This window comes from Amblyomma maculatum, chromosome 1 (genome assembly GCF_055883805.1).
Source record: "Amblyomma maculatum isolate TAMU_Amacu chromosome 1, ASM5588380v1, whole genome shotgun sequence".
Taxonomy (NCBI): domain Eukaryota; kingdom Metazoa; phylum Arthropoda; class Arachnida; order Ixodida; family Ixodidae; genus Amblyomma; species Amblyomma maculatum.
This window is the reverse complement of record NC_139344.1, coordinates 381,936,779-382,080,957: the sequence shown is the minus strand read 5'-3', so window position 1 is coordinate 382,080,957 and position 144,179 is coordinate 381,936,779. Positions and strand designations below refer to the sequence as shown.

General features: G+C 45.5%; 2 protein-coding genes across 9 annotated transcripts in view; both read right to left on the bottom strand.

Moving 5' to 3' along the window:
* Positions 1–72,376: 72,376 nt before the first annotated feature.
* LOC146208378 (beta-1,4-mannosyl-glycoprotein 4-beta-N-acetylglucosaminyltransferase-like) lies at positions 72,377–122,426 on the bottom strand. Of its 6 annotated transcripts, XM_084592998.1 has the most exons (5): positions 122,280–122,404; positions 107,042–107,122; positions 106,023–106,122; positions 86,435–87,707; positions 72,377–73,159 (listed from the first exon to the last, which is right to left on the bottom strand). In XM_084592998.1, the coding sequence occupies exons 4-5, from the start codon at positions 87,551–87,553 to the stop codon at positions 72,953–72,955; spliced, it is 1,326 nt and encodes a 441-aa protein (XP_084449124.1). In that variant the 5' UTR covers positions 87,554–87,707; positions 106,023–106,122; positions 107,042–107,122; positions 122,280–122,404; the 3' UTR covers positions 72,377–72,952. The 6 variants fall into 6 exon arrangements, with proteins under 6 accessions (XP_084449124.1, XP_084449109.1, XP_084449119.1 ...); XM_084592983.1 differs by lacking the exons at positions 106,023–106,122; positions 107,042–107,122; positions 122,280–122,404 and adding exons at positions 94,427–94,551; positions 95,606–95,882; XM_084592993.1 differs by lacking the exons at positions 106,023–106,122; positions 107,042–107,122 and having other exon boundaries at positions 122,280–122,426.
* A 15,433-nt stretch (positions 122,427–137,859) lies between these two features.
* Positions 137,860–144,179, bottom strand: part of LOC146208377 (beta-1,4-mannosyl-glycoprotein 4-beta-N-acetylglucosaminyltransferase-like) — a 12,361-nt gene continuing 6,041 nt past the window's right edge. For all 3 annotated transcript variants that reach the window (XM_084592973.1, XM_084592968.1, XM_084592977.1), the window contains exons 2-3: positions 141,757–143,196; positions 137,860–138,323 (exon numbers count right to left, since the gene is read on the bottom strand). In XM_084592973.1, coding sequence (XP_084449099.1) covers positions 138,117–138,323; positions 141,757–142,839 — 1,290 coding nt within the window. In that variant the 5' untranslated portion in view covers positions 142,840–143,196 and the 3' untranslated portion in view covers positions 137,860–138,116. The remainder of the gene's footprint in view (positions 138,324–141,756; positions 143,197–144,179) is intronic.

Sequence of the window (144,179 nt, the reverse complement as noted above, 5' to 3'; positions counted from 1 at the left end):
TGGGGCTGTGTTATTCTTGGGTGAAATGCGGTTCAGGCTGCATTGGTTTCTATTTGCATGAGGGCAGAGAGAAGTTGCGGTCGCAGCTATCGCAGTTTCTATGAAACTATAGGGAAGAAAGGCGTTCGTTGTAAATGGATAAAATGGTAGATACGTGAACTAGCATACCACGCACAAACTTCTCAGTTTTATAAGCATTAGCCCTAAACTTGCAGAGCAAACTTGCAAACTTTGAAAACAAGTTAATATAGATATATCTCAGAAGCTACCCAAGAGTTGCTGTATTAGTTACAATGTACTTAGGAAGCACCTGGGAGAATGCGAACACTGATGATATTGCTCAGAAATTGCGAACCCAAAGCGATAAACCTGAATTGAGCTTGCAATAAGTAAATACCATCAGTTCACACCTCATCTCTCATTCCATGGCACCATGCAGTTTCGTAATGTTTTTGAAAACTTTATTCGGAACTTTTTGTACCATTTCTTACATCTCTCTCCTACCACCCTTCACTCAGCCCCCCACCCCCCTTTTTTTTTTCTTTCGCAGAAGTCAGTGCATTTGAAACACCGGCCAAATGCTCTGCCTTTTCATCTAAAAGCTTTTCTTTGTCTATCTCGGCACCCCTATATACACTTGCGATGGGTTTGCTCTCTGGGCGGTGTGCCTCCCCCCTGTCTGTTATTTTTTCTTCGCAGTGTAGCAAGTCAGCGCATTTGCAACTCCGGCTAAATTCTCTGCCTCTTCATTTAAAAGCTTCTCTTTGTCTATATCAGTTCCCGTATATATATATATATATATATATATATATATATATATATATATATATATATATATATATATATATATATATATATATATATATATATATATATATATATATATACACTAGCACTAGTTTTGCTTTCTAGGCGGTACGCACTGTTTTGTTGAACGTATTTTTCTGTCCTTCCCATAGCGCATTGAAAAGGCAATAAGTGTGAGTTCTTTTTAAAAACCTTTTAGTGTAGCCCAACACGGCAAATATAAAAAGGAGCGTAGTGAGCTGGCATATCTCTGTTTTCCATGTTATTATAGGCGCACTTTGCAGCTGATTCAGTAGACCAGTGAAGGCCAACTTCTACACTCTAGTGATTATGCCGCATGAGCTGGCCATGCGCGTGGTCAAAAGAAAGCAAAAACAATACATTTTCCGGCTTTTCGTTTAACCAGAAAATTTTATTCTATTGAGGACTATGTGTTTTGTAGAAAACATAAGTTAAATTCTCGAGATTCCTTAACAGTTAAATTAGCTTGCTCACAGACAAAAAGCTATCCATCCTTCTGAGTTTAAAAAATGGTTATTCTGCCTAACATTTTAGCTCTTACAGCTGCATTGTTTAAAATTCTTGAGCGAAGTTCATACGGGTGCTTGAGGTTGTTACGGCCCGCACTTCAATGCTGCTCCTGAATTATAAAAAAAAATAACAATTATGCCGGAATAACAATAGTATGACTACCTGGCTACTTTAAACTGCAACGCGGCACATTTTGTTGAACACTTCATAGAGCCAATGGGAAGGCATAGAGTTCATATTGTATTTTAAAATTTGTGAGGTAACCGGGGCACATTATGCAATACTGCATTGAATGTGCGATGGCTAATTCCCTATGCCGAAACTTGGGATCCGAGTTGCGCGGAGATCAGGGAGCCACCGACCTCTCCGCAATTTTTCCGGCTCGTGTCGACTTTTGTACGAAAACCGGATGCGAAGAAGGGTCGCTGAACAACGCGCTCGAATGCGGGGACGACGTGCTAATGACGGCTACACGGGCACTGTTGAGAGGAGGGCGAGGGTTTTTAGAACGAGGAGAAAGGACCCGAGATGAGAAGGAAAGCCGGAGATGGATGGTGGGGCAGAGAGGAACGAGAGATACGCTAGAGCAGGTCGACCCAGCCTCGTCTCCCGAGGGACCTGAAAATACGAAGACTGCTCGCTAGTCCTGCCGGCGCGTATGTTGAGCTCGCCGTGTAAACCGTCATCATCAGCGCTGCCTGCAGCTATGGTGATCACCTCACACCTCAAGCATCAGATGGCCTCGGCGGCGTCCAGTCGCAGTCTCAAGACCGTCCCATTGGGCGAGTAGGGCATCCAGCTCCGGTTAAATCTGTTACTGGCCCTATTTCGTATTGGATTCCTGCTATCTCAAAAAGAGCCCTATTACCGGGAGATCACAAATGCGACTTCGTCTCAAGCGCATGATACTGCAGCAAAGAATGCAATGCTAAGCTTACCTTTCTTTTGTCGTCAAAAACAGCGCTAGACGCACTTGTTACTTTTTATACAGAGCTCTGACCTTTAAACGAGAAAGTCTCTTGCATTAGCTTCAGGGACCGACTTCAGCCTGACACATTCTCCACGTGCCTCTGTATTTGCATTTTCTTTGCTGAGAAGATCTTATCATCGTTGTGAATTGATATAGTTATTAGGGGTAACTTAGCTGTTCTTGATCACCTGTCCTGATTTGTTTTGAAAGGTATCCTTTCGATATATGACTTATAGCATTTATTGCGTCATTTGCATTCGTAGGGCTCGGCGCGGTACACCGGTTTGGACTTCTCCCTTCAAGAGTGAATAAATTTCATCATGCTTTCGCTGTTGAGTTACCACATGAAATAAACAGTCAAGACACAAAGAGCGTGCCTGCCGCCCACAGTCGTGTTACCGCGTAATTTCTTTTCGGCGCTGCAATTTTCAACATTTTTTGTCCACTCCCGGCCAATTTCTCTACACATCGGAGCGTTAGCGCAGCCTCGTCTATATATATAGTTGTTAGCTCAGATGCGTGTGCGGTACACCGTCCACGCTGCTTTTCTTCGCATTACCTTCTCTGGCTTCCTTATGCACTCCTTCTGGCTTAAGATTGAGCGCTTGACGTTGACAAGCGGGGCTACAAGGCATGGAAACTTTGGCCTTGAGAGCTAGCTTTCTAAAACTGTCAAAAAAAAAAAAAAGAAAAACCTGCATAAACGAAGACGGAGTGACAGCAATTGACTGTACTGAATATAACATTGTTCCTTATCTTTGTTTTTCTTCGGCAGAGCGCGCGTAACCTAATCATACTGTCGCTAGGGACGTCAATAATTCCAGACCACTCTGCGTGGAATGTCGTAGTAACGTGACGCGTGACGTAACTGCTTGCTTACCAATCAGCAAGGCATGTTGCAATTACGTCATGTGGGACGGCACCGTATGCTGACCACCAAGCTTCGCGATGGGTTACACCGCCGAACCCGCAGTGTCGGTACGCGCGACTTTAACAGTTGCCGCTGGAAAAAGAGACTGAGAACAGCAGCAAACAATAGCAGCACAGGCGCTGTGCTGCTATTACGGGCAGAATACGGGCAGCAAGCGTTGGACATCGGGGAAGAAAGCAAGCTGCACCCGTCCCGTGCACGCGGGAAGCATTCCCGAGCGCTAATCAGCTCCGCTCGGCTGGCCGTGAGGGGCAAGGCCGCGGGAGGGCAGAGGCGCGCACTCCCGGGATTTCGGGATGGGGCGAATCGGTATCCCAAGCCTTCAATTAGCGGCTCGTTGCCCCGAGAACCCCGGCGGCCTCGGGGCCGTTCTGCGGCTAAATCCCCCTGCGCGGCGCACGCGCGCGCGACTACGCAACCAACAGAGCGGAAGCGGGGCGACGACGCTCTTTCTTCCGCTCCGTTCTCCCCCTTGACGACGCCGAAGAGGCTCAGCTGGCTCAGCAGCGCGCTGGAAGGGGCGCGTCGTAGAACTAAGTACGGCGGAGGGAGATGCGCAAGAGCTGCGAAAAGTCGCCTCGGTGGTCCCGCAGCTTTTCCGTGTTGACGCGCCGTCGCTCTCCTTCGAGGCGCTTCTCTGCCGCTGAGGAGGATGTGTCAACCGCCGGACTCCCTCCGATGGGACCCTTCGGCAAGCTAGGCTGTTGCTTCAGCTTGCTACCAGCCGATAAGCAAACCTTCTAAGCAGATAACGCGCACAAGCTCGACCAGCGGCATGAACGGTGAGGTGCGCCTACTCCCTTCATTCTACCCCTTTCTGCGCCTTCGTTAATGCGTGACGCTGCGTTCCTGCGTGGCAAGAAACACAAGACGTCGGCACATTTCCGCCTTCCTTAGCAGTTAAGCCGGGGTGCCGCGTTTCTCGTCGCGATTAGCAGCCGGGATGTGTGTGTGCGTATTTACACTCTTGTGTTCGTGAGCGCGTTCTTGTGTGTGCACCTGTTTTCTGTGAGCGCGCTCGCAAGCGCGCCTTTGTGCACGTGGCGCGGGTTCATGATTGTCTTGAAACCGTTCACCGACATAGGGCAAGCTAGGAAAGTGTCGATGACGTTACGCTCGGGCTCCAATCTCGAGGCTTTCTATGCTCAACCACGAGTCTCATGGGTGGGACTAAGGTTGGCTTTGCTGAGTAGCTAATTGCGGTGAAGTGATTGAGATTTAGCACGCGCGCTTATATCGGATACCTGCTCCCGATCACATTTTGTTGCAGTCGCTGTTCGCTGCGTACATAGCGTTGAAATCACATGGCAACCGACTCTGGCGTAAATGACTTTATGATATAGCTCAGTTAAATTCATGATGTGGCTTATTCACGGCGTGGCTCAGTTCTGGACAGTGCACGAACGTGCATTACAGTGCACGTGCTTAAATGACGAAATGCGTTCTGTTTGTTGCTTATTAGAGACAATTCTTGGCGAGGAGAGTATGCACGAGGCTGACTAGCAGTTTTGCGTTATGTAAAATGCGGGTTCTGTAGTCACTCCCGACCACCGGCTTTCGATACAGGTGAAATTCTAGAAATGCTTTTTATTGGGATTTTGAGCATGCTAAGGTAACCGGTAGGCTCTCAAACTGTGCCATGCGCGCAAAATCATTAGCTCCGGAAATCTGATTTTTTCACTTCGTCCTTGCGTCAAGCAGGCACGTGCAAGAAATAAACACCTGTTGTTTCTCTTCCGTAATTTATTTTTACCGATGGCAATGTGCTCTTTCTGAGGCGTCTTATAAGTGCTCCTGGTTTTAATGCGGAACGACAAAAGGTATCTGTAGAACGTTTGTGGGAACGTGATAATTTTGCGCAGACATTCAACTTGTATGCTTTGTATGCTTTGTATATATGTATGCTTTATTACTTGTCTCCAAAATAAAACGGATGATAAAAGGAGAATATTCATACGGTATCGAAAACAGAGTCTCTGCTTTCCGGTACAATATGGGGATACCAGAGAGCAATTGTGCGAGTGTGGCGCTAAGGCTACTCCTGCATCTTTGGCGACCTAGGAGCTTGCGTTAGGGGGCGAGACGAACTGCACGACCAGTGTCGTGGCGCGGATAGAAATTCGTTGATATGTGCGAGCGGAGAACTAGAGAACTGTGTAAAGCAGCGCAGTCAATTAATTCAGCTAGTGTCACTAAATTGGCTACGCCTTAACAATATAAAAAAAAACACGCTAAAAAACTAAACCTGTTGATTAGCTGCCTTTAAATATCCGAATTCACGCTTCACTTCGGCCTGATAAATGAAGCGGACATCTTTCAAATATGTGCAACGCGTTTCCGTAAGCACTGTTTCATTTCTGCAGCCGATAAGGTGAAAGGGCAAAAAGCACGCCAACCTCCACTGCTCTGCTGTACTTCCGCGCCTTCCGGGCGAGTTACCGAAGACGGATCCCCGTATTTAAACTTCACTCGACCGGAAGAAGGCATGGGCTGCCGCGGGGCTGTCCCCGTCCTTCGGATCGGCGGGAAGGAATTGAGAAAATGGGGTAAAAGAAGGGAAGGCTTCCTTTCCTTCCTGACCCAAACCGCGTCCGCGGTGCGGCCGAGTCATCCAAGCGGACGCGCGGACAACCCGACTCGAAGCAGTAATTTTATTACTCCCACCCTAGCTCAGTCGCCGAAATAAAGGACCGCGGCACGGCACGCCAAGAAGGAACCCGGTCGCACGCTCTCGCACGCCCGTGGTTGGAACCTTGCGGCGCGGCGGCAGTCCGACCTCCGTACAGTATTGAGCGCCCGACGCGGTGCCTGGCCGAGATTTACTTGTTTTGTGCGGCCGACCTCGTTTTCCTTCTGTGGAGGGAAGAAGGTCGCCCACCCACAGCCTCCACTGCTGCTGCCGCCGCGCCTTTCAGACACAGCCTTCACTCCTCGCGGTGTTTCTTTTTTCCACGCGTTCCTCCCCCCCCCCCCTCCCCCCTCCCCTCCACGACCGGCGTTTTCCTTCCTCTATCTCTTTTGTCGTTTTATTTATGTCTCTTTTCATTTTCTTTTCATCCTTGTTTTGGCTCCCTCCCCACACCGAATAACTGTACATACCGTTTTTTCCCTGTTCCTCACGTCGCCTGGTACACCCCACGCCTGGGCTTTCCTCGACTCTCCTTCTACACCAAACGCAGGCCTTTTCCTTCCCGCACTTCTTATTTCATTTGTTGTCGAGAGGATTGTTAGAGGTTGTGATCGGGCCTCCCCGTAGAGGCCTAGGTTCCCTTCCGGTCTTTTCTTAATTTCTTTCTTTTTTTTTTTTCTTTCTCCCCGTTTTCTCCTCTTCTCTCTATTTGGATGGGTTGCGATGTTTGACGGAGGTTTCTCGGGGTATCGCCGCGCCGGCTTCGTTTGGTGCTCGCCTTTTGTCAGGCCGGTCTTATTTGTCAGCCGTATCTGCACTGCGGAGCGATTCTTCACGTGTCCGTTGGAGGCGGGTGGCGCTTGTGTCGGACTGGCTTGTCCCTTAGCATTCGCTCGGACGGAACTAATAATGGAAAAGGTTTCATTAAAAGGGGAAGTAAGCCAGGTTACGTACCACTGTGCATTCATTGCCTGCCATGGTAGGTATTTGTTTCTTTTTAAGGTTTGCACATGACTCCTACTCACTGTTGGTAGTATGTGAAAAGACGGTGAAAGAGAAAATGCTTTTTGCTTTCGCAATCAGTGTTCTCGACAATTCAGCTGCTGCGAATATGCACACATCGTTACCTCCAGTTTCTTGAACAGCAGGTAAGATATGAACGCAGCTTTGCTGCAGGCGCCTTCAATGTGAATGGAAGTAAGTCGCGTCTATGGTAAGATATAAGTTTTACCACAATAAGAGCTCTAATCTTAATTTTGACGTCAAAACGTTGAGATGTTTCTTGTATATAACCGAACGGTCCGAGTAAAATTGTCATACCGGTCCACTTACAGTGTGACTCTACGATAAATTTTCGGATCTCCTAAGCACCGATATCTTGCTGAAGTTAGAACTGCGTTCGATTTTCAAAAGCAGACAAGGAGAAAATTGTGACATTCTCCTTGTTCTTTTCGATAAAAGCCTAATTTGGTACGGATAGGTTTTAGTTTCGGTGTATCCAATTTCACAGGGGTTATTTTGAAGGTCACGTAATCTGTATGAGCATACAGGAAAGTAGTAATAGCGACGAAGTGAAATAAAGGAAAAACAAAGGTGAGGGAAGGCCTGAAGCCCAAGCTAGAAGTAGCTGCGGAAAAGAAACCTCAGCACGCAGAGTCCATGTCAAGAAAACTCTGCAAAATCTTAGAAGACGAAAAATGCCATCATTTCTGTTTTTTTTTCCCCATTGTACCCCTAATTGGTTTTACGATGACACGATATAGCGATGACTATTTACCTCTTTTGAATCGCTCCGTTTCTTCAAAAAACGCGGGTACCTGAGAATTACACCAAGATCTCGGAATACGAACTCGCATAATGCGAACTGCTGGTTTTAAACAAACCAAAGCTCCGGTGTCGTTAAAATCAAAAGCAACAACAGAAGCCCGATCGAGGTCCGCATACTTTGAGCTCTGAGCATTTTGCCCAACTTTTTAGTTCCCTTTCGAAAAAGAACCGTATATATTGGATTATGTTTGCTATTACTTAGGAATAGCGTTGGTGTTTACGTCCTGAAAGTGCTTTCATCGCTTGTCAGCACCTACGATTCTCTTCTCAAACGAACGGAAGTTCGCATTTTTCTCTTCTAAGGAACAGGGTAAACTCAAGCACTACGCAAAACGAACCAAGCCTAGCGAACAACTAGGAAGCCGGCCAAGCTGACAAAGAAAGTCCATACTCCGGGCGAGGAACAACCCGCGAGGCTTGCGGAAAAGGAAAACCCACGAGTGCAAAGGGAAGGAGGCAGTTCAAGCAAGCTCACTGCAGCACCGAGTGCTCTGTGTGCTGCGTACAGTTCGGGAACGTTCAGCGTGCTCGCCAAAAACGTTCGCCCTGACGCACGTAGACGGAGCACGGAAAGAAACTCGCACTTCCGAATTGCGAGAATGGGAGATCGGTTGGGAAGCTAAGGAAAATAAAAAAGAAAAGATAGTCAAAGAGCAAGAAATGGAGAAGCTCGCCTGTTCGAATATTGTTTACTCAGCGGAAATTTTGATGGTAGCCTGGCAGCCACCGACGTTGCCGCATATGCCAGCGTTCGCTCGAACTGCGCACTGCGGTTTGCATGTACAGAAGCAGTCCTTCCAACCTGCCATCCAAAAGCGAAAGAAGCTGCTGGTTTGTTGTTTGCACTAAGTAAGAGATTTCTTTCTTACTCTGTTTGCCCTGAACCAGAGTTTTTTTTTTTTTTTTTCGATTCGTTTTCCGGCAGAGATTCTATCTGGAAGTTCTTTTTCCAGCTTCGTTTTTGCTAGATCTTGACAGAACTTGAAAGATGTTTCTAGTTGCAGGAAAACAGCAGAGTAGTAAAACACTTTCCTGGCAATGTGGTGAATGTGCTCCTCTCTCGGTGAATTTGCGGCGATCTCCCTAGCTGTCTTTTTCTATTCCTTGCCAATACTGGAGCGTTGCATCTAATTTGATGGTTAGCGGTAATATTTATGCCTAACGAACGAGGCAAAACTTAAATGCCACGGGCAAATTTTGCAGCGAAACGTGAAGGTTGTTGTGTACATCTTGAATTAAACAGCAGACTTTTTAATCAGTTTATTTTGGGGGATACTTATAAAAAAAATATTATATTAACCATTCATTTCTGCCGCAAGATGTATCAGTTTAAAAGATTTTAGCGCCGAAACCTACACATGACGCTTTCGCCAGATCTCGAGAACACTCCTTTTACTCATGTCAGTGCACGTGGAAGAACCCCGGGAGGTCGAAATTTCAGGAGTCCTCCACCGGCGTCTCTCATAGCCTGAGTCAATTTGCGACGTTAAACCCCTTAAACCAACACAAACCAAAATCTTTATACTTCGTGAAGCGTCTTGACAGTGCAGATGGGCTATATGCGACTTTGTAGAAGACGGCTGGGGATTGTTTTCGACGATTTCAGCCTCTGTACTATGCACTCGCGTTGCAAAGATCGAAGGCATTTTCACACTTCGCATGAACCGAAATTCGGCTTCCTGACCTATCTACCTTCTATTTTGCAATACAATAAAGGTGCATCGAAACACTGGGGCGGATGCTTGAAAGAGGAGTGCGGTTACGACATCTTAGTTTCATTTGTGCTCATAAATATGAACAAAAATCCCAATATATTTTTTTCTGCCCTTCTCTACCCGTTTTTCCCTCAACTTTAAATTTACAGCTTTCAGTTTCTTAGGGTTCGGCGTGTAGATATTTATGTTTTGTTCTCAACCATGTCATTGTTTTGGTAGAGCCTTGTTTAGCATCGTAATCAAGTAAGGATTTCTCGGGAGCGCTGCAGAAAGACTCCATGTAACCTCCTTTGTGGTGCATATGCGCGGTACAATGCACTCACTAGATAAGCCAAAAAAAAAAGTGCTAAACTGGTTCTTGTGCAACCTTTTTTTTCTAGAGTGGCAAAACATTTTGGCTTTGCGAAACATCCAGATAGTGTGTGCCGGGGAAGGTTTCAGGGGACCGAGGAAAGTTCGCGCTAAAAAATGATTTATAACCACATTTCCCCCGTACATTTGCGTAAGGCGACGGTCGGCTCGTATATGTCTCTCGTGGGCAACAGTGTAAGTGTGAAAGGATGATGCGCAGGAGCAGTAACCTTGGTGAAATGCCAGACCTGATATTTTCGTGAGCCTTACACGATCGTTGGCGGCGCGTACGCTTAGAAATGAAGGCTGCTTTGAGTATCGGGAGCCTTGAAACGTACCACTTTTATAAATTGCTCTATTTTTTATCAAAATCAACCCTTAATGGCAAAAATGGCAGTGAAAGGGAAGCGAAATGGTTCTTCAGAATCAGGATATCGTGTGGAAGCTGGTGGACCAAAAATTAGGAAAACTGCACATTTTTTTTTATAGCCCTGATTGCTCTTACAAAATTTGTCGATAGATGTATTAAGGGGCGCTTTATGGACAGAAGGCAACAACGTGAGCGGAAAATTCTGAATCCTGCTCCTGCGTGAAACTTATGTTTGAGTTGCGTGGAACTTTATAATACACTAAATAGATAGCGTCTAAATTAAAACTGAGCAAACATGAACTACGTTTTTTGCTTGCACATAGGAATATCCTTTAAGAGGCTGCAAAAATTCTTCAGTCAGTTGATAAACTTCACAATGAAATCAATAACTCTAGCGAAAGAACGCATATTCAGATGTGCTCATATGATCAATATTTCTAGGCCAATAATTTTTCTTCAGGGAAAGCTTATACGGGAAAGGGTTTACTTTTGTGACTGTCATGAACTGACCCCTTGGTTATGCATGTATTAATTATTAGTTGATGTCTTAAAATAAGCAAATAAATGCCGCCGGCCGTTCCCATAGAGGAAATTCACTTTAAAAGCAATATCTAAAGCCTTAGTATGTGCATACTAGATAACCAGGATTACTATTGATTGCGTTAGTCGGAGTCATGATTTTGGATGGAAGACACAATGAAAAAAAAATCGGGACTATAATACCAACGGGGACAGGGCCACTAATGTAACAGCCTTGAAACCTATAGCGCAGGAGTCTTGTACTATGCACAGTGCCGCCTCCTGGGCAGGGGCTCTTTGAGCATTTAACATAAGTACATCGAATCACAAACGACAAAATGTTTATTACTTTATTTTCACTGACCCTGCAAAGGCCAAATTTCTTTTGACGTTGTGTTAAATCGGCTGCCATGCGCAGCTGATGCTGTACATCGGACGACTGTCCCTGCAATGTGCGTGCTCAAAGTACGCACGTAAACTGACACTCCCTCCCGAAGTCCCCCGTCAGCGTGCTCAATATCAATGCGTCCGAAGTGTCGCCAGTGTTTCGCGCTTCCTATCATACTTGTCAGCCGATCAACCGCGCTCACTTACCGTTTGGCAGCGCCGATTCTTCCGATTGCAAACGTCTCCGTCTCCAAGGAACGACGGGGGTTGGCGTGCAGTCGATGCAGCTGCCTGAAGAAAGAGTGACCAAGTGCAAGGCGTCTTCTTTTTCGTCACCGTCCCAACACGCTTGCGGCAGTGTACAGAGGCAAGTCTCAGGGGCGGCGACAGCAGCAGCAACGCGTCGTCGTTCCTCGTCGCTGGGTTGCGAGCCACGCGCGCCGCGCCCGTCAGGCGCCGCCGTCTCGTTGCGGGAGAGACCCCCTTCTTCCTTGTTTTGTTCGCTCCCGCGCGCGCTTGGCGCCCTCTTCTTATCCTACTGGCGTCGTCTTGTGCCGCCGCGGCACACAGCGCCCCGCTGCTCTGCTGCTCGCTGCCTGCGCGTTGCGGACCGAACGGAGCTCTGAGCGGACTGGGACCACACTCTCGGGAACCCCGGGATCGATTTCCTCACGCTCCTCAGGCGCCGCCGCGCCTCCACTACGCATGCGCACATCCCCTCCTCTGTGGCGCCAGGAGTAGAGCGGCCCTGAACAGCCCGGACGGCGTTGTCCCGAAACGGGGGCACGCTTGCTCTTCGCCGCTACTCTCTCTCCCTCGTCGTCAGCGTCGGTGGCGGCGGATAGTAGCAGACGTCTCCCTCGTCATTCCTTTTTCCCGCCTCTCATCCCCACTCCCGCGTGGAAGCGGGATGCTGGGGCGCTCTCCTCCTGCTTTGATGGGAGTGCGCGCGCGCGCGCGCGGTATGAGCGCGGTGGTGGCAGCACGCCGCTTGTCCGCACGCGCGACACGTGCGCGCTTTTCGAGATGAGTAGGCAGTGGCGAGTTTTTCGGCTTGGGGAGTTTTTGCGTATTCCTCACGTCACTGCGAAAGCGGCGAGCACAATATGCTGTAGTGCTCGGTCTGAACGACTGAAACAGGCACGTCTTTCGTAGTGAAATTACACTGTGGAAAAATGCGGATAAATAAACAAAAGCGCAAGCTACGCTTATCTCTTTTTGTTTTTCTCCATTGCTGGTCGCGTTTACAAGTTATGCGCTTCTGTAATTTGTAATTTTGCGCAGCAATTCACCTTGTAGTCTAATTTAATCGAATTGTGACATGACGCAACTTTGCTCTTAAACTGCGAAGCTGAGGAACATCACAAAAAGTATATTGGCTGTTGCTAAACGCTTGTTCTGGATAAGTTCCATCGTCCTCGTCTCTGCTTCCGTATCCGGCGACAGTTCAAAATAAAGCAGGGAGAGCTGCTAATAGCAGAGAAGCGGAGAAAAAGAACTCAGAAACAAAACGCAATTACCACGTTTTCCGGTATCTGATGCGGCAGCTTCCTAAAAGCACTTAGCTTTTCCTTCGATGAATACTTGAATATTTTTGCTGTCTGCATTGTTTTTCTTTTTTTTCCAAGCAGAGGCTTCTTATACGCACCTTTTTTTTTCTAGAGAGTGGAGGTGGCCTCAATCAGGTTTAGTAAGTAGTGGGTGGCGTGTTTTTAAACGGCGGCAGCTTTAATCCCCGGCTCTAGATCCAGTGCCGACACTTTGGCATTGTGGGGCGATCTCTGCTTTCGCGGCAAAAAGAAAAGGCGTTGAAGCATCAAGCAATCTCTATTTTTCACTGGTAGTTGCAGCAGTCGCATCTGGACGCTCCTTTACGTTGCCCAAAGGACCCATCTTCTCCTCTCCTTCCGTGTGGCGATAACCAGCCAGGGATGGCACATGCGCTGCCTTTGACAAATTTGTATTATGTTCGAGGTCACGCAGTGTAACGAGGTTTCATTTTTGCCGAATCCCCAAAACACCTACAGCTCTCAAGTTGTCCATTTTCTTATTAGTTTGAATATATTCTTGATATTATTCGATTTGGCTTTGAAATCGTGGTTAGTAAATTGTGTTGGTACCATCATGGGATGAGCCCGCCCTTGCATAATAAGTTCTTTTACTGATAGCTTTGAACATCTAGTAGTGCAAGTGGGCAAGAGATTTTTAACTCGTGAAGTATGTTTTTGTTGTTGTTATATCCTAATTATGAGTCATAGTCTCATTCAGCAGGTTAGTGCCTTCGAGAGGCGCACGAAGCGTCCGGCTATATACGGGTTATAGAGTACTGTTGAAAAAAAAGGCGGGATTAGAAGTGAAGAGCGCAGAGAAGGCTAGTGCCAGCCTAATTAAGAAGTGAGGTAGAAGGAAAAATAAACGTTCTAATCTATGGATACCGTACCAGAATAGAATAAATTTATTGTGTGCATCTCTCCCCATTCTATTTGATGAAAAAGTGAGCTAAATGATTGCGTTCACTTTTCTACGAATTCTTGGCCCATTTCTTTTTAATTAAGTGCTTTTAGATTACTGCTCATCACAGGGGCAGCTTGTTAGCATGTGAAGTCGACATTTTCTACAAATCAAGAGAGGCAGGGGCAATGATGCAATGTGCAGATGAATTCTTTCATTTCGAAACCACTAGTACTGCCGTGGAGGAGAACACTCTCCGCAGCGTGTATGAAGCCTCAGTAATCTGTCACCTTCTGTGGGCCACGAACAATAGGTGGCAAATTAGAGGTAGAGAAATATCTCTTTTTCTTTTGTAGGGGTGAGATGGGATCGACGAAATACTCGGATGCAAGGAAGACCTGGCATTTCGTGAAACACTGAATACGGCCTAGATTAGGGATATTTAAAACAATGAGACCCAACCCAACCGGCTATGGGGATAGGGTAACAGCGTGGCGCCAATGCTGATGAGTGTAATGCTGCGATGAATAGGGGGGCGGGGGGGGGGGGGGGAGACAGTAATCACTTTGAGCATGCTCACTGACACCTCACTATTACCCTATCCCCTAACGAATGAGGTCCTCCTCTTTTACAGCGGCTTACTGCGCATGCTCTCTCGCTTGCAGAAGCGCATTATATGTGAGACCGTAATGTCGCTGCTGTCTGCCGAGCTAAGACAAGCATTCGCGTTGGCGAAACGGACGACATGACTGCCTGGAGGGTTGTTTCTGTCGCAAGAAGAGTGCTAATGCGGCAAAGCACGCTTTACAGTTAGAGGCAATAGTGCGTGCACGTAACTTATTGTAAGTACGTTTTCAGTTGCTTAATTATAAAAAGAGAAGATTTGTTCAAATTTTGCACAGCAAATAATAGCTTTATTGCATGGCGTCAAAACTCCTGTTTTGAAGGAAATCGGGTGTTGCCACCGTTGTTAGTGAAAAAATGTGCCGACGATTACGTTACTTCCTAATGCGAAATTTGACCGCAGCTCATCAGCTGTTTCACCTTTTTCATAGATTGAGGCAAATATTTCGAGCAAGACACGTATGTACAATTACAAAAAACTTTTATTTTTCACACCCTGTTCCTTCAAGAAACACTCCACTAACAGTTTTTGACTGTCAGAAAGGAAGCTTTGTGGCCAGAGAAAGAAAGAGAATGTTTAAGTTATCGGAAGGCTGCGGGAGGTTGCGGGAGGCAGCGCGTGGGCCCATAGGAAAGTTGCGCCGCGAAGAGATAGCAGTGACTGACTGATTCCGCTGACACCGCTAGCGAGTTAAGACAACGTGGCTCTGCGTTTCGCCTTGGGATGCACGCAAAGTGATCCGCTGACAGCGAGCCGGTGCTTCGCCAACCAGAGAACACCGTCGCCACCGCGCGGGAAGGGGGGGGGGGGGGGGAGCGCGCGCTGCCCCAGCTGCGGAGCTGGTTACGATCGAGGGACGACGGCGACACCGAAAACTGCGCGAAACGCAGGAAAGAGTGCCAAAAAGCTGTGCTCTAAAAAGAAAATGAGCCAGCCATCAGCAGGTTGTAGTTGTCAGTTGAGTTCTTAGGGCGCCGAATTGTTGGTGGGCTATGACGTCATGAGATCACATGGCATGGCGGCGTTGGTAGGAAAGGCCGATTCGAGTTAAACCTGTGGGACGGGAAGGGGAAGTGGTAATACATCCCTCTGATACCCTTGGATTTCCAGTCACGACTGGGAACGCCAGCTTGTCCGTAGGGCTTGATGAAAGTGTGACTGTAAATATGTATCAGTGGTGCTTTCTATAATGAAGCGCATAATTAGCATGTGCTGATTATCAATGTTAATTATTATGTGTGAGATAATATACGCACAAATTAGTCATACTCATTAGTATATATACAATATGTATAGGCTAAAGTTGAGTGATCGGTGATGAAGCGAGTTATAAAGCTCATGTTTGCCAACGAGGATCAGCTAGAGGAGCCGCAGACGGACCACACAACGCGATGGCGTGGTACCCTTAAAGACGCTGTTGAAGTGTCGCTTAAATTTTCGTGTCAGAGGCTACGGTCTCGACATTGAAATTACTATTTTTTGTCTCAAAATGCTATTATTGGCATTACTTCAAGCGCCTTAACTCGGGAGCAAGCATTCGCAGCGCTGGCGTTAGAGCGGCCCGGTCGAGCTTTGAAGAATTTGCACGGAAAGGTTTCGTAACACGCATGCTAGAGTGGTCCGCATTTTACGAGCAGTTTTCCGCTGATCGCATTTCGCGTTCAGAAATTCACCGCGGTGGCAGAGGGGAAACTGTTCGTTGAAATATTCTGCCTTCCAACAATGTGATGCATCATTGCTAGATGATGATGATAAAGGTATTCTGATATCTCAAGTGTGTTCAAAGCCCTGGAAGTTTGCTGATTTCTTGCGTGGTTGAGATATTACGCCTATTTCCTTAACTAGTGCCTGTCCAATCTCAAACATCCTAATTAGCATATACCGTCATAAGTTACCATATTTTGTAAAAGACCACGCCATATAACTTTAAACATACGCTATATATTACGCATGTACTGTACGTGCGAGAAAACACAAAGTACCTGCGTGGCCTATGGTGGCATGCTTGACTCCAGATCTAAGGCTTCTAAGTTCTATTCCCGTGTTCCCCTCAGCGAGTTTTCTTTTCAGCTCAGTTCATTTACACATGAATTCCGCCGCTACCCGTGCGACCTTGACTGTTTTGAACCAATTCTCATTTGCTCCTACTCCAACGCTGACATCACCGATTTCTTAAGATAACGGGAGCTTTAGATCTGTAGTGTGGAAACCGGTGTTACGAATCTGAATGCTTTAACCCCCCAGAGACGGAGTACGTCAGCGTTTGCTGGCCCGGCAAGAAATGCTCGGTCCGCCGCAAGCGTTTGAGGCTTCGTTCGGCAATCTTTCGGCAACCACGCGGAAGCGACTATCAATCCTCTCATCTAGGCTCGCTAATACTGCTTTAGATTTAATACAGCTCTACAACGTCAGATAACATAAGCAGGCTGCGTGCACAAACTAAGAGCGGGAAAACTGATATAATATAGTTGGGAACACTGATGCACTCGTTCCAGCCTAAGGGCGCGGAATCAAATCCCGGCTGCGGCGGCCACTTCAAGATCGAGTCTAACAATACGCGAGTATTGAGCGATGTCAGTGCAATTTAAAAAGCCTCAGGCGGTCGAATTTCCGGAGCTTTCCTCTACAGCGTCACTCAATAGTCTCAGTCATTTTGGGAGTGAAGCACTGCAAGCCCAACCCCTGCGCCCGTTCCGCAACTGGCTGCAGCCAGGCTACTTGCCAATGTCTCGTTCAATTGGAGAATGTGGACAAAAAGCCCGCGAATAGTTTTATTCCGTAAAGTAGCACTCCTCCGGGCTTCTTCTCTCGTACTGTGAAAGAAGGCTAGGTCAAAACGGCAAGGTCGTGACGGCAAGGCCAGCGATGCCTTGTCTAGCGTTTTAATACGAACACGAACCCAGGCGCTGCCGGAGCTAGCGCCGCGGAACGATGACGATGCTATGTGCAAATCAAAGAAAAAGATCATGGCATGTACAAATGAAAGAAGATCCGTGGAAGGCTCACACAATCTGCCCCGGGGGAGGGGGGGTCGGAAGCCGCCAGCCTGGCCGCTCCTAACAAACCGATGCACCGTGGCGCATGAATTGTTGCAAGCGAGAAACACGAACAATTTCAGTTCCATGGTGGCATTTATCGGCTGGAGGATCAACAGGCGTGACTTTGTAGTTCGCTGATGACGTTGTACGGATCAAGGTAGCGGTGGTGGAATTTGGGGTGCGCAGTGGTGTATAAAGTATAGTACTTCGTCACCAGGACGAAAACAGACCACGCGATGCGTAGAATCGTAGCGACTTTTGCGGTCTTCCTGGCACGCTGCTGTGTTGAGGCGGGCAAGATGACGGCATATGGCCACTCGAGATAAGAAATGGGTAGGTACTGATGTGGAGTAGTCGGGCGTAGAGAAGAAGGAAATGTCGAGAATTGTAGTGATTTTAATGGGTGGACGGCCATAAACGAGGAAAAATGGAGAGTAACTGGTAGTCCTCTGTACTGCTATATTATAGGCGAATGTGATCAATGGTAGAATAGTGTCCCAACTTCGATGATCTGGTATGATGTACATGGATATCATATCCGATAAGCTGCGATGAAATCGCTCAGTCAGACCGTTAGTCTGGGGATGGTAGCTTGAGGTTGTCTTATGAATGGGGGATGACGCGTGAAGAACTTTGGCAGCGACTGTCGATAAGAAGGCCTTCCCGCGATCACTTAGGAGCACCCGAGGAGCGCCATGGCGTAATATAATTGATCGCAAAAAGCAATTTGGTACTTCTTGCGCGGAACAAGTCGGTACAGGGGCTCTCTCAACGTAGCGCGTAAGGTGGTCGGCAGCTGTTATAATCCAATAGTTACCCCATTGGAGAGAGGTCGGGGACCGTATAAGTGGATGCCGACTACGTCGAATGGCGTGGCGGGACAGGGAACAGGTTGTTGAAGGCCAGCGGGTGAACACGTCGGCCTTTTTCGACGTTGGCTCAGAGGGCAGGAGGCGATGTATTTGTCAACGCTGGAAGATAGACCAGGCCAAAGGAGTCGTTTTTTCACGCGCTCTTAGTTTTTATCAAAACCAAGGTGACCTGCAGTAGTGTCATCGTGGAGAGCCGCCAGTATACGTAGGCGAAGCACACGCGGCACGACTGGGATCTAGCGAGTTCCATCAGGGCAAAACACGTAGCGGCGTAGGATGCCATCGTCGAGCTTGAAACTGCGAAGCTGTCGGCGAAGCCGAGCATTGGGTGGGTCCGAAGCGCCGATAAGGCGGTCGATAATGGGACGGCAGTAGGCATCGGGTAGCTGCTGTGAGTGAAGAGCGTGTTCTCAGAGTCGTCAAAAGAAGCTGTTGTGATGTAGGTTGGGGAAGAGATGGTCGGCTGTGGTCAGAGGTGCAAATGCATTGGGAAGAAAAACACCAAGCTGATTCCGAAAGTGGAAAGCAAGAAAGAGCGTCGGCGTCTTGGTGTTAGCAACCCGATTTAAAGTGATGTCGAAACTGCATTCTTGCAGGCGCAGAATCTAATGGCCAAGTCGGCCTGTCAAAATTTTAAGCAAAGAGCATAGTGATCGGTCACAATTATGAAGTACCGACCGTGTAGGTAAGGGCGAAATGTTTGGACAGCCCAGACGATGGCAAGACACTCCTGCTCGGTAATGGTGCAGTTTTTCTCAGCTGGAGTCATGGTCCGACAGGCGAAGGCAATAACGTTCTCTCGCGAAGCTGCATCGCGCTGCAGAAGTACAGCGCCAAGACCATGACCACTCTCATCAGTGTGCAGGATGGTTGGAGCGCAGTCACTGAAGTGGCCAAGAACAGTATATGATGTTAGGGCGCGCTTTAGGCAGTTAAAACCAGTTTTGCACTGTTCAGTTTATACGAAAGGGCTGCGTGCTATAAGTAGTTCACGAAGTGGAGCAGCAATAGTTGCAAAACGCTTTATAAAACGCCGGGAATAAGACGCCAGGCCGAGAAAACTGCGCAAATCTGCAGTCCGTTGCGGACGAGGAAATTTCAAGACCGCGATGATTTTTTCAGGGTCTGGACGAATGCCCTCATGGCTGATTAGATTTCCTAACATTTTAATTTGCTTTTGTGCGAAGTGGCACTTCTTGGTGTTGAGCTGAAGGTCCGCTGAAGCGACACGATAGGACTTCATTCACGCGCGTGAGATGGTCGTTAAAAGATGACGAAAAGATAACAATGTCGTCCAAGTAACACAAACAGGTTCTCCATTTTAGGCCACGAAGCACAGTATCGATCATTCTTTCAAATGTCGCTGTTGCGTCACAAAGTCCGAAAGGCATAAAATTAAATTTATAAAGGCCATCCGGAGTTGCGAAAGCGGTTTTTTCTTTGTCGTCCTCGTGCATAGGTATTTGCCAGTAGCCTGAGCGGAGGTTCAAAGTAGAGAAATATTCGGCGCCTTGGAGAGAGTCAAGGGCGTCATCAATTCACGGCATCGGGTATACATCTTTGCGGGTAATTTTGTTGAGTGCGCGGTAATCAACACAAAAGCTTACCGAGCCGTCCTTTTTTTTTAACCAGTACTACAAAGGAGGACCATGGACTTGTTGAGGTAAGAATAATATTGCGACGGAGCATGCTATTTGCATTTTCTTCAATTACTTTTCGTTCAGGATGGGAAACCCGATAAGGCCATCGGCGGACGATAGAGATCATTTCAGTAATGATGGGATGATGCGCCACACTAGTCCGTCCCAGTGGTGGGGAAGTGGCATCAAAAATGGCTTGGGGGTGTCGAAGCAATGTTAGCAGTTCTTGGCATTGGTTCGGCGTGAGGTTAGGATTATTAGTCTTTGTGAGAACAGAAAGAGAGAAGTCTGGCGAAACACGATGGTGAGGCAGAGGTGCGGTGAGCACCATCAGGGACAAAGGTTGAACATCCACCATCCCATACAAAAATTGTCTATGTACTTCAGTGGAAAAGTTTATGGTCAGCTATGTCTATCTATGGACTTTTATAGACGGCTATAAAGTGCCATTGAAATATTTATAGGCAGCTATAGAAAATTCTATACCACTTTGTCTATAGCTTCCGGACCATACAAAATCTCTTTAGCTAACTATAGAAAACCATATGTCCATGAAGTTATAAAATTTTAGTCACAGAGTTATCTTTAGCTGTCTATAGAAATTTGAATGGCTCTAAAGCTACAGACTGCAGGCCATAGAATCAGTTTTAGCAAGCTATAGAAAAGTTTATGCTCCTGAAGCTATAGAATATTAGTAATACCGATATCTTTAGATGTCTATAGAAATTTGAATGCCTCTAAAGCTACAGACTACAAATCATATAAGCTGCTTTAGCTGGTTATAGAAAAGTGTATGTTCCTGAAGCTATAGACTACTAGTCATACAGTTACCTTTAGCGGTCTATAGAAATGTGAATGTCTCTAAAGCTACAGACTACAAGCCATATAATCTGCTTAGCTTGCTATGGAACAGTGTATGCTCCTAAAGCTATATACTATTTGTCATAGTTATCTTTAGCTGTCTATAGAAATTTAAATGGCTCTAAAGCTACAGACTGGAAGTCATATAACCTGTTTTAGCTGGCTATAGAATATTGTATATACCAAAAGCTATAGACCAGTAGGCGTACACCCTTATATGAAAGTACATATATCGTCGGTTCGAATCCCTCGTACGACTTGTCCTCTAGCTTGATTAAGAGTTGTGTGCTGTATGCAACGAGAAACCGTATGTCATCAACTACAACGCTGTACGACAAAAGGATTACGTCACAATCTTGGCATAACTGGTGGGAGCACTGTCGCCGCATGGAAGTACGCCTGCAGTGAGTACCCCCGACCCATGATGGTTTTAGTCGTGGGGACTGCTGGCCAATTTTCAGTTATTTATTCATCGAATTGAAAATAAAACCGAAGACATAGAGCATGACACACATGTACATACACACTTGCGCATACACAAACGCACGCACGCACGCACGCACATACATACACGCGCGCGCGAATTTTCTATAGCTGACCATAGAAAATGCTAAAGACTGCAAATACTTAAATTAGGACACCAGAATGAGTCCATAGGCTATAGACTTCTATAGGAAGCTATAGTGTTTGGGTCAAATATCTATAGCCGACGATACAAAGGATTTTCTATAGCTGGCCATACACGTTTGTATGCGACCATAGAAAATGCTAAAGACTGCAGTACATAGGGAGCCATAATTCTATAGAATAGATTATAGAAAACCTAACGACTACCATAGGAACGGCTATAGCTTTTTGGGCCAAATATCTGTAGCCGACGATACAAAGGATTTTCTATAGCTGACCATAAAAGTTTATACCTGACCATGAAAAATGCTAAGGACTGTAGTAAATAGTCAGCCATAAGTCCATCGAACAGGCTAAATACTTCTATAGAACAGACTATAGAAAAACCTAAAGACAGCCATAGAAGCGGCTATAGATATTTGGGCCAAATTTCTATAGCCGACCATACAAAGGATTTTCTATAACTGACCATAGGAAATTTTTGTATGGGATATGCAAGGGAGAGAAGTTCCTTTTGGGAGCACAAGGGATTCACGGGAAGGGTTAGTGGCCGCTACTATCGCTGAGCCGTTGCGGAACCGGACAAGACTAGACGGGAAGGCGATGCCGCGTGCAAGATGACCATACGATAAGATGGTGCGATGAGTACGTCCCCGTCAGTGATGTGGTCAGAAACAACAGTAAGTAGTTTTTCACACTGAGGAGGCAAAACAGTATTAGCGGCGGCAACGAGGGGATGATGTCGTTAAGTCAGATGAAAAATCACTATCTGTCATATGGATAACACGGCCTCCACAAGAAATTAACGCCGAAGCGGTTGACAAAAAATCCCACCCAAAAATCATCAGATGCGCACAAGGTCAGAGCACAACAAACTGCACATGATGGTGGACGCCGTCGATAACAACTCCTACGATGCACTTCGCTGAAGGGCGCAAAGCGAGTCAATGGCTCCACGAATTTCAGGCCCATCATATAGTGTCGTCACTTTTCGCAAACGCACAAATCAGCGTGAATGACAGAAATTACAGCCCCTGTATCAATCAAAGCTTCGACAGGTAATCCTTCAGCGAAAACAGAAATAATATTGTACGGGCTATCAGGAGGACTTTTAGTAAGTTCGCAGAGTGTAGTTTGACCTCCGGAAACTTAGTTTCCGAATAGCGGACAGGGAGAATTGTTGCGGGTCGGAGAGGGGAAATTGAGCGGCGGTATGGGGATGAGGAATGGCGTCGGGATACATGGGTCCCACGAGGCTCCGGCGAGGAGTCTGGAGGTAGGGAGGATCGTCTAGGTGAGCTTGGATTAAATCGGCGTTGATAATATGAAGTTGAAGGCAGGTCACGTTCGAAGATATCGTAGCCACGGCGCACGTTCTGAAGGCGGCGACGACAGAAGCGGGATATATGTCCTCTAATGCCACAGTAATAACAAACTGGTCGGGAGGGGCGACAAGGTGCATAATACGATGATGCAGGTTGAGCCGTCGCCATTATATTGACGTGATTGTAGGTTGGTGCCGGTTAGGGCGGGGGCACAAAAGGAAGAGGGGGGGATGCAGCGATGTGCGCGTAGGTCGGCGCTGGGCGGGTTGCAGGAGGTTCGGATGCCAGAGGGTGGATGATGGTTTGTTACTCTTATTTAATAATGTCGCGGAGAACAGCGTCATTAGAAGGGGCGGAAGAATGATCGCACCCATATCGACAGACAGGCTTGAGGGTTTGGAGCTCCTCGCAGATGATGGCTCGAATCAGTGCCCGCATATCGAGGTCAGCTGAGGTCGGGCCAGAAGCGAGGCCGGGCTGCAATCGCGAGGACTGCAGTTGTTCGAGGCGTTGGCAGGTCGTAATAATGGAATAAACAGTTGAAGGATTCTGGGCAACTAGGGTGTTATAAGCCATAGAATTGATTCCCTTTAAGCGTTGTGTACTCGTTCAGGTTCCGGCATTGTGGGACTAATACGCCGGCAAAGTGCAAGTATGGCCTCTATGCAAGAAGCATGTGACTCACCGGGACCTTGAAGCGGGAAGCGAGGTTGTTCGTCGCTCTCTCAGTCCAAACTGCCGGGTCGGTGGGTCGGTGAAGTATTGGCGGAAGTGCTGTTTAAATGTGGTCCACTTCGTGGTATGGGGTTCGTGAATAATAAACCAGTTTCTGGCGACGTCAATGAGGTAGAAAGAAACATTGAGAAATTTTAGAGCATCGTCCGACCGGTTGTAGGCACTGCAGCGTTCATAGGTGTCGAGATCGACGTCTTCATCACGACGACCAGTGAACAGCGGCAGGTCGCGTTGTCGTGTAGACACAGTCGGAGGAGGTGGTGCAGCCGAGTTAGAGGGCCCAGCCGGTTCGTGGGTACTCTCGGTAGACATAACGATGGTAGCAGTTGCCAAACGGCGACCGGGACGTAGCTTCAGCGAGAGGCAGGGCCCAAAGCAGAAAGGGGATTGTATTTCACCTCCACCACTTATGAAGAAGGCTAGGTCGCGACGGCAAGGTCATGACGGCAAGGCCAGCACTGCCTTGTCTACCGTTTTAATCCGAACACGAATCCAGGCGCGTGCCGCAGCCGGCGCCGCGGAACGATGACGATGGTATGCAAAAATGAGACTAAAATCATGGAATGTACAAATGAATGAAGATCCATGGAAGGCTCACAGTATCCTTGAGGAGGAGGAGGAACTTTCATTTCATATTTTCTCATCTTCCTGAGTGAAGCCTTCAGTCCAGAGCTCCATGTGCCGCCACGATCCTGCAGCCCCGCTAGAGCAGGTGTCGCTGGTCTCGCGGGTTGGTGCTAGTCTAGCATTGAGGAACCAGAGGGCACTTGCATTAGTCGCGGGCTTCTAAGCGGTGCGCTCCCTCAGAATCTAATACCTCTGTCACACGAGAAGATTTAATGGCATTCGATCGGAATGCATCGAATGTAATTCGGATTGTTTCGGTCCTAAACAGTAAAATATAATATTATTCGCAAATCATGGCAATTATAATCAGATATCAAGAAACACTGCACTTAAGGAACATCAGTGCGCATAAAAGACGTTTTAAATCGCTGTGCAGCATTTTAAAGCTGATCAAAATATTTCTCTACTATAATTTATGCGAAAAACATTACTTTTGGCTGTGCTGTAGCGCTTTAGCCATTAAAATCTAAGCCAGGTATCGAGTCACCCACAAATTCGATAAATGTAAACAAACAATGTGGCTGAACGCAGTGGAGCGCGGTTACACAGTGCGGAGATGCACGGAGACACATAGAGCATGCAATTGATGCCCAAATTATGAGGCGCTCAGTCACAACTTTAAATAGTTCAGAGATAAACATACGGGATAAACATAACAAACATAAACATACATACATAGATAAACAATTTTCTGTTCATTGCATGAACAGAAAATTGTTGTTGTATTCAACATCAACCAGCGACACACGGGCTTTGAGGAACGCGGTAGTAATTGTTGGGATGAATTTATGTCACCTGGGTTTATTCACTGTGCCCCTTACGTCGCAGGGAATAAGGTCATTTTTTCTGAATTTCGCCTCCGTCCAAAATGCAGCCGCCTCAACCGGAGACGAATCCACTAAGTTGGGATCAGCTGTCCAACATTACACTCGCTACCATAGCGAGGTTCAATACCCTGATTACTTAGGACAGCAGCATCGGGCGCATCATTCAGTGAGACAAGCCGGTAGTTATTTTCCGCGGATGCTTGTTGAACAGAGATTGGACCAGACTTGTAAAAGTGAACAGCAACGCTCGGATTCAATTTTAGCAAAACGACCATTACAACAGCAGCAGCAGCATCAACAAGAACAAAAACAACAAAAGAATATAACTGGTCTGCGCAGCCGGTCCTGTTCCGGCACAGTTACTTCTCGGTTCGCAGCGAAGTAAGTTCAGCCCACCAAAACCTGCACTCTGCGTGGTGGCTCGCTCGGCTGCTCACGGGAAAGGAAAACAAAATGGCCGACTTTAGCGCCGTTTTGTGTTACGCTCATCTCATACTCTTCTTCCCTATATATTCGTTTTCTGTCGCTCAGGCGCCAGGCTTTCCACCTTAATTTCCCTCGCACATCAAGTTCTTTCACGCATTTACCCAAAATTTCGCTCCGCCACCCAAAGTGAGTCTGAGCAAAGAGCTTTAGAAAACAAAACAAAAAAGTCCCTCCACACCCGTCACTTCGCTCTTCGCTGGCAAACCTTTTTTTTTCCTTTCTTTTTTTTACCTGTGCTTTTCTCTTTTTTGATTCCGCTGCGTACTCCCCTTCCTCAGTATTTACTGTTTGCGTAAAGCCATTTCTAGGGTTCCCTTTTCTCCCTTTCCTTCGGCAGGGAAATCGCCTTATATTCATTTATTTGTTCTTTCTTTTCGCTCCTCTTTCCGCTCGAAACTGCGACTGCAGTGCATGGCTGTGTGTGTGTGCCTGAGAGAGCGCAGGCCACGCATTTTGGAAAGTGCCCGGGCGCCCTGTACAGGGTGTGCGCGGCTTCGGCTCTCGCACCGCCACGCTGTTGATGCCGGCTCCTCCGGCCGGGCTGAGTTTGAAGGATCGGACTCGCTCGGATGAGCAGCGCGCACGGCCGCGCGAGTTGCTTTTTGCCGTAAGAGACAGGGGTGGGAGAAGAAAGAAGACCTCCTGGCTTTCGCGAGCTCGCGCGCGGTTGCGAGTATGCATGACGCGCGTTTTGCCATCACGGGGAGCGCTAACGAAATCTCGGTGCTTGTTGCTGCTGAGCTTTTCCTATAATGTATGCGGGCGTAGAGGAGTTTACGATAGTAAAGATCGGGCGAGTTTCCGGAGAGAGTTCTGGTTTTTCGCTTGGAAAGTCGAGGCTAAAAGTGTAAACACTACCGTGTCTCATATCTGCTTTTTCCGTTTTCTCTGCTTAAAATATTAATATAAAGTAGGCTCCAAGTTTAGAGAAGTCATTCATCGTTATATTTCCTCTCCCGTGCGCTTTTCGTTTCAGCGTCCCAATAGCGTCTGCGATGTAAACAGTGACATAGGTCATGCAGGGTGCAAGGTAAGAGCGATGTAATGGTTAGTTGCTAATTGCCATCATTTCTGCTCCTGCGAAAACGCTGAACCAATTAGGAGTTGCAGTTAAACAAAACGGCTAAGCAGCGATTATATCGTAGATTTGTAGATTATGTTGTAGATCCTAATTACTGGTGTTAAAACTCATCAGAAAAAAATGTAAGAAAGAAAAATTAATTACATATCACTTATCGGCTCGAGGTAGTCAGTGTATAGATTCTAATATAAATGTATCAGGCACGACAGTGAGGACAAGATAAAAGTACGCAATGACATATTTGATCTCCATATACTCACCTTCGATCCATTAGCAGAACAGGTTCTTTTATTGCTCACTGAAGACAGGAAAAATAAGTGTTTCGGAAGTGAACGCAAGGAGGTCTTAAGGAGGCCGTAAAATGTATTTGAGGCCTGCTGAATGTTTTATAATTTCGCCACAGGAGTAGCAATTTTTTCGCTTTTTCTTGGGTTCAGTGACGCCAGCTAAAGATGCGTTATGAGTCCTGGGGTGAATGAAAAAAGAAAGCGACAAGTGTGTCTGACACAAATCAGCTTTGGGCAACAAAACAAATACGTTACCTTATTTTGTTGCCATGCACATTACTATTTACTATATTTTTCTGCATACTTTTGTAGCCACGCTATTTACTATTTATTTCATTTTTCGTAACTAACCAGGTAAAGAGCTTTATTTGCCCCGCCGGGGTGGTGCAGTGGTAAGACGCCCGACTACTGTGCCGGAGTACCCGGGTTCGAGCCCGACCTCGGCGGCTGCGTTTCGATGGAGGCGAAACGAAGAGGAGTCCGTGTGCTGTGCGATGTCAGCGCACGTTAAAGATCCCCAGGTGGTCGAAATTTTACCGTAGCCCTCCACTACGGCTCCTCTTTATCTCTTTCCACTTTCACTCCCACCTTCATCCCTTCCTTACGGCGTGGTTGAGGTGTCCGCAGAAAACAAGTGAGACAGTTAATGCGCCATTTTCCTTCCTCTAAATAAATCATCATCTTCTTATCAACCCTATTGAAAACCTGTTACCTCAAGTACTACAAAAATATAGCAAAACATCTAGGAAGGTGGGAATAAGGGTTCTTCATGCCATGCACAGAGTTAACTCGTAAAGGGTGCGAGAATGTTCTCCCCCGTTGCTGGGGGACATTTTAGAGGTATATATACACTATCTTCGTGTTTGGTTTGGCGATCGACATCATCTACTTCTTCACAGGCCATTGGCAAAGTTGCAAAAGCTTAAGTCATGATCATTCTGCAGACAATGAAGGATGGTGACGAAGCTTGAGATTATAGATGGGCTGAAAAATAGTGAAGTTGTGCATGTGCTAATAGACTGCCGCTTTCTAATAGCAGATGGTTCTGTCACTTAAGAGACAACTTTTAGAATGTCAAAAGTGTAAAAAAAAATGGCAAAAACATTGGTGTATGTGAATACTCCAACTTTTTGTATCAGATATAAAACATCCTCTGATTCGTTTCGCAGAAGCATTAAAATCACACATAATCAAAATTAGTCGCAAGGAATATCTTGTTTTCTTAACCTCTCAAACAGATTTTGAATAACTGACAAGAAGACTGAGTATGACACGCCGCAGTTTAAGTCAACGCCTGTTTCAAAAACGGGGCCTAAACCTACTGAGACTCTTGAACTGAACCAAGATAAGGAAGAATGTTCACCGCCTTGTCGAGTACATTTTTTTTATGACCGCTTTCTTATTGCTCGTTTAATATATGACCTTCAAAACTAGGCGACTGGAATTTGGCGCTGGTTTCTTCTCTATGCGTATGACGTTACGATAACAGAGTTGATACAGTGGCATCGTGTTTTGTGGCACATAGTTGAGATCAGTGTTGTGCGACACTAGATATAAAATACTGTCAACGCTTCGCTGTTTGGCGCGTACGTTCATTCTGAACGAATATTCCTATAAGTAGCGACTAATCATGCAAATATTTGACTCGCTATTCTTTCCTACGCTACAAGTATTCGATTTCGTTTTGCGGAATGCAATACTCAAACACTAAAAAAAGTAATAGACCTGTTACCACCAGCGGCGAGTTTCGAATGCAAATTGTGCTGTCTTTGATCCCACTCCCCTCCCCTCCCCACATTTTATAACAAACTGTACCTGGCCTACGTACAGTAGGCGACGGCGCGGTTTGCGTTGGCTTAGGTCATGTTATGGACAGACATTGCTTGGAAATAATTTTTTTCCCGCTCAGATAATTTTCAAATAACTACCGAATGTAGAGGCGCGGAAATAAACTATTCTTTAAACTATCCGAAAATACTTTTAGAGCACATGACATCGCTTCAGACGCTGAGAATTTGCGGTCATTTCGTTTAAAGGTTGTCGCCGGTGTCAGTGACGCTGAGTGAAGAACGGCCCACTACGAATTGATAGTTCCTAGCGGCGATCACAAACAGGTGCACGATGTTGACGTGATGATGCAGGATTTTATCTCGCTGATCACACTTAATCCAGGGACAATTTTCACTGCCAGTAAAAATGTGACTGTTGACCAACCGTCTCCTTGTTGTACGCCACTCACGATTTCGTTTCCGCACGGGCAGCCGCCGTAGAAGTTGTCGAACTTGAAAAATTGAAAACACCGTAAAGCGATTTAAATCGTATTATTGAGACTAGACTATACTGTCATACACTTCAAAATGGTCATCACGAAATACTCGCTAGGTCCACGTTTCTTACCAATAAATGTATTCTGCTGTTGGAGAAAACCAGTATTGCCGGAAGAAGATGTGGAACGGGATTTTTGACGCTTGATAACTGGTGTGGATCTTGTTGGTGCCCCTTCAACCTGACAGTGTAAGAGTACGGGCATGCTATAAAATAGCGTTAGATAAGTGCGGTCGCAGCAGCAGCACCTCTGCTCTTAAGTGATCAACCATTTTGATTGGTGGCTAACAATTATAATCTCAAGCCTCGTTCCAAGAAACCTTGTTCTGCGTCTGATGAAACTATATTGATATTATTTCCATTATTATGCTTTTTTCATCCAAGAGGACGCTTGTCTTTCCTAAAAATTATTGCTGGGAAAGGGTATTCATCGTATCTCAGCTTCAATGCAAACCCATTACGATCTTCGCACGTATTCACAGACTGGAATGGAATTAGGCGATCCATATGCAATGTTCAAGTCAGCTTTCTCTTCCAGTTTCTCGGTTTCTAGTACGTTTTCATGGGATAGAATGAATTCTTTCAGGTACTGCAGAAAAGATGATGTGAGATTGAATCGAGTAGTAAGTAATCCTCTGGTATGTTTCATGGAGACCACACTGTTCAGCTTGCTCGAGCACGCTCAGGCTGGAACAGGGGATAGGCGGCACCAGTCGGGCGGCAGGCCTTCCTATATTCGTCAGTCTGGGATTATATGCACGCTGTTAGGCCTTCACAGTGCTGCCTATGTAGGCGTAGAGCTGGTCCCCAAGGATGAACCGACGTACGTCAGCGAAAGAGGTATTAGCAAACAATAAAAGCGCAAATATAAAAACACTTTTGCTAGAAACACAGGCGAGAAGAAAGGACTGTCGTCCGGGATTCTCATATCACGTCCGCGAAAGAGCGCGCAATGACACGGGATATATAGGGACATATATCGATGACGCACAGTATGTAATCATCTTGGTCCTCCCCGCTCTGTCTCGGGCCAGCGTTCTTCCTCGCCTATAGTTTTCGCGTGACGACGCGTTCGCCTCTTAGCATTCATGTCTCGGTGGGGCTCTGCGTCAGGGAGACAGCGTTATCCGAAGATGAGGCGTTGCAATGCGGATCATAGCGAGATAACGAGCGACGATAAAAATCACTGTGTAGTTCTTTAGGGCAACATTACTGCAGGTACTGCAGCAGACTAATGAAGGCTTGTTGTTACCGGCGGACAGCAGAGAGCTATCAAGGCTTAATGACGGATCATTTCCTATGCGCTACGAAGTACCTAATAAGGTCCTTCTTTCAAAATGCAGCACTCTGATTCGCCCAAAACATGAAACCCAGCACAATATCACGCGACTGCGCAAGAGTGCTTGAGGCTGGGACATGGAGGAAGGAAACAACTTTGGAGAGGCCTTTGCCATTCCCAATGCATTAGAGAAAGTGTGGCGGAAGTGACGTCAAAATTTAGGGTTAGCCAAGTCGGGCCATTAGCAACGGCGACGCTGTTGCTATGAAAACTCGGGCCACTACGTGAGCCCTAAGTACTTGAGCGTCGCGGAGAAAGAAAATGCGGAGGGTAAAGGAGGAGGAGAGGTTCCAGCGTCCGGTCGCGGCGCGGCCGCGCTGGCTTAAAAAAAATGACGTCAGGGCCTCTCCTAAGTCCTTTCCTTCTTCCATGGGCTGGGATAAGAACACATGCAAGAAACCAGTAAGGTATTGCTGCGCATCGTACATATGCACACGTACCTGTGTTCAACTTCATAAACGTACCTAAGTTCTCACGTAGAGCTCGAAAACTTGAAATCAACTTCAGGAAAATGAACAGTTGGCCCGATCCTGAGCAAGTAATGATTTTCTTTCGTAAACAAATCCGCAAAACCGCAAGTATTACTCAGTTGAAGGCAACGAAAGGAACGAAAGCTAATAAACGTGCATGTTTCTCGCTCGTCTTTTTTTTTTTTTTTTTGTACTTTTGTGGTTGCTGAATATCATAAAGAAAATATAGCAATGTATAGCTTTGTAGCAGGGTTATATTATAAGCAATATGTTGTATTTTTCCGGGAACAAAATTAAGTCCTTAGTCACCTCTGTGATTGAGTCTTTTTTTTTTTTTTTTTTCGATCTTTCGTCGTTCGAGCTGTAAATCCCTAATGAAACTACAGCGTTTCTATTTTTGTAAATTCGTTTTGTCATGTGTAAGAAGAAGAAATAGGCATGAGCAGGGCACGTAGTGCGAAGAGAAGATAGCCAATAGTCGTTTTGAGTATATAATTGTATTCGAAGTGAAAGAAAGCGTAGCAGGACGCTGAATAAAGTTAGGTGGGCGGATGATGCTAAGAAGTTCGCAGGGGCAGGAGAATGCATCTAGCACAGGACCGGGTTAATTCGAGGAATAGGGGAGAATCCTTCGCCCTGCAGTGGGTATAGTGCGACTGACGATGATTTGTAAGTTATAATCCTCTTAGCTGCAAATCAAATACATTCCCAGTATTCCTTTTAAATATAGTTATACGAGGATAGCTCCTATTCCCACTCGCACGGTGTTGTTGATGTAAGATAAAGAAAACGACTGGTTGCTTTGCGTGCCCTACCGCCGCACGAAGCAGCCTACATGATGTGTGATAAATACTTGGGATGTGACAGCAAGCACGATAGGCTCTGCTGCCATTCTTGATTACATTGCACCTGAATGATACACAGGCTCTGCCACGTAATTTCAGCTAAGCTTTCAAACATGATCGCTACTGCGAGCTCTAAATGACAGTAATATATAAAGTTGTCAGTAGCCTAGAGTAATACCCCAGTCACACGGGCAGTTGTATGCCCGTTGGGTCGGTGAACATCGAACTCGATGCAGACTGTGTAGTTCCGCATGGCAGTTTTCAATGACGATTGCACTCAATGTGCACTGAATGAGTAAATTTTGCGAATGAGCATTTGAATCTCAAGGGCCATTGAGAAAGCCCCGCACTTACCAAGCATAAAAACGTCGCAAATGTAAACTGCCTTTTCTGATACAATTGCAAACATTTAAATCACTTTAACCAGTTCATCAAGGAAATTTTATACCGCAGTCCAAATGTTCGCTCTACAGATTGTGAGGTTGTCAGATGAAAATAAAATGATGCTGTTCTTCGGCGTGTGCTTGGCCCATATTCGCCTCTGAGGAGCTTTGCGACAAATGAGATCAGGAGCCCCAGAAGTGCTGCAAAGATAGCCGCTGGGAACGCGGCAAATGCGACCACTGAGCGGGGGCGGATTTGCGGACGCCAAATGATTGATTCTAAAATGTCTGAATCTAAATACATATCTCTACTACGTCGTCGTTCTGCTGTTGCTGCCTGTGGAGAAAGAAGAGCTGTGAATTATTTGAGCACTTTTCTCCGAGCAAACTTTCGACTAAAAATATCACTCAATGTAATATCTGCCTAGTTTTATTCTGCTTCACTTCAAATTTTTACTCGCGTTTGTTAATCGTGGCGCTATCTGTCGGATAACGTAGTCAATACTCAATAGTCATTTAAATTTTTAGTGTAGCACAGGCACATTTAGATTCCCCGCGAAACTTTCGATGGACTCAACTTCAATAGTCATTGAGATGGCCCGTCTGACAGGGTACACAACTCGAGCTATTTTTAAGCATGTAATGCTTTCAGCTCTCGTTGTCTGCAATCTTAAGGTGACGTCGAGCTAAACCCGAGAGCTCTCATTCGAGCGTCAAAACGGGAACATCCGGCCTGGCACCGAACGAGATGGGTTCTCTGCTATCGTGAAGGATCGCCATACAAACGCTAGGTGCTCCCAAACGAGCTACAAAATTCATCGTTTCCAATTTATTCTTAATACTCGTTGAAACATCACTCAAGCTGCGTGTTTAAAATACTTTGAATTTTACTTTGTAGTTTGTAATAACGCCGTGTAAACGGCAGATCCACCGCACCCTATACTATTATCATCCTGTGAGAGGTCGTCAAGACAGGGTCACTCCATGGCAAGAAGGAGCTCCATGGTTAGAGGGGTGCTGCGCGAAACAACAGATTCTGCGCCGTCACCAAGGATGGCGCCACGGTCTCATGTTCATAACCATTTCAGGCTTACATCTACTCGGAGGAGGAGAAAGAGGAAACAACTTTATTCAACGCACTCTTAATCGGCGAGAATGTCGTGGGCCAGAGTCGCCAGGGCCATCTGGTCCTTCAGCTGGTCGAACTTCATAGAGAAACCGGGCAGAACCGACGTCCTTCAGCACGAAATCGAAATGGGTGATGCGCGCCCTTTCAGGTGTAACTCGCGGCCGTTAAGCGCGCATAAGAGACAGCTTCTCGACAGCGCCCTTGACGAGATGATAGGTTACGGCGCGGTGAGACTCTCATAAAGTCCCCGGGCGTCTCCAGTGGTTCTAGCGCCAAAGAAAGATGGTTCGGTCAAACTCTGTGTTGATTATCATCTACTCGGCATTACACGATAGGCAATATTTTTGTAGCGAGAGCTACACTCGGCTACTACTTGAGTATTTCGCGGTGGCCGGAAGAGGCCAGTTGTGCGCATGCGCCGTTACCATGGCAACCAGAGAGCAGTAGCACGCGCAGCATGCGCTTCACCATCGCCGCGGCCGCGTGCCCGCTCTACCATCGGAGCCGCGCTTGGCGTCACACGGATGAGCAATTGTGCGCATGCGTCAATACCATGATATCCATAGAGACCCCAAAGGTGTGCCGCACGCTTCATCGCCGCCTCGCCGCCTCGCTGCCTCGCTGCCTCGCTGCACGCCCTCTATCACCCGAACCGCGCGTCGGCATGATATGGATACAGAGAAGGAGAGTCCAGTCGCTGATAAACGGCGATATCGACAAGAGAAACTTCTTCCGCTCCTGAGGTTGTCGCCTGGCACTTGGCTGCTAAAAAAGATAGAACGGGCGTAAAAAGGCGAAGAGAGCAGCGGAGACGCCCGACCAGCATAGAGGAAGGAAAAACTTCTTCCATGCGGACCAGAGATAGGAACGGCTTGCTAAACGGAGATGCCAGACTGCCGAGCGTAATAAGCGGCGCATAGCCACCGAGATGGAGCCTATAGAACACGTATATAAAGAGACTCTACTAAATCGAAGTACTGTATAGAACGAAATGAGACCGCTGCATGCTACTTCACAAATCATCGGGCAGTCTCCATCTCTGTCAAGACGTCTTTCATTGCTTAACATGCCTTGATCACAAGCTCAGCCAGCGAAACGTACCTCACGCTACGTATGTCCTTGCATACCCGACATAAGCCATTGCCAATTTTTGTTTCGCTCTTAACGAACAAAATAATTTTAATTACTCGAGGTTTAAGACAATGACAAAAATTTTATTGAAAAATAAAACTGCTCTTCAGAAAGTCCTCAACATATATAAAAAAAAGGAGTGCGCTTGACGGGGCATTTGCTGAGTGCAATTGCGCTGCTATCAAGCATGCAATGAATAAAACAAAGTCGGCTAAAGCATAACTGCGGCCTCGATGAAGCGTCAGGTCGTTGTGGCGGCAGAGGTATCTAATTCTGCTATTTCTGTCCGATGTCTTCTGGCCGAGAATTCATTCTTTGAAGCAGATAAGTTGTTTTCTTTTTTTTTTTTTTTTTGGCACACTTCGACGCATTATCGTTACGAGAATGCTCGGTCAGCACGTTTCATTGGTGCGTTCATGCGACACAAAGAGGAGGCCAAAGTGTTACTACTCTACCTCATTTCACCGTGGCCAGAGTCACACTGCAGCCGACCTTGTGCATCCGTCGGGCGCTTAAGAGTAGCACAACCCCAGTCGGCAAATTGAACTATGCGGGGGCTGTTCATATTACCCAGGTTTTCTGCGGAACTCGGAAAGAAGAAATGCGTAACACATATCGTTTACGAAAATTTTGAATCACTGATTTCTAAAGGTAATCTGCAACTTTGCATTTCACTTGAGGTCTGCAGACTTCATCTTTAAAACAATTGAAGGCATAAACTAAATTACACCGCGGAAAAAGCCTGATTTACTTTAGGCTAGTGTGAATATCACGCATCCTATACAATTTGCACCCTAATATTAAGTGACGTGGGCCAGTCTGCATATAGGTTTTGCTGTGCCGTTGCCTTATTCCTAACTTTCTTACATGGAGCTCACTTCTAACATGGCATTGTTTTCTACATACCCTTTTTGTCCACTACTTTTCTGTTGCTTTGTGGTCGTACCTTACCTTTGTCGTATTTACTTTTCCTCTTTCTTCCGGCCGGGGTGGTGCAGTAGTTAGGGCACTCGACTGTGGTGCCCAAGGATGCGGAATCAAACCCGGCCGTGGCGACTACTTTTCGATGGAGGCGAGAAGCAAGACATCCGCGTGCTATGCGGTGTCAGTGCACTTTCAAAAATTCCATGTGGTGCAAATTTTCGAATCCCTTCAATACGGCGTCTCTAACAGCTTAGGTCGCATTAAGACGTTAAACACAATAAGCCAAACCTTACATTTTTCCGCGATCGATCTTTTAACTAAGATGTCTTTTACTATGAAACAAATCTACAGCCTTCTGAATTTAAAAACCTAAATATTGAGGACGATGGCATTCAATTTTTGTATAAAAAAGCACAATTTTTTTTTAACTTTTCTGCATTTGTTGATGCTTTTGCGATAGTATAAGGCGCATTTATTGCTGGACAAATTGCATTTAGAGGATGTTTTGACACTCGAATAAAACTCGGAATTTCACCGCCAGTATTAGGAATCGGTACATTATCAAGAAATGCGTGGCGGTCTAGGCTACTGGATCTGCTCCCAGAAAGCTGTGTTGACTTTTAAAAAACCCCAGGTGTTCGAAATTTCCGGCGTCCTCCACTACGGCGTCTCTCGTAGCCTGAGTTGCTTTGGGTCGTTAAACCCCACAAACCAAACCAAACCAATCTTTGTAGTTTCCTTATCAAATGGGCTGGTGATGGCGGGGCCTCTCTGTCGCTTTTTAACCTTTCCTCATTGTGAACGATCCGATATACTTCAAAGCAGGGTGTACGTTTTAGAATACAGTAATACATCTATAAGTTTTTAAGTGGGGCCTTTTCAAACACGAAGAAAGAGCCACAGCTTTCAGCCAGACCTTAACGCGGACGTCTTGGCAAACATCGCCCAAAAATACTCCTAGAGCACTGCAGAATCTGCAGTAGAGAGATTCGAAAGCGTCAGCGTTGCTGCGGCACGGGGTACATCGAACGCCCCCTGTCGAACACAACCGGTGTTCCGTTGAACGCATCAAAGTTATCGCCATTCTATAATAATGTTTACAGGAAAGGAAAGGTGCAGCATCTCTCCCTCGCGGAACCTCGCGGACACTTCTCGAGGACATCACAGCAACGATGTGCAACGTAGATTCTGTTGTGCTCTCAGAAAAACCCTTCTAGGTTCATGGAATGAAATCCCGTATGCGAGAATAGTGCGCGAGAGTGCACGGGATTTGTGCATGAAATATGCGCTGATGTGCCACCTGCTAATAACGGATGTACGAGGAGTGAAATGATCCCTCAATAAACCTGATTATGTCATCTGAAAAATAAAATCTTGTTTGCGCCGGAAATTGAACCTCCATCGCTCGGATCCCAAGCCGAGCACTTTAACCAACTACACCATGCGCGGGATCGTGAAACAGTTCAGTTCAGGCGTTCAGTCGTGTCCGACTCTTCGTGACCCTAAGGACCATGTCACGCCACGCTTTCCGGTCTCTCACTATCTTCTTAACATCACATAGCTTCATCTGCAATGCCTCGAGAATGCCATCTAACCATCGCGTTCGCTGCCTACCCCTTCTCCGGCGACCCTCAAGCTTTCCCAACATCAAATCTTTCTCCAGCGACTCCTCTCTTCTCATCAGATGACCAAAGTAGCTGAGCTTTAACTTTAGAATTTGACCCTCCAATGAGCAGTCATGGTTTATGGTCGACAATATCGACTGATTTGATCTTCTGGCAGTCCAAGGAACTCTTAAGGGTCTTCGCCAGCACCACAATTCAAACGCGTCAATTCTTCGGCGGTCAGCCTTTTTCACAGTCCAACTCTCGCATCCATACATCACAACTGGAAAGACCATAGCACGGGTTATACGGATCTTGGTTGGCAGACTAATGTCTCTGCTCTTTACTAGGCGGTCAAGGCTAACCATTGCTCTCTTTCCCAGAAGCAGGCGTCTCCTAATTTCATGGCTGCAGTCTCCTTCCGAGGTAATCTTGGCGCCCAAGAACTGAAAACCTGTCACAGCTTCCACTTCTTGTCCATTGATGCTCCAGGACTTGATAGGGCAAGACGCCATGATCTTCGTCTTTTTAATGTTCAGTTTAAGCCCAAACTTCTCACTCTCTTCTTGTACGCGCATCAGAAGTCTCTTGAGATCCAATTCACTTTCTGCCATTAAAGTGGTATCATCCGCACGTGAAAATTCTCCTTGTCTACCGTGAAGATAATAGTAATGATGTCCATGACATTGTCCAATTAGTGATAATAACAACGATGACAGTAGCGATGATAATGACGGTGCATTTAGTCGATAATGATAATGAGAGCAAACGTGATGAACCGTGTGCAACGGCAATGCTCAGGCATCCGCATTTCTGCAGTATTGATTCCACAGTGTCTTCGAAATTATGTTTTCGGTCATTTACTACCTAATTATTTTTATTTGATTAATTGACACTCATTACACACTTCTGATCACTATCACACGTTTATTTGGCACATTAAGTCAGAAACACATTCACTTCTTGTTAGTGCGACGTCACATCCCTTAGACGTCGACTTTAGTCATTTTGCTATTTCGACGTCTGATTGATTTTACTTTTACATTTTTGTCTCGAAATAACTAATCATCCTATTGACGATTTGTTTTGTTTAGTATCCTTACACCATTATCTTTCCATTACAACCGGTCTTAACTTTTACTAGAACGACACAAGACTGCAGACGATCCGCCCACACGTTTTGCACACACGACCGACATAGCCTAGTAGTGTTTTCGCCTTAATATATAAATAAAGCTCGCGCCTAACTCAATTCCTCCACCATCGCCATCACTTTTTCTTCAAATTATTCACAAGACTAATATGTACACGGCATGCAATCAAATGCATAAATGATGCGTCTTCCTTTCGGTGACTGTGGCTTCATTAGTCTTCTCTGTGTGCATGTTCATTTGCACAGGGCGCATGCGCATAGAGGACGGAAGTTCGGTCACTGCATCGAATTTCCCTTCCTGCCGGGAGAACCACTTATGGCGCCGCAAGAAGGGAAATGAAACGGAAGGAAACGTGCCGTTCTTCTCACGTTTCCAAAGACTCGAGTTGCCACTAGGACCGCAGTGAGGCATAGAACGAGAAGAAGAGGGATCGCTTCTTCTCCTCCTCCTTCCTTTCCTCCCTCCACTTCTAATCTCCCTAGGACTTCGGCGGCCGAGGAGGACCCGGTCTAGCCCTGGGTCCGGCGGTCCTTTCGTTCTGAGACAATGAGATCAGTACTGTTCGCAGAGAAAAGCACCCCATTCTCGTTGCGGCCCCATTCTCGACGCTCGAGTTTCTTCGGTTTCTGCCGTCTCCCTTTTCGACTCTCTTCCATTCCTTGTATATATTTTATCTGGTCTGGCCGCTCCAGTTGCATCGCCGCGGGAACGATCCAACGGCCGCTGCGGGCTCTCTCTCTCGTCTCGCATTGTCTTGGACCATTCGCTGATGAAGGCCAACGCAGCAGCCTTTTTCCCCAAATAAGTGCGAAGAAACGCGTTATACTCGTTACAGCTCCATGAATTGCGGCTATTGCCACTTTTTTTTTCTCATTTCAGATTTTAAATGAGGTTGGCTTTACGAGCGACTAGTTGGACTGGAGCATTAAAATGAATGCGTTTGAGAATTGGGAGGAATAATATGAAGCTCATTTTATTAGTGGGCGATTGTACATTTCCGTAAAGTTCAATTTAGCTTAAAGAAGAGCAGGGTTGCTTCGCGTGTACATGGTAAATTATTACATACGGATTCTTGCTATGCACTGTTAACCAGCCGTCTTCTTTCTAACAGCATTTTCTTCGCTTGCAACGATGTGCGAGTGAAGCGAATGACTTTGAAAGGCCTCATTGTTAAGACCCGCGTCCTTATGCAAACTACCTCGCCACTTACCCCAAACGAATCAGGACAATGGGAAGTCTACAGCATCTCATGCCTTACCTACACCCTATTTGAGGTGATAACTTTATAGTGCATTAGGCCTTTTAGTTGCCTCTGGGCCGAAAGGTAACGGTGCGCAAAAGGCACCTGTGTACTGTACGACGTCGGTGCACGTTAAAGAAATTATTCTGCGTCGTCTACTACGGTGTAAATAATAGCCGAAGCCGCTTTTGGGAGTCAAACCCCATAAGTCAAACACAATGCGACGCAATGCCATGAAATTGTCGAATGTTAAGCATGAAATAGCGCGTCAGCTCAACGAATAGAGAACATTAAACGGGACACAGTGCCTTAATATATGTATTTAATGGTTCAAATAGTTTGTATTGCCCTGCTCACAGGAGCTTCGGTTTTGCTTGGCACAGCTGCCGAAACGGCTGTCGCACTTTGCTAATAAACAGCGACCAATGTTCAAGGAAGACCCATCTTCCATAAACAAGGCAGGCTTGGCTGAAGACGAGTTTTGCTTTCCTAGTTTCTCTGTGCGACCTCTCCGCTATTTAACTAATATGCCCGTCGCTTGCTTTACATTGACGTCCATGCGGACACGTTTGTTCGTTTGCAAGTCGCAATGTGATATAGTTGATGGGGAGTAGTGGCCTACGTCACAGCAAGAACTACTTCCAGGAATGACTTTTTTATATAAGACATCGTCCATGTCCCGTGGCGTGACGCAAGTCATGGAGTGCTTTCTCCCTTAATGGCACGTGCGACAGAGCCACGGAGACCAGCGAATAGCAGGTAGATTACAAATGGTAGTTGTATTGAGCTTGGTGTGTGAAACCGGATTAGCTGTCTGCATTGAAATTGTAGGGGATGTAAGCCGCGCCTTATCCAGCGCTGCACGAAGCATTTGCTGAAAGGAGTTTTTGGCAGTAGTAAGAAGAAGCGAGACTCCAGAAATTTAATGCGAGGTGAAAGAAGTGTGATATGTCGATAAAGTTAAGGCACGAAAAGAGGTTCTACCGAAGAGTTGAAGCAAGGACAGAATCTGATACGTGTGTCATTGCGGCACTTTTTTAAGTTTCGAAGGTCAACCGGAGGCACGAGATTCTGATTTGCCTTGAGCAAACGTTTATTATCATAAGGAACATAGACATGCTGAAAGGTCTGGTGCAAGATAACGCAGAAATCCTATGGAGCCATTTTACTCTGTCGCATCCATTAAAAACGAATCATAGCTGCCCCCTTCCCTCCATTGTTTTGTTTTTCCTTTTTGCTCCTTCAGTAAATTATCCAGCAGAATAACGCAAAAAAGGAAAGAAAAACTAAAACAAGTGCGTTCCACCCACCATTCCCGGTGTTCAAAAATGCAATGTTAACTATGGCACCACAGTAGCATAAAAAGTTGCGCGTTCATTTGAGCTCTCGTTCCTTTTTCTCATAAAAATGCAGATAATTTGATTTAAAAATTTCACATCGTGTGAAAGCGGAGTTCCGCAGTTTGTGTTCATTTCTTTCATAGGTTTGTGTAGCTGACGGAAAATGCGCACATAGGTAGGTGGTTACATCTATGTTTTTAGTTATTAATTTTGTCGTGTCTAGAGGTTAATAAAGACCTTCTTGTGATCTGTGCAGTAACTGGTCACGACGTAAGTATTGACAGTCCATGCGGAAAGAAAGGACATATGTGTTTCTTCTTCCGCTTATGCACTATTTGATGATGTCATCAGAGCTGCACGACTGCAAAGCCATACTCCAGGACTTGCCGTTGCCTGGGTGTCGACTCTATTATCGGAGGCAATTTTGCTCGGTCAATGTCACTTTATTTTCCGAAATATTGGCGTATAGTGTCCGCGCTAGGAAATGATGAGAAGGGATGAGAAGAAGAAGAAGGGATGAAGGGATGAGAAGGATGAGGAAGGTATGAGAATGGAAGAAATGAGAAGGGAGAGGGAAGATTGAGGGACGCCGTTCTCAGGGATGGAGATGAAAGTTCGAAGGTGGAGGCAAGTGTGAGTATAGATGTACTAAATAGGAGCGCATGTTGCTGCGTCTAGACCGGTCGTGACATGGTGCGTGACGAGGGAAATAAGCGGCTTAGCCGCTTATGTATACGTCAAATGGCTTGATTTACGGAGCGAGCCAGTTTGTCGATGATGTGTTTCGCCCGACATGGTGATGTAGCCTGTTAAGAAAAAACCATACCGCTGTTTGAAGCGAATCTGAATGACAGCCAAAAATAGGAAACAAACCGGGCTACGTGATCTCGGTACGTGCAGTATCTGCGCTAGCCGCATTCCCTGTCTTCGACAGTACACAGTGACAGCTCATTAAGGTTCGTGCTGGGCGGGTCACACCAGAATACGTTCGAGCCGTGGTTCAAGGAAGGGCGGAAGAATCGAGAAGATGAAGAAAAAATTAAGTAGAGGATAAGTACCACACTTGATGGTTATCGTCTAATTATGTGTCTACCCTAATGCGCTCGAGTCTGAGCTGTAGCTTGTTTTTTGTGTCGAAAGTTAGCCTAATGAGCTAAAATATCCGACACTCTCAGTAGTTGAAAATCACTTCTCGCTTTCTGGATCTTCGTTCTGTGTGCTCACACTATTGCACTGACATCAGCGCGCCTATACAGGACGAGTATTTCGCGTAACGAAAACAAAAGCATTCCTCTGTGATCGATATATCGGATGCTGGACCGCTACTACGCTCAGTCATGCTACCAGTTGCTTTGAAAGCGTAAGTGGTAGTATTGTTCGACGTTTCGAGGTTTCACGAGGGCGTTCCTTTTTGTATTGATTGCCCTGCGATCAAAGCTGGTATTGTTAGAAATATTTATGTTATTGAGTTTAGGAGGTAAGAGAAAGGGGATGTCGAAATACAGGGAAGTAAGCCGAAAGAGTGTTTCGGTTGGCTACTCTACCTTGATGACGAAAAAAAAGGGATGAAAAAGGGGAAAAGAGGGAGATGTCATGGTCAATATCTTTAACACAAGCTTGACGCTCTGAGGTAAAGAACTACAGTTCTTTGGAAACACTGCGCGTCATTGATTGCTGGGGCCACAGTCTTGAGTATCTTGCCTTCCTTCACAGAGCGAGGATCGCATTTCCTCCAGTGCACAATACCGTGCGAGTAAGTCTAGTAGATAAGGCACCAAAATATGAAATTTCGTTTTTGCATCTTGATGCCATCGTGGAATAAATCATCTTTTGTGGAAAGAACACCGACACATGGGCGGCACGGCAATGTCGCTTCACGCAACTGTACGTCATGCAAAACACGAAGACATAGTCTAAGGTCTATTGTATTCAGGCGACGCTTGCTAAACACGCCCGATTTTCATTCTGCAAATTGCGCGAACGCCAGCCCGTGAAGACTGCCCTTTGCGTCATACCTTGATAGCGGAATTGTTACTAACACTCGTCGTTGTGGGCACACACGGTGGCTTGTCCGGCACTCTAGTTTTCTATGATTTTAGAGTGCATCAGAACTCACTAAACACGTATATCGCAATTATTGGTTATTTTGGTCTAGTAAACTGTGGTCATTTCTGAAACTGCTCGTTCATGCGACATGTGCCTTAGCATATAGCTTGCAGGCCTTGGTGGTCTGCTTTAGAACAAGAAAAACACAAACTATCTCTGTGGATTGTTTTGACTGCTGATCGTGCAATTGCAGGCTTGGCATGGGACATGGGGCATGCAGTTTCCCACCCTTCGAGAAAGTAGGAGGTTTTCACCTTCAGGCATGATGAACATTGCCACTGCATTGCAGTGAACTGAAGATCTAGAAAAATTCATGCATTTAACTTAGCTCACTGTGTAAACAAGGATGCTATGACTGCAGACAAATGCGGATGTTCGAACATTACTTGTTTGAAATGTGCCGATGTTACTCCGCAAGGTGTTCAAAAGTGCGCTTGATGTTGATAAAACTCAGCAAGAGCGAAGAATGTCTTCAGCCTAGGGCCAGTCACGAATAAAAATGGGCGTGATGGACAATAAAAATTTTAGTGCAAGTAGTACTTCACCTAACTAATCTAAGAGCTGTCAGATGATGATAGGCGACACGCTTGACGTGCAAATTAAGTATGTGCTTTTGGGTAAATCCGCAATGTATATAGCATTTGAAGCAACTGAGAATATTTCAAAAACTTACAGCCCTTTATGATGAAGAGGCAGGTTTCAGAAGTCTATGGCATGTTTCTAGTGCTCGAGCTTTCACTCTAGGAAATGTAGGCATTTAACTTTCTACTTTTTGACCCTAAGAATTGTACGGCTAGCGGATTGGGCTGTTGTAGCATTGATCTCTCATGGGCACTCCATGACTTTCTCACCAGAAAGAAGAAATTGTGGGTGGGGATCTTTTTATCTTAAAAATATGAGAGAAGTCGGTCGTCTGTAACTTCAAGGAATTCAGATACCTGTGACGGCCATCCCAAAGTGAGTTATTGGACCCGATCCAAGTAAAGTGGGGGGCAGCCCAGACAGTATTCAAACACGGAATACGTGTATAATGTTGCTAGGCTATCTCCACTGAGCATTTTTAGGAAACCATAGATGAGGACATGCAGATGGTGGTCAAAGTTTCTTTAAAAGTACTCGAATAAGAACAATTCTTTTTAGCCAAAAGTGGAACGGCTTAAGTTTAAGACATGCACTGGGAAATGTACTGTTAAGACTCTCAAATAACGAATTCAGGTTTAACCGCAGCCTCCTTCTCTAAACGATACGACCTAGGACACTTAGAGATTAAATGACAAATAGGATCGCAAATCAGAATTGTTTAGAATATGCTTTATTACAGCTTGCCAGACCACCGTCTCTCCAAGCCGGCTAGATTGCGTTGCTAATCTTTGCAAGTTAAAACTTTTAAGAGGCTGGCCAGCGTCCAATGGAAAACTTTATTATTCGAAGATCTCTGCGGATCTCTAAGGGCTACCCTTAGACTTTTTTGGTGCGAAATGGCTATTAAGTCACATTTTGTTGCAGATCGGAAAACTAGAAGCACTTGGTATATTAGACGGATCACCACAAATATCCACGTAGTCTGAACATCGAGGAAAACTGACATCTCTGCGACTGGCATTTTCAAGATCTCAGGATGTCATTGAGGTGCCACATTAAAAGGGAGACCACAAATTAAACAGTTAATGGCCACTGGAGATGAAATCAGACATCACCATAAAGAGCTTGTGACTACATTGACCACAGCGAGAGCTGTACAGGTCATTTCACAGCCGCTCATAGCATCTGCCTACGCCTGGGAACAGTTCTTAGTCACACATATCCGCTGTTATAATCAGTGTTCCGTCTTGAGGCTAATCTTGCTCAGAAATAAGGGCCTGGTGAGTTATCAAGGCCGGTCATTTGGGATGATAGCCAGTAAACCAACAATGATTCTCCTTTGCGTGTATTGACGCGCGTAGCTTCCTCTGCTTATTTATCAAGGCCTACCGAATGACCATTAATGAACGAGTAAATGAATGGCATAAGCTGGGCCTTGCAAGCTTTAATTTAAGCTATAATTTGCGCTATAATATACAGTGCAGAATTTATTGCCGCTTGTCTAATGCAATGCATATGTGAAAAAAGGGGGCAGGACCTCTGTCAAGCTTCCGAGCTTTTAGTCCTGTCTCTTTCTCTAATATAGAGAAAATAAAAGGTTGATTGATTGATTGATTTAGTATAACGTCTAGAAGGACGCTGTCACACGCTGTCACACGCTTCAGCGACGTTTTGAAAAATTTTTAGTGTTGAAGAGCCAAAACCAACGTTATGATCAGTTTTTGCTCACTAGGCTCAAGGCGCATAAACGTGGCTGAAATCCGGTCATGCATAACGGACGGTGCTCGCTTTTTTCTATGCAATGCAATAAGTGGGAATAATGCCAACTGCTCCATCTGCTGAAATAAGAATTGCATTGACGCCGGCTTGGGGACACCTGACACTTAATCCAGAATTGATACCATGTTTATAAATGGAGAGCTCAACAGGTTGTGTTCGTAAGTCTGCCAGGTGGACGAAAGAAACGGTGAAGAGACCACATCATCATACGTTGTGAAAACGTTGTGACAGCCACATTGCGGCCTCTCCAGCCTTTCTCCCTGTAGAGAATTTCCCTTTCTACCTGTTACCACCTTTCAACCGGGGTCAGTGAAAGTGTACTGCTTCCTCTTCCGTGCACCAATTTTAAGGCGAAAGCCTTTAATTGCTCATACTCGCGGCCAAGACACTGTCCGACCGGCCACGCGAAGTGCCACACGTCTACGCGAGATTCCACGGGGTACCGCGAGATTATGACGTCACCGACCATGATGCCTGGGATCGTGAAACGCATGTCATAATTCTCGTTGTATACCATGAGGAAGATAGCTAAAAATAAATAAATAAATCATGTTTCCACCGGGAATCGAAACTGCATTCATTGGATCCTCAGCCGAGCGCTTTAACCCTGTATTTCTTGGTTCCCCAGCCGAGACCTTTAACGATCTGCGCCACGCTCGGGATCCTGAAACACACATCATAATTCTCTTTGTCTACCGTGAGGATGGTAATAGCGATGACAATGACGCTGCAGTTAGTAATAATGACGATGATGACATTAGCAATGATAATGACGTTGCATTTAGTTGTCAATACTAATGAGAGCAGACGTAATGCAACGTACGCACCAGCAACGCTGAGGTTTCTGCAGTGTAGGTTTCACAGTGCTGGCGGAAATTTTGTAGCATGTGACGCTGACAAGTATGTGACGGCGGACGACGACGCTGGCTCCTTCCAACAAAAGGGCTCTTATGTTAGTGCAAACAAAGTATGTGAGACCAGTGTTCCTTTTTTTTTTTTTCTGTATAGCCCGAGCAAATGTTTGCTTTCTTTCCGAAAAGGTTCCAGAAAAGAGTCCACGCCGCTCAGCTCAGTGAGTGCTCTTACGGTGGCCACGAAGTGATGTCAAGCGGTTCTTCCTTGCTAATGTAAAAATTCTTGTTCTGCTTCACTGAAGAGCCCGCGTGTGGAGGGGAATTCACTTTACCGCCTCAGCTGAAGTCATTTCTGAAAGCGTTGAACTGCACTTAACGTGCAAGGGCATCCTATCTGAAAACAAAACAAAGGCGTGGCGTTGGGGGTGCGCATGCATCCGCTTTTCGTTTTGGCCGTGAAAGCTTTCTGACGACAGAAACTGCTACGCCTTTCCCCGGAATCTTATTTTTAAAGACTAGCACTAGAAGGAAATACCTGGTTCTTTTCTCTGCTCCCGGAAAGTAATTGCGGGGATAGTTACACCGCCTCACCCTATGCGTCTGCTTGAGTCGCCTGCTTGAGTACCCACATACCCAAGTCCATTTATACCACGTCGTAATAAAGGGTGCATTCGCCGGGATGCTTAACGCAAAAATGCCTACTATGAGAAGGTCTCTTTCAAAAACGTCCATCTTGAAGACGTCCATTATGAAAATTTTCATCCCGAGAGTATTCACTCCACATCTTATTGGAACGTCTTCACTGGCTAGCAGGCGAGCTTTAGAGGATTTCATTACGTCGTAAGGCGACACTGTTGTCATTTACACTATGCAAATTGCCCTATTCGGCGTTTTTTTTTTGCCTATAGTTAACATCACGTGCAGTTGCATGTAAATGAGTACCCCAAAAGTACACAAAAATTAAAGTTGTACTGACTCATGGAGCCCTGTTGAGCGCTACTCAACGCTTCCTCGGGCGTACTCTGCGTATATAGTGTTGTCTCTCGGCTCTCTACTTAGCCACGCACGCATCAAGACGCTAAGAGCACACATGCCGAAGTGCTGTTGTGCAATCTGAACAGACCCAGCCTCGATGGCTCGCAGTCTGTTTCATGCAGTGTATAAAGGTGGTCAAATATCGAGGCTTCTTGGTTCAATACTGTCTTCATCTTGCTAGTGGAATGGTTTACGACGGCTTACTGACTTTCTAAAAGCTCATTTCACTGGCAGCTTGGTTGTATTGATTTTCTTATCTCCAAACTACGTTGTTGCATTGTCCGAGACGCAAAAGACGATCACGAAGCGCAGCCCAATACATTTTTCTTCCACGTCTTATATATCGACCACTTTAGCTGCAGCGAGTTTTCCCAGTGACCAAGTGCCTCCTCAAGATTACGTTTCTAAGCATCGGGCAAGATGTGCTTATGTTCCGGATCGAACTATTGCTCTTTCTCTCTTGTTCTGATCGATTTCGCAGAAAGGCTCTCTCACATTCTCGAACCGGCAACGTATGGACGAACACTGCTGACTCCCTGAGCAAAAATATCTCTGGGGTCACCCGTTCTCTCGGAAGTTTGAGTAAGGCTGTACAAATGCCGCGCACCGCGGGCTAGTTAAAGGGTGCAGCTCGCAGACAAAGCTAGTCCAGCTGGATGTTTGCAGTTAATGCATTCTACGTAGGCTCGTTGCTATTAATCGAACTTGCTGTATTTCAGCGCGCAGCGCGGAGGGTATAGTCAGTTTGTACGGCGTCAGCAGCATAACTAAAGATATAGATATCCTAGGTCAAAGTTTAAGGAGGTGATTTTTTCTTTCTTGAAAAAACAATTTCTGCCAACTTCTAACTATGTTATTTGTCTTGTCTAGACTGGTATGGTTCGCGTCACTATTTCACTTTGCCGCTCTCTCACTTAAGAAAAAAAAATATCAGAATAGAAAGAAGGCACTCATGATATATCTCGGTCTTGCTTGACGACAAGCAAATAAACAAAAATAAAAACAGAACAATGCACAACATGAAAGAAGTATTTCTTGCTACTTAACTATGTCTTTATTGGTTGCAGGAATTGATCTTCAAAAGCAAAAACAATGTGTCTCGTATATTTGAAATGGGCTTGCTTTGAAAGAAGATTGTGACTGGAGGGCATAATTAAAGTATAATTGTCACCAACCATGAAATACATTCAGTTTCTCGGGAAATTCTGCCCATTTTTAAGAGTGACCAGTTTGCAGTCCCCCTAACTTTCTCCTACTTCCCGCTCCCTTTTACGCTATGCCTGATGGCAAACGTCTGAAGCAAACAAACAGAAAAAGACATGCCCTCGAGCGAAAGCCATTTAGGATGTTCTTGAAATTGAAAACCGATTATTCCTTCTTATTTTGCTCCCTGATTAGCAGACAGTGTCGATGCGTGCAATATGAACGGGCATTTTCAATTATTAATATAGGAATTTCTTTTTAGCTGCAAACAAATTTGCATTTCAATATTGAGAGAGGTACCTCTGTTTGGTTATCGCAAGTGAGTTTTACACTAAGACAGACAAAATTTACTTGAAATATCTTAATCACTGCATGAGTATTTAACTAAAAACAAAACAAATTTTTTATTTCCCCTTTAGGGGTCATATTATATTGCGAAATTTAGTCTTCAGGATCAAAATTAAGCCTTTTTGTTAAATTGTGTTAAATCGGCAGTGGGGTTCGAAATATCCAATATCAAAATTGCATTCTATAGCTCGTAGAGTTGGCTTTACCACATGGACTAATTATGTAATGATGTCACTATGTGTTGTAATGTTGCTGTTGTTGTTCTCTTTACTTGCGGTATTTACCAACAGAGCGAGATCAGCCAGGAATTTGGGTGCGTGTGGCAATTTCATCAAAAAGAGCAAAAGAGAGTCTAATAGATGTCTCTTAACAGGAGAATGACAGAAGCCTACCCTTCCTCTTCTATCGTCTTCCCCTCATCATTTGCTTCATCGTTTGGCTCATTCTCTTTGCCTCTTCTTGGTGCAGTCATTTCAAGTACGCGTTTGACATATTGGTTGCTTCGCAGTCATGTGCCTTATTATTGTAATCATTATCATTCATCGTTGTGCATTTTCACTCGTTTTCAGTCATTTGCGGTCATTCAAGTCGTCTTTTGACATACTGGTCGTTTTGTAGTAATCATGAGTCATGCTTACTCATCGTAGTCATCATCACTTATAGCTAAGTATTTTTACCCATTTCTCATCAGTTACGGTCAGTTGAAGTCTTGGTTCGACATATTGGTCGTTTCGTAGTCATGATGAGTCATGCCTAGTCATTTTACTCATATTCAGTCAGTTGCGGTCATTTCAAATCTTCGTTTGTCATAGTGGTCGTTTCGAAGTTATAAAGCCACACCTAATCATTCTAGTGATTACCATTCATAGCTAAGTATTTTGACTCATTTTCGATCAGTTGCGGCCAATAGAAGCCGTAGTTTGACATGTTGGTAATTGCAAGGCATTTTAAAACACTTTTAATTATCATTTTAGTCATTAGAATTTGTCTACCGATGTTCGTTTATAACTTTTATCCTTTACATACTCCCCATCCATCGTTTTAATTCTCCGTTATTTGCCAGTGACACGTCAGCGCACAGATGCGACGCACAGATCACGCACGTAGCGTCAGCGCAGATTTTTGCCGCATGAGCCTAGAAAGGCTACCGGCTTAAAATGTTAATGTCTTCAACGTCATCAAGGGAACAAACGGCGTCTCGATCTGTTGTGTGAGAATGGCAATAGACGCCATTTTAGAAACTTGCAATGCCGAAAAGCCAACTAAATGTGCGTTTAAATGGGATGTTTAACGTCCGACAAATCGCGGGTGCAATTTATATGTACACCCTTGCACAAGGGTGGAGAGACCACGCGTTTTGAGAAAACTGCACGCCAGCGTTTTCTGACGGCGAAGCGGTTATTTTCAAGTTACGCATAAGGTAACCTCCCTAATATGTTTGTCATTTTTCGCAGGCAAATTGTTTACGTGCATCTTTTTATATGGAAAGTATTCGCGTGGTCTCTCCACGTTTTCGCAGGGGTGTACTTATCTACTTCTCAAACATTTCTCTTCCTAGCAGTAGTAAAGATAAAACCATTAAAGAAAAGGAAAAGCGCCATTCAAGAGGCGATTAGTGAGCATGCCCACAGCGTTGGGATCCACTGTTACCGTGGCGCCATCAAGCACTGGGATCTCCTGTTTTGAAGTCTCTCTACTAAAAAAAAAAAAATGATTTTGTTTAATTCTATTTTAATAAGGAGTATGTAGAAGTATGTATTATTTATCTGTCACATCATTTACTGACACATACGTTAGCGCTAAGTGCTGTAGGAATCTGACAGAGAAGTTGTGATCGAACCGTGGTATGTTGGCTAGTTGATTTAACACCTAAAAGGCAGATACCTTCAGGATGCAGGCAGCGATTGTGTTACAGAGATGCCGAGGTACAGTTGCTTTGAGAAGTCCATCTACAAATTTTAAAATATTAACTCCTCGTGGACACTTCAAACGGAGCATGAACAATCGCCTTAAGCCGGTTTTCTTTTCGCTTCATTTAGTTTTAAAGGGTTTCACGTTCCAAAGCAACTCTCGCTGTGAAGCACGCCTTAGCGGAGGAAGGACTAAATGCAATTTCGACCACCTAGGCTTATTTAACGCGCACTGACATCGCACAGTAACCAGATGCCTTGCGTTTTGCCTCCAATAAAACACGGCCACACTGAATTTCCTTTGCAATAGCTTTACTTAGTTTTATACTACGGCATACAATTTTTACCAGCCTACCTTCTGTCTATCTTCTGTGCGTATAAATAAGCTGCGCGAACCTTAATGCTACACAGGTTTTTCGTTATCAGGCTGCATGGTGTCTGTTTAATTTTCATGGTCGGCTTCAAAAATCGCGGCCTATAACTACTGATACACACACAAGCACTTGTTTCCAAAGGAAATGCTGGACGTTTTTTGAGAAAAGTGCTCCCGCTTGCTTCCTTGTAGCCTGCTCTTTTTTATTTCTTCTTTGAAAGGCCATAACTCCTGGAAAGACCAAAGTGAACAAATACAAAGAAAATCCCCGGATAAAATGCCTTATAGATCTCCTCGAAGAACAATTTATGGCGGCATGATGCGCTATTCGCTAGTAGTGGTTTCAGTTAAATATTTATCACAATATCGGTGTTACTTGCATGTTCGTTGCATTTGCCTTCGCTAACTCACCATCGGGACGTTTCCAGTGCTGAAAGAGGATTTAGTGGGCATTCGACAAGCTTGTTTACTCAACGTAAAGCGTACAGTACAACAAGCTATCTACTCTTTAAACAGAAAGTAAAAAACTTCGCTTGCGGACCCACTATATCAAGTGCTGTATACTGTGTAAAAAGGCTGCATAATGTAATGGCATTTACAACTTAGTGCATCTGATGATGCGATGCTCAACATGATAGAAAGGACTGGCCGCAAAGCTTTCCAGTGCCCCAATTGCTCTTCAAGAGCATCTACACAGCGGCGCCACCCAACCCCGCCGCTTCCCCAGGGCGCACCCTCTCCATTATACGAAGTTCATTATACGCGTATACTGCGCACCACGTACTTAGAAAAGATTCGTGGGGCTCATTCCACTCGTTTACTTCGAATCCTGAGTTGATATAATGGCGATATACGATACGAAGCGAACTCTTCCTGAAAATGTCTTAGCCTGTAACAGCCTATGAACTATCTCCGAGGGCTCGTCAAGCACCTCATACTTCTTTCCCAGGCCCTTTTCATCGTTTTGATGAATAAATCTGTGTTCTTCTTCTTATTATTATCATGACAAAAAGCTTAATCATCTGTAAGCTTTAAGTCGGTCGCTGATTGTAAATCCGAGAGAACAACTGCTGGATTTTGTGAAACTGAGGACTAGTCTATGAAGGCGCGGCGCGTGGACAACGCCTTCTTCTCCGCTGCACGAGTGGTTCGCCGGACAGACAGGTGTCGATGGGGATCGTCTGTTAAAATAAACAAATACATCTTGCTGATTTGTGCATGCTCGCGAGGCAAAAGAGGCGGCAGGTGTCGTTAGGCGATTCTGGCCCAGAAATGCAAGGAGCCTGGTATAGTTTGCTTCTTTTCCTCTCTGTCTTTTTTTTTTTCTTTTTTGCTCCTTTTGCTACTTTTTCTCTTTTTTTTTATTTGTTTTTCTTTCTTTACTCTTTCTACATTTTCAGTTCAGTTCAGTCGTTCAGTCGTGTCCGACTCTTCGTGTACCTATGGACCATGTCACGCCACGCTTTCCGGTCTCTCAGTATCTTCCTAACATCCCATAACTTCATCTGCAGTGCCTCGAGGATGCCATCTAACCATCGCGTTAGCTACCTACCCCTTCTCCGGCGACCCTCAACCTTTGCCAACATCAAAGCTTTCTCCAGCGACTCCTCTCTTCTCATCAGATGACCAAAGTAGCTGAGCTTTAACTTTAGAATTTGACCCTCCAATGAGCAGTCAGGGTTTATGGTCGACAATATCAACTGATTTGATCTTCTGGCAGTCCAAGGAACTCTCAAGAGTCTTCGCAGCACCACAATTCAAACGCGGCAATTCTTCGGCGGTCAGCGTTTTTTAAAGTCCAACTCTCGTATCCATACATCACAACTGGAAAGACCACAGCACGAGTTATACTGATCTTGGTTGGCAGACTACATTTTACATTTTACGAGGCCTTATACTAAAGCTCTGCAGCACTTTCCATTTTTTGCGCAATTTCGACATTTTTTTGCACAATTTCGTCGTCCATGACTGTTTTGATTCTGTTCACTATATCGACGTCGATGGCTGTCTCGACGTCGGACGTTTCTGGCTCTAATAAATAATTACTCCGCCGGAGAGACATTCAAGTGGCGGCCGCACGCTCGCAGTGTCCTCACCAGCCTTTTTTTTTTATGTTAGATAGACTTTTTTTACGTTACCATGACTGTTTAGACAAGACATGTATGCATATGAAGTTATTTCTCCACCTGCTGCCTGATCAGCCAACAAGCAAAATGTGCTTAGGCAGATCAGAATTTATGAATGTGTACGCATACAGACGAATAAAGTTTGATTTGATTTAATTTAATTTGCTTGGACTCATAACTATTCATTCCACATCGCCATAGGTGACGACGCACCCCGCCAGGGGATGGAGAAGACCGACAAAGTACGCTACGGCGGAAGAGTCTTGAGGAGCTTGAAATGCCGCTGGTCGTCACCGGCGTAAGCAAGGCGCCCGCGTGCTGTGAAATGGCAGTGCACGTTAAAAAATCCCTATACTCCGTTTCATACATCAAGTGCAACACTGCCAAAGCTAGAGAGAGCTCTTGTTAGCGCTTACCTCATCCGCGATGAAAAATAGTTTCATGCTCTTGACGATAGAAAATAATCGTTTACTTTGCCTGCAAGCTTAATTCAGGATCGGAATGGGTGAATTTGTATGTTTTGTTTGTCGTCTTCTTTCGTGTCACATTTTCATTGTACCCCAACCCTGCCAGCTGTGCTCTCCGCGTTGCGCAACGCAGAGATCTCGACTGCTTCTTCGGAGCGGATTTTTTTTATAAGATCCGCACTGCGAAGATGTCCAGGCACGCGAAGCAAGTTATTGCAAACGTGCATGCTCGTAATAGAGCCCGTTTCCGCAGAAACCACTATGCCACAAAATGAGCGCGTAGCGATACGCCTCCCTTTTTCTCCTTGCGGAATACTTGCGTAGCTTTCGCTGCGTTGCACCTGATGTATGAAACGGAGTATAGGTGGCCGAAATTTCCGGAGTCATTCTGTATGGCGTCTTTCATAGCCTGAGTCGCTTTGAGACGTTAAATCATGATTGGTGAAGTTAGAGGGGGACGGTGGTGGGTTTCTCTGGTACATATTAATGGCTTTTAGGTTTCCTTCGGGTAAAGAATTTTGTGAACCCCTGCATTAGCAGTTAAATCAACTCCTGCTGCAGTGCGAGTGCTTCTAGCTTGTTCACTTGCTCATTGTGCCAGCCTCAGGGCATCCGCTGAGCCGTGATTACCTGCAGCTCTAAATGGGAAAAGAAAAAGATCTTTTTGTCTCTCGTTTAATACTTAAACCTCACTCAAAAAAGACGCGAAAGACCCACTCACGCGAGCTTATAAATATCGCGAATTAAGCGCGACTTCATTGTGAAATACGTCGATCTGCACTAAAAAGCATTTCTTTATAAATGCCTCCATGTCCGTAAAATTGCCTTTATCCAACAGCTTAATACTTTTTTTAATTTGTGCAGATTAGGAACTAAATGCTAGGAGCCAACATTGTCACAATTATTAGGGAGTGGATGATGCGTATTTTAAGCTAGAATTGATTGACTTCACGCTGACTCTTACAGGTGAAATAAAGGCTTCTCTTCCTTCTAGGGTACCAAGCTTCCATCGATTAGCGGCGAGAAGTACTCTAAAAAAATATCCCGTTAATGCATTCCTCGTGCATGAGAGGTAAAGTTATAATGATCTCCGAGATTTCATACCAAACATGCGTTATTCTGCCCGAGTGCGTTAGAAAACTATACAAACTCGATGGACTGTGAAGCTACATCCCTCATTACTGAGTGAGACTGCTAAAGTATATAAAAAAATGTTATTTGCAGATATGTTCCATTAGCCTCACGAAGTGGTTCTCCGAAAGTGTGCCGGCGCCGGATAATGATCAAGCTTTTTGTGCTCCTCCTGAAACGGACCCATTGAAGGAAATTATCAGCCGCAGAGTTTCGCAGAATGCAGTATACGATCGACCTAATTTCGTCTTAAACTACAAGCGGGGGCTTCGGAAATTTTATGCACAAACACTCTCTGGAACCTGCGCAGTCGTCGAGATTTGGGTGAATCCTAATGACTTTTGAAAATTACTTTTAATGATGCAGCCTTAAATAATTGCCTGTTCTTATTGAGACTTTTTGTTATTATTAACTAATGTTCTGGGTTTTCTTTTTGAATGCAAAAATATCCAAAAGGCATTCCTCATGGTACTCCGAATGCCAAATGTGTTATTTCACTGTCTCCGTTTTCTCAACTATGATTGCTGTTATCGCAGTATAATGCTTGCTAGCTTAGCTTTTCTTGCATTTCTTATTTACTGAATTCTTGCCATAACTTGTGGAATCTGAATTTCGCAAGCTCACAGGAATGACGATATCGGTGCAATCAACGGGAATGCATGAAACTGTGCGCAGTCTTTTATATATAGAACTAACAAATCTGCCCCTAGCCATCTTTCGAATATATTTTAACTCTAAAAACGTCTTAGCTATAACGACTGATTTTTTTTTTTTCGTGTAGCTACGTGACTCAGATGTGATTTTGATTGCTATACCGCAGCAGCGATAGCTAAAGAGCCGACTTTTTTGGAGATATTGCAACTTGTTGAGAAACCCACAAAAAGTAAGGTTTCGAGGACCTTTTTTTTTTTACAAATATTTGAAAGTGTCCTACCTAACTGATCTAGCTTGGACCTTTCATTTGTCGCCCCTTGCACCGTCTTCACTCACACGTCTGTTTTAAGCGCCTCGATGATGTAAATCAATATAGGTGGCAATATAGGTGGCAATATAGGTGGTGGTACATTATATTCCTCATATATACTTCTTTCGTAGTTTTCTCGTTCTTTAGTATTTCTCGCACTTATTTCGCTACTGCCGCTTTTTGGATCGCCACTCTTTAATTTATTGATACTGTACCGGCCGACGATATTCCTTGTGTCAATACCACAGGATGACTCCAGAAAAGTTTACCAAAATAATTTTAGATCATAAGCTGCATTCTCTGATGAGAAGAGAGGAGTCGCTGGAGAAAGATTTGATGTTGGGAAAGGTTGAGGGTCGCCGGAGAAGGGGTAGGCAGCGAACGCGATGGTTAGATGGCATTCTCGAGGCATTGCAGATGAAGCTATGTGATGTTAAGAAGATAGTGAGAGACCGGAAAGCGTGGCGTGACATGGTCCATAGGGTCACGAAGAGTCGGACACGACTGAACGCCTGAACTGAACTGAAGCTGCATTCATTATTTCCCTTCATGGTTTGGGGAGCCGTGACTTCACTTGCCTTGGTTTCTTTGCCCAACCAGTTTTCAGCAAAATATGTTCTATGATTATAGAAAGCAGTAGCTAGCATATTCGTCCTTCCTTTATACTTGTGTTATTTTGAAGACATGCTTCTCACCAGCAGTACCAGTTTTTCCCTACACCTTTACCATCGCCTAAGACTCTCCTGGAATATATATAATAATAATTGGTTCACAGGGAAGGAAAGGCGCGGTATCTGTCACACTTGCTCTGTGGACACCCGACCCGCGCCGTAGAAGCGCTCCCCAAACTAGGTGGTGTTAGCCGAAGGGGAAGGGAGAAAGGAGGGGGGGGGGGGTTGAAAGTAGAAAGAGAGAAAGAGGAGTCGCAGTGGACAACTACGGAGTAATTTCGTCTACTTGGGGATCGCACACGCCTCAGCCCGATCATTTCTTCCCCGGGCACCCAATACGGATCTCGTGGAACCTCCTACCTCATTGCTAACCTACACTGAAATACTTCAGCACTTAAGATTATCTCGCCGGGTCTACCCTCCACCGGCAAAGTCACTAGACAAAGGGGAGGAGGTACAACTCTGCAAGCTATGGACCAACACTTTTAACAACCCACGAAGACTACACGCAATAGATCCATAGTCATTTGACTCACAATGCAAATTCTGCGGGGAGAAGGCGGACCTGTACCATATGGTCTGGACATGCCAGCGAAATCAGACTGTCACTATTAATAACCAGCCAACGCAGGAAGGTTGGTAGGTAGCTCTGACCAGCTCGGACGCAAGGGGTCAAAAAGAACTCATCGAAAGAACGAGTACAGCAGCCTACGCCAATGGGGTTCCGGACTGAGGACTCCAACCACCGCTACAACCTCCGGAACATTCTCAATAAAGTATTTTTACCACCACTTTACCGTACTCTGGCATCGCCTCCATAGAAACGCAACAGCGTCCAGTCGGGATCGAACCCGGGTACTCCGGCACAGTAGTCGGGCGTCTCACCACTGCACCACCGCGGCGGGGCTCCCCTGGACTTGTGTGCTCCTAGCAACCGCAAACCCCTCGTCGAAACCACAAAGCAGTATTTGCGTAGTCGGGGATATATTTTAGTTGGAAATGTTGGGTTTGGTTTGGTTTATGGGGTATAGTGTCTCAAAGTGACTCAGGCGATTAGAGAGGCCGTAGTGGTGGGGTCCGGAAGTTTACAAATTCTGGGGCTCTTTAATGTGCACTTATTTCCCACAGCACACGGCCGCCTTCATATTCAGCTTCTTTGAAAAGCGGCCGCGGCCTAGATTCGATCCCGCCTCTTTGGCGAAGAAATCGAGCACACTAACCGCTGCTTCACTGCAGAGGTGTTTAGTTCGAAAGAAATTAGACTATGTAACCCACATGCCGAAGTGCCGATTATGCAGCTCTTGTTCAAGACATGGCAACCCTTGCTCTCCGAGTTAAGCTTCATGAAGCGAACTTTCAGTACGCCGCGAATTCTTTGGCTATCCATTATGCGAGCATTCAGCGAATCTCGCCGGCGAGCACAGCCATTGCAATAGATGTATTGCAGTCACAGCGACGCATTTAAACTGGTAGTTCCTAAACTTAACCTCGAAAGGAATGGCTATAGCCTACACACGAATAGCAACAATGACGACAAAGCTTCACAAAGAAATGGAGCAGCGGACGTCGGCATTTGGTGTTCGTGTTTGAGTAGCAGCCACACCAACGTATTGTATTTTGGTTGTTGCCGCAGGGGTCTGTTTTCATATCTCTCGCAGGCCTATCTTCCAGGACAATTTTTAATGGGATCAATTCACATACGTCGTGACACTTGGTGAGGAGGAGGATGCCAGTTTGCGAACTGCCGCTTAAAAGCCTTGCACCCTGCCCTGAAGCTCCGGCTTCCACCTGGCCTACCCCGACATGAAGAAACTTTGCTATTCCGCCTGTGGGTTGGTGTAACATTCACAAACTCTTATTTCTTTGTGATAGGCACGACAAATAGCCCTGCATGTGCAACCTGCGGGTGCGACGAGATATAGGTCACATTCCTTGTGAGTGCTCTATATACAGTGCGGAATGACAGTGTCTCTTCCGTGCGCTGGAGCGTCCAGATGGATGCCCACTGACTAAAATAATGATTTTAGGTCACTGGCTACGACGATCGTCGGCAGTGAAGGCCTCTCAGGCACTGCTTCGCTTCATGAAAACCACGGGCCTGATCGATAGGCAGTGATTGTGCTGTTATGTGACGTGATATGACTTTAACGTGATGTGATGTGACGTGATATAGCTATATGATGTGACTATACTGGCTTCACTCATCCACCTCTTACCCATTACATTTATATTCACTCGCCCCCTTCATCCAGTGCAGGGTAGCAAACCGGTTCTTTTTACCGGTTAACCTCTCTTCCTTTCCTCCTCTCATCTTCTTCCTCCTTCGCCGCAAGGCTCTCAACTTTGTTCATCACACTGTGGAAGCAGCAAATGTGTTTGTTATTACTGCAGGCGATACAAAATCCCGTGACTAAAAGCGGCAACTAAAGCCACATTTCATGTCCACTCGTGTTCGAATATCGTGAGTGCATGCTTCCGCATGACAACCGAAACATAGGAGAACAGTTATTGTACGAAATCCTGTTACAACCTCTGGGTAACCGCAGGGAGGAAAAACTTACAATTAATTCCCTTAGAAATCCACCAGAATAAGATTGGCGTCAGCACATCTTTGTCACGACACTGCCGTAATGCACTTATATAAAACTTGATGGTTGATATGAAATGAAACACCGGTTTCCACAGCAGTTGTGAAAGTGTACTGAAACCGTGACGACAGTCGTTGCGACTGAAAGAAGGATGGGGAGTGGGAAAACGTAGTGGGCAGGGAGCAAGAAACAGTGAGCGCCAATTTGGTAAGTGTCAGGCTCAGGGAGAAAACCTCTTTATGAACCATATAGGGTGCGGAATGCTGGTTTTAACATAGTGCGAACTTCCCGCCTTATTCAACGTTTTTTGCTTCTCGGAGGTTGTTTCATACTCGGCATGAAAGTTTAAGCCTAGCATAACTATCAGCATAACTTTGTTGCGTACGCGATCAGCATCAAGCAGATCATTTTGGGCTGTGTGAAGTTAATGGGTAAATTGCTCCATTCATCTTTTATATTTCCCGACATTAACTTTTTCATTGTCTTCGCATAATCAGTGATTGAGCTCATAAATCAGGAGAGCTAATACTCCATTTATTGATCCTCTGGCTCACGAGAAAAATTACGAGCCTTGCCGTGGTGGTCCCGTTTTTATGACGTTTGCCGACTCATCTCAAGGACGAGGTTTCAAACTCGTCCGTGCCAGATGTTCTTGAAATTTAGAGCACCTGGGGTTCTTTTACCGCTCATTGACATAGCACAAGACACGGGCGCCTTGCTTTTCGAGCAGCGCCCGAGCACTGCGCTATGTCAGTGCACGGCAAAAGAACCCCAGGTGGTCGAAATTTCCAGAACCTCCACTACGATGTACCTCTTAACCTTATTCACTTTGGGATGTCAACCCAACTCCCCCTCGAAAAACAATGCAGAAAATAACAAGCGATGAGACTATTGATTCTAAATCTCCCAGTCGGAAGATGGAAAATTTTATAGTGCCAGTAGAAAATGTCCATGCGGTTTTTGACATTTCACCTGTTGTGACAACGAATTGGGGCAGTAAAATCGAAGTTTCTTGCAGTTACAACAGACAAGTACTACAAAACTACAGGCTACAGAAAAGTACCACAGAAGAAAGGCAGTGCACTACCAAGTTCTACAGAAGCACAGAATATTTTGTCGTAGCTTTAACACGAATATGTAGTCGTTTCGATTGGGTTATGCATTCCTCACCAAAATTAAGCGGTGCGGGCTCTGACTTCCATCGGTATATACGCCGAATTCTCTTTGATCTCGCCTCCTTTTCTCAGGTTTTCCTTCTCGCTGCGATTCAAAGTTAGGCTCTCAAAGATAAACGTAGCTTCTGTGTCAGTCTAAAGCCAACGCTTTTCAGTCATGGCCACATGCTGATTTTAAACACTTAATTCTGTATTATTTTTTTTTTTCGTGACAAACTTCACCAAACCTGAAGTACCCGAGAACCCAACGCGCAGCACAGCAGTCAAGGCTCTATACAGTGCTCCTTCATCGAACGTAGATCTGAAGACCTTGTAGAACCTAATGCGCTAACCAAACATGAGGCTACATGCATACGTACAGAGATTTGAGAGGACCGAACTTCTTTCTATATTTCTTTATATGCTATGAGCTGCCGGCGCTAGTTGTATCATAAACGGACTAGAAGTGCTGATGATATGCTAGGGAAAAACGCGCGCCTTTCGCCCCGTCCTTTTTCAGCTCCAGTCTCGCCCCGCGCTCTCCTCCGAAAGGAACGAGCAGCCAGTTCAACTCTCGCATGCGGATCGAGCTAAAGCGGCGCTAATCAAATTTACGGAGTGAAAAGGGACGTCGGTACGGAAAGGAAGAGGCGGAGAAGAAAAAGCTTCTTTAAGCCAATTAACACATCCGCCGCTCCGCTCTCCTGACGGATGAGCCTCTGATCCTGCAACGGGATCCATCGCCGTCGAGTACTCAATTCCCCAACGCGCGAGCGGCCGCAAGGCCTCGTTCTATGCTCGTTTTGTTTTCAACCGCTTTGTCCTCTTTTAGCTGTTCTTTCTTGTTTGGTCGTTTTGTTGTCGGGCGCACGGGGAAACTAGGCCATTGTAACGGCTGCGCTCTGCTCTACGGCAGGCTAATCAAGCCGGAGGCCTCGGCTCTGAAAGTTTCATCGTATGACTGGGCAGACTGACACGAGCAACGGCCCGGGAGATTCCTTTCAGAGCTAGACGCCAAAAGGCGCAACGCGGGGCCTGTTTGGCCGTATTGGCGCCTGCTGGAAGATTGCCGGTTCTCTGGAGCGAAGAAACAACCGTTGTAATAAAGGAATAAAGAACAGAAAGAAACTGGCGCGTGGAAAGATATGCTCAGAGGCGTGCAGACATTGTTCCCTACCAATGGGCGAACAAGGCTAATATAGTTCAAGCAAATCAAAGAGGAGAAAGGCTACGGGCGCTGTGTTACGAAAGGTAGTGTGAAAATGTTGCAACTACAAGTCTATCACGCCCAAGAGTGATTTGCCTCTGTAATGAAGGTCTTTGCAATAACGCAATTCGGCTCGTGCGGCTTTGGTCATTGTTTATGACCGAGGTCAGGTTAGGAAACTGACAGTAATTGTTTCTTTTTTTTATTCACTGCTTGAGAAATAGCCGCTATTCTTGTTATTACCAGAAAAATAAGTGTAGAACTAGGATATTTGCGTCGTCACTTCACCAAGTAGCATGCTTTAAATAGAAGGTGTTCGTATACTTGAATATAGTTTGGGTCAGGAGGAAAACGAATTAAGCTGTAAATTACTGTAAATTAAATCGGTTTCTCTCGTATAGTTTGGCCTTCAGAATATATTTAAGCAGCCTTTTATTTTGATGTTTTCTCTGAGATTATATGGTTAACGAGATATTCGCAGCCCTTTCAGCCATGCATTATAGTTTTGAACGGTCTGGTATTAATCAAAATCTACTCAAATCAACTGCCGCCAATTAACGTTGTTTTGTACCAGCTGTGACCACCATATAGTTCATACCACATGAGTAACATGCAATGTTTCCTCCCGTTTCAATTCTTTATTTAGTTGAAGCGAGGATTAGGCTGAAGGTTAGCTCACGCTTTCGTCCATGACACCTATCCCGACAAGTACACCTTGATGCGCAAGACGCGACGTCAGACACTACGTATAAAAGGGTTCATGCATGCCCTAGCATAACGTACAAATAGTTTACAGAGGACGGTCGTTCTTTCTGACCTGTGTTTTTAGGACCACACAGTCTCTTTCTTATCCCAGAGGCCATTGATAGTAGAGGCATAAGCGTGTCGTGCACTGCAGTGAGATTAAAATACAGCAATCACCAGCGCGGATGTAAAAATGTGATTTCATGCATGTAATGTCCCCTAAAAACGGCTCAGTTTAATCATCGTTTTATTGTGTATGTAAGTGCCGCATTTTGCGTCATTATTCGGGAAAATACATTTAGTAGTTCATTTTTTTTATTACGATTTTTTTCCAAATAGTACATAGCCGCGACTGCTGAAGCAGCGTCTTATATGACAAATGTCACAACACAGTCTTGAAAAAAAAAAAAAAAACATATGGAAGGATGGTAAATTTTGAGCTATATGATAGATCTGAAACCTGTGGATTTTTTCAGTTAACGTACGACGGTTCGTAATCCAGGTCCCATGACCAGTTTCATTTCAATACAATTTTTTTATGTTATGGGGAAATGTGTTGACTGAAAGAAATGAATCATATTTATGCAAAATACACTGTAGATATTTTTCTTTTTTTTTGCAAAAAGGCTGTATATCGCAGGTGGGACACGTAGTTTTGTATCATTTTGTAAATATGGAAGCTTCGAGCCCTAGCGCATGCTCACTGGAACTTTGTTGCAGATGAGTATTTATTCACTAACCACTTGTAGTCTTACAACTGCGCTAAGAACTTTTTGCTCACGCAGTTTTAGGGAAAAAACAATCGCGGGTCTAATACTTTCTACGCCTAAATTATTCCGCCGCAGGAATGCATGCGTGTTAACCAATTTTCTGTTGCCATAAGCAAAGACACATATTTTAGGACGAAGTAGATTTAATTACGCATGTGCTCTGTGATGTCGCGCAGAACAGCGAAAAACGGAATGTGGCACATAATTCGTGCTGATTACATTGACGTGTCATCCAAAGGTGTAGTCAATGCAAGGCGCACTTCCGGTAGCTGCTTGAAATGGAATATTACCAATTGTGACCCGAGTATGTACGCACATGGACAGTGGAGACCACTGTAACTTTTAAGCGTCGACGTGAATGAAGAATTTGTTGGAGGCACTTAGATCTCTCTTCCTGCGACTGTTTCCACTCAATAGCTTATTTTTCTTCTTTTTTTAGTTTTATTCCTTTTCTAATTTTGCTGCTACTTTTTTATGTTTACTATTTTTTTCTTGACTGACTGTTCTCGATGTTGTAACGCAATTTCGAGGCCTGGAATTAAAGCTTTGCAACGTTCTGGCGCAATTTCTGCATAGTTTTGACGTATTTTGCACAATTTCGGCGTCCATAGTTGTTTTGACGTTTGCACATTATATCGACGTCCATGGCTAATTCGACGTTGAAATGACTTGCTTAGCTATGATTAATTATCTATTATTTCACATCATTAAAATTTGTACATTGACGCATTTTTTCTCCTCCGCCTCACACAACCAGTCTTTTACTCATAAATCACATTATTCTTCGACAGGGACGGTGTGACTCCCTCGGCGGACGAACACCTTCTGCGCCCACCCATGAGCCTATAAATAGGCTTTCGCGTTAAAATCGTCACATAATAGGGGGAGTGTCCAGTATATACACAGTGCTCGTGCCCACGTTCGCGTAGCTGCTGGTCGAGGGCTCTCGCCTGCTCTTCGCGAAGGCGTCCTCGTTTACCATCGACGTCTGAAGTAGACGCTCTTGCTCACTCCAGCCGAAGAGGTTCATGTTCGCGATGCTATACGAGGTTCAAAGCTCTACATTGTGGTTTTCAAATGCGTTGTTGCCCTTGCTCATCTTCTGTCCTCAATGACTGCGACTGACTCTTCCTTAAGCGATCGCGGCTAGTGTTCTTGCCTGTCGCTTCCGAAGGCGCACGTGTTATCGGCGACCGAGAGCACGGCTCGTGAAAAGTTCCACCGATGATGACGCCAATATGCGAGGTTCAAGTAGGTGGCAGTTCATCGGTCGGATATCTAAAAGGAGAAAATGCCGCGCTTGAACGACCATTTTCTCCTTCTGGATATTCCATGTGTCACTGTTTGGACTGCTGGCGTCATTATCGGAATTTAAAACAAAAATGCGGTGAACTGAGTTGCGCCAGATGTCACTTCTTATTCAGTAAATGACAGCAAGGCGCAGGTGGTACAAGTTGTGCCAAACTATAATAAAACTAATAATTTTGTGCCTTCGCAACGTAGTGGTTGAATGTAGTGAACTAAAAAGATTTTCACAGTTAGTATCCGTTCATATGACGTCATTTTGAAGTCACTTGCACAAAACACGAGAATTTTTAAAACTTCCGGGAGAGTCACTAGGGCACCGTTGGATGTCATTATGCTTTCGTGGATGAAACCATGACGGAGTATAGGAGGTGAAATTATATCCACTAGATGCATTCCTGCATTAAAAGCGCAAACTTTCCTTGAGGTGTTGTGCACTTCAAGAACTTCATTTTTCAGCTCTGAATTCTTACCCGATTCATTAAGTTCTTGCCACTTAATCATTTCGACTGTGCTCTACAGGTCAGATTCTTCATTTAAAGCAGAAGTTTCAGTTCTAGACCAGTAGGCGTTTTGTCACACCGCCTCAAAATCTGCCAAAATTATAAGACACAATAAAGGACTGATTTTTGATTAAAAGAGCATCATCTCCGGTCTTCATAAATTCTTCTTGAACAATTATAAATACTTCTTGAATATAACGCGCCAAGAGTCTATTGTTTATTACTAAGAGTGCATTTGTTAACATTAGAAAAATACCGCAAAACACATTTCCTTTTTATTTTATTCTGTAGAATTGCTTAGGGCTGCATTTTAGAAGGCGAAATCGTTAAAATCTTTATTCTGTACTTACGAAACGTGAATGCATCTCAGACGGCACAATTACCGAGGTCATTTGTCTAATGTGGAAGCTTATGTTTTCCTATATAATAGGATTTAAAGTATGCCTATAGCGATGCCACCGGCGCCACTCGCAGCCACTTTCAGCTTATATTTTAAGCCATTCCGAGTGTTTTGTGGTAATTTAGAGAAGGAAATCACTAATGAGCTACTCCCGTCACAGGGAGGATCCATGCACGACTGTGTGTGCTTAAATGACGCATGATATGATCTGGAATTTGACAGTGGTACGCGCGATGCCGTCGCACGGAGACTTTAATCCCCGCCACCATCTTCTTTCGGTAGATAATACTTTCCTGAACACGTGGAAGTTCTGTTTGAAGTACAGCCTTCGATAGAGTGAGCAGAACATAGGGGATCGCAGATATTGTCGGTTTTAGCGTTTGGCGCGAGGTTTTCTAAAATGGGTAGGCGGCAAAGTCGCTTCGGGCAGCCTCACATTTTCCCTGCCCTAGAAAGCTCTCTTGAAAAGAATACTCCATCTTGGCTCGTACGAGCCGCTGCCGTAGGAACGCAAATATTTAAGAAATTGTGAAGCCTAAAAGGAACGCCTTTTCCAAAGTTCTTTCTTTTTCTCAAACATCCCAAGTTAATGCAGCACAATTAGTTAGTACCTTCAAAATATAAATATTGTTACGGACGAGCAACGAACAAGCAGGCAGTGGCGCGGGCAGAAGCGCTCGCGCTAGGCCCGGTAACTTGTTCATTAAACGTTATCTACCGTCGCCATTGGTCATGCTCTGTCGTCTTTCTTCATCGGCTTGTCATATCGTAACAATATTTATTATCATTCTACCAAAATTACCATACTTCAAAGCGGTTTCAGAAAAAAAGCTGGCGACGTGTTACATATATAGTACATCGACGCAAAGCGTTGCGTCAGTGTGGCTTGTCCCTGCGGGATAAAGAAAAATGCTTCTCAAACACATTTCCCTAAGTTGAAGTTCAAATGCTCAACAAATTATCACATGCCCTCTCCGCAAGCCCATCAAATAGCTCCTTATGCACATTACCGACATGTGACGTTTTTCCTTTCACATGACGAAGGGTGAAAGTGTGTGTGTGTGCGTGTGGGGGGGGGGGGGGGGGTCAGATATTAAGTCACTGTTACTGATGTCGGCGGGTCATTACGACGGCTTGAGATGCTCCTGAACCGAAAATTTGATTTTCAAATTGCGGAAAAAGAGAACCACTTGTTTGTGAATTTTTTTCAGTCGGACGTAGTTTAATTCAGATGGACAAATAAATTCCATTTTTCATGTGAGTCTAAAACTATTCCATAAAATTTTAAGAGATTAGACATGAGAGGGCATTTAAGTGCCATAATTTCTCTGAGTGAAACCAAGGCGGGTAGAGCGCATAGTATGGTGTTTTAGCGTGAAATGATGCAGAGTAATACGCAAGCACGCCGAAGCCAGGAAACCACTGCGGCTGGTTACTTGCTAAAGCAATGAAATTAGTTTGTCCTAGTTTTGTTCGAACGGTAATGGTTGCTCAGCATAGCTAGGAATATCAACAAGAACCAAACGTGTTTCCTTTTTTTTTTTTTTTTGCTTCTGCCATTGCCCATGAAATTCGCAGCTTTCCGTGGCTAGCTGAGGGTGCTGGATACTGTTGTGAACAATCTCCTGGTGCCAGGAGGGCAGTGAATGCAATTTTCTCGAGACAGCTTGCGGTAGACCTTGACTGGCACTGCGCGCTAACCCAAGCCGCTGTATGACAGCCATGCATTCTACTTTTTTTTTTTTTGTCTTCTTAGAAATTTTACTATAAACAGTGGTCTGTATTTTGAATACCCTTTTTTGACATAGCACACAAAACGTATATACTATAATCTTAATTCTCTTATTTTATGGCTCAGTATACTTATTAGCGGCAATTTTGTGTACGTCTCTCGAATTTCGTAATTGAAATGTTTTGTTTTGCTACACAGTATACACTGTTGCTATGATTTATTTTATTAAAAGCAGTTGTGGTTAGCTGCACAATAATGCGTACCAATAAATAAAAAGTTTTGATTTTATGTTTGAAAAGCCTTTCTGCGTTCACGCTCTCAAAGCATATTTTCTCGCCATAACGAAACAGGTACTTTTCTCGCAGATAAGAATACAATCATTAAAGCATCTTTTCCCTTTCGGACTCATTCTGCCGTGGTGACTCAGTGGCTAGGACGCTTGACCGTTGATCCTATGAAAATGGGGTCGTTCCTGGCTACGGCGGTCACTTTTCACTGGAGGGCAGCAAGGGAGCGTGTATTGTGCGATGGCAGTGCATATTTATGAACCCTAGGTGGTCAAAACCTCCGGCGCTCCTCACTCATTGGTCCCTTTTAATTATAATTACTTTGGCACGTTATAACCTAAGAGCCCAAAAAACCAAACCTATCATAGTCAAACTTGTGTCGTGGTCATCGCTATTATTGCGATGCAATAATAGCGATGCAAGTAAGGATCAGGTAATTCTTTAACTGCTACGATTTGCAAACGAACGAAATGAGGTTTTGGGTATCGTTATAACGTGCGTGCGATTATTTTTCAGTATGATTATTGCGGCTTAAGGAGCCATAGAATTCTCCGTTTTCTCTCTTTTCTTCCTCCTCGTTCTGTACTCGACCGAATCTTACGCCGCGTGTTTCAAACTGGTTCGCTCCTATTTCTGTGTTCCTGCCTGGCTTTCAGCACTGAACTTGACTGTGGTTAGTTTCGATGATAAAACAATAACACTGGCAAGGTACCTCTCGGAGAAAATCCGTATTCTTGACTGATAGCCTTCACTTCATAAGCGCTACGAAGATGTTGTATGAACATATTTCGCTGTGTCCGCCATAGCCGCTCATAGACTTTTGTCTACGGCTGCTTATGTCAGGGTTTCTGCAGGTTAATTATAATAATAAAAAGTACCGACGATTACGTTATTTCCTAATGCGAAATTTGAGCGCAGCAAATAAGCTGTTTCACCTTTTCGATAGATTGAGGCAAATCCGCCGCCACCGATCTGGCTCTCTGATTGCCACCGCACATGGGTTGCATTGGAGGAGGAGCGAAGAAAGCAATTAAGTTCGAGCCGGCGCTTTGACAACCGGACATTCTCAGGAAGAGGGGGGCGGCGTGTACACCCAGCGGCAAACGATGGGGGCAGAAGCGCGCGCAGCAAGCGGACAATGCGATAAAGGGAGGAGGGAAGAGATAGCAGCGACTGACTGATGCTGCTGACGCCGATAGTGAGTCAACACCAGCTGCGGAGTTGGTTTCAGGGACAACGCCGCCGATGCCGACGCAAACAATATGATACCCTCGCTTCCGCAGCGCCAAGAACCAGGTCTAGCCGTGGGAAGGTGGTCACGTATTCGTCGACGTGCCGGGGCCTACGTGAAATAACCGGCGCGTCGGCAACTGAAGAGCACCCTATCCGCCACACAGGAACAGGGGGGGGGGGGGGGGGGATGCATGGCGGCGATGGTGTTCTATGCAGTCACGTTATCTTGACTCTCTAGCGGCGTCAGCGGCCTCCAGCGGTATCAGTCGGTCGCTGCTAGCGCTGGGGGGATGAAAGGGGGAAAGGGGGGCGGAGCTGGTTACGAGGCCGACGACGACGCCGACGCCGACGCGAAACCCAGGAACGGACGCCAAAGAGCTGCGCTCTAATAATATTAATAATAATTGGTTCACAGGAAGCGAAAGGCCCCGCCGGGGTGGCGTAGTGGTTACGGCGCTCGACTAATGTTCCCAAGGACGCGGGATCGAATCCCGGCCTCGGCGGCCGCTTTTCGGTGGAGGCGAAAAGCAAGGTGCCCGTGTGCTGTGCGATGTCAGTGCACGTTAAAGAACCCCAGGTGGTCGAAATTTCCGGAGTCCTCCACTACGACGTCTCTCATAGCCTAAGTCGCTTTGGGACGTTAAACCCCACGAACCAACCAACGAACCAACCAACAGGAAGGGAAAGGCGCAGTATCTGTCACACTTGTATTTTGTGGACACCTCAACCGCTCCATAAGGGAAGGGATAAAGGTGGGAGTGAAAGTGGAATGAAAGAAACAGGAGCCGTAGTGGAGGGCTACGGAGTAATTTCGACCACCTGGGGATCTTTAACGTGCGCTGACATCGCACAGTACACGACGCCTCTTCGTTTCGCCTCCATCGATACGCAGCCACCGAGGTCGGCTTCGAACCCGAGTACTCCGGCACAGTAGTCGGGCGTCTTACCACTGCACCACCCCGGCGGGGCAATTCTGCAGGTTTGAGTCGGATTCTGTCACTACTGCATTTCGATGGAGGCGAAACGCTATAAAAAATTTTGTTATGTTGCTGATAAATAACGGCGTTGCCACCAGGGTGCTTCAGTGGCTCTCATGTCCGCCTGCCGATCTTAAGGGCGCGGGTTCGGCCCCAGTAAGGGGCTACTGGGCTTACATTGAAGCGCTACACAAAAACACCAGTGAGATGTGGTGTCAGCGCAAGATAAAGAAAACCAGGAGGTCTAAATTATTTGAGAGCGTTTCACTGCGGCGTCTTTTAAAGCCTATGAATTGCTTATAAAGGTTAAATTTCACATTCTGTCAATGTTCAGAAAAGGGTGTACCGACAAAATAAGACAGTTTCTGACTCACGAACTGAAGATAGTGCATTATTTTGGCAATGGAAGTATAGGTTCAGGTTTACTACCGTGACGTTGCAATAAATAGAGGCGATGCAGGGGGGGGGGGGGGGGTCACGTCTACAAGAGGGTCACGAAGGGTCACCATACAGACACTAGCCGTCACGGTCGGCCATGGTGCGTGCTGGTTCGACATATGACTCCTACACGTGCGCAGGACCGCAACATAAGTTTGAAGACACCGCTGCGCGAGGAGATATGTCAACACCAGTAATAAGCTACAAGGGAGTGGACCGCGGCTATATTACCGGCGAGTTCGTCAGTGACGCGAGGAGAAAGGATTTGTCCGTAGCAGCAGCAGGCACAGTTCATATCGACGCAGCCACAGTGCACGCCGATTACATTGCGATGCCCCACGCGCAAATGAAGGCAATTTATTACTGAAGAAAGACCGATGCTGCGAAAATACTCACATATCATCTTGGCAGACTCTCACATCACATGTCTCTGACGCTTTCCCTCGATTCTTCTTCCCTTGCCACTATGCCGGTCATTCTATATAAGCCGGTCCATCGGTACGAATAAGCAAATCCTATCCAAAGCGTCTGTCTGTGTAGCTCGGAAGCACACCAGGTGAAATGCGCATACTTTTTTTGCGTAACAGAAACCCAAATTCACCTTTTGAAAGGTTGCAGATCGGCATAATTCTACTTATATATTAAGCTATGCATTATGATTTATTTGCATCGTCAAGAGGGCCATAAAGGTGCAGAGAACTACAACTTGCGAATACCTGCTCACTTTGAGCAGAAATAGTTCAAATCGATACTGTTATAGGTAGCTGATTTGCGAAAGAGTACTTCGCAAAGTTGGAGAAACGCAGACAAGCATCTAACGTATGCTAACACAGGAGCGCTTCGCTTTAAACACGTTTGGTTCGTCAGATATTACACACAAACCTTTCTTTTTTTTTTTTAATTATTTGCAGCCAACCTTCTTCAATATGGCCCCGAGCCAAAAAGTAGGAAAGTCTGCTTCTGAGCTTTCACCGCCGTTAGCAGAAATGTTATTACAATCGTGAGCGCTATAAAGTGGACTTTCGCAGAAGTAGACTCGATAAAAGCGTTTTTTTTCTTTCCTCAAGCGATGAAAGCAAGTTCCGCGTAGCTCTTAAGGGACTCCACTCTACTGCAAAGCGGCGCCAAGTGTTCTTCGAATGCCTCGAGGCAAGGAGGCGCGGTGCGTTTTCGAAAGAACAAACACAAATGATGCCAATTCCCTTACAAGGCACCCATTAACGGGAAGAAATTGCAGCGCAGACTTGAGTGCAACCCAGGCCTTGATCTCTTTTAGAGATACTAGACTTTATGTTCATTTTCTTTGCTCCCCTTAGACGCCAAATGCTTTCATCTGGGTCGCCGTCTATGGAGAAACTTTCATCGTTAGAAGCCCTCAGAAACTCGATGCACTCCATGAGTGCAGCGATGATGTGTTGAGTGGAAGACATTTAGTCAACTAGTGAAATGTTAGGCATGAACATGTTCTGTAGGTCCCAGAAAATAGGTAGTAGAAGACAGGTTTAGTGCCTTCTTAACTGCACTAAGTGCGGCTATATGCCAGAGGAAACATTTTAGCCTCCTCTCCGAGAACGTAATCAGCATGACTTTCAACGGTAATAAAGTAGGTCTACGTGCTGAAATGGCGCTCCGCTACATCGCATTCATCATAGGTAAAATAAAACTAAGGTGGGCCGTGATACTTGACAACCATCACTTATACGCTGTAGACGTTTCACATATATCTTTTTCAACAGGATATGCCACAAGACAAAGACACGCCCTAAGAATAGTTCCTTATTCCCCTCGTATGAAATAAGCTAGACATTGAGACTCTTTCACTGCCGTCTGCAAACTTGTTTTGCTCATGCGTCAGTCTCTAACGTTTGTGTTATCCCTACAACCATCTGTTTACCATGATTTTTTTTTTAACTTTATTGAAGTTTTTATTCTTGGTATTGCTGCCTATGTTACTGTGCATTAATGCTGTATCCCACCTTGCTAAAATTCCGCAGGGGATTTACAGTATCTATAAATAGATAAATAAATAAGATAATAAATCAGTAAATAATAAATAAATGTCTTGATGATCATCGCAAAGCTGGTAAGATTAACGTATCTTCTCGTGGTTGTCACTCTGGAATAGCATTTTCTTTCTGAGCAATATATTGTTACGAAGAAGAAATAGATTGGCAGTGGCGAGAGAGGAGCCCTCGTGCTAGGCCAGACATTAAATCATCGTTCATCCTGTCGCCATGTCGTGCCGTCCTCTTTGCTTGACGCCCCGTAACATTTTGGTGGAGGTGCTGGGTGTCGATCCCAGTACCTGGAGGAGCGGCGTACGTCAGCCCCATCCTCGCCTTGGAGCATTGACGCCATCTATAACCAGTACCATCGACCGAGGGCCTAGGGATGTCGCTGAGCAGCTTCGCCTCAGCCCTTCCAGTCCAGACCCGACCAACTACCACCGCCCAGTCCCCAGACGGACCTGAAGACATGGAGGACAGACCTACCAGAACCGAGACGAAGGACCCGGAAGACCCGAAGGAACCGATAGACACGAACACGCAGCCCCCGCCCAAGCCGCCCGACGTGACCACGAGCCATCGGTCTCATGGACTCTGGTGACGGATGGTTGAACAGCTCCAGGGGAGGCGGATCACCCACGCATCACACATTGTGGTGGCAAGCAAGTCATTCACTCCTGTCTTTCTTTGAACATCCTCACCGTCACGTCACCATCAACTTCAAGTGGACCGATCGGGACGATCGCTCGGTGGCCTCGGGAAGTGTTACGAAGAAGAAGATAGGCAGTGGCGCGAGAGGAGCCCTCGCTCTAGGACATACATTAAATCATTGTTCATCCAGTCGCCATGTTGTGCCTTCCTCTTTGCTTGTCGCCACGTAATAATATTGCTAACTTGAGGGAGCTGGAGCTGCTATTTAGGCCGCGTTCAATATTCGTTTACACTTGGATCTGCTATTTAGGCCGCGTTCAATATTCGTTGACACTTGGATGGTGAATAAAGAGCATCGCAGCAATCTAGGTGCCCTTGTATAATATCGAACTTCGTGCAAAATGAAGACGGGTGATTGCGCTTTACACATCCTTTATTTCTAGGAGAATTATAAGTAGGAGGGTTTAGAAGACTGTTTTAAAAGAGTTACATATAATTCTGAGGACGTATGCAGCGGTAACATGCTGTTAACTAGAAAATAAAAAGATTATGTCATGCTGTATCAAAGAAGCATGTAGAATTAACTATGAAGCATCAAATGCAGATTTGTAAATGTTACTTAGATGTCTACTAACACGTAGCAATTTCTCAGAGATTGATTAGCGGTACCCTGTAACGACTGCTAGAAGCCGTGATATACCCGAAGATTTCCGCACTATGATCAAGCGTTCCGTCGTAGGTTTTGAAACTTCACTAGCTTTTCTGTATTTTCTTGCAGTCACTTAATTAGCCAAATTAACACACATTCACATTTTTCATAATGCTGATTGATTTATTTTGAAACATTAGATATCTGTTTGGGGAAAGAGGTAAAATGTCCTACTTTTTCGTTTTAAATATGAAGTGTTGTGATGCAATAATGGATCATCCTCACAAAGATCTTCCCAGCCTTCATTTCGACGCACTCATTTCTACAGAGTCCAGCTGTTCTTCGCATGCTTTGATTCAAAGTTTCATAAGGTACCCGTAGCGGTCGGCGTTATCTCTGACGTAAGCAGGAGCCACTTCGTTAGCGCTGCATCTGTACATAGACGAGCTATCGTCGAAGTAGCGGCCGGCCCTTCTTATCGACTCGATGTAGGCTAGGTCGGTCTTATTAGCGAAGTCTCCCCAGCGTACGCCGTCGTCCCTTTGCGCTGATGCGAGCTTCACCTGCAACAGTAGGTATGAATGAGTTACAAGTAAAACAAGTAAATTTGTTAAATATAGGCGAATGAAAGCGCTGTCAGTTTTAATGTATTCGTTAACCGCGAACAAAGTATACTAGACTTTCAGCACAGATTAAAACGTTGTAGAGGTTAAACTATTCTTGAACCAAATTTCACGAGCGTTAGTCATCGATGGCAGCCGTAGTAGCTGTTGCCGCTTCGATCTTGGCTTCTCTGCAGTGGGTTAATGTATGTTCTTGTTGTTCAATGATCTGGGTAGCCTGCCTGGCACGACTACGGTCTCTGTCTTTAGTGAGGTGGCATATGTTCATGAAGAACGTTTTGCTGGGCTAGTTGGTGCAACATTTCAAGAATGGACGAAGCGCTAACAAGACCTTCACAACAAAGGGGACACGGACATATTCATCTCCTACGGCACATCTGACTGCGCTCGTCACCAACATCACATGGCATATGCGTGTGGCGTATTCAAATGAAGGAGCGACGCAAATGCAATGCCATGAAGATTACCGTATGTTCAGTGCATAACGCGGGAGTATTTTGCAGTTTTAACTTTGTGAAGACGTTCATGTCAGTTACAGCTTGAGAGCATCTTGTCGCTTGTGGAGATAGCATGTTTTTCGCATGCCTGGGCATGGGCACGACGATGAAGACGATGTGATCATGTCTGCTGCACAGCGCGAGATTAAGATTGTGGCATTTGCAGTACAGCGCGAGATGAGACAACACGCAGCGAACGAGTACGTGGTGACATCTGTGGAACGCGTGAGGTATTAGGTCCAGGAATTACGCAGAATACCACGAAACCCTGAAATGAACGCAGTAGAACTGACGCCCTAATATATAGAAGTAGAGGTGCCAGGAGAGGTGCACTTGACGATAATGATGATGATGATTGATATGTGTTGTACACAAAGGCTATTCCTTAGTGCTAAAAGATTAAAAGTTATCTCTCTGCGTTGGCATACCCCAAAGCTTTTGCATAGCCATAATAGAATATATGGGGAGCTAAATCAGTACATCTCTGCATCACTCATTTGATGCTATGGTGCTTTTGAAAAGAGGCACTAGGGCTAATAACTCAGGATTAAACTGTTAGCAAGGAGACGGCTTTGCACTGGATGTAATAACACCTGTGTTTTTTTTTTTTATCCTCATCAAAGCTCTTGTGCGAGATGGTTTCGGAGATTTCAATACACTGCCAAATGCTACTCATCCCACTATTAATCTTCAAGTACTGTTAAAGCATATAGACATTTGCTAACAATTGCATTCAAACGCTCGCTAACTTTACTTCTGCATGTTGACCGGCAACGTAGTGCATTATGGATATTTTCCAGCAGGCCAGATTAATTGTCTCGCTTAGTGGTCGAGCGCCGTCGACAGTAGTGCTGATTGTGTAACTATAACACGCGACCAAAGTTCCTCGGGCTATGTAGGGCGTCTTTGAGTGGGAAGCGCTCTTAGCCGGGATCATTATGACCAAGCGAATCTTTTCCTAGCGCTTGGGTAGCTGTTTCTTGCACGTAGAATGTGCCAGGCGTATCGTCCAGCATTAATTGTCCACTTCAAGGCGCACGATAGTAAGACGCCTTAATGTGCTCAATAAAAAAAATTTCCGCCGAGATTTCCAGCGCAGATGGTAGCTATCGCATTGAAAGTGACCAAAACAATCCACTTTATGAACAGAAATGAGCGGAAAGTAAGTATTTTAATGAATATTTCTCAAATCGCCGCACCTAGCGGGCTTATATGAAAGCTGTGACAAAAACGGATATCACGTCACAACATCCCCATTGCGGCCGGCTGCACCTGTTTATTTTTCCTTTCCCCCGTGGCACTCACAAAGCGCTGAGACGGACGTGCTTTTTTTTTTTTTTTGCTGTTTCTGTTCCTGAGCACAATCCATCTCCCCCCCCCCCCCCCCCCCCTTTGCGCTCAAACAATTGTCCACAATACGCGCCCTCCGTACGCGTCCCCCTCGACCTCCCTCGTGTTAAGCTTTCCATACTTCGCATCATTGTTCACGGTGCGACGCAGGGGAACCGACAGTGCGTGTAGACAGTCAACCAACTTCAGGTGCGGACGGGGGCGGCGGCGGCGGCGGCATCGCGGCGCCATGACGTTGCTGAGGCTAGTTGGGACGTCACACCCGCCGGCTAACAGTCGGGAGCGGACTGTCTCTGACCCGGCGGCCGCTCAGAAAACGTCGAAAATGCAGCCACCCGCTCAAACTAACCCGAATTATGTGTCTCTCCTAGTGCAATCGTGTCTTAAGAATGCAATTGTGGTGCTTTCTCAATAATCTTAGATATTTGTTCAGTATACTTTTAAGGAGCTCGAATGTTGTGCCCAAGCATGTGGGTTGGAATCCCGGCCGCAGCGGCGGCCGCTTTTCGATGGCCGCGGAAAGCTAGGTGGCCGTGCATTGTACGACGTCTGTGCACGTTAAAGAACCCCTTCTGGTTGACTTTTCCGGAGGACTGCACTACGGCGTCTGTCATAGCCAGAATCGCTTTAGAACGGTAAACCCGTAAGCCAACCAACTTGAGTTCAGAAACATCTATTTGATGTTCCGTGCGTGTTAGTGCAGAAATCAAAAATAGTCACAAGTAAAGGCACTTGAGAGCAGCCCTGGAAAGGATGGTCCTCTTGACGTTATCGTTAACTCGCAGGTCGATTACTATAGTCGGTGATCCTAAGTATCTACGCCAAAAATACAGCTGTCAGAGCCGTGGAAGTGCAAGTGCAGTACCGACTTTGGTAAAGTCGACATGCGGAGGACGAGCTAATGCTGCAATTTTAAAAGCACATTGAACGAAACTCGCCCTCAATCGCAGAAACCAACCATTGCAGCTGCGCTGTAACAACAGCTTGCTGTTTATCGTAATCGTGCTGAGTTTTTTTTTCGCTCTCAACATTCGGAAGAATGTTTTCCGCTTACCAGCATCATGCAGTCTCTACTATTGTACCACCAACCGGAACACTCCTGGATAATTTGTGTCATGTTTTATTCCATCCATATATTATGCTAATCTTGTAATCCGATGCTCCTTCGCGGTGGCGCAGTACCTAGGACCCTCGATTGCTCAATTCAATGATGCGGGGTCAAATTTTAGCCGCTGTGGCCGGTTTTAGAAGGAGGCGAAACGCAAGGCAGCCGTGTGCTGTGTGATGTGAGTGCAAGGGAAAAAAGCTTCTGGTGGTTGAAATTTCCGGAGCCATCTCTCATAGCCTGAGTTGCTTTGGAACATTAAACTCCATTGACCAAACCAACCAGGTCACTTCGATCGTAGTTGTTGCCGTTGATACTTCACCGCCTCTACTTTGTCCAAACTGTAATTGCTGATACAGTCAAAACTCGATTTAATAAAACCCGGTTTAACGAAAGTTCCGACCTAATGAAGATATCGCAATTCCCGCTTTGACGCCCATAGGATCCAATGCTTTAACTAATTCGAAATAACGAACTCAATTCCGTGATCTGTCCCGATTTAACGAACCGTTTTTTCCAATAATTAAGGTGGAAAGGCTATTTTCGGTCCGTTTAGTAGAACGCCCATCCGAAATTCATTGACTGCGAGTTAACTGTAACAGCGCAGGGCACAGTCGTTCTGGTTTTTTTCCAACTGTGCGGCGCCAAAAAGAGTTGTAGGGTTCAGGTGAAGCCACCAGATGGTAACAGCGGTAAAAACAAACAATAGCTAGGACTTAGCTTTAGTTAAGCCCGGTAAGTTGCGAAAGCAATAACAGCATGCCTACGCTATAGTTTATAGTTCGTAGTGTAGCCAGTTGTGGTGTACCATGTTGACCGCACGATTAACACAGGACACACATTGGAGTTTACTATTGTTTAGCTTTATCGTTTATACTTATGAAGACACTTCGGTGATCACTGAAGTAGGCAGACTTCTGTCTTGCCGCCTAGTTGCATTCCTACGTTCTTGACTGCTGAGTGAACAGGTCGACAAAGAGTCTTCGCTGTTGTAAGCGTCCATGACATTCTATTCGGGGTCGTCACCGGTTGAGGACGATTCAAGAGAAGCGCGACGCGCTCGTCTAGATGCGTCTTGAGTGCACCGTCGAGCGAGACGCTGTTCCCGTTCTTCATCTGTCTCTGTAGCCCTCTGTCGTTTCCTGGCTTCTTCGAGATGGCGTGACTTTTCTTTCTGTTTATCAGGAAGCAAGCGCGGGCATTTATATATCCATCGTTTTCCTCCTCCTCCTCTAAACTGCGAGAGAAGGGGTGACAGCAGCACCTCGACTCGATAGCAGCGCGGCTCCAGTCCAGCTGCAGCGCGCCTTGCCGAGCGAAACACAATTCGCCTCACCCAGGCTTACGATATAAGCCGCGCCACATATGCCCTTCCATACCTCCCCCTCAAACAAAAGGAGACTGAACGTGCTCCTACGAAGTTGCACGAAAACGGCTCTGCGACTTCTCCCCAGCACATATAATTTCCGACTCCTTAAACTCGGGGTACACAACACTGTCGAGGAACTTAGACTACATTAACGGCACATATATCCCGCCTATCCAGCTCGGCGGCTGGCCGCACTTTATTATCCAACTTATGCATTAGCCCAGTTACACACCCCACTGACGGTGTCCCCCTTTCTCCTAGTGATGGTAAAATAGTCTAATTAAATGGTTTAGGAGGTTCTAGCGGCGGTTGGAGTCCTCAGTCCGGAACCCCATTGGCGTAGGAGGCTTTCCGCGCTCTTTCGATGAGTTCTTTCTCACCCCTTGCGTCCGAGCTGGTCAGAGCTGCCTCCCACCCCTCCTGCGTTGGCTGGTTATTAATAGTGACAGTCTGATTTCGCTGGCATGTCCGGACCATATGATACAGGTCCGCCTTCTCCCCGCAGAATTTGCATTGTGAGTCAAATGACTCTGGATCTATTGCGTGTAGTCTTCGTGGGTTGTTAAAGGTGTTGGTCTGTAGCTTGGGGAGGTATACCTCCTTCCCTTTCTCTAGTGTCTTTCCCGGTAGAGGGTAGACTCGGCGAGATAATATTAAGTGCTGAAGTATTTCAGTGTAGGTTGGCAATGGGGTAGGAGGTTCCACGAGATCTGTATTGAGTGCTCGGGGGAGAAATGCTTTGGCTGAAGCGTGTGCGCTCTCGTTCCCTGGGATGCCCTGGTGACCTGGTACTCATACTAAGTGTTTGTGGGTGGGTTGGTAGCCACGGGTGTAACTATCTTGCAGGCTTTTAGCTGCTGGCGATGTAATGGTACCCATACTAAGTGTTTATGGATGAGTTGGTAGCCACGGGTGTAACTATCTTGCAGGATTTTAGCTGCTAGCGATGCAATGGTACCCATACTAAGTGTTTATGGATGGGTTGGTAGCCATGGGTGTAACGATCTTGCAGGATTTTAGCTGGTAGCGGTGCAATACTGCCCCTGAGGTAATTGCGATATGCTGTCTGTGAATCTGTAAGAATGTATTTGGAGGTAGTGTGTATTGGGGGGGGGGGGGGGGGCAGCTAGGGCAATCGCCACTTCTTCCGCGGCCAGTCTGTCTTGGCTGGGCAATATTAGCCCATCCACTGTTTGATTTTGGTACACTACCGCAGCGGCCGCCATTCCCTGTTCAGGACCCGCAGCATCGACATAGAACACGCCCTCGCGCCCTTTCTCCTAACCTCCGCTCTAACCTCATCATACCTCCCATCCCTAAAAATATGCACCCTGAGTGAGACCAGGGCCGCAGAATAGCCAAGGCTCACGCCCTTCAGATACAATATAGCGACGACCAAGAGGTGGTCTACGTGTATGCAACGGAATACACGTCAGGCTACCGTATGGTCCTGGCTGTAGCCGACAATCAAGCAAAGCTGCTTGCTTCCAGCTTTACAATCACCAATTCCACCACAGAGGCAGAGAAGGCAGACATTGCACTTGCCCTCCTCTCTACATCTGTCACAAAAATTATCCCTGACTCCAAATCTGCGATTATAAATTATGCCAACGGCTATATATCCCGCACCGCTGCTCGCATATACGCTTCTGGCAGCCCCGGCACCCCGTAACCCTCATATGGACGCCAGCACATGCTGGCCTCCCTGGTAACGAGGAGGTTAATTCCTTAGCCCGAGGTCTTACTTTCCGGGCTAGAGGAATGGAGCCCCCTCTACAGGCCGCCGAGGAGCGCCTGCTCTCCTTCCGCGATATTCTCTTGTACTACCGAGACAAACGAACGGAATATACACCCCCAGCCCCGTCTCTCACCATAGCGCCGGCCATACACTGGCGAAGCTTGCAGACTAGAACGGCTCCATACCCTACACTACTGCATGTCCGATACCCAGACCAGTTTTCCTCATCATGCAGACTCTGTGGCAAAACAAGACACTTCCTGCACATCCTTCTTACATGTCCGACCTTTCCTCATCCCCCATCACCGAACTTAGCAGAGTCCAACTGGAAGTCTCTCATTTTTTTTCTCTCATGAAGAGCACCTCAAGTCAACACCAACGGAAGATCATTTCCAATGTTATGAGGAGGACTGCTTTTCAAAGACTTGCTTTTGCCTTATAAGGATGTCTCCCATGTAGTAAGAGAGCACCCAAGTGCTATGGTGACGGCGTCGCCCCCAATATTTGTTCCAAATGGCAATAAAATGTTTCTACCACCACCACCTACCGACCACCGCTACCCGAAGACTCGACTTGGTAGCCCATTGCTCGCAGCCGGTATGACATCACAGCAATCTGGGGTCATTAAAGGTCAAGCGGGCCTACCGACCGTGGCTACGAGAAGGGCTGGAAATGGGAGTAGTATTGCTTTCGCAATAAAAGTCTCGTGTCATATTCCAAAGTGCGGTGTTACAGTTCGGTGCTTTCTTGTGGCGTGCTTCGTGTGGGTCGTTCGCCATTGTGCTTCTGCAGATATTTCCCCGCACATTTCAGTGCATGCTTCTCTCAAGCCCAGCTTGTTAGGCCTACGGTGCTATACGGAGTACTTCAGACATACGGGAAGTCAGTGCTGTCATTGCTCGCAAAGCGCACACAGGCAAATATCACCGAGGTTTGTGCGGAAAAATACATTTGTAGTCATTTCTGGCTCTTCTTGATGAGTAACAATTTTTGTTTCTGGTGCGCAAGCAACGCCGGTCTTTTTTTTGCTGACCACATTTTATGTTGAGAGCATTAAGGCTTTACAAGTATGATGCCGCGGTAGCTTTTTGGATGCCGCCGCACCTTACAATCGAATATACCAAATTACAGAACCGCCCCGCCGGGGTGGTGCAGTGGTAAGACGCCCGACTACTGTGCCGGAGTGCCCGGGTTTGAACCCGACCTCGGCGGGTGCGTTTCGATGGAGGCGAAACGGAGTGGCGTCCGTGTGCTGTGCGAAGTCAGTGCACGTTAAAGAACCCCAGGTGGTCGAAATTTCCGGAGTCCTCCACTACGGCGTCTCTCATAGCCTTAGCCGCTTTGGGACGTTAAACCCTACAAACTAAACTAAACCACATTATACTACCGAGAAATGCCTCACTCGATTGAACAAAATTCCCGATAGAAGAAAATAATTCACGGCTCCCCTCAACTTCGTTAAATTGAGTTTGAACTGTATTTCTATGGCACAGAATATACAAACATAAGATAACTATTTGATTTCTGCAGTCTCCTATCAGAGTGAAGATGCTACTTCTAAGTTTTCGCCGCCTTCCAATACGCATGATCATAAATTTCAGCTGCCATAAAAAATAAAAATAAAAAACCCACTTCAAACAGTTCATTTGGCAACAAAAGCCGAGAATTTTGAGAGAAGGTGAGAACACATGCGGCTATACGTGCTTCCATTTCGGCTGTGACATTATACTAATACCTCCTTTTAAGTCATAACATAGCCTTATAAATCGCCCAAGGTTCTGAACCTTACTCTCTCATTTGATCTGGCCGCAAAGCGATTGTAGGGAGTGATGGAATAAAATCCCCAAAGGGCTGCAGTGCTCTCTGCATGCGCCGGTGAAAAGCAGTATGGTGACGAGAGTGCTCCATCTTTAGAGATTGCTTTAATAATAATAATAATAATTGGTTCACAGGAAAGAAAAGGCGCACCAGTATCTGTCACACTTTTTTCTGTGGACACCTAGACCGCACCGTAAGAGAAGGAAGGTGGAAGTGAAAGTGGAAAGGGAGAAAGAAGAGCCGTAGTGGAGGGCTGCGGAGTAATTTCGATCACTTGGGGATCTTTAACGTGCGCTGACATCGCACTGCATACTGACGCCTTTTCGTTTCTCGCCCTGCCGGGGTGGTGCAGTGGTAAGACGCCCGACTACTGTGCCGGAGTACCCGGGTTCGAACCCGACCTCGGCGGCTGCGTTTCGATGGAGGCGAAACGAAAGGCGTCCGTGTGCTGTGCGATGTCAGCGCACGTTAAAGATTCCCAGGTGGTCGAACTTACTCCGAAGCCCTCCACTACGACTCCTCTTTCTCTCTTTCAATTTCACTCCCACCTTCTTCCCTTCCCTTACGGCGCGGTTGAGGTGTCCACAGAAAAGAAGTGAAACAGTTACCGCACCTTTCTCTTTCTATAAATCAGTCAATCCTCTTCGTTTCACCTCCATCGAAATGCAGCCGCCGCGGTCGTGCTCGAACCCGGGTACTCCTGCACAGTAGTCGGGCGTCCTACCACTGCACCACCCCGGCGGGGCTGGACGTTGCTTTCTTTCTAATTTTGTGATTCACTCAACGGCTGGCTTCTAGCTAGTTCACTAACACCTTCCATCATGATGATGGAAGGATTATTCTTGGTATATAAGTAGCGGTCTCTCGGCCTTCTGCGTCCATTTAGGCTTAGTGGTGCGGTGTTCCCCCCGAAAGAGCACGCCGTGTGAGTGTATAGATGTAGACGTATAGCTCATGTTTCTTAATTATCCCCGTGGAGAAAGAAGAGGTTTCTTTTTTGTACACAAATCACGACGGCAACGGTACTAGTAGATGCACCATGATCCGCCTCATATAGAAAAAACCTTAGCAGAAGCATAAGTGCAGGCTCACTCTCTGTATAGAGGGAAGCTAGCTTTTGTAAACAATACAAAAGGCGGATCGTCTCAGCTTTTCACTGTTGTTTTTCTCGTCGCGAATGTGCGGCTCCTTATAAAAGCTTTGCCGAGAAGTGGAGTGAGGGATGGTTACCAAAAGAACTTGCAGTAAATGAGCCTGCGAAGAAATTTGCCCTATAAAGTACATGGGCGAAAGGGGGCTTCCTGTGTCGTCGCATTCAAATGCGCCTTTTTAGCTCTCCCTTTGAGGCCGAAAAGGGCAACAAACTCGGTGGTATGCGCTTAACAGTTGTCCATCTGCTATAAAAAGAAAGCATTGTTGATTACGATAAAGTTCAGTGAATATTTCATGGTTGAACACATTTTTCTTTGTATTGCAGTGGTGAGGGAAATGTCAAGAAGTTTTTCTATCGATGAGACGTTTCCTTGGCTTTAAGTGACGCACGGCAGTGCATTTTAGAGTTACATTCCAATTTTCCCGTCGTTTATTGCATGAGCTACTGTGAGTTGCAGTGTAAGTTATGCTTGTAGCGTCGAATATGCACATATGAGTAAGTGACGTCGTAATTTTAACGATTTGATCATCGTTCCGTGGCGAGAAATGATGTTCGCAAGCTGCCCTGATGGCGTATATTTCTAAGCAGAAGCAGAATAGGAGCAAGGAGAGAATTCCTTAGGCTTTAGGGTATCATAAATTTCACTCCTTACAGCGTTAATACTAAAGTCGTGGCGTTGGGTACAGGTAAACCGCGACCGAAGCATCCCTAATCTCAAATAGCACTGAGCAAACCCACCCATTAATGATTCAGATTTCATCAGGGGAAGCATGCCTAATATTTGGCTTTGGTCCAAGCATGTGGCTTATCAAAGTTCAGTGAAGGCTTTTGTGGTTTGATGTCCTGCATTGCCAGTAGCGCACCTCCTGGTGGTATTTGTGTACTCTACATTTCAGCGTAGTGTAGAAAGCGTTTTTCAGAGGCCTTGCATACAAATTTGAAAGACCGGCTCAATAAAGCCCGGAATGCCTAAAATTTATATATATTTTAAGTTTTTCATTAGTCTCTGCGCGTCAGATAAATTCTGTTATATATTTCTGAAGAGGTGCGAAATTGTATTGCGTTGATTGTCGCACCAGAAGTGAGCGCAGCATTAATTCGCAATTTATTTCCTTCCGTATGCCCTTTAGTGATTGGGATCTTGTTTTTTTTTTTTTTTTTTCATTTGGATACTAAAGAGCATTGTACAAAAACACAATCCTTATCTACATTGCGAGGTGCACTTGTCACACATGATGGCATTAAATAAAGAATTATTTGTAATGCTTTTTATTAATATGCTCCTGACTATAGAAACGACTACTAACAATCGATCACCACAATTTCTGCGATAAGACGAATACAGTATCCTGTTCATAGTTATGCCTTTACGACAGTGACCATGCACAACAACCACATGTTCATTGAGTCATTCTCAGTTTCATGCTCCCTCACTTTTCATGGTTCACTTTTTCCGCCCAGATTTCGGTATTGTGTCACCGGGATAACAATAGAGGAAGGGCAGATGCGGAATTTATTTCTTATAGGGCCGGTAAACTTCAGTCACGAGTCGAGTACTGCCTTTGTTTTCGCAGAGCTACTTGCCGCACTGCTGGCGCAAGGGCTGATTCACCGTTTGCACCCATGTTTTGCGCGCAGAAATTCGCCTCACGCTCATGCTCAAGATGCGCATAATGTCACAAATATCCAAGTAGAGGTAGCTCAGCTGAGAGTCTGTGGTCAGCGCTCGTAGCACATAACTGAGCGAGCTTCTACTTTCTCTGCCAACTGGTAAGCCAGGTGACAATATTCGCCTTGGTACTACAACACACCTTGGCACGTCAGGCGACCTGTTACCCACCTCTTTTCGCCCGGGTAAGTTTTTGTTCCGTGTATCCGATTCAAAAGCATTTCACCAGCCAGCACATGCTCTGTATACTGAGTGGTATACTCTCCACTGTAGTGTTATTCGGGAAGAGGAAACATCTGAAAACATTCTAGAGGGCACTTTGGACCACTTAAGTGGAATGAGGCGAAATCTATTATAGCGCGATGGATCGTAGCCCCCCACTACGGAACCTCTATCTCCCTCTCTTCTTTCACTACCACCTTCCTCTCTTCCTTTACGGCGTGGTACATGCACCGGGGTGGTGCAGTGGTAAGACGCCCGACTACTGTGCCGGAGTACCCGGGTTCGAACCCGACCTTGGCGGCTGCGTTTTGATGGAGGCGAAATGAAGTGGCGTCCGTGTGCTGTGCGATGTCAGCGCACGTTAAAGATTCCCAGGTGGTCGAAATTAATCCGTAGTCCTCCACTACAGCTCCTCTTTATATCTTTCCACTTTCTCTCCCACCATCCTTCCTTCCCTTACGGCGCGGTTGAGCTGTCCACAGAAAACAAGTGAGACAGTTACCGCGCCTGTCCCTTCTATAAATCAATCATAAATCAATCAACTTAATACAGAACGAGGCGGCTCCCTGACCTCTTAAGTGGTGGAGTGACTGACTGCTACATTCTATACTGAGGAATGCTCTGTCTGTGATGCTGTATCGGACCGGTGTGATGCGCATTCCGTGCTTGCAGACGTGCACAGCCACAGTATCTGTGCAAATATACACTTCCACGGGGATGCAGGCCTGTGGCGAAAGCGCCAAGTTGACTGCGAAGAATGAACGTTCTTACAACGAAAAAAGAAAATTGGCTATCTGAAAAAAAAAAAAAAAAACATTACGAGGGACTTTAGCGACTAAAGTAGTGAACGGTGAAAGTCAGAGGTATCTTCTTGTCTAGCGTTCCTGCCATCTGCAATCCCACACTTGAACGTGCGCCAAAGAACGCCACGCGACAGGGGCGATGGTGTACCGTCCAAACGCACACTTTTCGGAGGAAGTGCGACAGATACTGCGCCTTTCTTCCAGAAATCTCATCTTCTTTAGCGTTCCTGCCATCTGCGATCCCACATTTCAACGCGCGCGAAGGAACGCCACGCAACAGCCGCCGCAAAATTCGGTGGCAGGCTAGCCCCGCCGCACGTGGCGTTGGCCTACCGGTCCCAGCGCCGTAGGGATAGGAACAGCCACATTTCACAGAGCGCGTGTTGAAGTGTGGAAGTGTAGATGACAGGGACGCATCCCGCCTCGGCCAATCAGAACGCCTCAAAAGCGGGGCACACTGTCCACGACAGCATAAGGCATTAAAGGCTATCGCCTTAATAATGGACTCCACTCCCCCGGCTTTCCCTTGCATTTCATCCACCCCCTTTCGCACTACTCGCATCCCTTATACGACATAATAACGAATTTTGCTCCCTTTCTCCTTCCCCTTTACATATATCTATCCCTTTTCCCCGACTGAGGTGTTACAAACAGGTTTCTTTTGCCGATTAACCTTCTCGCCGCCTCGTGACAAACACTTTATTATCCCCGCCTTTGAGGCAAAATTATTCCACAAAGGCTCCGACGAAGGGATGACGTCACTGCTGTAGTCCGGCGACCGCTGACTGTCATTACTATTCTGAGATTCGAGTCAGGGCTCTTGCCGAAATTCCCAATGCCATCCGGTCGGCCAGCTACATCGACTGAGTTCTGCCGCCGTCTCACGACAGCGCTGCCGTCGCTATGTTCTTGGCAAAGCTCGGGGAGTTAATTGACTTAGGCCCAGAGCCATGCTTTGCGGCCGCTGTCCAAGAAAAACGAACCAGCATCCGCCTCGACCGCCGCGACTACGGTGGGGTCAGATTCCGGCAGATTCCAGAAAAAAAAAGTGCACAGTGACTAAGGGCTTTCAATAAACACGTGTTCAAATCAATCAGTTTCCTCCTTCCCTTCTTCCTCCACCATAATTTGAATTAAAAAATAAATGTTTCACACATTTTTTGGGGGTGCGTCAAAATCTGCCCGTGAACGCTTTCTTTCTTCACTATCTTGTCAGAGCTTACTCAATGTGGTCGTATTCCATTTCCAACCGCACTACGAAAGCCATCCGTGTGCAACATAAAGCCATGACAAGTACCTAGTGTGTGATATAAACAAACGTACAGTTTTATGCTGATGAAGGTAGGAAGTGTACCCACGTGTACATCGGCTGTCCTAACAACCGCATGATCATAAAACTGCCATAAAGTGCGTGGCTAAGAAAATACATTAAAGCAGGCAAGTTCATTATCGTATCGGCGTGCATACAGCTGAGAAGACAAGTTTTCTTACCTGTATTCCTTGTGCTTCGAAGCACCACGAACAATGCCAGCCGGCGTAGCGGGGCTCAGTTCCTTTTATCGCCCACTGCATCTTCACCGTCCCCGTGTATGGCAGCTTAGTTTGAAAATATCGGTCCATACGACGGACGAGCAGAGAGTTGTTCCAATAGACGTGTCTTAGTGCGGCTACAGTGCACACGCCTCCAACATTAACAGGTTGATCATTGGTCCAGAAGAATCCGTAAAGGAAGGAGCGGAATGTTATTGTCATCGGTTCACCGTAACCGTCGTGGTACTTCAAGAACAACAAGACATCACGGCTGGGTATCTCATCGGCATCGAGTATCATAAAGAGGTCGTCGTCTCTGATGTCTTTGAGCCGGCTTTGACCTTCGCGCCAAATTGAAGAGCGAAAGTAGTTTTCCGGCGCCCACGGGCTGCCATCTTCGTAGTTGTAGAAGCCTACGGTTATGGGGACGATCTTGTGCGCATGCTCGCTTAAGAAGCCGGCGCTTAGGTTCGATTTTAAGTAGAGAGGCTTGGTCGAGCCAAAATAGGTGTAGTTTGACTCCACGATGATGTAGTAATCGACGGTGTCACCCAGCTCGTTCACCCGAATTTCGAGCATATCCAGCTCGTGGTTGAATACGAGTCCATTGATAATGGCGCGGGGTCGCCGACGGCGTTTTATAAAGCCATTTAGATACCAGTCCTGGAAGGTGTCAGTAGACCACACAGCGTCGGGAATTGAGCATCCGACACCGTTCCAACCCTGGCGGCACTTGCAGGGCTTCTGCATCTCTGTTCCAGGGATCGTTCCCTCGAAAAAGCAATCTGGAAAGTCTTCTGTGATTTCATTATTGCGGTCGGGTCTTCGGTTCTCTTGAACTTGAAATAATTTGGGCAGCATAGCGGCAACTGAAGGAAGCGGGCGTTGGTGGGGATGTTTGTTTCCCAGAGAACACCTACAGCTGCCACTGTGGAGATAAATCGTCCCAGGAATGAGGCTTGCTAAGGAGAAAATTAGCAAGTACCAAAGGAACTTCGTCGACACTGGCCGCAAGGAAGAACAGCTGAAGGGCACGTAAGGTGCGAACTTTTGGGCTGTCTCACCCGCGAGATCACTCATTGTCCGCCAGCTGCTGCTGCTGTCCTCGAGCGCCGATATTTTCAAGCGTTGCTTGTCTTGCTAAGGAGGTTGTTGTGAGACGTCGGTGTGCATTTGAAAGTAAGGCGTCGTTGCTGGTGCTGAGTGGCACACACGGGGCAGCCCTGCATTGTATCTGCAGATACGAAATGTAAGATTGATTGGGTTACACTTGCTATTATCGAGTAATTATTAAGTAAAACATTTTAGAGAAGAGTTTAGAGCACGCAATATCAGCCCTAAATGAGCCGAGCAGAACTGTGACTCTTATTCTACAGCTTGAGTTATATTAAAAGCAAGAAAAGACGTCGTTCTCGGAATTGGTCAAGGCAAAGCGATATGAAGAACATTTTAGAAAAGAAGATTAAAATAGCAGCGAGCAGTCCACCTGCCGACTAGCGGAGCGCAAATGTTTCGTAGGCTGAATAAGTTTCACGTTTAATGGCACGGGACGAACCTCCAAACTCTCTTCTCTCCTTCAAGCTTTTGCAAATTTTGATGAAAAGCTACAAACAAATAGCGATTATTTTTACTGCCCAGGCCGCGGATGTTCTTTTTGTTTTGTTATCGTCGATTGTTTTGAGCGATCTACGCCAAAGTACGGAAATCGAGTCGATCCGAATGTCGTAAACTTCTGTTGTGGCAGGGCAGATTTTTCGTAGCACATGTAGCTGCACATGTTTCGACAGCTGCGGGCTTATTGACCGATAGGCGCCTGGCTGCCGGCTTGCGTTAGTTCCCTTCAATTATTTTCCTACACCCACGCGGTGAACGGTATTTTCTGATAACTCTCGAAACTATGATATGATTAATCGTTCTTTACTCGTGTGTAAAATGCCATTTTTTTTTTTTGAATATTCAGAAAGGAATAGAAAAGTTAATAGCGGAGGTTTAGCTGTAGTAAATCCTGGTTATAACGAGCGAAAGTACCCACCGCGGTATTCGGGTGTTACCTCCGAGATTTTGGTTAGAAGGAACACTGTCTCGGAAGCCGGTATATTTGCCCAAGCGAGGCCGAAAGGACGCCGTATCTGCTTGACGGGGCCAGATTACGCTAGACGACGTTAGACGATTTTGCTTGGCAAGATGAAATTTCGGCCGCGGCGTCCGCTTTTCTATGGAGGCGAAAAGCAAGACGCCGGTGTGCTGTGCGATGTCAGTGCGCGTTAAAAATCCTCAGGTGGTTGAAATTTCCTGAGACCTCCTTTATGGTGTCTGTCGTTAGCTGAGCCATGACGTTAAACACCACAAGAGAAATCAAAGCAAACAAATTTTACGAAGCTCTGAACCCTCGATTAGTGTTTTCCTGCTAAACAAAGGGTTGAAGAAGGTATGGGTAGTACTTTATTATGCACCAAATTTTCGGAAGACGGTGAGATGTTTTCATTTTGCCAATAGAGCCTAACGTATAATATTGACATTTTGCCTTAATTTGTACAATCATATGCTTTGATGTGTCTGCACCATTGTTGCCTCTGAATGTTGCTGGAATGTGGCGCAGAAAGGAAACGAGTTTAATGGCTCACCTAAGGTGGAATGCTGCGAAAGTGTTCAAGTAACAATTTTTCGCTGTATTTGTGCGCACCCGGCAGCGAAAGTTTATGCCCACCGCGAGCACATCGAGAGTTGCATTACTTCATTTCAGTGAATCTCGCATGCTATCCAGATGTTATTCGGGGCGACTATTGTTTCTTAACAGCGCTTCATTTCGGCAACTTTGGTTTCACGGCGTCATGTTCCCATGCGGTTTGCGTGGGCTGCTATTGATATTAGGTGCTCACACTTCACACCGAGCTATAGCTAATGTCAAACTAGCATATGCATCTGCTATTTTCTCTTGAAAGAAAGCCAATGAAAAGCATATTTGCCATTTTAAATCATGGAAACGTGCCAGCCACATTCTGTGCATTGGCTTTAGCGTAAAAATAGAGATAGGTTCACCACAGGATTAATTGCTAACTGAGAAATCAAAGAACAGCTTACTTACATTTCTACTGCGCCAACATTATTTTCGCATTAATTCGATGCGATAATATATAACTTCATCGTAGACAAAGCGGATACGTGGCAGGTACGTGGCAGGTACGTGTAAAAACGCAGCTCATGCATGACATATCCCCCTTAACTGTCGGAACTGTTAATCGGAAAACTTGCTGTTGAAATATCAGCGGTATTGGTGAATTCGGGTGACATTTTCATGGAGTAAGGATCTCAACCGGCTTCCTAATTAGCAAGCATGATAAATATGGATCATGAGGGAGGTACGAAGACAAAGAGAGAACTTTATGACGGCATACTGAATACATTGGTGTGCGGCGTTGGTAATTGCAAGATTAGGAAGACAGACCTTAAGGTTTTGTTCTGGCTCGATCGTTTCGTTACACACGAATAAATAACAAAACGGCAGGCATGTATAATGAGTAGACTAGTTTCAACTAACAGTACGCAGCTGACAAGAAAAACATTTACTTTGTCAGAGATGTAATAAAACTGCATTTAATTTGAAAGAAGTTTCATTTTGTTTTTAATAAGTCAACATTTTTTTTAAGAGCCAATTTAGATGTTTTATGTTTATGACTTATAGAGTCTGACATTCCAAAGCTACTCAGGCTATGAAGGCTGTGGTAGTCGATCGCTCCGAATATTTCAATCACCTGCGGTTTTTTAACGTGCAGTGCATTGCACAGTGCACTGGGCGCCTTGCTTTAGTCCTCCCTCGAAAAGTGGACGCTGTGGTCGAGATTTTATTACCGAGGCTACCTGAGCAGTCGAGAGCCCCAACCACTGAGTCACCACGGCGGCATTGTATTTACGGGGTTTATCTCCCAAAGATGTGAGACAATGAGAGACTACGAGAGAAAGCCACGAAATCAGCATTTAAAAAAAACAAAAAGGGTGTACTTTGTACTCGAGATACGCGTCAGGTGTCTACAACATTTACCACTTATTGCTGTATATAGCCAAGAATGATGCAACAGAACATGAATAGAATAAGAATAAGGTATATTTAACATCTTGAGGATGTCGGGTGTGCCGGTAAAAAGCCAGTGGAAAGGCTTGACGAGGCTGACACACCCTACAGAGGCATTGCAGTGGTGCACAGCATATTATCACTTTTACGCACGAGAACTAACATAAAACAACCGATTTTTTATGATCTGTACATTTGTTAAGACTACTTATTTAATTGATGCGGGAGAGTCTAGCTCAGCATTTGGTAACCATAATTTGTTCGGATCTTAAGTACAAACCATTTGGTGTCGTTCGTGTAGTGTATATTGACTCTTTGCGTTGCAATACTGACAGCTTTATCACCAGGCATTTGTTATTGTGAACACCAATTTCATACCGCCGCAAGAGTAAAGTTTCTTATAATTGTGGCAAGCGGATAATTTGAAGTTCATTGAAAATTTGTTCAGTGTGTCCAAGTCGGGGAGCATTTGTAATGTTTCTAACGTCTTTTTTTTTGAAGGAGGTATAAGCGGTTAATATTAGTAAAAGTCGTGGTACCCCAGATTAAAAAGCAATACTTAACAACAGAAGAAAACAAAACATTATACAATATTTCCTTAATACGCTTCGGCATAAAATATTTCAATCGACACAAGTAACCGACCTTTGACAGCTCACTCAGCACCACATCAGCATGATCATTCCAACTCAAATTCTCGTTGAAAATAACGCCCAAGCTTTTTACCGTGGAGAATATTTAGATGCATGACGCACCTATCTTTAAGCAGAGTGGTGGCATGTTTATCAACTTGTTTCGAGGCCTTAACAGCACAGCTTTCATTTTTTCAGTGTTTATGTTTAAAAGATTATTTTGAGACCATTCTAGAAGCGACTGTAGGCATTTTGAGGCTTGTGTCTCAAGATCTATTAATTGGGCACCTCTGAAAAATAAACTGGTATCGTCAGCATTACATCCTGCGTGCACAAGTGTGGCCGGAAGCCGACCATTTCGTGCGGCCACAGGTTGTTTTTCTCCATGAAGCACGTTAATCTCGTCTGTATTACGTGCTCCAGCAACTTCCCTACTCATGAGGTTAGGGAAATCGGTCTCAAATTTTCCAATTGCGGGGGTTTTCCCGGTTTGGGTATTAGTATTATGTTTGCCGCAGTTTCTGTTGAAAAATTATTTCTAAAACCTTGCTGACTGGGCGTTATTATGTTGTATTTGTCGCAGAAACGTGACAGCGGTAAAGAAGGAGGCAGGGTTATGTCAGCTGATACACTAAGCAACAAACTGGCAATGAATAAAACCATCTTGCAAAGAAGCTATCTTAGTATCAGGAAACATTGCCGTGAAATGGAACTGTACTGTTGTTTATACAAGGGGAGGGGACAAACGAAGGCAAGAAAACAAGGGTCTAGTGCATTGTCTCAGTGATAATATGAAGCTGTCTTACAACTGCCCCGATATTGTTCTGCTGGCGAACTTGAACGACAACATCGAGGATCCGGATATATACACAGATTGTAACCGGAAGATAATACTCTACCATCTATCAGTCTGTCATAAGTCAACGGCGCAAGACAGTTACTGTCAAAACAGAAGCCAAATATGAGGGACAGATCACAAGAATTCCGTAACAGGCTGACGACGATTAGGTACTAACGTCAGACTGAATCTGTAGCGAGCTTGTGAAAATCGGCATATGCAAAGGGGGGGGGGGGGGGGGGTGCAGTAGGAAAAATAATATAAACGTATGTTAGCTTCTCTCTCTGTCGTGGAGCTGATCAAGAGAGGAAGGCAGAAAAGAGAAAGAGGGTGCAAAAATTAAACAACGAACAATTAGGGCTGTTAGCAGCAGGAAGCAGCAGGAAAACTGGGATTATAACTAGCTATAGGACTACTCATCAGTACGAAAATGTAACACATAAAAGTAGCAGTCCGCTGGATTGCAAAAAGCAAGCTATTAAACTCTTGAAGTAAGGAATTATGGAAACCATTGAACAATGATGAAAAGCGTCTAGAAAATTCCTGAAGGCAATGAAGGCGCAAAATATTTTAAGAAGAAATAGACCAAAAATTGTAATCTTATCGTAAAACAACTGGGAGTACCTGGCTTCGTCCAAAGTAAATTAAGGCAGTCCGCTGATAAATGGATGGCCGAAGTTCACGATGGAACTAAAGGTGGGCCAAAACAATTCTGTAACCTTGTGAGTGGCTGAGTAAAATTAATCAAAGGAAGCAAGTAGAGATTTCAAAATGCAGGAGGGAAATGCTGAATGGAAGAGGCCGTTTTGAATCAGGTTACATCAGATTTACCTGAGTCATTTAAAAGCAACGTTAGAGTAATCTCCGCAATTGTGGGAGCAACACAGGACACAAAATGAATGTCAACCTAAAACTGACCAATATAAACTGTAAAAAGACAGAAATATTGATTAAGGATGGCACATTCGTAGGGAAAGACGCAATTGCAGTCAGGCTGATTAACCTGTTCCGACAAGTAAGACACTGCCGTTGCGGCCTAATGGTTAGCGCACTCGACTGCCGAGTCGAAACATGCGGGATAGAATTCCAGCCGTAGCGTCCGTTTGGAACATGAAGTGAACCAAACCAGGAAGCAAAGAAACGTTGTGAAAAGCATTGGAAGCAGTTATTACTACTAAGCAAATTCAACACAGCTTATGACTCGGTAAAATTGATTTGATTCACAAGGAAAATTTTGCGTTGTTGGGCTGCACGTAAAATATTTCAAATCAATTACGATAACATTCTTGATATACAAGGTGGCATTGTAGAAATTTGATGGAAAGTAATACTTTGCTCAGAGAACTTGGGAAGTAGATTAGAAATGGTAGGCACTTAAAGTTTAGCTTGTTAATGCTTGCCCAATTGATTGTAGAAATAGCTAAGGCATAAATAAGACCGTAATATTCAGTTTTCCTGGGCATAAAAGGTGCATACGATAGCGTAAAAAGGAAATTCGTTTCAAACATACAAAGAGATGAAGGCGTCAGTCATGAGAACTGATTCCCACAGGGAATATCCCGTGACAATAAAGGTGAAATTATACAAGAAACAGAAAGAAGTAAAACAACTTTCGAGGCATGGAAATGATTAAATAAGGCTGCCTTTTTTCACCACTGGCTTCCTTTTATACTTTATCTCATCAACTTAAAAAGCAGGCTACACGAAAGTAGTCTACGTTTTAGTCTGTAACATGGATTATGCAGAAAGACAGTAGAGCAGCGGCTGCCCGGTTTAATGCATGCGTACGATAGTTTGCTATTACCAGATAGCTAGCACGATTTCGAAACATATATTATTTCTTATGGAGACGAATGTGACCCTCGACGCTTCAGGTCTAGCGCAGTTAAGTCAGGTCTGATGATTTTCGAACAATTCAGCCAATCAGGCGCTTAAATGCAAGGCTTTGAAACACCCAGAGGGGCAGAATGCAAAAATCTCAGGGTATGAGTAAACGAAGCACTCAGAAGCATAGACAACCACGAACAGTGTGTTAATCAAAAGGACGAAAAGATGCAGGGATACTGAACTACAGGAAAATGTGGAGGTACCACAGAAGTGAGGTACTGAGTGGTATTCGTAATGAAGAAATTAGGCAACACTCAAGGTTCGTCTTAAAATTAAACGCGATAGTATCTTTAACCCCACCTGTTTATTCAGCGGAAGTTATTGATTCTTTTTAATAAGTAGGTTGGGGAGAAAGGTAAGATGCAGTATCTGTTCCTTTTTTTTTTTCTTTTTGTGGACACCGATACATAATTTTGAATTGGCTTATAGGAAGTTAAAGGCCGAGTATCTGTCACAGTTCTCGGTGGATACCTGAACTACACCGTAATGTAACGGACACCACCTCACTTGAAGGCTTTTTTACTTACCGCAACTCTTCCGACAAAACCCGATCCGAAACTGGGGTACGGCGACGGCTTTTGGCCGAACGAGCCGAGCACACTCTCGCCCAGTGAAGATAATAGGTCTTGCCCTCGGTGATGCCGTTTTGTGCCTAAGGGTAGAGGTACAGTAGATATTGCAAATAATCGGATAGGTGTTGGAAGATTTGCACTGGGTACCGACTGCAAGCCACGAACGATTGAGGCAGTAAAGATAGATAGGCTGGACCTCTGTCGAAGTGCAGGAAGCTCAGAGTGAATTATATGAAGTAAGCCAGATGAAAATGGACGATAACAAGTGAATAACTAGGGCATTTTTAAATGCCTATCCGAAAACAACCTTGGTTAAGAATGGCGGAAAAAGACTAGAAAATTAACCAGTAAGTAGGCAGGACACAAGGACGGAGAAATAAGACGCTAGGTAAATAACGCCGAAGGTGCAAGCTGGATTAATACAATGCAAAAGAAGCGGAGAGCAGAATTATATCGAAATCGGAAAAAGATAAGGAAGCAATCTTTATGTAATAATTGAAGAGGCTGTGCCTTTTTCTTTGAAGGTGTATCACCATGCCTTACAACGCGTAGATGGAATAATAAATACTTAGAAATAACTGAAACCTTAAATTCGACCGTTGTGCTATCCATCCGGTTGTCTATGCAAGCATAACCACTCACTTTGATGACCTAGGTTTAAAAAAAATAGGATAGTTAAGGGAATGTTTATGCGATGGAAGTTAGCGAAACCCGATTGAATGATTGGTACTGAAACGCTTAGCAGTCAGATGACATTACGTTAAAATTATTGAGATAAAACGTAGGGAAGAATATTAAAAATGTGCGAAGCGATTTGTAAAATCATTTAAGTAATAGATGAAGAGGTCAGGAGAATTATCATGTGGCGGAAGTTGGCAAAAAGCGATTGGGTGATTGGGGGATGAAAAGTAGAGAGGTGACATTACACTGAAAGTGTAGGGATAAATATTGTAGAGATAAAAAAAAGTGTAAAAGTGTAGGGATAAAAAGCGACTATTTTCAAAGAGTTGGCACTCAATCCTTAAAGTATTGGATTACGTATAAAAAGTTTAAAGTCACCCAATTAAAGAATTTCACGTTGCTAACAGATGCATTAGCAGATGAAAATACCGACTTAATCGGATTCCTACTCACCATTGTAAATACTTGAAAGGACTAAATATTGTGAGACTTATTGTTACCGATCCGCCTCGTTCATTTGCTCTCTACAGGCGTACATAGTTTTTGCATAGTTTCTAGAAAGGCGTACAACATTTATCCGAGACGATGATTTTATGCACTGGGAGCTTGGCGCACCGACAGAAAGGACAGGTTCCCGAGCAGTAGCTTATAGAAAGCGCTCCTAGCAGATGTTCAGCACATCTGCCGCATTGTATACAGCAGTATGGCATTTTCTATCGGAAATGCGACGAGCCGTATGCAGTGCCTGACGCCTCGGATCGAATGACGATAAAATGCTGTATTTTAATTTACGTGTCATATATACTTGCGACGCGCCTCCTAGGAACGAGAGTTATCGTCATCGAAGTCACTGGTTGGCGTCATTGTCGTCTGTCATTTACAGTGTTGGTTATAAAAATATGGTGGAAGTAGAAAATGGAGCAAAACAAAGGATTATGTGGTGTTTTGTATGGAATACAAACACTAAAACATTATTTTCTCGCTGCATTCCTATCACTTTTTTGTTTTTCGTTTGCGAACGCGATAAGTGCACTCCCGTAAACAATAGAGAGTCAAACAGCAGCGAAGTAAATAAAAAGTTTCAAAAGCCTATGAACGAGCACTGAACGTGAAGGTGTCGAACTTTCCTTTACAACAGGCGGATCATCATAGCTTATATTTTCATTCTATAGGAGAGGCGGGACCCTTGTGTGCAGTTCATGATCTCCTCCAAATGGTAGCCGGTTTCTTTCGATTCGATGTAACCCATCGTCGCTTACCCGCGTTTCATGTTGCTTATAAGTTGTTGTAGAAACTTTTTGTGGTAGTTGATGCCCAGCCGGCACATTTTTCATGCCAGTCTACAGTGCCTTACACACACCTGCGATGAGGAGCCGTACATACTAGATTCAGTGGGAATTTTTGATTTTACCTGGTCATTTTTTTTACAGTATATGACGCTCTGTATCCTTGAGGCAGAAAATATTTTTAATGCTTGTGAAACAGCACCGCTTTTTCCTGCCAAGAAACACCTGGGTCAGACGGAGGGAAAAACATAAAAGAAAATAAAGAGCTGGAAACAATGCCCGATCGCGATCGCTATCTTTCAGATTGTGTGGCAACAGCGACTACAAACATCCACACACAGTCGCTGTTCAAGAGGGACTCTGAAAAAACAGCCTACTACACAAGTTGCACAAAAGCTATGTTGACGGAACACGCCAACAAAGGCGGCACTCCATCACAATGCTGACAGGAGTTTTGCATCAGTACATCGCTGCGGAATCAAGTTACTTGGTAGATTTGCTTCTTGGGGTTAATGCCCCAAAGCGAGTCAGGCTACCAGGAGGAGGGTAGTTGAAGGCTGCGGATAATTTCGACCACCCGAAGTTTTTTCAGTGCTTTGAATTACTACAGGAGCGCCTTGCGTTCCGCATCTATTGTAGAACGACACTGCGGCTTAGATTTAACCAGCGTGCTTGTGATTAACAGTCGAGTGCGCTAACCCTGATCCGTAAAACCAAGTGAGGCGACATCAATGTGCCAAGTCGTGAAAAATTTATTTTTCAATTCCCATCCAGTGGCTGTGATGAATGTTTCTTTAGGTCACAGTACTGAGCCAGTAAGTCTTACTGCCAGATGGCAGGATGGCGTATTTGGGTTTGCTCGGTACGGTGGCTCCGCAAGGGACAAAACGACAGAAAAGACGAAGAAAGCGGGCTGTTCCGACTAGCATCTGATTGAAAGAAGAAGACGTGTCGCTGAGCACCGTGGCTACATCGTGTTCAGTAAGATTTCGAACTACGTCTGCAGTCCGCGCCCACACAGCGGCCATCAAACTCTTGAAGAAGAGCATAAAGGCCAAACAACCCGTGCGTGGCAAGAAGAGCATCAAGGACACAGCCCTCCGGGTAGACGCTGCAGAATGCCGACGCGGCCATGCTGCTAGGCCTACTGGGACTCCGCGGAGCCGCAGCTCTGATAATATGGCAAGAATGGGGACGCCAATGGACCCTCCGGTAGTCGCTGTGACTTCTGCAAGCACAACGGCAGGCTGCGGTAACGAGCCTTTACCTGGAGCTAGCACTTGGCCACAGAGCAACGTAGACATTACTTCGAATACGAGGACAACGCTCGGGCCGCTACCCGAGCTAAACGATACACATCAGGCTATGGATGTGCAACAGGAAGTTGTCACTAACGCTTCTCAACGGACACCCCGGCTGGTCAAACTACCTGGGCCACCAGTCAACACACCACCGGCAAAGAAGGTAAGGGCCGCCCCTGATAAGCTAGCATCCGCTTATCCAACACCAGCCTTGCAGAAATCCTTCAGAGTGCATATCAGACCTACAGTGCAGTTTGATATCACTAAGATACCCACCAGAACAATGCAGAGAGTAATAGACGCAGCGCTTGGTACCACAGGTTACCAGGGGTTTGTAAGCCACAGGGCATCTAATACTGTCACAGTACATTTAGCCACCATTGAGGATGCACGCAAAATGACCACAGTAACACAGATTCCAATCACGACAGAGGAGTATCTTCCTGTCCAGACGTATTTTGCGTCAGGTCCAAATACTCAGCGATGTGTCCTCTATGACCTAGACCTACAAGATTCCCCGGAGACGGTGGCCAGAGACCTAATATCAGGAACACATACTGTGTTAGCCGCACGTCGTATGGGGAACAGAGGCACTTTTCTCATCACATTACAGGGACCAGATACTCTTCCGGACAGATTTTACTACAATGGCCGCATAGTGCGACCCAAAACGTACAAACCTAGACCAGTTCACTGTTACAGGTGCTACAGAGAAGGTCATATGCAGAAATTTTGTCCATATGGAGTTAACCCCGAATACATAACTGAATCTGGAGAAGCGAAATTCAAATGCGGCCTATGCAAATCTGATGATCATGATATCACTTCATCTCAGTGTCCGACAAAAAAGCGAAAGCTCGAGTTAGCAAGGGCTGGACGACATAAACAATATGCACCGTTAATGGTTAAAAACAGATTTGCAACTCTGGCCGAAGAGCTGTTTGATGACCCGCTAGAAGAAGAAGAGCCTGTTGAGGTGGTTGCACAGAACAGTGCATCTTTTGCTACTACGCTAAAACATGGACGACGCACAAAACGGAGCACAGTGGCATTCACTACTGATGATTTTCCGGACCTTAAAGACTGCACAAGCCAGCAGGATGCAATAGAAAAAGAAATTGCGATGCTTTCAGCACAAATTGCACAGCTGCGACAAAAGAAAGCACATATAGCTCAACGACGAAAGGAGAGCTCAGAAAAACAGAAAGAAACGCTTGCAGGCAGTACGACAGCAAGGTTAGTGGATGCTCCGAATTGTAAACCTGCCGATAACATACCTATTTGGAAGGCGGTACTGGACACGCTTACGCAACTGACACACCTCATTCAGAGCAGCTTACATCATGGATAGAAGTAGCCGAAACAAGTGGCAACAGATTACACAATGGAACTGCAGAGGGCTCTGTAATAAAGTTGGGGAAATAAATACAAAATTATTGTACGGCAAGCTACATTCATGGGCGTTCTTGATACAGGAGCACAATAGGTTATATTCAATAACAGGATATATAGGGTACCATTGTCCTTCTATCCCTGATGAACGAGCAAGAGCAGATGCCGAAACACCAGGAAAAGCTGCCGTTTACATTTGGGCCAACATTCCCCAAACGCCACTTGACTTGAGCAAGTGGTGCAACACTCAGCAGGAAGTAGTTGCTGTACTCACGCGTCCGAACAAAACGCCCCTTATATTAGTGTCCATGTACGCTCGGCCAAGAAACACAGTGCTTAATCTTGGATGGGTTAAGCATATTCGCCATTCATACCCTGGAATTGCGATACTAATCGGTGGAGATTTTAACGCTCCGCACACCGTATGGGGATATGATTATGATTCTAAAAGGGGTGATCAAGTTCATACTGCCTTCACAGAAATGGAATTTACACTGCTAAATCATCCAGAAGTCGCAACACTACCTGCAACGCAAACACGCTCACCAGACTTGACGTGGTGGAAGGGTCCTGGTGCACCACAATGGCAGGCGGAATTAGATGCGTGGGGTAGTGATCATGTCCCCATTGGTATTGGTCTTAATTTGGGACATATGAAGAAAATTCGAAAGAAAGCGTCTGTTACACATTGGGATGGTGTACGGCAGGATACTCGAACGCATTCAGTTAGCCCGAATACTCTCGTTACCACTCTTCAAACGGTACTCAAGGATCACACCATTACAACTACAGTGAACGAAGATCAGCCAACTCCCGACCTGCACCTACTAAAACTTTGGGCACGCCGAAAGCGGGCCGAGATACAGGCTGGTCGCCATGCTGAAGACGTGCAAAGAAGAATTGAGGTAAACAGAGTGACGGCACAGGCACGCCGATATGAAAAACAGCTGGCTCATAGGAGATGGGATGAGTGGTGCAGTCGTTTGGGCTCAGGAACGACTAACAAGGCCCTCTGGAGGACTTTCCATGGCATGGAAAAGAGGCGGCAGGTTAAAGATCATGCAGAAAGTATTAGACTCGCATTACAGCTTACACCAGAGGAGTTTGCAGATCAGGCTGCTGCCCTTTTCTTCCCGAACCGCGCACATTATCCGGCGCCTTCACCGACAGTGGATGCGGTTGATAAAACAGGAATAACATTACCATTTACCAAATTGGAGTTATTGGCTGCTATAGAAGAAGCGAATGGTAAAACTGCGCCTGGACATGACGATATTCCTTATGAAGTATTCAAGAATTTGGAAGGAGCCGCAGTTGACGGCTTGTTGGATGTGGTAAATGAGGTATGGCAAGGAGGAGACATTCCACTCGGCTGGAAACACTCGGTGGTGGTAACAATACCAAAGGCTGGGAAACCTCCCACAAGTCTAGAATCTTTGCGGCCTGTCTCGCTAACACCCACAATTTGCAAAATCTATGAAAAGATGATAGCCACCCGCCTGTCATGGTGGTTGGAAAGTAATAAAAAATACCATGCTCGACAAATTGGGTTCCGAACAAACCTTGGGACAGAAAATGGACTGGCTGTGCTCGCTGAAGAGGTCATACACGTGTCGCCTTATAGCCACCTAGTGCGCACTGTAGTGGCTACCGACATGGCGAAGGCATACGACAACGTGTTACATGCCAAGATTCTTAGCAACATGGAATGTATGGGCATTCCCTTGCAGGTCATAAAAGCAGTACATAATCTGCTTAAGGACAGGACGTTTTCTATCCGGATAAACGGAAAACAAATTGGCAATTACACCTCGAACAGAGGCGTGCCACAAGGGTCAGTGTTAGCACCTTTATTATTTAATATCGCACTGATCCCATTGGCGTGGAAAGTAGCTAAAATACCAGAAGTGGGGTTCATGATATACGCAGATGATGTCACGATTTGGTCTGTTCATAAACAAATTGACAGACAGAATCGGCATCTGCAAGAGGCTTTAAATACCATAGATGAGTACGTGCAAAGTGCAGGCCTGGAATTATCACCTCAAAAGTCCAGTTACATTCATGTTGCCAACAAGAATGGAAGAAAACAATTGGCAACGCAAAGAGTCTCCCTAAAGATTGGAAATCAGGCACTGGAAGAGGTGGACGAGTTGAGAGCTCTTGGCCTAGAAATTCACAAATCCGGCAAAGGAACACAATGGCTTCATAAGGTGAAAAAAGTAGCTGCGACTTCCTTAAACTTGATAAAACGCATTTCGTCTAGGGGAGGAGGAGCTCGAGCGGACATGGCAAGACGTCTTGTACAATCAGTGTTACAGCCGAGGATACTATACCAGGCCCAATTCCAAAGACTCACGAGGTTGCAATGGGCAAAACTGGAAACACTAAATAGAAACGCAATGCGCACTATCACGGGCTTACCAAAACTTACCCCTATCCCTATTCTCCAAGAGTTTGCACAGATAAATACGTTGACAGAATTAATTGAACAACGAGAGGCAACAAGGGATATGAAGCGAAAGTACGTTACGCCCATAGCATCCTTGTACAACGAAGTGGCAGTTCGAACACCACCAATGGCTGACCCCCCTCCTTGGGAATTCACTACTATCACGACAAACAAGACCACTCGGCTTCGTCGTAAAGAAAAGCTGGCATCTCGACCTCTGGTTGATGCACTTCCAGGTACCTTAATTGCATATACGGACGCATCAATTATAGAAAATGGCGGTAGAACAGCAGCTACTAGTCCAACACACAGCGAACTAAAGGTACATAAAGAATATCTTTTAGAATACCCGGACCCGCTTGTGATGGAACTCTATGCAATCCGCGATGCTATGGAGGCCATAAATAAAATAGATTCGATAACAGAAGCCCACATCTATACAGACTCCTTAGCCGCCATAAAACAACTAAAGAAAGTGACGAAGACGCTATTTGTTACCCAGGAAATCCACGCACTCAATAAAAAAACAAAGATAAGCATCCAGATACATTGGACACAAGACAATGCTGAGAACGCTGAGCAGAGAAAAGTTGACCACCTCACACACGAAGTTCCACACACTAATGCGCCCCCCACCAGGCTCCCTTTCGATGCCCGCTCCGCTGTTTCCATTTTAGCATCCTCTTTAAGGAAAAGTACACGTGCCCTCATTCCCCCGTGTACATTCCCACTCCCTCGTAACTTAACGAGATTGGAGGAGGTTTCCCTTAGAAGGATAAGAGCTGGGGCGGCCCTTACCCCGTCGGTAAAATGCCGATGGGAATCGCAAGCTGAAATTGGACCAACCACATGCCCAAAGTGTTCCACACCAGCTGCAGAAGTGGATGTTCGCCACCTGCTATGGACTTGTGCAGGGACAAGGGAATCAAGGACAAAGATTCTGCGCGAAGTGGGTCTAACCACAACAAGGGAAGATGACTTTTCTAAATGGCTCACCGACAACGCTAAGAGCGGGAGCCTGCTCCGGTTCCTCACGGAAAACCACTTACATGAGTTTATATAATATGCTTTATGGCAAGTTTGCGTACAAAAAAAAAAAAAAAATAAGAAAGAAAAAAAAAAAAAACTAGCATCTACCGCCCCCAGGAGCCGAGCAGCCTAGCGATTAGCGGCGCATGCTTTTTCAATGGGCGTCATGTTGGACGCGGCACTAGCTTGAGAAAGCCTATACTACTACTACTACTGTTACTAATACTACTACTACTACTACTACTACTATTATTATTATTATTATTATTATTATTATTATTATTATTATTATTATTAGCAGTAGTAGTAGTAGTAGTAGTAGTAGTAGTAGTAGTAGTAGTAGTAGTAGTAGTAGTAGTAGTAGTAGTAGTAGTAGTAGTAGTAGTATAGAGGAAGACTCGTTTCACTAAGTTGTCACTGAATTGTCTGTAGGTAACGGCCAAATTAACTGACTAAATATTATCATCCCAGGTTTAATTATTAATGATAATAATATTAATTGGTTAACAGGAAGGGAAAGGCGCAGTATCTGTCACACTTGTGTCTGTGGACACCTTCATCCCTTGGTGTCCACAGACACAAGTGTGACAGATACTGCGCCTTTCCCTTCCTGTGAACCAATCATTATTATTATTATTAATTAAAACTGTGAAGATAATATTTAGCCAGTTGATTCGGCGTTAACTAGACAATTCAGTGCCAACTTCGTGAAACGAGTTTACTACTAATGATGATAATAATAATAATAATAATAATATTATAATTAGCAGAAACATATTAGTGTATTATTATTATTATTATTATTATTATTATTATTATTATTATTATTATTATTATTATTATTATTATTTAGTAGTAGTAGTAGTAGCAGTAGTAGTAGTAGTATTAATAGTATTACAGGCTCCCTCAAGCTAGTGCCGCGTCCAACGTGACGCCCACTGAAAAAGCATGCGCCGCTAATCGCTAGGATGCTCGGCTCCTGGGGGCGGTAGATGCTAGTCAGAACAGCCCGTTTTCTTCGTCTCTTCTGTTGCTTTGTCCCTTGCGGAGCCACCGTACCGAGCAAACCCAAATACGCGGCAGGATGGTTCCTCTTCTTTCTTTATATTGAGCGCGCTTCTGCGTTTCTTGTCGCCAGTGCCACTTACATCTAGGAATGTATTATCTCTTTGTCTCTTGTACTCAACCCTCCTTGTGGAACTCTATGCTGCTCCACTCCCAGGCTTAGAAATATCTAGCGGCTCCTGAAAGTGCAAGAGGCAGAAGAAGACACAGTGGCAAAAAACAACAAGCCTTACTGTGTACGCCATTGCATCTATGGCCAGAAATGCTAAAGCATTTGCGCGAGAAGAACTCGTGTGATTGGTTTGTTATTGAAAGAAGACTGTGCTCAGAAACGTTGAGATGTATAACTACTGCTGCAGCATGCTCTGTATGCATATTTCACTGATCACATTCGAGCGGCGTGAGTTAGTACTACTCCTTGCAAGCGTCATTCCAAAATGGTCCGCCTTGTCTCTGAGTGCGCAACTGTTCGTTGTATGTTTGTACGTACTGGGCATCTGCTCTTGCAGATAATTAATTATTTTGCAATAGACACTGACAATAATCACGTAACGAATAAGACGGTGAGCTGAGAGAGTGAGGAAGGAATGAAAAAGGAAGTAAAGATGCACTAAAGGAAGGAAGAAATGAGGATAGGAGATGGGGTGGGGGGAAAGGAGGATGGGCATGTGTTTGTGTTTGTTGCGCCACATTTCTGGGTATTATTCAGCACCAACTAGCCCCTCAAGCTGTTATTTTGAGGTGAGGTGTAATCGCAAGTGGACATCTCAGTTCTTCATACCGGGTGCTTAGGGAGCGTCCGCTCTTCCCAGAAGCGAAACAGCTTCTTCAGCTCGTTCACTCTTGCATGTGCCGCATGCTTCTGACAACCTTCACTTACTTCGTTCTTTCCTCCGAAATTATTTGCTGTTTTGCTATTGAAGATGATATTTCCCTGTCTTCAATTCAAAGTAAATTGCCAGCGCTCTGCCGTACTGACCTCTCATTCTCTCCTTTTTTATGTTTATTATATTATTCAGTCGCCATTCTACGCCATGGCAAGCTTCATCTGGAATTCATGAGACCGAGAAAATGCAAAATGCAGCGCACTATTTAGGAAGATAACGTAAATGTATGCGGAACTGAATATTATTCATTACCGTTTACTTCGTGTCTTCGGAATAGACCCTCGGTGGTAACTCAATTCCTATAGCGACGTGGTGCTGAGTTCAATGCTACGATATTGATTCCCGGCCAGCGACTTCCTCTATGGATGTAGGTAAAATTAAAGAATTCCATAGAGCTGTTGGAATTAGGGCAGGCCAGAGTATTCCAGGCGGTCGATATTAATCTGCTGCCTTCTATTGCAGCATCTGTCATAGACAATGCGCAATATTGGGATGTTAAACACTTTTATACCATAGTATGAGTTCATGAGCAATAGTTTAAAATAACCAAACAGGCTGGCCATGCACTGGAAGTAGTAAATGTATAGCCTCTATTTGGGACAGGTGTAATTACCGCAGGTCGCACCGTGAGACTGGTACAGCTTAGAGATTGAGAATAGTTTGGGGTGCATATATAAAAGTCACTTTGTCATGAATAGTTGCAAGCCGCTATCCCTCAGGAACAAAATGTGCAGAAGTTGCATCTTGCCAGTGCTCAACTTTATGGGGACATTTAGGCTCTCCTAAATCATGATGTAACATTGAGAACAACGTAACGAAAGGAAAAAGAATTAGTATAGCTCTAAAAGGCGGGAAAAGAGCAAAGTGGGTCAGGGAAGATGTCCGAGGTAACGATATCATAGGCCATATGCAATAGAAATAGGCATGAACAAGTCGCGTAATGTGAAGGAAATGTGACCGATATTTGGTAATTGTTATGTGACGTATTTCAAGACAATCGAAATGCTCTTGAAAATGTTTTTAATTGTATTTTGTTGCAATAGTATTTACTTCACCATATAGTTTTTCTTTTGTTGGAATTGGTGTCAGGTTCCTAAACTTAGTTTGCATTTAACAGCGACACTGAATGTTCAAGTTTTTTAAGTGTACCACGCTTGAGTTCCAGCACAAAGAACTGGCAGTATGACAGTCATATGTTATCATGCGTTACTATGTTTTCTCTCCCTTAGTGCTCTTTTTTTATATTAGAGTGCGCTGTAATGTATATTTTATTATTCTGTTACTTGTTTGTTTTTCACCTTTACTTTGCTGTGTGTGATCTGCATGAAATGTATTTTCCCCTTTGCATCCCCTCTTGCAATGATGCCCATGGGCGCTCTAGGTATCACATAAATAAATAAAGATAAACAGACGTAAACGTAGTACGAAGAGGTAGAGGCATGTGGAGTGATGACATACACAAGTTTACGCAGCTTCTGCAGGGAACGATTAAATGAAGGTCCACCTGGCGCTGATCTTTGATTTTCGTGTAGTGTTTGGTTGTCACCTGTAATAGGGACTGCAAAATGAAGAAAACAATGTTGACGGCGAAGAGGGCGCTGATTCCATTACATATGCCGCACTGTACCATACCGCAGTATCAAACTCGTTATTAGAAAAAGTGACTTCCTAGAATGAAGATGCCTCTTTAATTGGCTTCTTTGTTTTCAACGCCCAAGCTGGACCAGTTTAGGGCTGTTTGGAAGCCTTTCTCTCGTCAATCTTTCAATCAGTAACGTGATGACTCCTGTATACTTTCGCGATTGGTTAGTCGCCGCTTTTGGAGCTGTAATAAAGTTAATCTAATGCGGGCGTTTTCTTTATCTTGCAATCAGAGAAAGTTTTCCAACCATTTGCTCAGGTAGCACTGGTGCCCCTTCAAACATTATAGCCGGAGGCTTCTTCATCAACCTATGCGTACCCTCCATCACAAGTTTCAGTGGTTGCGCCACGGCCATTATCACTTCAAGTCCAGTCTATGTCGGCTTGCAAGACACTCAGCTAGGTACATTGCAGGCGTGATTTGGGTTAGTTGCTTAAAGCACGTGTCCGTGTTCACACTGAATAAATAAAATGTTCTGACCTGCTTGAACGCCTGGATGATGCGGTATAGTTTCCTTCAGGGGCACTGTCCTTCTCCATCTTTCCCTCGCATTCCCTTCATTGGCGTTGAGAATTACATCACTGCATACATCTAGTTTTAGAGGTCGTTTAATCTTGCGCAAACGGTGGACCCTTCATTTAGATTTAGGGCACCAAGACTGCGAGCGAATCAAGCAACGCCAGTAGCCTATTCAGGACATAAAAGGTTGTTCATTTTTATCTTCGTAGGCAGATCCCTTATCATTGTTTGCACAGAGTTGGAATTTGCAGTGAATTCAGCAAATATATGAATTCTTTTAAACCAGAAAGCTGGAGCGGAATTTATTAGTTCTTACTTTTTAGAACAGTTTTTTAATCGCATTATGTGTTCTATTGTTGAAGTTTTCTCTGCCACTGCTGCTGCAGAGCTGATGAACCTGCATAATGCGAGAAAGCACGCTAAATCTCACTCAAGGCACAATGAAAAACTTAATAGTCAAGAAGTGCAATGAAAATGAAAAACGTAGAGGCACATCGTGGAAAACGTGACGTTTTCTTTAGAATGTAGTGCTTATGCATCCACGCAACTCATTCATGCATGTTGATGCGGACATAAAACTTGCTATAAGTTATTAATATATTTATATGATCATTTCTTAAGCCCTTGAGTATCCGGACGATTATGCAATCTTCAATCCAAGCCTATGTTTAAGAAGAGCACCAAGTTCCCATTTCTTATTGAAGCTTGTGAACTTGCCTCTGAAACCTCGTAAAAGTCTGAAAAAAAAAAGCGATCATTGAGAAATAATTGATGTAGGTCTCTTTCTGAACCATGAGAAGTCACGGCTACGAGATTTTTTGAGCACTGTTTCCTGTAAATCAAGCGTCTGTTCACAACGGCCCGCACAAATGTAACGGCTTAAAACTGGTCGCTGTAGGGAGCATTGGATTAATTTCAACCATCACATTTTCTTAGTGTGCGCTGAAATTGCGTATACACGGGCATTCTCGAATTCTGCCTACACCAAAACATGAATCTTGCGACGGATCCGAATCTGCGAAGTTGCCTTTAGTATACTGTCTAGCAGGGTAGTTGGCCCATGGGTGCGGAATATACTTAGTCCGTTATAGGACGCCGGCCAAAGGAGAAAAATTAAATTCTGATGACGGTTACGATGCTCTATAATGCGAAATTCGAGCACATAAAGCTATTTAAGTGTTCTGCGATATAGCGATGTAAATTATTTGAGATGCTTGTATGTACGCATGTACGTACGTACGTACGTGAGCATGCTTGCGTGTTTATAATCACGTATGATTGCTGAGTACCTTTAAGGGTTCATTAGTGATGATGATAAGGCAGGTATGCACAGCGTCCCAAATCTTTAACTGGCTTGCGTGACGGCCGCATTTTCTGTGATTCTGAGCATTACAAAGGAGCTAACCAGCGAAAAGTTCAAATATAAGCATAGGCTCACCCAAGTCCTTGCTTAATTTAACTTTCCGGCAAGTGTTATTCTCCGTAATGCGCAGGAGAACAAAAAAAGGGGCCGTTACGCATGCCAGTTAGAGATTTGGGTGACTGTACCCACACTTATGTATGTATGTATGTATGTATGTATGTATGTATGTATGTATGTATGTATGTATGTATGTATGTATGTATGTATGTATGTATGTATGTATGTATGTATGTATGTATGTATGTATGTATGTATGTATGTATGTATGTATGTATGTATGTATGTATGTATGTATGTATGTATGTATGTATGTATGTATGTATGTATGTATGTATGTATGTATGTATGTATGTATGTATGTATGTATGTATGTATGTATGTATGTATGTATGTATGTATGTATGTATGTATGTATGTATGTATGTATGTATGTATGTATGTATGTATGTATGTATGTATGTAGGAAATCATTACACCCGCCCGATGAGTCACTAGTCGCACAAGATTAGGACAGACGAAATAACAGGCAATATGATGTCCACTCAATGAAGCTACCATTACTTGTTTTAATGGGGCAAATGGAATGCTGATACACGTGTCTGAATATTTAGATGTACAATGCTTCTTTCGACTCATGAATTATTTATATATAGTGTGTGCACAGAGCAGCGGTATTTTCTATTTGTAGCACGCGATGCTTTTGCTTGCCAAGACTTTTGCAATCCTACGAGAAGTGTGCCAAGTTTCAAAAGCGAGGATTACTAATCAATTTTCGTGTTTCATGAGGAGCCTCGTTCTACCAATGTACGCACACTCACAAGTTGTCGGAGCTTTGCCCACAATGTTTCTGCATCAATGAACATATCCATCAACATATGTAACGCCATACGCTTTGCAGACGACACAGGCGGTTGCATCAGCTCTTAGGACGGCCTCAAACAATTGGAGAATCCGACTTTGTCCCCATTATAGCGTCCTCTCATTTTCTTAAACCAATTGCAGAATGCCTTTTTTTTTTGGCGCCGGCACTTTTTACCAGCTGAGTGTGATTGGATGGTGTTTACAAGCCCTTCGCAGACACTGGAGAGGCCTTATAAGTAAATCTGGACGCTCCCAATCTTTCCGATAAAAGCCGTTCTAGCACTGTGCGAACTAGATTTTACCAGACCTGGTGCCAAGGAGCAAGCACACCATGTATCAGATTTTGTGTGTGAACAAGGATATTTCTTCAACGGCTTTGAAAGGCTCAGTCCGAAAGGCCAGCAAACATGATCCGGCAACAAATCCTAACTGAGATCTGAAGGGGTATGAGAAGCTTTAAATTGAAAGACAGACCGCAGTTTTTTTTCCTTCGAACATTTTTTAAGCATCAATAACATGACAGTTCACGTTGTTGTTCGAGTGAAAACAAGAAAATCGCCAACATATCCGAGTACACCAATAGGAAGGACTCTAATATTTGCGTTATTACGTTGGACAGCTCGGCTCAGAAAAATGTCACCAAAGTGGACGCGATCTTGGGTCCAATATACCCGTCCAAAATTTTTACTAAAGAGGTATTTATGTCACAAACGTTGAATGTCAATAAAGGAATGTAATCCAAGAAAGTGTTGAGCAGACCCGATGTAATTATACCTTGTCTCATTTTCGTGCTCAATGATGCAGTGCTTCACACATTCTAACAAGGCATTATGAGGGGACAAATACATCCCTGCATCACGCGGCTGGTAACAGGCAATAATGTCAAAAGAGAAAACAGTGTGAGATTCGGTAGGTTCGTAGAACTTCACATTAACTTAAAAAAAAAAAATAGGGGGAGACTTCAATGTGGACATAGTTCACTCCGTTCCTGCTAAATTATATCGCGTGCATGTGAAAAACAAAAAAAACAACTAAAGCAACAGCTTGTGCTTTCAGCACAGAGTGTGGTGGTAAACACGTTAAAAGATATATTGATTGTTGTTGACATGACGTCACCGATTTGTCAGGTACTGCCCACATTGGGATTTGCCTTTCAGATAGACGGGTGAGATCGGAATCCAACCTCCCAGGATTCTTAGGTTCTGAGTCACGCTGCCCCTAGCTCACGTAGGCGCGTTCTGAGGGCTTGGTTAATGCAAGTAATTACATCTATGTCGGGATGTGGATTTTATGTAATACGGTAATTTAGAACCTCATGCTGGTGGGAGCATGGGTTAACGGATCCACTATTCAAAATTATTTAACTGAATCAATTAAATGAGCGACTAACAAAATGCATGTACGCAAGCAAGGACCCGCAAGGACAGCCGGAAAACGGGAGGCATGAAATGCATTTAGTTTAGCGCTAGCGCTTGCCGCTACTGTCTACCGCTACCGTGCGCCGTCAGCCGCGCACGTGCATATTGGCTCCTGTGAGCCGAATTCACCAGCATATATAAGGGCCGTTTAGTCATCTGCCAACTTCATGGTGACATGCGTGACGATATAAGCAAGAAGGCTGAGCTAAATGTCTTTAACTGGGTCCACCTTTTAAAGACACGGAAGTTAAATACACGTTAGGTCCATCTTAAGGCGGACCTAACGCGTCCCCTAACTTTTGCCGGTTTTTATCTTTTGCGAGTAGCGATTCTTTTTCTCGCTTTTTTATCTTTATATCTCTGCCTTTTCCTTTACATATGCTTCTATCTTTTTCAAATAAACGTGCAGATATGACTGAGCGCTTCTATTGCGTCCTCATCTGAATAGTTATCATCGTTTTGCGGTCGTTAATAATGGATCATGCCTCGCTCTCTAGTGTTGTGCCCTCAGATAACAACACAACGATTAGCCTCTGTTGTTGCGCGTCCTTCGTTGTTGTCTTCACTTTTTTTGCGGTCGTTAACAAAGTATTAGTCTCTGTGAAACCTGTCGACGTATACCACATCAACGTTTCAAACAAACAAGACGATATGCATCGCGGCCCGTGGCAACGTATAGGGCACCCGAAAAACCGAAGCCGGCTGAAATTTACAGCATGTTGCAGTCCTAAATTTGAAATGGTAACTACGAAACCTCCGGTGATATATATATATATATATATATATATATATATATATATATATATATATCCTCGTTGCATTTCAGCAACCTGCGCCCTTGTCCTCTACACTCAGAATAAATATAGTTGTTACAATATGACGACTTTAGCGTCTTCAGGCAAAACATAAATTAGCCGAGACGCAGTGTCGGATATCTTCGGATTAATTTTCACACCACGAGCTTTTTTTAGCGTGAGCACTCACAGCACAGAGAGGTCCTATAGCGGTAAGGCGCAGTAAAATATAACACGGTATTCATTTTGAATGCTACTCTCTGTTCAGCGCGGTAATCGTGTGATGAGTCACGTAATTCTCTCCGCACAGTGTCATGCGAGACCTTTAGGCACAAAAATTTCGTGCCCTTGAATAAATTTTGCTTGCTAGTCCAAATCATCTGGATGCACTCCGGTGTACCGCCAATCTAAATAGTACTTTCTCAGCTTCAAGAGCCAATATAACCCTGAGCAGCAAAACAACTGATATTACTTTGTTTTGCCTGCTTCTTTGTTTTTTATTTCGTTGTGCTGTTCCTAAGGGATGGTTTGGGCAGAAAGCGCTTTAACAGAGTAACTCGGTAGCGTGGAAACTAAGTTGCACATGAGGGATCTTATTCATTGCCGAATTGAGTCGGACGTTTACATCCGGCGTCAGTGGAGAACCAGAAGGGCAACGCTTGCTTGCACTATACGTCCCGATATGTGCGGTGGTTCGAATGGGGTTGATAGTAACAAGAAACACCAAACTAATATCATCGTATCTAATCTGTGCTGGACGACATGGATTAAGGAACAATCAGTTACTAGCCTTAGTGAACCTAAGGCTATTGAATGTTCAGGGAAAGCTTTTCATAATTGCCACCCATCTGGAAAAATAATGCCAGGAGCCGTCAAATCTCGTTTGTATAAAAGTTTCGACTTTGGTGACGTCATTATATGTTTTGGGTATGGTAAGAGTGTTTTATGGTACAGAGGGTAATTACTGCCTGTTTTTGAAGTTAACCAACGCATGGATGTAAACTACATAACTGCCGCGCCGGGGTGGCGCAGTGGTTATGGCGCCCGACTATGGTGCCCGAGAGGGATCGAATCCCGGCCTCGGCGGCCACCTTTCGATGGCGGTGAAGAGCAAGGCGCCCGTGTGCTATGCAATGTCAGTGCATGGTAAAGAACCCCAGATGGTCGTAATTTTTTTAGCACTCCATTACATCGCCTCTCATAGGCTGAGTTGCTTTGGGACGTTAAACTCCCCAAACCAAATTACGTTTCGAAGGTATAAAGGTTTCACCTTGAAATCAACATTCCTACCTCACAGAAGTGTAGTTGGCTGGTCAGCGCTGTTTCTAATGTTCATAAGGGGGGTGAATATCTACAAGACATACATACAGTATGGAAGCAGAGACAACACGAGCCAGTGCTTTAGCTAAAGAGTAGCAAACTGCCACTGTTAGCACACTTTATATCCTCGAGTTACTCGGGAAGGTTTGAAGGCGCTACTGACCAGCCAACTTCATCTTTCTATACGGTAACTTTGAACGGGCATAGACCCTGATTGCTTTCTAACATCAGAAAGCTTGATTAACAATTCCGGCTATAAACGTAACAATTTAAATAAGACGACACAAATACTCATATGCGACGGGTAAAGCATTTCTGTCTCTTATGTTTTGTTTTTGTTTGTTTGTTTTACAAATGAAATGTCGAGATAGTGCGCTGTTGTTCATGCAATAAAAACTAACCAACGCTTTCGCTTTCATAATATTGACACATGCCATTCATAGGCAACGAAGATTTGAACCGGCGATTCGGAGAAGACGACGAAGCGAAACAGTGCTCCGCTTTCGTGCTGCCCTGACTGTCTGTTGGTGTCCTTCGGTGTCAGAGTGCCAGAACGCCTTCTGTGTAACGTTACGTTACAAATCTGGTGGAGGAATCGCCAGGTATCGATCCAGTCCTGCAGAATCAACCTGCCAATACGGAGCTTACCCCCGTACATCAACGCCTCGGCCGCCGCCTACGTGGAGAGCCCCCTGAATTCGGACCCCTTCCGGCTGCTACCAGAACGACGCATCCTCAGACGGCCGTCGAACCTGCTGCAATGACATCTGAGAGCAGGCTTCCCACCCACATCCTGTGTCATCAGCCGCGAACACCCCCCTCCTTTCATGGCGACGTGTTCGAGGACGCCGAGGACTGGCTTGAGAACTACGAGCGAGTTGCTCGTTACAACGGGTGGACTGATGAGCGCAAGCTCCACAACGTGTACTTCGCCCTTGAAGAGTCTGCACGGACATGGTTTGAAAACCATGAGGCTGCCTTCCCATCCTGGGCAGCCTTCTGTCGTGATTTCAAAGCCACCTTTCCTAGCGCCGACCGCCGGGAGCGAGCAGAAGCTGCGCTACACTCGCGCAATCAGCGCCCGAACGAGAGCGTGCGTATGTTCTTTGAGGACATGACACGCCTTTTCAAGCGTGCAGACCCACAAATGCCTGAAGATAAGAAACTGCGTCACCTGATGCGGGGCGTTAAACAAGAACTTTTCGCCGGACTGGTGCGCAGTCCACCGCGCACTGTGGCGGAGTTTCTCAGCGAGGCAGCGACCATGGAGACAACGCTGCAACACCGAGCCCGTCAGTACAACCGTGACGTGAACATCATTGGGTCCGACGCACCTCCTGTGCATATCGGCAGCGACATGGACGCGCTACGAAATCTCATCCGTTCTGTCGTGCGGGAGGAACTGCAAGCGCTCCGGATGCCTTGCAACACAACAGCTTTTCCTTCACTGGCTGAAGTCGTCCGGGACGAGGTGCGTATGGCAGCTCAGCAAGTTGCTGACGTTCCCCAGCAGCGCGTTCCCCACCAGACGATCGACGCGAGGCCCACCTACGCGTCCGTATTACGTAGAGCTCCCCCGCCGGATCATAGTATCAACGCCGCAGCTCCAGCAATGGAGCCGCAGGGTCCTCGCATGGAGGGACTCGCATGGAACCGCATGGGGCCTCACTACTCCCCTCTGCCAATCTACCAGCGACCCCGTCAAGTATGGCGGCCCCGGGACCGTCGCCCCCTGTGCTATCATTGCGGGGAAGCCAGTCACCTTTACCGGGCGTGCCCGTACCGCCGCGTCAACATGCGGGGTTTCGCCTCGGAGGAACTCCACCCTCGGAATGACGAACGGCCTACTGAGATTGCAAGCGACCTTGCAGCGCGACAGTATCCCGTAACGTCCGGTTACCAAGAGCGTCGGTCTACGTCCCCGACGAGCTACCGCTCTACAAGTCCCCATACTTCCCGACGCCGCTCCTCTCCCAGCCCTAGCCGGGAAAACTAATACCAGCGGCCTACGGAGGCAGGGTCGCTGATGTCGGGAAATGTGAAGATCCTCCGTCATCGTCAGGCCGACCCGACGAGATTTCGCTTGTGTCAGGTAGCGACAGCATCCGGCATACTACCTCCGATTTATGTGTAACGATTGATGGAGTGGATGTCACCGCGTTACTCGACACTGGTGCCGATTATTCAGTAATGAGCCGTGGTCTCGCCCGAGAATTGAAGAAAGTTTTGACACATTGGTCCGGCCCGAAAATTCGCACGGCGGGAAGTCACTTGATCGAACCTGCAGGCAAGTGCACAGCGCGGGTCGGCATCCGTGGTTTTGTGTATGTTTGAGAATTTATCGTGCTTCCTGAGTGTTCGAAAGACTTGATCCTCGGTCTAGACTTCCTGCAGACCAACGGCGCTGTCATTGACCTGAAAGAAGCACGTGTTTCCTTTTCGACGAAACGAGCCGTGGCGCGCATTGAAAACGAAGATCCGGGTCTGAACGTTTTGCGTATAGTCGACGATGACGTGAGGGTTCCGGCACGTTCTAGTGTGTTGGTTCTTGTAAAGCATGACTTATTCCACGATTACGAGGGCATCGCGGATGGGCACCTTCCGCTACTACTCGAGAAGGAATTAGCTGTTGCTCGAGGACTCGTACAACTCCAGAACAGTTGTGCTACTGTCCTCCTGACAAATTTTGCTAAGGAGATGCGGCATCTCGCCAAGGACACGGCTGTTGCCGTCCTTCACGATGTGACTGCCTTGCCTCATTTATGCACCACCGGAGCGAACCCTAAAGAGGAGGCCGCACCTTGTCATGCTCTGCAGACCGTTAAAATTAACCCCGACTTGAGGCCCGATCAGAGGAATCTTCTTTCGGCTCTTCTGAGCGATTTCGCAGACTGCTTCGCCACAGGCTCTAAGGTTGGTCGTACTCCTGTCGCCAAGCACCGAATCATCACCGATGAGACCACGTTACCGGTATGCCAGCGCCCGTACCGGGTTTCTCCTAAAGAACGTGACGCCATTAAAATGCAAGTGGATGAAATGCTTGCGGACGACGTGATCCAGCCTTCGACGAGCCCATGGGCATCGCCAGTGGTCCTTGTCAAAAAGAAAGATGGCACCTTGAGATTCTGTGTCGATTACCGAAAGTTAAATAACGTGACTAAAAAGGACGTCTATCCGCTGCCCAGGATTGATGATGCCCTCGACCGACTACGCGACGCCAGGTACTTCTCCTCATTAGACCTCAAAAGCGGATACTGGCAAATTGAGGTGGATCAGAGAGACCGAGAGAAGACTGCATTTGTGACGCCCGACGGCCTATACGAGTTTAAGGTGCTTCCGTTTGGTCTTTGCTCTGCACCGGCCACGTTCCAACGTATGATGGACACGGTTTTATCAGGTCTGAAGTGGCAGTCGTGCTTGGTGTACTTAGATGATGTCGTTATTTTCTCGCCTACTTTCGAGCAACACTTGGACCGGTTGCGCATCGTGCTTCAAGCACTCAAAGGCGCGCAACTAACGATCAAGCCTGAGAAATGCCACTTTGCTTTCAAGGAACTACGCTTTCTCAGCCATGTTGTCAGTGCACAGGGCGTTCTCCCTGATCCCGAAAAGACTACCGCAGTGTCAAATTTTCCACGCCCCACCGACAAAACGGCACTTCGACGATTTCTAGGTCTTTGTTCATACTACCGACGCTTCGTCCAAGATTTTTCTAAGATAGCTGAACCACTGACAGCACTAACCAGAGAAGACATACCCTTCCTGTGGGGAGACGATCAAGAACAAGCCTTCCAGGAGCTTAGAAGCCGCCTACACAGACCTCCAATACTCGCCCATTTCGATGAAGACGCCGCAACCGACGTACATACTGATGCCAGCAACGTTGGCCTCGGCGCGATACTCATTCAGTGGCAAGGCGGAATAGAACGGGTTATCGCCTACGCGAGCCGAACACTCTCACGATCAGAGGCGAACTATTCGACAACAGAGAAGGAGTGCCTTGCGGTAATCTGGGCCATCAGCAAGTTTCGACCATATTTGTATGGACGACCCTTCCGTATTGTCAGCGACCATCATTCCTTGTGCTGGCTGGCAAGCCTTAAAGACCCGTCTGGACGCTTAGCTCGTTGGAGCCTCCGTCTTCAAGAGTATGACGTCACTGTTGTGTATAAGTCGGGACATAAACACCAAGATGCGGATTGTTTGTCACGCGCGCCATTGGACTCCACTGCAGTGGAAAACGCCGACGATTTTCCCTTTATTGGGGCCATTACCCAATCACATAGGGCTGACCTTCAACGCAAGGACCCGGAGCTGGCGCCGCTCATCGATTATCTGGAAGGACACGGTGGTAGAGTACCGCTTGTTTTTCGTCGTGGCTTGCAGTCATACGCTTTACGAAGTGGAGTTCTCTACAAGCGCAATTTTGAAAGATCCAAAGAGACATTTCTACTCGTAGTGCCTACGCACCTACGGCCTGACATCTTAAGCGCTTGTCACGAGGAACCGTCCTCCGGCCACTTGGGAGTTAGTCGTACGCTTGCAAGAATTCGGGAGAAATACTATTGGCCGAAATTATTACCTTCAGTGCGATCTTACGTAAAAACCTGCCGTGATTGTCAACGCCGAAAGACTCCACCCGTGAAACCAGCTGGATTTCTTCAGCCGATCGCTCAACCGAAAACTCCTTTCCAACAAGTGGGGATGGATCTTCTTGGTCCTTTCCCGAAGTCAAGTAATGGAAAGCGTTGGATTGTTGTCGCGACGGACTACTTGACCCGATATGCTGAGACCGCGTCGCTCACAAATGGAACTGCCGCCGAAGTCGCAGAGTTTTTTGTCCACGACATTGTGTTGCGTCATGGCGCTCCGGCTGTTATCATTACCGATCGCGGGGCAGCTTTTACGGCCCGCCTGACTAAGGCTGTACTGAACCTTACACACACTAGCCACAGACGGGCCACGGCATACCACCCACAAACTAATGGCTTGGTGGAAAGGCTAAACAGAACTCTGGCTGACATGCTGTCTATGTACGTGGATATAGAGCATAAGACCTGGGATAAAATCCTCCCATATGCCACGTTCGCATATAATACGGCACTTCAGGAGACGACGCGGCTCACACCCTTCGAGCTTGTCTTCGGCCGTCGAGTGACCACTCCACTGGATACAATGCTGCCCGTATACACCGACGACGAAGATGAGCTTGACCTGGACATCGCTAGTTTTACCCAGCGTGCGGAAGAAGCACGGCAGCTGGCAAGGCAGCGCATATACCTACAACAGCAACTAGACGCTGACCGTTACAACAAGGGACGGCGCTTCGCTGCCTACGAGCCTGGAGACTATGTCTGGATTTGGACGCCCGTTCGTCATCGTGGGCTGTCTGAAAAATTGCTGCGCCGGTACTTCGGCCCATATCGTGTCCTCCGCCGCCTCAGCGACGTTACTTACGAAGTTGAATCCGCGACCCAAGACCCCTCAAGCCGCAGACGATGCAAGTTCACTGATGTTGTACACGTCGTCCGGATGAAACCCTACCACGATCGCCCCGCTGACTATTCTTGAGACTGATGGTGCCCCGTTTTGTGTTGTGGTATCCCACACCAACCTAGCATAACATCTGTCAGCTCATCGCATCAAGCAGCATTTGCAGCATCGAGGCGATGCTGCCAAGAAGGGGGGCAATGACACATGCCATTCATAGGCGACGAAGATTTGAACCGGCGATTCGGAGAAGAGAAACAGTGCTCCGCTTTCGTGCTGCCCTGACTGTCTGTTGGTGTCCTTCGGTGTCAGAGTGCCAGAACGCCTTCTGTGTAACGTTACGTTACAATATGTAAGTAATCTCAAGTCCATCTTTAAGTTATTTTTTATTGTGGTGTGGACAGACGCACGGCCACCAAATTGCGAGCATCAGGAGGTGAAAATGCAGACGTAAAATGTCTTCGCCCGTCGCGCAGTGGCTCAGTGGGTATGGCGCACGTCTGGTCAACCTAAAGATGCGTTCTTGATCAGCGCTACGGCGGCCACGTTTTAATAAAACTTGAACCAAGTGTGCCCATCTAGCGATGTCATTTCATGTCAAAGATTCCAATGCACGAAAATCTCCGAAGCTGTCCATTACGGCGACTCTTAGAGCCTCAGCAGCTTTGGAACGTAAGCCCTAAAAAGAAACGAATAAAATCAAACACACTATCTTCACAATAAATACATTCGTGAAATTAAACCCATAAATCCTTGAATTGAGAGTAGTATGCGGGTTCTATGGTAGCCGCTTTATAGCGACCTCGTTTTCACTCTTTAAGCATAGTGCGCATATGCCGCAACCGAATTTGTAATTCTGTGTTAACCTTAAGTAATGCAGGCTAGTAAAAATATCACTGCCTCACCCTTTACCGAGACTAAATATAAGCAGGAAACGGTGGCTGTGAAAGCACGTGGCCAGCAGTGTCCAGCTTCCTTCAGCTGTGACATATAACTTGCAAAGCAATCGCTTTTCATAGTTTTTCTTTCATCAGGCTCCGTTGCGTGGCTCAAGCTGCCGCTCTGGCGGTGACGGCACTGAGCTGCAGAACGATGCAGGAGCGCTCGCGCCACGAAGACGCGCTGGCCTGGCAACAATGTAAGAGAAGCAGCCCGTTCAAGTGCTCCCAAAATGTGAGTATTACCGTCTGCTAAAGAAGGAAACGGCTATAGCTGGCCCCGTAACGCAGAGGCGGACTTGATGCCAAATGCCCGAACGCACGTCGAATCGACTGTCATTGTTTGGGTGGTGTCCTGTACGAGAGTAAGGCATCGTGGCGCCAGCCTTGGGTATGGCGCAGAGGCGTACAGGGCGAACAACTCATTCTGGTCACGAATGTAGGAAAATCGACGCTCGAATGAAAGAAAATAGGGGCCAGATGTTCGCTTTGGGTGTTGGCTCGACGTCAGCGAAAGATCGCCGACAATGGGAGCTAAAAACATTTCATGCTTTAATTTTTTTTTTTTTACGTACTGAGTACGTAACAAGTCGTTTATTCTCTGTTGGAGAAATCGATAGTCCAAGGCTCACCCGCTTCCGCCTCTTCCTTTTTCTTCTATCACTTTCTCCTTCTCTTCGCTTCCTGACCTTAATACGTAGCAATATTGATTTGCACCTATCATTGTTCATTCTAGTCTAACGCCGACATGTACTGCTTTTCTTTTCTCGAGCGATTAAAGGTATCTAAGATTTCGCCTTTAATTTAGTCTCACCTTAGCGAGCCCCTGCGGGCAAACCAAAGGCTTTTAGAATCCGGCGTACGGAGATCATTGAACTTTAATCATTCAAAAACGATATGATTTGAAGTTTGTTCAAATGTCTCTATGCATCCTGAAGTCATCAAAGTTTCTGCGTCTAAAGAAAATGCTAGGAATCTAACGCGCGAGTGCCATCGAACTTTTTAAAATAAGAAGCAACGACATTTCGAAGCTGTTGCAGACGTCAGACGCTGTCGTCAACTCATGATCGCCTTCTGTATTCCGGGCAAAAGTTGTCTTCCGACATTTGCCTTTTAAAAAGTTCTTGCTCTGCAGCAGCTACCACGGTGCCTGAAAGCTGAGATTGGAATCTATCATCAAAACATTTGTAATTTTTCGTAGAAATCCTCACTGTGAAATGACGTGGTTCCACCTTTGACGCATCTGTACTGCATTATTTTCGGTTTTTGTATTTTCCCAAAAAGCATACGTTTTGCTTACATGTTTCTGGCGGGAACAGCGGTGGTATGTTTTATGATGGCTGCTACCGCAGCTCTGGGCTCACAGAGCTATTACTATTATGTAAGGATAATCTCTAAATGGGCAAAATTAAACCTCTATTAGTATTATCTGTTTGTGTTGTTCGATTGTTGAAAAGACAAATATCATGCATGCTCATTTCTTTCTTTCCTTTTTTTTTTTTTTTTGCTGCCCAGCGGTATAACGCATAAATCCAAATTGTATGCAGTGTATCAGACAACGTTGCGAGCGTACACTCACTTGGAGTGCCTTTGACATTTTTGGCTCGACAGAAGTGCACGTGTTCATCAATCATCTAGATGACGCTCATTGTGTTTCTCTCGCACGCATGCCTATAGCTGTTTGATACCGTCAGTAGATTTGAGTGATCTTGCTAGTGCGCCTCCAGTATAGGCCTTTTCAGGGCTTCGATTCCTTTAGTAATACCAAAAGAGGATGGCAGTGCATTAGTTCTGCATGTTTTCAAACTTTATTGCATTCCTAATGGGATTGAACATAGGCTCCGGAGAGTAACTGAGACTATAAAAATTGAACCCAAGTGTGTGGAACAGAGTGCCGGATACACAAATCACTGACATATGCCAACCAATGCCACTGTTAAACAGAATCTCTTATGAGTAACAATGTTCCACGTACGCGTTTCTGGAGCACTGCTATGACCAGAATTGTGACAATTTCTATGTGCTACGGTCGTATCGGTCAATCCTGCTTGCAGGGAATCTGCTTGCAAAGTCAGCTTGGCTCTGCTCCTCTGTGGTGGTGTCAAACCGTTCTTGCAGCTTTGTGTACTGACATCGTGTTTGCGACGTAAAGGGCGTTTAGTTTTAGCCCTTTACGTCGCTGTGGCAAGTTTGTCCATGAAGTGTTGCTTGCCTTTGGTTTATAATTCTTCCATCGGTGAAATTAGCATTGGCAAGTCTTGCCAGACCTAATTCTTGCCAAGGCGTTGGTACATGCTCTTTGCTCACTAATAGAAAACTCATAATAGAGAAATGCAATACGAGCTAAATGAATTGTTAAAGCGTCAAGCAAAAACGTGCTTTTGATGGCATTTAAAGCGCTTATAATGTGCTCAGTAGTTCTCTCCCGGGCGATCTTTCAGCGCTATATATCTCAGCCGGGAATCTGGTCGTGTGCTCCTGACTGCATTTGAGAGGGGCAGTACTATGGCAGTTGGGAAGATCTAAACGGGAATTTTGGACATTTTGAGAAAAGTTTCACAATTCGCTACTGGTATGCTTTAGAGGCCAGAACGATAAAGCAAGGTAGCTTTCTCGGTGGCAAGCGACTTCCAGCCTAACCCCCTCAATTTCGGTGGTTTCGGCCGCGAAGAAAATGACCACTCAGCCAGAATCATTAAAAAAAAAGTAAACCTAAATTTTCGCAATGACCTTGGAGGATATGAGCGGCATTGCATGATATAGTGTGCTGGGTATACGTAGAAATTTCCTTAGCCATCGCGAAATTTGGGCTTGGTTTGGTTTGGTTTATGGGGCTTAATGTCACGAAGCAACTCGGATTATGAGAGAACCTGTTGTGGAGGGCTCAGGAAATTTCGAACACCAGGGATTCTTTAGGCTGAACTGACACCGCACATTGCACGGGCGCCTTGATTTTTGCTTTCATCGAAAAGCGCCCCCTGCAGCTGAGATTCTAAACCGCCTCCTTTGGCAAAGCAGTCGAGCTCCCTAACCATTGCACCAACTCGGCGGGGCCGCGCGAAATTCGGCCTTGCACATAGCTTTACCGAATGTGAGCGACACACCATCGTTCGCCTGCACATCATACAAAAAGTGGTGTGGGCAATGTCATTGACACCAAACGAAATAAATAAACGATATGTTTAAACGAAATAAATTAAAAATACATTTTTTCCCCTCTAGGGTTTCTTCACATGATACACATCCCGAAACGTAATTTTGCTTGCAAGGGTTATAACACAAGGTTTTACAGACCACGAAATCCACTCACTGCTTACGTCGTGCGAAAGTAGCTCCAGAAGATCAGAATTCCTAGTCGTGTCTGCAGTCACCTTATGCGCAAAGGGGAATGCAGCGCAAAAACAAAATCAACACTAAAAGGAATGCAAATAGAGAATAAGCTACCGGGCAAAAAGCGCGAGAGATATGCATCTCAGTAACATGCTAGCAAAGCGGCGAGTGCAGCGCCTAAAAAAATTCACAAAAGAAAGCCAGCGAACAAAAGACGAATGCCAGATGCAGAGAGCAGATACGTGAATAAAATGCTTTTTTTTAGTGTCCTCGATTTATTAAACGAACGTCATCCTTCCATGTGCCAGCTGAGCTCGCTAGCCTCTATTCCAAGCCGACTCTCTTTCTTTTCTGCGTTATTGCGAGGAAAATTTTCCAAAAAGGTGAAACCCGAACAGTTCATGCCTAATGGCTGCATTATGCATGCCTGTCGTACTTCAGGAAATCACTAATATAACCGTAAAGTCAACCAGTACTAACTGCGAACGTTTTTTTTTAATTACTACTTCCGGTAACGACAATGCGAAGGCCCAACATTATTAGTGAGGCGCCGAGGATTGTCGCCGCTGCGCGGTACACTGCCGTTAAAACAAGAATCGCTATAGTGTCGCTAGGCGGCTCCGCTCGTCCGCCAAGCGGCCGAAAATTTGGTATCTCGAGACTACTGACCGCGTGGGCCCTGATTGCTAAAAACTTCTATACTCGTGTTTAAACGACCATTTTCGCTTTCAATAACTCACGCAACTGCCAGCGGTATTGCTAAGACGCTGTGACCTCATAAAATGACGTCGTCATCATCGGTGCAGCCGTCCACAAGTTCTGCAATTAAATGCCAAGAACGAGATCGCTTTCGCTTCAATCGAAACGATGCTGCTCCTGACCCTACAGAACTGGAAATGATCGGTCCCCGCCGCTTGCGGTGGTGGCTAGCCTGCCGCCGATGATTGTACTTGTTGTAGGCCGTCATTGCACTCACCACCGCTTCAGTGGCGAACGATGGCTGTTGCGACACGCGTCTTTCTCTTTCTTTCTTCGCTATTTTCTCCTTTGTCTGCGCGAGGCAGCTGAGGTGGCTCAGCTACAGAGCCAGTAGCAGGCCAGTGCATTTTCTTTTCCTTATTCCTACAGTCGCAACAAAAACAACAGCAACAACAACAACACCAACAATGCTCGAACAGAGAGATGAATGGCTTGCTAAACGGTGATGCCAGACTGGCGAGCGTGATACATGGCGTATATTCACCGAGATGGGGCCTATGGAAGAATTAAGTCAACGGGAACAAACAAAAGAGCTTCTGAAGGCACGCTATGTGACTGATCACTCCATTCGAGTTTCAGAAATGAATCTGCTACTTTCTGGTTAACATCCCTGCCTTCCGCCCTCCTTTCCTTCTCCTCCCTCCTCCTCCATCTGCTACCCGGAAATTTTAAGCAGACTCTGTGAACAATTCGTTTGGACACATGTGTAGTGTTTGAGAGACTGTGGCACCAAATGGAATAGACCCCGTTGACTAATTCATTGTATGAGACTCTGCGTTTAGAGACTTGATAATTGAAACTGCTGCATACTACTTCACAGATCATTGGGCAGTCTTCGTCCCTGTAGTGCAAATTAAGAAAAGATGTGTGCACCCAATGCCTGTCTTTGCGAAACATAAATGAGCACTAAAAGCACAGCCAGGAAAATGTACCTCTCGCTACGTAAATCCTTGCATAGCTGAGCTAAGATACTTCCATTTTTTTTTTACACTGAGGAGGAAGGGGCGTGTCGTGACTCGAGGATGGGCAATAGAATGATAAGAGGAAGGAATAGAGGGGAGCGCGGTAGAACCGAGATGATGTGTTAGTTGCGAATGCGGTGATCGAGACCTATATTGCTGACACTGTGGTTGTGCCTGCGGTCGAAACTACGTAGGTGGTGTCCCGAACCACTGCTGGTAGCTCGAGATTCGACGTAATGTTTTGAGCACAATGGCGTCGGTGACGTGAAGTCACCCTGTATGCATCAGCCAACACGCCTGCCTAGCCCGGATACATCTTAATGACGTACTTCATCGTTCTGAGACCATGAGACCATCTGGCTCCTCCCAGCAACAGTCGGTGCCAACAGACCAATGTGGCAAATAATCTTCTCACATTAAAATTTGGTGGTTATTCAAGCAATTCGGAAATCACACTTTGGCTGTGTGCGCACAGAGGTGGCCAATTAATCGCGCCCATCCGCGGCGCATATGCCTCGTGACATTTCATTCCCAGCCCGCGCTCCCTAGTTTAGCTTCTGCCTTCTGTTAGCTGCTCCTGCCGAAGTGAGGGTGAGTCTCGTGACACTTTTGCCGAGGAATGACGCAGTTCGATTGACGTCGCTGCGAACCCTAAGCCGGCGCACAAATTTTTATTTGCACATAAATGATCTGAATTATTTAAACTTCCTAGCATCGTGGGTTGAAATTTTATTAGACTACTACTGATGGTTAGATACGAATGCCTAATTTCCAACACTGGCGGTAGTTGGAAAGATAGCTTTTAAGAATTAGTTAACGGGTTTGGTAGTTAACGTAATTCCCTAATTATTTTAAGTGGCTGTCAGGAATGGAAAGGTGTCGCACGTTTTCTATGGATTACCTGAACCGCGCACCAGGGCAAGATCTGAAGGTGGGAATGGAATTGTAAAAAGAAAAAGAAATGCCGTGGGGGCGGAGGGCTCCGGAGTAATTTCGGTCACCTGGGGAACTTCAACGTGCCCTGACATCGCACAGTACACGGATGCCTCTCCGTTTCGCCTCCATCGAAACGCAGCCGGCGGCGGTCTGGTTAGGACCGGGATACTTCGGCACAATAGTCGGGCATTACTATACTGTGCCACCATAACATGATTTACACGTTTTCCAATTTTCACCAATACTGTCACCATCTTACTCATACAGCCATTATTTTCCCTGAATCGGGTCTATTTAAAAATTAGTGGCAGGCATTCCTAAACACCTGTCAACAATATTGAAACTTGTCCGAAGATATTCTTTCAAGAACAGGCCTTTTTTAAGGTAAAAAAATTTATGAGTAATTCTGGCAATCGCAATCGTGAAATCTGCGTTCAATATTAATAAAATGATCTGGCATCGATGCGGCGACGAATATATCGAGCGTTATCTGATTGAAAACTATCCACTGATGAGACTCACGCCTGCTTATCGTGATGGCATACCCTGCCGCGGTGGTTCAGTGGTTAAGACACCCAGCTACCGAAAAGGAGTATCCTGGTTCCAGCCCAACTGCCAGCGGCTGCATCTCGATGGAGACATAAAGGAGAAGCTTCCGTATGCTATACGATGTTAGTGCACTTTAACTATTCCCAGGTTATGGAAATTGTTCTACCGCCTTCCACTACGGCACCTCTTTCTCTCTTTCCACTTTCACTCCCATCTTCCTTCCATTCTTTACTGCACAGTATCCCCGCCAAAAATTGATGCCTGCTGAACTAAGAATTACGCCTGGCTATGCGTAGCGAAAGCTTCCATGCTGACTGTACGCAAAGTCCGACTCGAACGTTCTCGTCGCCGATGCAGTGGCTGCAAACCGTAGGGTGTTATCGGCGATTCCGGCGCGTCTTCTTGACGCTTGCCTAATCCTCTTGCTTCTTCTGCTCGCCTCTGTGCATATGACATATCCCCACAGTGGGGCACTGGCCAGAGTTTAGTGTATTGCAGGAATTGAATACGGGATCTTGACTTGAACTATTGGATATATAACTTATTATTTAGGAATTAGTTTTGCTGAGGTAATTTTAAAAAGTTTTGAGGAGATAGGAAGAGTAACCAACAAAAGAATACTTAAACAAATGGATAAAATATATAAGTAAAATCCAGACAAAGAAGCGCAAACAAAGAAATCTCCCGGTTGCATTACGACTATGAAGCAACTCACACACGGGTTTTGACGGTTCTACCAAAATAGAGGAGGATAGGAATTGTAAACGGGAGCCCTGAGCGAGCAAAAGGAATTTTCAAGTACTTTCTTCTCCGAGGAGCATAGCTCTCTCTGGCAGGAGAGGATATAATGCTCGATGCTTTCCATATCATCGCATGACGCACAAAGATTCGACGGCGTGAATTCAGAGCGACATTAATAAAGATTAAGGCAAGGAATTCTACGACGCAAGAGCGTCATGGAGACCTCATAATGCGTCGAGCTACAATTCTGGTCATTCCAATCGACATTCATATGCTCAAAATCTGCAGTGCAAGAAGTGGCTCACAGCTCATGGAGTGCAGTATCTGTAATCGTTCTAAACGAGATATATTTAGCAAATAATGCAAGGTACAACATTAGCAGCAGGCCAATGACAGCTGTATTCGGTGACAAATCGGCCATCATATTGGAAGAAATGCCTCAGTGCCCCGAAACCCAGTGAAAACGTACTTCCTCTCAAGACTGACAGGCAATCAAGAGTATGATCACGTGAGTAATGTAACAGGGAGCTTTTTGAAGATTGTTGTTGCTGTTGTGCCCTACAGCCAATCCAATTGTTCTATTTGATCGGCCTCTTCTTCTTATACTTGACCTTTCAAAACATGGCACATATACCCACATTGTGAGATTAGCCAAGGCGTAGTGGGATATACATGAATTTCCACATGTGATTACGGCAAAATTATAGACCATCTGTGATTTTCAAAAATGTATTGATGAAAACCTACAGAACTCAGAACAGCATTTCAAGTAAAATAAACAGAAAATGTTGGTGGAAAAAGAGGATGCCGAGGAAATTTAAAAGAGCAAATCAACCCCCCTGTGACATTGCAGAACGCAGTATTTTAATGTGGAACTCTGCGGTTTCCCCAATATTTAGTTGCATGGATATCAGCATTCCTCCAAGACAGACAATTTTATGATGCACTAAATGGCGTTCATTCCGGCTGATATCAGCAAACCAGAGATGCTCACCACAGGGAAGTCCTCTCGCCTGTGCTCTTTAACATTCTACTGAGCTCGATCCCCACTCATCATAAAGTTCGCACATAGGTCTATGCGGATGACATTGCGTTTTTTACGGCTGCACCTGACTTCAATCCCTCAATGTTCTCTTGCAATAGTACTTGAGCTTTCTTCAGAATTGGTTGTGTGACTCATGGTTCACATTAAATGTAAAAAAGTGCGCTTGCCTTGTTTTTCCATTTAAGGATCCTGGAAATCTTTCACTAACGTTGCAAGAAGAAACGATTCGTCAAGTTATATTTTTAAAGTATCTGGGTGTCATTTATGATGGCAATCTCACATGAAAGGCTCACAATGACCATGCTGCAATGAAAGGGACTCGCAATGTGGGCATCTTGCGCAGGATAAGCCATCCCTGGTCTCGAATTCGGAGAGATGCTCTTTTAATGATTTGTGTTATGTATCTCCGACCATATTTCATATTTGGATCCGTAGTGTTTTATATGGTTCACCTGCTAACAAAATTTGCTGACTCGTTCTTTTGGAGCGGGAAGTGCTTAGGCTGTGCCTTGGGATACCAAAATTTGTGGCTAACAGAGTACTTTACCATGGAGCCCGAATTCCACTTATTTAACTGAATTACCATTTTCGATTGTCCAGATATAGCAGTCACATTTACACCTCTCTTTGTCAGTTATTTTGTTTCCAATCAACCTTCTTTCTTGGAGTCAACTGACCTAGGTTTCATACCCCGCAGGTAATACTGGGGTAAAGTTTGCTAGAGCCTTTAAATGTGCTTCATTGCAACATCATTGCCACAAAAATCTGCGGACCTTCGGCTGAAATTATCTATGATAATGTTTTTCTTAATAAAGCAAAATATTTATCATCTCGCATTTTACATTGATTACTGTAAGGTCATTTACAAAGCCTTCCAATTAGCATAACAATACCAGTTGACGACTCTTAATGTCATTAAGAGGCAGGCATGGCATTGTACTGTCCGCTTATAGACTGATTTTACTGTTCTACTTCCGGATTTCACTGCAATTTTCCAGGCGGAGTTTCTTTCGGTAGTGCTTGCTCTGCGCAAACTAGACCCACCGTACTCGGCAGTGGATGTAATTACAGACTCTTATTGCTTGTGCTCGTAGCTTTTTTTGAATGTGAATTCTCTAATCTTAATCACATTTCAATCATTGCCCCCTTAACAGGTCCCGATACAGTTGCTGACTCTGGGACCTCCTTCTGTACGTATATGCTCGAATGTACTCAACATGCGAGCCTCGTGCATATGGCGTGGGTACCAGGTCACATTCATTGAGGTTGCTGATTGCTTGGCAAAGGAGTCTCTTAGTGTTGTATAATCTCCGGCTGCAGTGTACTTAACAGCAGTGCAATTTCATAGGCGTTCCTTATTAATCCATTTTAACATCTGACCACTAACTGAATCTCAAGTATTCCTGCAGCAGGAAACCATGTCAATCATGGCTGATTTATGTACCTCTAACAAGGTGGACTTTCGGGCGAGTTGGTTCATCGTCAAGAAATACAGCGCTTTCAAGACAAGGACAAAACAGAAAGTGGTTAGCACGTGCGCTGTTCTTTTCGCTGTTGCCACATGAACTCGGTACCCTGGTAAGCTACTCGAAGGTATTGCTGAAGATGGGGATTTAGCTGTATCGAGCGGGGCTGCTTCACGTAGTTGAACATCCGGTTGCTTGCGATAGAATCGCGCTTGTCGATGGAACTCTGATTTCAGAATTTCTCACACCCTTTTACCGTGACCTACGGAAGGCATGAAGTTCCCGAAGACGAGCTTGATGTTTCTAGAAAAATGTTCATAGGTATGCAGAAGGACATGGACCTTGCTCTGCATACGACGGCGATGTGCGAAACGGTGGCGAATGGGCTTGCGGGAACACACGTACATGGCCCGATGAATTAGAAATGAACTTGATCAGGATGCATGTTCGGGAGAGTTGATTCATCGTCAAGTGGACAGCATAGCGCATGTGCTATCCGCTCTTTATTTTGAGTTTGTCTTAAAAGAGCTGTATTTCCTTGGCTCTCTAACAAGGCCGTGCTGCCGTAATCCGCTCCTGAATTTCTATTAGCACAGGTCTAGTTTGGCGCTTACTCCCGTCTGCGCATTCTGCTGGGAACCCGAATCAGTAGAAGATTTCTTGCTGTTTTTGCCGCTGTTTCACCATGATGAGAAGACGTAGCGAAGCCGTTCCAACAGCTTTGACTTACATACCTTATTATCGTTTGATGCCACCATTTTTAGGTGTAGCCACAGGTGTGTTTTTACCTCCATTCAAAGCTTCCTAAAAATATCAAACCGTCTGCCTTGCTTATATATTCTTTTTTATAAATTACTGGCTGCGGATCTCACAGCGTTCACCTCCTGCATGCTTTAGGCATCCGCTTTTCTACTTCGGTGTTTTATCTATTCGTTTCCTGTTATGCCTGAAACACATTGGGAAGTGATCCGGACTGATGCAGGCGCTCTGACACCACGGGGGCACGGCAATCATTGCAGTGTATTTGATTTTTTAGAGCGCAGCTCTTTGGCGCCCGTTCCTGGGTTTCGCGTCGGTATTGGCCTCGTAGCCAGCTCCGCCCCTTTTGAGCCCCCCAGCTCAGCCCTCCTCTTCTTGTGTGGCGCCTACGAGCGTGTTATCTTATTGCATGCGCTCCCCCTTCGCCGCTGCTTATACCCCCCTCCCCCTCTCTTCTTGCGTGGTGGCGTGAGTTCTCTCCGGTTGCCGAAACGCCGGCTCGCTATCAGCGGATCACGGTGCGTGCATCCCAGGCCGAAACGCAGAGTCACGTTCTCTTCACTCGCTAGTGGCGTCAGCGGCATCAGTCAGTCCCTGCTATCTGTTCGTCGCGCAACGTTGCTATGTATTGCTATGGACCAACGCGCTGCCTCCCGCAACCTCCCGACAACTTAATTGGTGTCTTCATTTCTCCGACCACAAAGCTTCTTTCTGACAGCGAAGAACTGTTAGTGGCGTGTTTCTTGCAGGAATACGGGTGGAAAATTAAAAAGAGTTCTCTGTAATTGTACATACGCGTCTTGCTCGAAATATTTGCCTGAGTATATCGAAAAGGTGAAACAGCTGATGAGCTGCACTCAGATTTTGCATTAGGAAGTCACGTAATTGTCGCAATTTTTATTTCTTCGAGTCGCTTTACTGCAGAGACCGTACAGGCATACAAATCTCTGAAAGAATACAATTGTTTTGTCTCAGGTGGGTGCGTGCAAAGTCAACTGCGGGAATATACGCTAGTTAGCTACTTTTTGTTTATTTTCTTTTTCTGTGTGGTATCGTTATGGTTCTCATGCATCGGGCTAGGCTTTATGGTTTCTCCGTCTTTCTTTTTTTCTTTCGGTACGGCGCTGACCATGCAGCGCGTGCTCGGACGGCGGAGTATAAAGTCTCTTAACATAGAGAGTTTTAGCTTATCGTGATCCGCCACCGCGCGTTTCACTGCGCATGCCCAGACCTCCTTGACGCCGATAGATGGCGCCACATACTGGATGTCGGCACACAGACCTGCCGCGTCGGGGCCAATCAGCTTGTGCGTCGCGCCCCGCCCACGTGCGGTAGAGGGTCACGGTGGCGAATCGCGGAGCACGGTAAGCTAAATCTCTGTAATGTTTGCTTACGACTTGCTCGCCACACGCATGTATTGAAACACAACTGCACACGCATTCATTTTAATACTTATCGCCTCTATGTAGCCACGATCGATGTTTTCAGGATGGAATGACATCGTGCCCGTCATTTTGCGTTGTATTCCTCAATTTACAAAAGAAACCATATCTCGACAGCATCATTACTCATGCATGTCGCCAGCACTTTTTTTTGTTTTACTTCCGCCGTGCAACATGATGTCGGGGCGTGGTACAAAGCATTCACAAAAAAAAAAAAACGAAAGAAAGCCGCTTGGGTAACTCGCCTCCTATAGAGGGGAGGTTCGTCTGGAGACACGCCGCACACAAATATTGGTAAATATGCTTTACAGTGATGTGAGATGCGAAATTTTGTTGCATGCATATATTCGCTTAAAAAAGCACGTTGCTGGGCTAGTTGGTGAAACATGGTTTCGCAAAAAAATAGCGCACAAAAAAGACACGGTCACTGGAAGAGAACACAGGACGTACACTGACCAGTCCTTTGTTGGGACAGAAGGTGATGAACTTTATTGTGCAGGTACTGACTGTTATAGCTCTCACGATCTTCAAGGTGTCCGGTTTGATGGATGAAACACGAAAAGAAGGGCCCACAGTAGGGCCCACCTTGAAGATTGTGAGCGCACTAGCAGTCAGCACATATATATGCAATGTCTTAAAATAATCCGCCAGCTCTTACAAACGACAGTTCTTTTTTTTTTTTTTTTTTTTGGGGGGGGGGGGGGGGGCGCAAAGTCAGCTTCTTTGCGAACCGTTCATTACATATATTTTGTATTGGCTGCACTACCGCAGTGCATTTTTAACTCAGATTCTAAACAACGAGGCGTTTGAAAAGTATACATTGCCTCCACGATGACGCAGCGTACTTTAAGCACACTTCAAAACGCTGGTCAACGCCAGCGTTTAGTGACCGGCTACCACTTCTAGTGGTGCTCTGCGAAACGAGACAAATGTTGCGGTAAGTTGTGTTTACATGTGTTTCTATAGGTCGCCCTCCCAACTCGCACCCCCATTCGTTTTGCTGTGTTTTAAAAATACTTCGCCTTGGTAATGACATTTCATACTTTCATAATCTGTTCTAGAATGTTCATGGTTACTCTGCACCTAATAACGATATCGTAGGTGTCCCGAGATATGACAAAACTGCTTTGAAATCGTTAGGTTAAGTATACTGCTATGGGCGCTAACCCTAATTATCACCCCCAGTCGGCCCAGTCGGGTGAGAGAAGTGCTACCGCATTGTGCTTACGTGTTGGTATAGCTATAACAATGATGTTTGCGGCATAGAATTAAGTACCCCTGCTGGGCGATCTCAGAAAACTGGTGAATAATTGCAACTGGTGGCTGGTTAACAAAAATCTGATTGCGCCAGTTGTAACAGATATGCGCTTAGTTACCATTAGAGAATTTGGAAACCGCGCCAACTTTCTCGTTGTGGTTGTACCAACTTCTTATTTCTTGCTCAATAAATGATAATGCACCTGCAGACCGTGATGAACGATATGTGCCGAAACTCGCAACGTCCTGGCGCCCGTTCTCCGTGACCTTCTATACCACTTTTTGGTTGAATCTGCGAGTGAGGTGAGTGAGCACTGTCACACCGGCGGAACAGAAGGTCGCGCGACAGGTGCGCCGTAAAGCGGAGCGTTTTGAATGTCGCCGCCGGGGGCGCTCCACAGGCTCGCTGTTTTAAGAAATGCGTTATAATTTGCCGAAGTTATTCGGTTCACTGCACGAATGGAAATATTTAAGCGAAATTTTGAAAATTCATATGAATAAAAACAATCTAGTACATAGTAAAGAGCTACAAATCTCGAATTGCTACTGGACGGGTATTTGTAATAACCTGTGCTCGATATTCGAATTTGGTACACAAGTTGCATATTAGACGTTGATGGCGGATATTATATTTTGAAGGCCGACACCCTAGCTCACAGTTACACTAACTGAGCAGGGATTCACAGCCCCGACATGCATCCCTTTTGACCTACTACTGTGCATGCCCTGAGACATTGCGATCCAATGAACGGGCCTACTACCTTCCTCTCAAGCATCTTTCATTACGGGCTGTCTACACTCTCCACCGGATCCGGACTCTCACTTTCCCCAACCCCTTTAACCAGCACCACATCCGTCAAGCACTGCATGGATGTACGCGTATGGCGCGGCAATACGCCTACCGTTCTTCGTCTTACTTTGGCATGCAAACCTAAAACGCACCACCCAAAGCCACCCGATGAAGTTTCAGGACTGTGGGTGTTCCCGCTGACCCTGGATGCCCAGAAGGCGCTCCGTCGCCACAGCCTCGACGGCCAGCGCTACTAGTGCCTTGGAAGGAACACTACGCTTGCTTAGCTCTACCTGCCCTCTTCATTCTTCTCAATGACTGCTTATTTCTTCCTTGTTAGCTAGCTATCTTGTTAACGTTTTTTCCTTGTTTTTTTTTTTTTTTACCTGTCTGCCAACAGGGCTATTTCCAGAGTCTATTAAAGGACTCTAGTATTACTACAATGTGAAAGTAATCCTTTTTCATGTGAAAAAACCTATTTTCAGCAATTACTGACCTGGTTATTTGAGGCGCCTCTTTGTATTTGATACGAAAGTTCAACCCCGTCTGAAGCCCCCGCGTTTGTTTAAAGGTAAAACTCCCGGCAACCGTGTACTGCGCGATATCAGTGCTTGTTAAAAAGCAGCTGGTGGTTAAAAACATTCGCAGCCTTCAATTATAGCGTCCTTCATAGCTTGAGTCGCTGTGGGAGGTTAAAATCTATCAATAAAACTAAATAAGCTGCAGAGTATTGCGTTAGCACAGAGATTCCCCGAACGGGACCAAAGTTGCACTGAAACGTCCACACCTTGCGAGCGGTCGGCGTGGTATCATTAAAAAATCAGAGTTGTACCCTCTGCGGTCGCACATTCTTCTGATCCAATAGAGAATCATGGTGAGAGTCTGCATACCTCCTTCATCTTGTTCAACTCTGGCGGAGTGAAGCAAACTCACCTCCACTGCCCCAGTTTCTCCTTCCATGGCAATATAGCTCTACACTATGCCTCTTGCAAATCAAGGTATCCCATGCCGACTCGCGACACTCTTTACACTAACGGACGTTTTAATCGGGATGCTTTAAGCGGCATGGGATATCAAATTCCACTGCCCAGTTGGGAGTCTCCTCATCCACGCTAGTAACATTCCACCCAGCTCCCTACCTTACTTACACGCCCTAAAAGAGCGACCTTCTGTCCCCTCCTTCCCTCCCTCCCCCATGCCCCCTGTAGCTTCAGCGCCGAAAAGTATTGTCGACCTTATTGAGACCTGGTTAGAGTATAAGTGTGTCTCGCAAAAATTTCCAGCTTTCATTTCACTAAATAACGTGGCGCGAATGCAGACAGCTGGAGCTCAGGTGGCTCTCATATTTAAAGAAACAGTTCTTTTTTTCCGGCCGCTAGCAGGAAATCAGAGCTACCAGTTTAAAGTGCAGTTTAAAGTGGCAGTATACCTGCACGGGTAGTATAAATTTATCACAGGGAATCACAAACCTCGAAATAACCATCTCGATATGAACCTCGAGGACAGAAAGGAGATAGTCTTGCAGATTTTATGGATATAATAGTACCGCCGGCTCAGTAGCCGGACTACATCAAAGCGATTTGGCGTGGGGACACCCCCCTGCCAAACGACTGGAAAACGGCATTGGTAACCTTTATTCCTAAATCAGGGAAACCAATTGACACAGATAACCTCCGTCCCATCTCTCTCACCTCCTGTGTGGGCAAACAAATGGAGACGATTGTGCGGGACCGGCTATCTGAATATCCTGAACAAAAACATGTATTCGCAGGCACAATGTTCGGATTCCGCCCACGCAGATCCGCTCAAGAGTCCTCCTGCAACTCAATCGGGAAGTCCTTGACCCACTCGAATGCCCCCATAATGACCGGGTAGTACTCGCCTTAGATCTCAAAGGGACATTTTATAATGTAACACACGAGATTATACTCACCCACCTAAGCTAGACCGACTGTGGTCTCAACACATTCCAATACATCAAGCAATTTCTCACGGATCGTCAATCCTACATTCGCATCCAAGATAATGAGCATGGTCCTTACCTACTCGGCATGCGGGGAACCCCCCAAGGCGCAGTACTTCCCCCGCTGCTCTTCAATTTGGCTATGATGCACCTGCCTGCCCAGCTCAATGGTGTCACTGGTGTGCGGCACGCCCTGTATGCCGATGACATCACCCTGCGGGCCACGCATGGCAGTATCGGGGACATTGAAACCAGCCTGCAAACAGCGGCGACGATAGTAGACCGCAACGCCCGCCGCTGTGGTCTTCAGTGTTCCCCACAAAAATCAGAATTTGTGCACCTCCGCCACTCGCGAAAGTGCACAACTCAAATCACTCTTTCTTTAGACAGTGGTCCCATACACGAAGCTGACGATATACGGGTACTCGGACTCTACATACACAAACACAGACGGTCAGACACTACATTGGCCAAACTCCGTAAGATGGGGGACCAGGTGGGCCGCATGGTCCGCCGGGTTTCAAACAAACGCGGGGGGTTGCGAAGTAAGGATTCCTTTCGGCTGGCAAACGCCTTCGTGACCAGTCGGATTCTATATTCGACGTCTTATCTCCACCTACGGAAACAAGTGGAGGATGCCCTTGAGGTTATCCTTCGCAAAATTGTCAAGCGTGCCCTGGACCTCCCCATCACTACTTCAAACAGCCGTCTTATGGCCCTTGGGGTGGTGAATACTTTCCGGGAGCTTCGGGAGGCGCACCTTACAAATCAGCACACGCGTTTGTCGCAAACGGAGTCGGGTCGCCGCCTTCTTGCTCGACTCCATATCCAACACACCACACTCATGGAAGACAGGTTTCGCATGCCAGAATTGTGGAGACGCGCCCTCTGCATGCGACCTCTGCCAGCGAATATGTCACACGAAGATCATAATGGTCGGCGCCTGGCACGAGCGGAAGCCCTGGCGCGACATTATGGCAACAAAACAGGTGTATACTACGTGGACGCCTCCGGCCCTCACCACGGGGGATGGTACACGGCCGCTGTAGTTCACAACAGCAAAACGGTTAACGGTCTCTCCTTCAGAGCCCACAGTACAACACACGCAGAAGAGGTGGTGATTGCTCTCGCGGCCTCTCATTCAGACTCAAAATACATAATTACCGACTCGCGAGGAGCCTGTTGGAATGTCAGAGAAGGCTGGACTCCCTTACTAGCCTCTAAAATTTACTTAAATTGCATACGGGACACGGACCCCGCACACCGCTACCTTATATGGGCCCCTGCTCATCAGGGTTTGGCAGGAAACGAGGCAGCAGACGCAGCTGCCCGCGTGCTCTCTCACCGGGCTGTTTTCTCCTCCCTACACGATCAGGAACCCTACTTTAATCCGGCCTACACCTTCAAAGATATCACGAAGTACTATCAAAATTGTGATCGCCTTTACCCCAGCCCATGTAAAGGTCTCAAAAAGGCGGATGAGCGGCTCCTTCTCCGCCTTTTCACCAATACATTGCTGTGCCCGGCAGCCCTAAAACATTTTGACCCTTCCTTTAGTGGCAGCTGTCCACACTGTGGAGCGGTGTCTTCTGACATCTATCACATAGTGTGGGCCTGCCCTTCCAACCCGGCTATTCCCCCCATTCCCAACCCAACCCGGGAGAACTGGGAGGCGGTCCTGCTCGGCTGCCACGACTTACAAGCCCAACAAACTTTAGTCGGACGCGCCCGAGCGGCGGCAACCGCCACTGGGGTCCCCAACTAGGGACCTCCACCTAGTGCTTGTAAGGACCGGTCCCTTATGGGCCGATCCAAACATACTTCCTGGCCCTTGTGTAAATAAATGTTCTTACCACCACCACCATCCACTTAGTTACCGCGACAGTCTCCAAGTTCTGCCATATTATTCGCATTATCGACTGTGAATGTTTTTCTTCGACTGCTGATTGGGCTTCCATTTGTTGACGCCTTGCGAAGGACAGACGTAGGTGGGCTGGTAGAGGTTCGCGCTTCAGTATGATGAATGTGGTCGGATAAAAAAGCAATCGAAGGTGACAGAGAGCAGATGCATTGGTGGGTTGGCGATTTGGCGAAGGTTCAGTATGGAGGTAGCGTTGTTTCATTTTTTTTTTTTTTTTGCTTTTCCCGTAGTAAATATTGTCTATAAAAAATAGCTCTGTCGGTTCTTTTCACATGACCAAAAGTCGATTATCACAATTCTGTAAGAGCCCATAGTTCTCGGGCGCTAAAGAACCGCTCTAAAATAAGGCATCAGTCTTATCTATCTGTGGAATTTAGGGATTATGAAATACCCCAGATTAAATTAGTACTGTAACGTATTGAAATTCGGCACGGTACGCAATGGTACGAAATTGATGAGGCCGAAAGGGCACCTACTTCATAAAATGTTTTGCACGGAGCAAGCAGACGTGCCTTCTATCTTCATATTTGTTTCTGATAGAGTGTACTGTAGTTAAATATTACTTTTTTCTCGTCAAACAAGTTATGAATGAAGTCAAGTTGTTTGCTCGTTAATGATAACGTCCTTGTTTAGTATCCAAATATTGTTGAAAGGGACGCTCGCTCCGCAAAACAAGCTGAGCTGCTTTGCCCATACGAGCTTCTGTGAAATCTGCGCTACGAAACTGCATATACATTGAGAATGTTGGAAATTGTAAAAACGTACGACCAACACTTTGCCCAAACTCTGCATGTCTGCCGGAAATTCGTTCTCCTCTGTTTTTCTTTATTGTACTCGTAATTGTGGTACTGCAACTGAGTTCACTGTCTTGGAGTATATGCAAAACGACGGTAATTCGATAATTAAATAAGAAATAGGGCACGTCATGCGTATTCCAGAGCAAAGGAATGTGACAATGAAAAACTCGCGCTTACTTTTAGTCCAAAGGAAATATTTATTAGATGGGGCAGTATTCTGTGAGTGCGTTCTATATTCATACTATAATTAGCATGAACAATATAAATAATTAATATAATTGAAGTGCAATCCTCATACTTTAAGAAAAAGTTAGGCTTTCTTTATGAAATCTCCTGTCCTTGCGTCTCTCTGCATAAGTCGTCTTTGCTGTTTTATTTAACACTACCAATGTCATAAGAAAATTGCATTAACAAACCTAAACACTTCTTTTCATACTGTCATCAAATATCTAAATCTGTCGGCGTGGTCTCTGACATAGGCTGGAGCCGTCTTGTTGGCATCACAACTGTCCAGAGGCGCGCTGTTATCGAAGTAGCGGCCGGTCCTTCTCAGGGAGTTGATATAGTGTAGGTCCGTTTTTTCGGCGATGTCACCCCACCGTACGCCATCGTCCCTCTGTGCTGCTGCCAGCTTCACCTGCATCATAGTGCGCCACCACATTGGAGGAGACCATATAACGAAAAAACAAATCTAAACCCTCGATGCTCGAGTGTGACCGATAAGGGTAATTGTCTGTATGCGCCTATATTAAGTACATAAGGTTCAACACTTCTGCCGTCAATAAAAACGCACTAAGGCATAGCATAGCGATGCCTATGCTATACCTTAGTGCGTTTTTACTGACGGGTGAAGTGTTGATAGCATAGCGCTGCCTATGCCTTAAACACAGGACAGTGAAATCAGCACAGTTAGGCTAATGATACCGGTACACCAGACCATCATCTGCGCTTTTCATATAATTTTTATTGAGGCTAGCCTTTCTAAGCTCATGAAACGAAATCCCGTGAGCGAGAGTTGTGCGCGAGGTCTGTTATATTCAGCGAGGTTCTGCGAGATGAGTTCCTTGTCTAGCGTTACTGCCGTCTGCCCTCCCACACATGAACGCACGGAAAGGAACGCCATGCGACAGCAGTGGTGGTGTACCGTCCACGCTCTCACTTGCCGGAAAAAGTGGGGCAAATAATGCGCCTTCCTTTTCCTATAAACAAATAATAATTTTATGTAGCACTGCAACAAATACCAATAAGGTACAAACGACGAGAGGCACATGATAGGAGAGGAAGGGCGCAGGCTTTCGCCATTCTCCTCTTAAGAGACACCTAAGAGACCCTCTAATTTTTTTTCCTTTGGACAGGTTGCTGCCGTACCTTACGATGCGCCCTATTTGACGTCAATTGAAGTGCAGCACATTAGGAAAAACACAGGAAACAAAATGAGTACAAGCACCGAACTTTAGTTAAGGAGCGTGTCGGAATAGAGAATGCGTAGCCACACAATAAACAAATCTTGACACACTCCGAAGTGAAATAATTTATTTTGATTTCAGTGCCTGACCCTTCCTTTTTTGTCTTGCGGTTAACCCTGGCGCGCTGCTCATAAATTATGGCAAACCAGCTAACCCAGTATTTCTGAACTAATCGGAATATAGCTACTTTATTGTCTGAACGAAGTGTAGGAGTGTATTTCAGTGGTATATACAGATGAAAATCTAGAGTTCCGATTGTACCACAACGATAATTTATTAATTTCACTTCGTGGATATCGACGTTGTCCCGGATGCTGATGAGAATGTGCCACTAATGAGAGTTGACTACAATTCTGAATCCGAAAATTATGAGCTTAGTTCCTGGAAGCATCCTTGTGTACATTGAAGGGCTTACTTTCTTTGCTGCCAAATTCCCTCTTTGACCGGCACTGCTATCTAACCAATGAAACGAGCGTGAGAGAAAACTCACGACCTTGACGCGTGGCTGCAAACTTGGTCGGTCGTAACTAAATGACTGTTAACGGCATGCGCTGCGACCGTGACGCTTGATCAGCTATAACTGTTATGTTCTAAGGAAGCATCGGCGTCAATATATCACTGCCGACGTCACGAAATGCGCACAGCATAGGAGTGCGCATGCAGTTACGATGACTGCTTCCTTTTTAATGCGAAAGCAGTACTTCACTATGTTCACAAATTTCTGTCCGCCGAAGTCCGCAAACCGTGTCCACAGACCTTGTCCGCAGACCGTGTCCGCATACCGTGTCCGCATACCGTGTCAGCAAACTGTGTCCGCAGCAGTTGTGCGCAATTCAGAAGTGGTGGAGATTAATGAGTGGTGTCAATCAATAGAGCGTGGCGTAATGTTGTGTTTAAAAAATAATTATGCCGATAGGTTAATTAGGTAATTAGAATAAAAGGTTCACAGAAAAGGGAAGGCGCAGTACCTGTCACACTTGTTCTGTGGAACCTGAAACGCGCCATAAGGAAAGGGAGGAAAATGAGAGTGAAAGCTGAAACAGAGAAAAGGGTGCCGGTAGTCGATATGACGCCAAGGCTTTTACGTCACGCAAGCGGAAGTAGAGCCGAAAAAGGAAATAGCAAGGTATTGGCGCGCAATTTGAAAGTACCAACGACTAAAATAGGTAAACAAGAAGTGAATTAATGTGGGGTAGAGGATATGACGTCACGCAACCGGAAATAGAGCGGAAAAAGGGCATAGGAAGGGACTGGCGCCCAATTTGAAAGTACCAAAGACTAAAATGGGCCAACAATAATTGAATTAGGTAACTTGAAGTAGCCAGAAGCAACCAACAGCAGAATCCGGGCTTTCGCATTACTCCAAAGCAGATTATGCAGTGGTCTTTAATTTTTTTTTTTTGTCTTTTATTCTGTGTTTTTCTAATATGGATATACAAAGTCTCGGGGATGTGCTTTCACAATAAATCTCCCATCTCCAAATATTTATACGTCTGTCCCTTCCTTTTGTTTCGTGCTCTACCCTGGTGCTCTACTCCTAAAATATGGCAAGTCAACTAGCTCAGTGTTCCTTAACTAATCGAATTATATCTAATTTATTGTCTGATAGAAGTTGAAGAGCTTATTTCAATGGACTATCCAGATAAAGATCCCGAGGTTTGATTGTACCGCAACTATAATTTTATTTCGTGCATTCCAGCTTTGCTCCAGATGCTGATGTCACTGCGCCACTGATGATAGCTGCTTTCGGCTCCGAATAAAAACCAGAGCTCGACTCCTGAAAGTATCTTCTTGTGCAGAGAAATGCTTACTTCATCTGCCGCCAAGCTTTCTCTTACCGGCACTGCTATCGAACTAATGAAATGAGAGTGAGAGAAAACTCGTGATCCTGACGCTGGAGTGCAACGTGGTTGGTCGTAGCTAAATGACTGTTTACATGCACTGTGATTTAACGTGACGCTTGAACAACTATAACTATTATGGTCTAAGGAAGCATCGGCATCAGTATATCAAAGCCGACATCTCCACATGGGCATAGCATATATAGCAAGCATCCAGATACTCTGACAGCGTGGTTTTTTGTGTGTGAAATTATCTTTTTCTCTCTAATATAGTTATGAAAACTTTCATATCTCAAAAGTCTCAAAGTCAAGGTTTCGCGTTGCTTCCCACGTCTATACGTTGGCTTTCTAGCACAGAAATTGCATTGTTGATCACAAAACACGGACTTAAATCAGTGTCGCTTGGTATGATACGAAAGTCTAAAAAGTCATTCTACACAAATGTGACGCCTACGAAGCATAGGTAGTGAACCGGCAGATAAAACATTCCTCCTCCTTACAAACGCACGCAGAAACGTTTGTCCTTACAGCTGCGTCAGGCTAGCTAGTTATTTATCTCTTCTTTTTTGGTGTGCTACATTCAGATATGCATTGATACAGTTTACAGCTCGCAGGCGGCTTTTCTTTATCTTAATTACAAAGTTTTTGGCTAGTTTTCATTTTTCTTCCCTCTACGTGTAGAGCCTTACTACCATTGAAAACAAAGCAATGTTTTGGGTGATTACGATTCGGGAAAAATAGTCATGTTGTCTTGCTAGCTTACCTGTATGCCACGAGCGTCGAAGCACCACGAGCAATGCCACCCAGCATATCGCGGTGGGGCGCCCTCTATAAACCACTTTTGGTCCAACGTTCTCGCTCCCGAAGGATGTTTGTGCTCGGTGGTTTGCATCCGACGCACCAGCAGGGAGTTGTTTTTGTAGACGTCGCGTAAAAACGCCACCGTACACACACCACTCACATCGGTCGGTTTCCGGTTCTCCCAAAAGAATCCGTACAGTAACCAGCGCAGACGTATCCCTATCGGCTCACCGAACCCGTCGTGATGTTTTAGAAACAGCAAGATGTCTCGGTTTGGTATTTCGTCGGCGTCCAGTATCATGAAGAGGTCGTCATCCCGGAGACTCCTGAGCCGACTCTGACCCAGGCGCCAAATGGAAGTGCGGAAGTAGTTTTCGGGGGCCCAAGGATTTCCGTCAGCGTAGTTGTAGAAGCCAACTGCTATGGGGATAATCTTGTGCGCGCATTCACTAAGGAATCCGGCATTCAGGTTTGATCGAAGGTGCAGAGGCTTAGTCGAGCCGAAGTAAGTGTAATTCGACTCGACGACGATGTAGTAGTCGACGGCATCCCCGAGCTCCTTAACTCTAATTTCGAAGAGGTCCAGTTCGTGGTTGAATACTAGTCCGTTGATAATGGTGCGCGGTATCGAGCGTCGCTTTATCAGACCTTTTGCGTACCAGTCTTGAAATTCGTTGGAGGACCACACGGCATCGGGAACAGAGCAGTCGGGGGCTTTCCAGCCATTTCGGCAGACGCACGATTCATTTGCATCCCTGTACAGCGTCCCATATTGAAAGCACTTATCTTCCGCACGGTCGCCTTTGACCGCTTCCGCCGGTGGTTTGGACGGCATGATGATTGTCATCGTGGCGTCCTTGTTAGCTCCTCTTGTAAAAGAGTGGCTTCCGGCTCTTGTAGAGTCATTACGCGTGACGTCAAAGCTGCACGTTTCGTTTTTCCTCCTCATTTTCGCTTGGGGGTGGACAGCGATATAGTATATCACACCAGGAATAAGGCTAAGTGTGCAAAACAAAGCAAATACAGTGCTTCGCTTTGGAAACATGGCTGCGAGAACCGTTACAGTGGGCGTAAAGTCCTCGGTGCTATGTTCTTTTCACATGCTTACACAAAACTGTAGAGACGTCAGCCGCCGCCGAGGAGCTGCAGTAGTGCGTTTTTGACGCTGGTTCGTATTTAATAATAATGTGCACACATTGTGAGTACTGCAGCGGGCAAAGTGAGGCAATATACGCTAGTCGACAAATGGATCGCGAGCTTTTTGTCTTGCGAAGTCAGCCTAAGTGTCATTGTGTCTCGTTGCCAATAGTGCGCACATTTCGCAGCAGTGAGCAGTTTTTCTTACTTGCTCCTCAAAAACATATGGTCTCACAGCGGCCTCTCGTTGGTTGTCTTGAAGAACCTGTTTTAGAATATATTTTAAGCCATTAGTTAAAATGTTTTTTTACTGAACACTATTTTTTTTTTTACATAAACTGTTCAATATGCACTTACTGAAGCAATTAAAAGCATTTCTTTGCTTTTACTTTGAGGTTTACAAGTAACTTATTGTATTCAAGCCGCGGCTCTGAATGACGTTCTGAATGTAGCTCTCGATCGATAAATGCATTGAGATCAGCGTTATTTTTATGCTCTATTTCTTTAGGGGTACTTAATTCACTTGCTGTAGCAACATCGGAGAATAAAGCAACACCCCGGGTAGTAGTGCTTCTGGGAGGGGAAGTGGAGGGGAGACAGCATTAGTATACTAATATCGGTCACTATCAGCATCTAGATATATAAAGAAATGCACAACCTACAAACTCTGAACAGGCTATCCAAACACACAACGGCTGCATAAAGATAAAAAACAACAGGAAAGAGTAACCCACATTAGATTTTCAAAAATGATGCTACCAAATACAGACACCTAACTGTAGCATTTTCTAACCACTGTAGTCAGGGAATGATTTTTATTCTTCTATGTCCACAGCTTAATATGAGCGGCTAGTGCATTAGTGAACCGTGCGCGTGTATAACACTAGTGGCGTAGAAAAGAATAGGCAATGTTTTTATGGTTGGGAGCAGAACGTAGTTCCGAAGTAAACGAAGAGAATATTAAGAATAATAAATCTAGAAATATGAACAATTTTTCATCTGTGTACTAAAGACTTCTTGTTAACACAAAGGTTTTTGTGCTAATTTTGGAATGGGTGTCGGATGAAAAAGAGGGATCCATGGTTCAGGACGGCGTCTTGACTTCAGAATAAGTAAACGTGCTTTGAACTCAAACGTGGGCAGGCAGATTCTAAATTTCTCTGGATGAAACCTTGTTAAGCTACGGTTTCAATGAAAAAAAGATAAAAGTTGACATGTCTTCTGATAAAGCGAAATGATTTGAACTTC

Excerpts from the sequence above, each read along its gene's own strand:
- LOC146208378 (XM_084592993.1), bottom strand. The coding sequence starts at position 87,553 with ATGAGTGATCTCGCGGGTGAGACAGCCCAAAAGTTCGCACCTTACGTG. Across the intron at positions 73,160-86,434 it reads TCGAAGCACAAGGAATACAG|GTGAAGCTCGCATCAGCGCA; the intron begins GTAAGAAAACTT and ends CTACTGTTGCAG.